The 126,819-nt window shown below is 36.0% G+C and overlaps 20 protein-coding genes, 1 long non-coding RNA gene, 2 other non-coding genes and 2 pseudogenes across 74 annotated transcripts; 12 read left to right on the top strand and 13 right to left on the bottom strand.

Annotated features, from left to right (window-relative positions):
- Window positions 1-2,540: 2,540 nt before the first annotated feature.
- LOC104738397 (uncharacterized) lies at window positions 2,541-3,221 on the bottom strand. Its single transcript, XM_010458580.1, has one exon. It carries the CDS (start codon window positions 3,219-3,221, stop codon window positions 2,541-2,543), a length of 681 nt encoding a protein of 226 aa, XP_010456882.1.
- A 3,983-nt stretch (window positions 3,222-7,204) lies between these two features.
- Window positions 7,205-9,055, top strand: LOC104737218 (ATP-dependent Clp protease ATP-binding subunit CLPT2, chloroplastic). 2 transcript variants are annotated; one of them, XM_010457337.3, is made up of 5 exons: window positions 7,205-7,573; window positions 7,663-7,701; window positions 7,783-7,892; window positions 8,017-8,196; window positions 8,759-9,055. In XM_010457337.3, the coding sequence occupies exons 1-5, from the start codon at window positions 7,332-7,334 to the stop codon at window positions 8,914-8,916; spliced, it is 729 nt and encodes a 242-aa protein (XP_010455639.1). In that variant the 5' UTR covers window positions 7,205-7,331; the 3' UTR covers window positions 8,917-9,055. The 2 variants fall into 2 exon arrangements, with proteins under 2 accessions (XP_010455639.1, XP_087336205.1); XM_087480079.1 differs by having other exon boundaries at window positions 7,243-7,573; window positions 7,771-7,892.
- A 452-nt stretch (window positions 9,056-9,507) lies between these two features.
- Window positions 9,508-15,155, top strand: LOC109128298 (uncharacterized). 16 transcript variants are annotated; one of them, XR_015578966.1, is made up of 14 exons: window positions 9,508-10,368; window positions 10,468-10,565; window positions 10,656-10,943; window positions 11,039-11,136; window positions 11,219-11,317; window positions 11,505-11,716; window positions 11,891-11,983; window positions 12,204-12,298; window positions 12,564-12,616; window positions 12,867-13,652; window positions 13,770-14,073; window positions 14,213-14,407; window positions 14,593-14,694; window positions 14,801-15,155. It is a non-coding gene; the product is annotated as an uncharacterized LOC109128298 (long non-coding RNA). The 16 variants fall into 16 exon arrangements; XR_015578967.1 differs by having other exon boundaries at window positions 14,552-14,694; XR_015578970.1 differs by having other exon boundaries at window positions 9,592-10,368; window positions 11,077-11,136; window positions 12,214-12,366.
- A 457-nt stretch (window positions 15,156-15,612) lies between these two features.
- On the bottom strand, window positions 15,613-17,079 carry LOC147929871 (uncharacterized). The gene has a single exon (XM_087480763.1). The coding sequence runs from the start codon at window positions 17,077-17,079 to the stop codon at window positions 15,613-15,615; it is 1,467 nt and encodes a 488-aa protein (XP_087336889.1).
- Window positions 17,080-19,039: 1,960 nt separating this feature from the next.
- On the top strand, window positions 19,040-22,870 carry LOC147929869 (photosystem II CP43 reaction center protein-like). Its single transcript, XM_087480762.1, has 4 exons — window positions 19,040-19,183; window positions 19,305-19,374; window positions 19,617-19,682; window positions 21,931-22,870. Exons 1-4 carry the CDS (start codon window positions 19,040-19,042, stop codon window positions 22,425-22,427), a joined length of 777 nt encoding a protein of 258 aa, XP_087336888.1. The 3' UTR covers window positions 22,428-22,870.
- On the bottom strand, window positions 22,608-22,699 carry TRNAS-UGA (transfer RNA serine (anticodon UGA)). The gene has a single exon. It is a non-coding gene; the product is annotated as a tRNA-Ser (tRNA).
- Window positions 22,871-29,634: 6,764 nt separating the features above from the next.
- On the top strand, window positions 29,635-31,458 carry LOC104737216 (AT-hook motif nuclear-localized protein 26). Its single transcript, XM_010457336.3, has one exon. It carries the CDS (start codon window positions 30,096-30,098, stop codon window positions 31,107-31,109), a length of 1,014 nt encoding a protein of 337 aa, XP_010455638.1. The 5' UTR covers window positions 29,635-30,095; the 3' UTR covers window positions 31,110-31,458.
- A 3,305-nt stretch (window positions 31,459-34,763) lies between these two features.
- Window positions 34,764-36,286, bottom strand: LOC104737214 (zinc finger A20 and AN1 domain-containing stress-associated protein 7 pseudogene; annotated as a pseudogene). 2 transcript variants are annotated; one of them, XR_015577364.1, is made up of 2 exons: window positions 35,808-36,286; window positions 34,764-35,509 (listed from the first exon to the last, which is right to left on the bottom strand). The product of XR_015577364.1 is annotated as a zinc finger A20 and AN1 domain-containing stress-associated protein 7 pseudogene, transcript variant X2 (transcript). The 2 variants fall into 2 exon arrangements; XR_015577363.1 differs by having other exon boundaries at window positions 34,764-35,524; window positions 35,808-36,256.
- A 3,123-nt stretch (window positions 36,287-39,409) lies between these two features.
- On the bottom strand, window positions 39,410-41,601 carry LOC104737213 (putative sodium/metabolite cotransporter BASS5, chloroplastic). The gene is made up of 7 exons (XM_010457333.2): window positions 41,201-41,601; window positions 41,063-41,110; window positions 40,915-40,970; window positions 40,714-40,841; window positions 40,170-40,616; window positions 39,748-40,084; window positions 39,410-39,662 (listed from the first exon to the last, which is right to left on the bottom strand). Exons 1-7 carry the CDS (start codon window positions 41,349-41,351, stop codon window positions 39,600-39,602), a joined length of 1,230 nt encoding a protein of 409 aa, XP_010455635.1. The 5' UTR covers window positions 41,352-41,601; the 3' UTR covers window positions 39,410-39,599.
- A 4,706-nt stretch (window positions 41,602-46,307) lies between these two features.
- Window positions 46,308-54,355, bottom strand: LOC147929868 (putative WRKY transcription factor 19). 7 transcript variants are annotated; one of them, XR_015578935.1, is made up of 18 exons: window positions 54,055-54,311; window positions 53,752-53,853; window positions 53,521-53,674; window positions 52,807-53,402; window positions 52,549-52,713; window positions 51,726-52,427; window positions 50,519-51,590; window positions 50,129-50,425; window positions 48,966-50,044; window positions 48,719-48,809; window positions 48,530-48,592; window positions 48,299-48,456; window positions 48,119-48,191; window positions 47,966-48,016; window positions 47,803-47,842; window positions 47,526-47,639; window positions 47,031-47,278; window positions 46,870-46,946 (listed from the first exon to the last, which is right to left on the bottom strand). XR_015578935.1 is itself a non-coding variant. In XM_087482863.1 (17 exons), the coding sequence occupies exons 1-16, from the start codon at window positions 54,240-54,242 to the stop codon at window positions 47,084-47,086; spliced, it is 5,100 nt and encodes a 1,699-aa protein (XP_087338989.1). In that variant the 5' UTR covers window positions 54,243-54,355; the 3' UTR covers window positions 46,308-46,946; window positions 47,045-47,083. The 7 variants fall into 7 exon arrangements, 3 of the variants coding, with proteins under 3 accessions (XP_087338989.1, XP_087338987.1, XP_087338988.1); XR_015578936.1 differs by having other exon boundaries at window positions 47,045-47,278; XR_015578934.1 differs by lacking the exon at window positions 47,803-47,842 and having other exon boundaries at window positions 46,308-46,946; window positions 54,055-54,345.
- Window positions 54,356-54,360: 5 nt separating this feature from the next.
- Window positions 54,361-58,633, top strand: LOC104737211 (disease resistance-like protein DSC1). The gene is given in 6 exon segments (XM_010457331.3): window positions 54,361-54,919; window positions 55,020-56,154; window positions 56,249-56,560; window positions 56,654-57,697; window positions 57,700-57,711; window positions 57,888-58,633. Coding segments are annotated over 6 exon segments (3,678 nt in total). The 5' UTR covers window positions 54,361-54,428; the 3' UTR covers window positions 58,572-58,633.
- Window positions 58,634-58,918: 285 nt separating this feature from the next.
- Window positions 58,919-65,861, bottom strand: LOC147929867 (mitogen-activated protein kinase kinase 2-like). 16 transcript variants are annotated; one of them, XM_087482876.1, is made up of 15 exons: window positions 65,529-65,638; window positions 65,347-65,434; window positions 64,946-65,080; window positions 64,522-64,746; window positions 64,259-64,441; window positions 63,946-64,169; window positions 63,812-63,857; window positions 63,546-63,645; window positions 62,712-62,878; window positions 62,181-62,549; window positions 61,602-62,092; window positions 61,016-61,458; window positions 60,384-60,787; window positions 59,997-60,293; window positions 58,919-59,897 (listed from the first exon to the last, which is right to left on the bottom strand). In XM_087482876.1, the coding sequence occupies exons 1-15, from the start codon at window positions 65,600-65,602 to the stop codon at window positions 59,172-59,174; spliced, it is 3,972 nt and encodes a 1,323-aa protein (XP_087339002.1). In that variant the 5' UTR covers window positions 65,603-65,638; the 3' UTR covers window positions 58,919-59,171. The 16 variants fall into 16 exon arrangements, with proteins under 16 accessions (XP_087339002.1, XP_087339001.1, XP_087338998.1 ...); XM_087482875.1 differs by having other exon boundaries at window positions 62,712-62,920; window positions 65,529-65,625; XM_087482872.1 differs by having other exon boundaries at window positions 60,384-61,458; window positions 65,529-65,861.
- LOC147929866 (disease resistance-like protein DSC1) lies at window positions 65,736-69,972 on the top strand. Of its 2 annotated transcripts, none has more exons than XM_087482881.1 (5): window positions 65,736-66,244; window positions 66,338-67,472; window positions 67,581-67,892; window positions 67,991-69,046; window positions 69,129-69,972. In XM_087482881.1, exons 1-5 carry the CDS (start codon window positions 65,808-65,810, stop codon window positions 69,807-69,809), a joined length of 3,621 nt encoding a protein of 1,206 aa, XP_087339007.1. In that variant the 5' UTR covers window positions 65,736-65,807; the 3' UTR covers window positions 69,810-69,972. The 2 variants fall into 2 exon arrangements, 1 of the variants encoding a protein (XP_087339007.1); XR_015578937.1 differs by having other exon boundaries at window positions 65,756-66,244; window positions 67,712-67,892.
- Window positions 69,973-72,674: 2,702 nt separating this feature from the next.
- On the bottom strand, window positions 72,675-73,256 carry LOC147929865 (uncharacterized). Its single transcript, XM_087480761.1, has one exon. It carries the CDS (start codon window positions 73,254-73,256, stop codon window positions 72,675-72,677), a length of 582 nt encoding a protein of 193 aa, XP_087336887.1.
- A 2,551-nt stretch (window positions 73,257-75,807) lies between these two features.
- LOC104737208 (uncharacterized) lies at window positions 75,808-77,951 on the top strand. The gene is made up of 4 exons (XM_010457319.3): window positions 75,808-76,406; window positions 76,770-77,006; window positions 77,087-77,304; window positions 77,394-77,951. The coding sequence occupies exons 1-4, from the start codon at window positions 76,125-76,127 to the stop codon at window positions 77,578-77,580; spliced, it is 924 nt and encodes a 307-aa protein (XP_010455621.1). The 5' UTR covers window positions 75,808-76,124; the 3' UTR covers window positions 77,581-77,951.
- Window positions 77,952-79,144: 1,193 nt separating this feature from the next.
- Window positions 79,145-80,041, bottom strand: LOC147929864 (uncharacterized). Its single transcript, XM_087480760.1, has 3 exons — window positions 80,036-80,041; window positions 79,655-79,843; window positions 79,145-79,552 (listed from the first exon to the last, which is right to left on the bottom strand). The coding sequence occupies exons 1-3, from the start codon at window positions 80,039-80,041 to the stop codon at window positions 79,145-79,147; spliced, it is 603 nt and encodes a 200-aa protein (XP_087336886.1).
- Window positions 80,042-80,062: 21 nt separating this feature from the next.
- Window positions 80,063-81,256, bottom strand: LOC147929863 (uncharacterized). The gene has a single exon (XM_087480759.1). The coding sequence runs from the start codon at window positions 81,254-81,256 to the stop codon at window positions 80,063-80,065; it is 1,194 nt and encodes a 397-aa protein (XP_087336885.1).
- A 7,639-nt stretch (window positions 81,257-88,895) lies between these two features.
- Window positions 88,896-92,785, top strand: LOC104737207 (protein TPX2-like). The gene is made up of 17 exons (XM_010457318.3): window positions 88,896-89,352; window positions 89,611-89,721; window positions 89,868-89,948; window positions 90,140-90,272; window positions 90,367-90,475; window positions 90,578-90,628; window positions 90,738-90,829; window positions 90,913-90,988; window positions 91,070-91,132; window positions 91,227-91,292; window positions 91,439-91,497; window positions 91,593-91,665; window positions 91,752-91,817; window positions 91,902-91,964; window positions 92,083-92,148; window positions 92,311-92,427; window positions 92,533-92,785. The coding sequence occupies exons 1-16, from the start codon at window positions 89,142-89,144 to the stop codon at window positions 92,422-92,424; spliced, it is 1,434 nt and encodes a 477-aa protein (XP_010455620.1). The 5' UTR covers window positions 88,896-89,141; the 3' UTR covers window positions 92,425-92,427; window positions 92,533-92,785.
- A 295-nt stretch (window positions 92,786-93,080) lies between these two features.
- TRNAV-AAC (transfer RNA valine (anticodon AAC)) lies at window positions 93,081-93,154 on the bottom strand. The gene has a single exon. It is a non-coding gene; the product is annotated as a tRNA-Val (tRNA).
- Window positions 93,155-93,272: 118 nt separating this feature from the next.
- On the top strand, window positions 93,273-95,156 carry LOC104737206 (nudix hydrolase 14, chloroplastic). 2 transcript variants are annotated; one of them, XM_010457317.3, is made up of 7 exons: window positions 93,273-93,542; window positions 93,615-93,720; window positions 93,801-93,878; window positions 93,968-94,060; window positions 94,133-94,225; window positions 94,444-94,542; window positions 94,716-95,156. In XM_010457317.3, the coding sequence occupies exons 1-7, from the start codon at window positions 93,328-93,330 to the stop codon at window positions 94,944-94,946; spliced, it is 915 nt and encodes a 304-aa protein (XP_010455619.1). In that variant the 5' UTR covers window positions 93,273-93,327; the 3' UTR covers window positions 94,947-95,156. The 2 variants fall into 2 exon arrangements, with proteins under 2 accessions (XP_010455619.1, XP_087337954.1); XM_087481828.1 differs by having other exon boundaries at window positions 93,289-93,542; window positions 93,766-93,878.
- Window positions 95,081-98,488, bottom strand: LOC104737205 (uncharacterized). Of its 8 annotated transcripts, none has more exons than XR_015578296.1 (9): window positions 98,275-98,488; window positions 97,440-97,543; window positions 97,092-97,327; window positions 96,756-97,007; window positions 96,572-96,648; window positions 96,179-96,500; window positions 95,770-95,970; window positions 95,514-95,566; window positions 95,081-95,422 (listed from the first exon to the last, which is right to left on the bottom strand). XR_015578296.1 is itself a non-coding variant. In XM_010457313.3 (9 exons), the coding sequence occupies exons 2-8, from the start codon at window positions 97,528-97,530 to the stop codon at window positions 95,526-95,528; spliced, it is 1,080 nt and encodes a 359-aa protein (XP_010455615.1). In that variant the 5' UTR covers window positions 97,531-97,543; window positions 98,275-98,488; the 3' UTR covers window positions 95,081-95,422; window positions 95,514-95,525. The 8 variants fall into 8 exon arrangements, 4 of the variants coding, with proteins under 4 accessions (XP_010455615.1, XP_010455614.1, XP_087337953.1 ...); XR_015578295.1 differs by having other exon boundaries at window positions 95,774-95,970; XR_015578298.1 differs by having other exon boundaries at window positions 97,103-97,327; window positions 98,275-98,437.
- A 4,475-nt stretch (window positions 98,489-102,963) lies between these two features.
- Window positions 102,964-105,974, top strand: LOC104737203 (PGR5-like protein 1B, chloroplastic). 4 transcript variants are annotated; one of them, XM_010457311.3, is made up of 11 exons: window positions 102,964-103,669; window positions 103,967-104,079; window positions 104,212-104,308; window positions 104,402-104,502; window positions 104,584-104,640; window positions 104,780-104,856; window positions 104,960-105,011; window positions 105,111-105,221; window positions 105,337-105,434; window positions 105,517-105,600; window positions 105,697-105,974. In XM_010457311.3, exons 1-10 carry the CDS (start codon window positions 103,486-103,488, stop codon window positions 105,584-105,586), a joined length of 960 nt encoding a protein of 319 aa, XP_010455613.1. In that variant the 5' UTR covers window positions 102,964-103,485; the 3' UTR covers window positions 105,587-105,600; window positions 105,697-105,974. The 4 variants fall into 4 exon arrangements, with proteins under 4 accessions (XP_010455613.1, XP_087337025.1, XP_087337026.1 ...); XM_087480899.1 differs by having other exon boundaries at window positions 103,274-103,669; window positions 103,967-104,075; XM_087480900.1 differs by having other exon boundaries at window positions 103,326-103,669; window positions 105,502-105,600.
- Window positions 105,975-106,852: 878 nt separating this feature from the next.
- LOC104737202 (uncharacterized) lies at window positions 106,853-108,186 on the top strand. Its single transcript, XM_010457310.2, has one exon. The coding sequence runs from the start codon at window positions 106,872-106,874 to the stop codon at window positions 107,985-107,987; it is 1,116 nt and encodes a 371-aa protein (XP_010455612.2). The 5' UTR covers window positions 106,853-106,871; the 3' UTR covers window positions 107,988-108,186.
- Window positions 108,187-109,523: 1,337 nt separating this feature from the next.
- Window positions 109,524-116,382, top strand: LOC147929862 (uncharacterized; annotated as a pseudogene).
- Window positions 116,383-117,097: 715 nt separating this feature from the next.
- Window positions 117,098-118,532, bottom strand: LOC147929861 (uncharacterized). The gene has a single exon (XM_087480145.1). It carries the CDS (start codon window positions 118,470-118,472, stop codon window positions 117,189-117,191), a length of 1,284 nt encoding a protein of 427 aa, XP_087336271.1. The 5' UTR covers window positions 118,473-118,532; the 3' UTR covers window positions 117,098-117,188.
- Window positions 118,533-126,819: the final 8,287 nt, after the last annotated feature.

Raw genomic sequence — 126,819 nt, 5'->3', positions numbered from 1 at the left:
ATATCTGTTTCCGGACAAAATAATATGATTGGCAATCCAAAAGCAGCTTCGAGTACTTGTATAGATGTCATGGTCGTCATCGCACCCATCATGCAGATTAGAGCACCGGATCGATCCCCTAAAGAGTACAATAAGTGGAACGAGTGTTGAACCAATGCAAACACTCCCGAGCTGGTTTTTCAGAGCGGCACAAAGAGCGTCACATGCATTCATGAACACATCACGCCTGAAGTATACATATGTGGCTTTCGAAATGGCGACTTCTTGAACGTTTTTGAGAACCTGCATTGTCCAGGCAAGGCTTATCACGAGGATGGAGATAAGAAGTATATCTAGACGTGTTCTTGTAGCAGTAGCTCCACCGATTCCAGCAACCATGAAAATGTCACATGAAAAACAAACTCACACACAACTTTGACAAAGAAAGGATTTGTTATACCTTTCAAAACCTGCTCCAAGATGCCTTGTTCCGTTTCTGAGACATATAACATTTCAGTCAGTCTCTGCCATCAAAACATATATACTTGAACCATGAACCCAAAACTGCACAATGTATATGAAACAGTTCTTCTATAAATCATTTAAATTTTCCACTCTGCACAATGTATATGAAACAGTTCTTCTATAAACATACACACTCCATTTAATTGGTTTATTATACACACAACTAAAATGTTCATTAGTTTGTCAAACTGAAATGTAAAGATATTGAGAGACACTAGCTGCAAAAGCAAAACAATTGAACTGAACCAAACAGGCATATTGGTTAAATGTAATACGTTTCCTTTTATCAAAACTCAGAACAACTGATTACCATATGAGGTTAATAAAAACAGAGAGCTTGAAACACAAAAGGAGAAGGAACGAAGAAAGAGGGATGAGGGATCAATCACGAACCGTTGGAGTTTTTTTAGCCGGAGGAACCATGGTGTTAGCTTTAAGTGAGATCGAATAGGATTCAACACACATGGGGAAGAGAAAAATCGAGAATTTGATACTCAACAATGGCAAAAAGGAGGAGAAAGTAAGGAAAAAGAAGAAGAAGTGACCTGGAAAATGGAAAGGAACCACACAATAAATTGAGCCAGCTTTTCTAAATCACTGATCTGATGATCTTTGGAATCAACCTTTGTATAACCTTCAAACCCCCTAATTAACTCAGCTTTAAAACTATGAACAGACCCATTCAAATCCTTGATTTTGCAGTCTCTCCGTCGAGAAAGAGAGAGAGGAGGAAGAGAAATAATCAACCAAAAAAAAATCTTTTGTATTAACGCAACGCCCAACAATTATCGAACACGTCGTCGCCTCTTATGGTTTCTTAAACCTCTTAGTTAAGAGGCATTTCTTAACAATATTTATATTTTTAATTTAATTTTAAATAGCTAAAACCTAAAAAATTGGTTTAAGAGGTCCCGACAAAGAAGGTTTTAGTAAAATTAAGCTTTTTATATTATATTTATTCTGTTTTATTATTAGCAAACTTATAAGAAATTGGGTAAATACCTTGATGGAGATACTCTTATATTGTGCAGGGAATAACCATGATTTTAACATATTAGAATTAGAAATACGTTAGAACGTGCCATTTTATATATTCAACTAGATTAGGACTTGCTTATATGCTGGTTCGTGATTAAAATTTTTGAACCTATGTCAAAGAAACAGAAAAAAATAATAGAATATAATATTAGATGATATTTGAAAAAAATATATATTTTGAATTTTCTCATATATTTTCATATGTTTAGGTTTATTTATTCCTATGTCACTTTCATATCGTCTAATAAATACTTCTATAAAGAGACTATATCAAAAAGGCATTTAAAAGTATAGGAAAAAAATATATTAGGTCTCGGCTTTCACTTTCTTCTTGACCTTTTGAATTTTATATGTGATAAAACTTTTCACATTATTTGTGATTGATCAGCCTCTTTGAAATGCACCTCTACTAGCAAATAAAATAAAAATCACACCTAACCAAAAAAAACAAACAATCTCTTGTTTATTAATATTTAATAGAGAAGCATTTTAAAAAAATGCTGAAATGTCAAGTTTACAGAGATCAGATCATACACCAATAAATTAATTCTTCTATGGATATTTATATCTTCGCCTTATATAGTTAAGAAATATTCCTTAATTAATTCTTCTATAGATATTTATATCAAATCCGATTGTTACTAATCTAACTAAAATTAACTAATTAAATTATCAAAAAATATTATGGTTCTATAAAAAATATGGAAAATTATTGTGTTTACTCGATAAAATATAAAAGATATGAATTTCATATTTATACCACACCAAAATATATATTGCTATAAATGGTAAAATTTCATAAATATAAAACTCTACCGTGTTCAAATATTTTAGTATTTTTACAAAAACGCAAACTTGAACCAAATTAATTTTTTTTTAATTTTTTTTTAACACTTAAACTGCATTTATTGAATAGAAATATTTGGACATGGGTGAAAATTTGAACGAATACAGATAGGAATAGATAAATGAAGAATGTAATCTTGAGTTTGAGAACGTTAAACTTTAGCCAGCTTGTCAGCAAGTAGATTTGCAGAACGAGGTATCCATTTGAAAGCAAATGATTCGAACCGGGAAGTCCATCCTTTTATATCTTGTATCCAGTTGAAGATGTCGAATCGTGTGTTGTTACCATTGAGCATATTGACCAAAACTTGATTATCACCTTCGAAGATGACTTTAGGAAAACCGCTTAGCCAACATTGTTTGATGGCATAAGATAGACTTATACACTCTGCTTCAAGGGCTGATGATACAGGTGGTCCTGTTACCTGTCCTGCCTCCTTAAATTGACCTTGATCATCTCGTACAATCCAAGCTGCAGTGGGTCGTCTGTCTCTGTCTATGAAACTTCCATCATAGTTGCATTTCAGCCAGCCATGCGGGGGTTTTTGCCACGAGTTTGGTGTAGGCGGGTCTCTTTGATTATTGTTAACATTGGAAGTAGTGTTGCATCGTCTGGTATCAATTGTTAGCCATTCTTCTGTTTCATGTATGGCTTCTCTAAGGTCCTGTTGCCAAGGGTTATTCTTATACTGGAATGTGAGCTTATTGCGACTTGTCCAAATCTTCCATAGTATCCAAAACGGTAAATGTGCGAGCCTATCATAGAATCGCCGATGCTTATGGAAATCAAAAATTGCTTTGAGTTTGGTTTTAATCGAAGCTCTTGGATCCATGAGACATCTGATTGGAATATTTGATCCACGCCAAATCTGCTGTGCATGAGGGCATGAGAAGAAGAGATGTTATGTTGTTTCAGTCACATTGGTGCATCGCTTACAGAGGGGGTTTGCAGGAATATGTCTTCTCTCTAGTTCAACACCTGTTGCTAAGGCTCTCGATAAAAGTCTCCATAAGAAATGCTTAAATTTCGGAGGAGTTCTTGTTTTCCAGATTTCGCTCTTCAAACGTGGATCACCACCAGGTGGTCTAGCATGATTCTGTTCCGGAAGATGTGTTGCCAGCTAATATCCTGATTTCACTGTGTATAAGCCATTGTCAGAGTAGTGCCATCCAAGGTAATTATGCAGCTGCCAGAAGGTTGTTTTTATGGAGAAGACCCGATTTATATCATCTGGATGTATTCTTTGACGTACTAACTGTTCGTTCCAACCACTTCTGTCTGAGAGTAGCAAGTTATTTACAGAAGGGATATCATCAGGTTGATTGTCTTGAGCTTTCCTTGGCGGACGTGGGGGATGGGTTAATAACCATGGATCAGACCAAGTAGCTATTTGATGACCGTCACCAACTGTAAAACGTAAACCTTTGCGGAGGAGATCTCTACCAATGAGCAATGATTTCCAGCCAAAAGAAGGTTGAACACCATCATTTGCTTCAAGGATACTAGAGTTTGCGAAATACCTACCTCTTAGTGTTCGTGTCAGTAGACTATTGAGGTTTTGGAGGATACACCATGCTTGCTTAGCTAGTAAAGCATCATTGAATTTATCTATATCCCTAAAACCAAGCCCTCCCTCCCTCTTTGAGTATTTCATTCTATCCCAAGCTACCCAATGAGTTGCAGAACCTTGATGTTGTGAGTTCCACCAATAGTGGGAAATGATCCGTTCTATATCCTCACAAATTCCTTTTGGGATTTTAAAGCAGTTCATTGTATAAATTGGCATAGCCATTGCTATTGCTTTTAAGAGAATTTCTTTACCTCCCTGAGAGAGAAATTTGTTGTTCCATCCCTTTGTTTTGCCTTTAACATTCTCGATGATGAATTGGAAGAGTTCAATCTTCTTGCGACCAAATTGTTCGGGGAGACCAAGGTATTTGCCGCATCCTCCTTCATTATGTATCTGAAGCACATGTCTTATCTGGGTTTTGGTTGGCTCACTTACTCTTTTTCCAAACGTTAAAGACGATTTACGTGTGTTGATTTGTTGTCCTGAAGCCCGTTCGTATTGTGTAAGAATCTCCTTGATGGCCATACATGAACTCATATTCGCCTGACAGAAGAAAAGAGAATCATTTGTGAAGAGTAAATGCGTGATTGAGGGACTTGCATTGCTGATTTTGATTCCTTTAATGACCCCTTGTCGTTCTGCTCTCTTCATCAAATGACTTAACACCTCAGCACAAATGATGAATAAATAGGGTGAAAGTGGATCCCCTTGTCTTATTCCTCGCTCTGGTTGGATGTAACCTTGGGGGTTGCCATTGATGTTAACAGAGAAAGTTGGAGTACGGACACACGTCATTATCCATTGCACCCATTTATTATCGAAGCCAAACTTGAGCATTGTTTCTTGTAAGAAATCCCATTCCAATCTATCGTATGCCTTAGTGATATCAGTTTTTAATGCTAAGAAAGAGTTTGAACATCTTCGTTTGACCTTGAGGGCATGGATGAGTTCATGAGCGATTAACACGTTGTCTGTAATGATTCTTCCGGGAATAAAAGCCGCTTGTTCTTCAGAGATGATTGAGTTCAAATGCTTCTTTAGCCGTGAAACAAGTATCTTTGATATGATCTTGTAACTAACATTGCAGAGAGCAATTGGTCGGAAATCACTCATTTGTCTGGCACCTTCTATCTTCGGGATTAGGCATATGTTTGTATGATTTAGAGCGTTGTCGAGGGTACCATTGGCAAAGAAGTTCTGGATTTCAAGAGTTATTGCTTCCTTGGTTGTTTCCCAAAAGTTTTGGTAGAAAGCAGCTGTAAAACCATCTGGGCCTGGGGATTTAGTAGCACCTATTGAGAAGATAACAGTTTTGATCTCATCTTCAGTCACCGGTTTGGTTAAATCTTCATTAATGTCAGGGGTTACTCTGGCTTGAAAATCATGAAAGACGTGGAAGTGATTGTTCTGAGGTGTTAGTTCACTCTTGAAAAGCTTGGTGAAGTGTTTTTGTGCCACAGAGCCGATATTAGTATCACCTTGGTGCTCTTGTCCCTCGTCATCAAGAATTGAGAACATCTTATTTCTAGCTGTATGGCACTTTGCTGTAGCAAAAAAGTATTTTGTATTTCTATCACCAGAAGACATCCATTCTTTACGGCTCTTTACTCTCCAAAATTCCTCTTCATTGACATAAGCACAGCTCAACTGTTGTCGTAGATCCCTTATCCGTTCTGTAGATGTATCATCAGTGTGAGCCTTAACAATTGTTGACTTCAATAGTATGATTTCCTCACGAGTATTGTATCTGTTATGTTTTTTTCCATTGAGAGATCTTCTTTCTACACTTACGCAGTCGGGTACTCATGCTCGGTTGGTTTTCCATGATTCCATCCATCAGTTACTGCTTCTCTAAAACCATTTCGTTGGAGAAGTCTGTTGTCGTAGTAAAACTGACCTTGTCGGGGATTGAAATTGTTTGTGATGGTGGTTATAACTGGTCTGTGATCCGACTCTATAAGCTCCAAAAACTCAACATGAGAAGCAGGGTATTGAGCAATCCATTCAATATTAACCATACTTCTGTCCAAACAGCATGATACATCATGAGAGTGTCGTTTACCCGCCCATGAGAAAGTATCACCCTTATACTTTAAGTCGTGAAAATCACAGGTTTGTAGCATATTACGAAAGTCTGTGAACGAGCTTTCTGGGCGTGGAGGTCCACCTCTCTTTTCATGATTGCCTTTGATCTCATTAAAATCTCCTACAGCCATCTAAGGCCCGGTTCTAACCACTGCAATTCTTTCTAAACGTTCCTAGGTCAAGTGTCGGAGAGATGGATTTGGGTTACCATATACGCAGGACAAATAGAAACCAAATCCATTAACTTGAACATAAGTGTCTACAAGGTTTGGGGAATGAGAAAGAACTGAAACAGAGATACTACTATTCCAAAAGAGAGCTATGCCACCACTTAAACCTACAGGGGGAACTGTGAATACACGATCATAAACTAACTCAGCACACACAGCTCTGACAGTGTCGTCCCTTTGCTTTGTTTCCAATAGGCACATGATGTCTGGAGAATAAGACTGCTTAATCTCCTTTAGACGTCGAACTGCGAGGTCATTGTCTAGTCCTCTACAGTTCCAAACGGTTGTCCTCATGGGAGCAGTGGTGGTTCAGGGCCCACCGCGCCTCTTTCAAGTCCTTAGGGAGAAGATGATTCCCCGAGCTGTATCTTGGATTGTTCTCATGGCTCATCACCTTAGAACATTCACCTCTCTCTGCTTGATCAGACTGATCGTTTCTCTTGCGTTTGCCTCGAGACATCACTTCTGCAATGGTAAGGGCAGCAACTTGCGGGTTTGCTTCAATAATTGACATCACTTTTGCAATGGGATCATCAGGAGGGGCTAAAACATCGTTATGGAGGTCAATGTTTTCAGCAACATCTTCCTGGTCATATCCTACAAGAATAGCATCATCTCCAATTGCTACTTCCATCTCCTCTCCATCAACAATCTCGCGAGGGATCACGCCTCCATGTCGAGGGTTCACAGGGGGAGGAAGTCCTTCATCATCTTCAGGGTCATCAAAATGTTCTTCATCACCATCAAATTTTTTTTTTTTTAATTTATGTTTTGTTTTCTCACAAACGAATCTTGGTTAAATAATAATTTTACTCGTAATAGCACTCCTAGTTATAATTTATTTTAGAAGGAACAATACTCCACTAAATGGGCCGTGTTGGGTATTTTTCCAATCTTTAAGCCCATATGAAAAAAGCTTACGACGATGGAATACAACAAACGACATCGTTTCGATGATCATCAACCTCCACAACTTTCTCTCCATTCCCAATTTGACGTTCTTTCACTTTTTTTTTTTTTTTTCCCGTTATCCAAAGAAGAAGACACACTCGCGAAAATGGCGGCTCACTCTTCTTGCAACTTTGCTTTAGCGAATCCGATCATCTCACGAATCGATTCTTCCTCTAAGCAGAAGAAACCATCTGTTCCATTATACTTCTTCTCTACAAGAAACCCTTTGACGAATCCATGGTTAGGCGTTGTTGATTCATCATCCCTCTCTCTCACCTCTCCCGTCTCCGCTCTTCAAACCAATCGCCGTAGAATCCATAAACCCGTCATCTCCAGCTTACCCACCGCGTAAATTTCACCAAATCTTGATCTAATTTTGATTTGATTTTGACCAGTTTTAGTTTTGATAAATTTTGTGCTCTGATTTTGTGTTTCAGGAATCCGGATTTAGTGGTTTCTGATGCGAAAAAGCCAAAGTAAGTGTAGTGAGAGTATTTGAAATTGGTTGCTCTATTGCATTTTGAAAGTATTCTGATTTGATTTAGGGTTAAATGTAGATGGTCATGGAGAGCAATTAAGTCATTTGCAATGGGAGAGCTTGAAGCTAGGAAGCTTAAGTATCCAAATACTGGAACTGAAGCACTTCTCATGGGTATTTTGATTGAAGGTACCTTTAACTTTAACTTACTTTTGGTTTTGATTTGCTATCAAAATTGAGATTGATACCTAAAGCTTCATTAGGATCTTCTTGGTAGTGATGATAAGTGTGGTAATGTTGATTGAATGGGCAGGAACTAGTTTTACTTCAAAGTTTTTGCGTGCGAATAAGATAATGCTATACAAAGTTCGTGAAGAGACGATCAAGTTACTAGGGAAAGCAGATTTGTATTTCTTTAGCCCTGAGCATCCTCCTTTAACTGAAGATGCTCAACGGGCGCTTGACTCTGCTCTGGATCAGAATCTTAAAGCAGGTTTGTGTTTTGTTCGAACTCAGCTTTTCTCTCTAGTGTTGTGAATGTCATCTTTTGTGATGTGGTGATATAATTGTCGTTGTGAGAGCAACATTACCTGGATAAAAGTTTGTATCGATTGGTTAGTTTCTTAGCGTACTCTTAAGTTTCATGTTGTTGGCTTATCAATCTTGGTTAGAAAATGGTCCAGTATATGCATATGGCGATAAATGTCTCATGAGAGCAACATTACTTGGAGTCTGGTAATTTGTTAGCAGCATACTCGGAAGTTTTCATGTTGTTGGCTTATCAATCTTGCGGAAGAGAGATAGCTTTGCTTATAAAATGTTCCAGTATATGCATATGGTGATAAAATGTCGTTAACGAGAGCAACATTACTTTCAGAACAGTTTATTCTAATTGAGAGTCTGATAATTTCTTAGCCTACTCAGAAGTTGTCATGTCGTTGGCTTATCAAATCTTGGGGAAGAGATAGCTTCGGTTATAAAATGTTCCAGGAGATGCATATACATGCTTCGATTGAAAGACAGAATCTGAAGCTTTTTATTGCTTATTGTTACAGGTAGTATCGGGGAAGTAATGCCAGCACATATACTACTTGGAATCTGGTCTGAAGTTGACTCTCCAGGTCACAAGATATTGGCAACTCTTGGTTTCACAGATGAAAAATCTAAAGAGTTAGAGTCCTTTGCCTCTAAATCTGGCTTTCTAGATGAGTAGTATATTACATCTGTTATTTCTCCATTAATGCAAAATCTCCAAATTCTTAATTGCAGTTTGCAATAATGTGTCAATCCTTACTGATTCTTATTTTTAGTTCTTTGCTTTGCCGTAAAGACTTAAAGCTTTTCCATAGAAATTACGAACACTGGATCCTTAAGCTTTACTTGTTACATAGCTTCTCGACTTTAATTGTCATTGGCATTTCTTTCCCCAAGTTAGATTTTTATATCTAGAGAAGAAACGAATTTACAATGTCAAGCCCTTCTCTAGCCTTGAAAGCCAAATTTGCATACATACCGAGCAATGACCTAAACAAGAGATGGTAATTCCAGTGAAATGGAATTGAATCTTGGAGACTTGGTGATCAATACTGATATGGAGTTTTAATGAAGTATATAATTTTGGAGTTTTGGTGAAAAAAAAGATTACGAAGAATACGACTTTTGAGATTTGGAAAATAGAGAAATACCTGAGTACAAGAATATTGTTTGGAATTAAAAAAATATGTATATTTTTAATATAGCTCTCAAGATTACTTTGTGATTGGTTATATAGTGAAATGTAGGTGTAAGTTTTTTTTTGTGGTTCAAATCGGAAATTTCATTTAAACCGGTTAAACCGGACCAGGTACATGATTAGATAAAACGCGTTTTGCTAGGGCATCTGCATCCTAATTATAATTTCTAGGGACAAAAGAGAATCTGATAAATCGAAAGGAAGAGGACAGGTTGAGGATATCAAAGATGATCCCATGGAGTTCCTTGGGCGGATTCTCCGAGTTTATGGCTTCAATTAATTGCTTGCAATCTGAAGCGACTGAGATTTGGGGAAGACCCAGGGAGAGAGCATCTTGGAGAGCGTGGAGGATTGCCATAGCCTCACCAAGGAGTGGGGATCGGATGAAGTTGCTAATTGTCGATCCCGTGCAGTGTTGTCCGATATGGTCATTCCGGAACAGCCATCCGCAACCAGCTTGTTTGGTCTCCTTGTTCCAAGCTGCATCCACCTGGCACAACACGACGTCATTAGCCATCAGATGTAGAGCTTCCCTGATCATCCTCGGTGTAGGGATTTCTGGTAACTCTTGAGCTGCACACCACTCTCTTCCCATCTTAAGGGCATAGGTCAGGGTTTCCTTTGGGGAATATGAAACGTTTCTGAAGATTTTGTGATTCCGGGATATCCAGAGCGACCATACTATCCACGGATACAAAGGTCCTATGTTTATCCCACAAGGGGGTAAACAGATCTAGCCTTTTGCGGTTTCAAGTAGGGCTCTCATAGATTGCAGAGAGCTAGGCTCAATGGTGTGGTGGAACAGTGCCATACTCCAAACCTGTTGGGCATAACGGCACTTGATGAACAGGTGTTCACTGGTTTCCATCTCTCCACAGAAAGGGCATAGGGTTTCCATCATTATGTTGTGTTTCCGTAAGTTCTCACTTGTAGGTAGAGCCCCTTTCATGGTTTTCCAGAGCAATAATTTGTTTTTTGGAGAGGTTTGGACATTCCATACCTCGCTTAACCAGTTGAAACTATTATCTGCAGGTGGGAGTGGCGGTAGTGTTTTGGTTTCTTCCTTGATGCCTTCATAGTACCCTGACTTGGTCGTATAGACACCTTTTTTTGTTGGTAGCCAAACAAAGGTATCTTCTGCCCCTTTTGTGCTCACTTTAATCTCTAGGATGGTCTGTTCCAGCTCCGGGAGTAGGTGCCTGATTTTTTCTCTATCCCAGTCTTTTGTAGTTTGTGAGATCAGGGTTGCCACTATGTCAAACTGAGTCTCCTTTGTTGGTGGACCCATGGGGGTTAGGGCGGTTTCCAGTGATAACCACGGTTCATTCCACAAGGATGTTTGTTGTCTATTACCAATTACCCTTGATAGTTGCTTCTCGAGTAGTGCTTTCCCTATACAGATGCCACGCCAACCATGCGACGTGTTAGCTGGTGGTACACTGCGTAAGAAGGGGGTGGTATGGCAGTATCTGCCTTGGAGGATCCTAGCCATCAGACATTTTGGTGCGGTGAGGATTCTCCAACTCAATTTTGCTAGTAAAGCAGCATTAAAGCTCTCAATGTCCCTGAAACCTAACCCACCTTCTCCTTTTGATATGGTTAGGTTTTGCCATGATACCCAACACATCTTTTGTTTTTCAGGGGAAGAGTCCCACCAGAATCTTGTTAAAACCGACTGGATAAGCTAAAATAGAGAACCAGGTAGTTTAAAGCAGGATATAGTATATGTTGGCATTGCGGTCAAGACTGATTTAAGCATAACCATCTTTCCTGCTGTTGACAGGAATTTCGAAGACCAACTTCGTGCTTTTTGCCTGATTCTATCCACTATGCTAGTAAATAGATCCTTCTTCTTTTTGCCAAATAATTCAGGGAGCCCCAAGTACTTCCCTTGTCCTCCTTCTTTAATGATCTTTAGTTGGTCTTTTACTTGATTTCTAATGGTCGCGTTTGTCTTGGCAGAGAAAGTGATAACCGATTTCTGTTTGTTAATCATCTGTTCTGAGGCCTCTTCGTACTTTCTGAGAATTTCGAGTAGCTTGTCACAGTCTGTCTTATTCGCCTTGCAGAAGAACATGGTGTCATCTGCAAAGAGGAGGTGGTTTAAACGCGGACTCTGCTTGCCCAGCTTGGTTCCTGACATAGTCTCCTCGATTTGAGCTCTTTTACACAGTCCAGACAGTACCTCGCTACATAAAATGAAGACGAATGGTGAAAGTGGGTCTCCTTGCCTTATACCACGTTGAGGCAGGACTGTGCCTTGGGCTGTTCCGTTTATCAGGTAAGAGTATGAGACTGTAGACAGACATTGCATTATCCAGTTTATCCAAACTTTGTGAAACCCCATTCTCTCCATAACCATCTGAATAAAATCCCATTCCACTCGGTCGTAAGCCTTGCTCATGTCTGTCTTTACCGCCATATAACATCTTTTTCTCGCTTTTGATATGTGCAGGTAGTGTAGAGCCTCATGTGTAATCAAAACGTTGTTAGCGATGGCTCTTTGGGGAACAAAAGCAGATTGGTTTTCAGAGACCAGAGTATTGAGGTGCGGTTTTAGTCTCTTAGTAAGCAGCTTGGATATGATTTTGTAGTAAACAGGACAAAGCGCAATAGGACGATAGTCCTTCATGGTTTGGGGGCTTTTCACCTTGGGAATTAATCTGATGTGGGTGGTATTGATCTTTGTAGGGAGCTTGCCAGTTTGGAAGAATTGTTGGACCTCACTGACTATTTGTTTTCCCACTGTCTTCCAATTTGATTGGAAGAAACTTGCAGAAAAACCGTCAGGTCCCGGAGCTTTATCAATTTGGATTGAGAAGCAGGCATTACGAATCTCCTTTTCTGTTGGAGCAGCTATCAGGTTCGCATTCATCTCCTCAGTGACGCACGATTGTATAGCTTCCTCAATGGTTCGTCGTCTCTCTCCTGGTATGGTAGGGAAGATGTTTTGGTAATAGTCTGTTATCACTTTAACAATCTGTTTTTCCTCATACCACACTTCTCCTCTATCATCCTCTAGAACTGAGAACTTATTGATTGTTGTTCTACCTTTTGTGGTGGCATGGAAGAATCCACTATTCTTGTCTCCAAGGTTTAACCATAACTGTCTGCTTCGTTGCTTCCAGAACTCTTCCTCCTCATTATACGCTGTTTGGAGATCTCCTAAGATAGCAGCAAGGTAGACGTTTGTACAGTCCGGGTCACTCATCGACTTTTCCAGGCTATCCTTACATCTATTTATCTTTACTTGGCTATTTAGGTGTTTTTCTCTACTCCATTGAATGATTGCATCTCTACACCGACCTAGCTTAGTATCGACCTTTTCATGGATCATAGGTTTCCATGCTTGGGATACCAGATGTGACTTCAGGGTTTTTCCTCAATCTTCGGTCATATCTAAAGAGGGACTTTCTTTTCTTCTTTTTCAGGTCGAAATAGGTGACGATGGGTCTATGGTCAGATGCTTCGAAGCTTAGATATTCACATCTCCCAGAGGGATACGACATAGCCCATTCTGAATTTGACATTGTCCTGTCTAGACGACAATACACCAGATGTTCATAGCGTTTACCTCTCCATGATTAAAAGTTTCCCGAGTGTCTAAGATCATAGAGGTCGCACTCTGACATGAAGGTTCGCATATCAACAAAGGAGCCTTCTGGTCTTTCTGGTCCACCACTTTTCTCAGATGAGTCAATGATTTCATTAAAATCTCCTGTTAAGATCCAAGGTTCCTGTCTGTCTTTGCCAAAGGCAGTTAGCTGATCCCAAACTTCTTTCCGCTTTGTCTTTTCAGGGTCTCCATAAAGAAATGTTGCAAAAAAGATACGTCCTTCAGCTTCTACTCGAGTATCAATGTAATTTGGGCATTCAGTAATAACTTCTACTTTGATTTCAGGCTTCCATAGTAGGGCGAGTCCTCCACTTCCAGGAGTCTGTGGGGTTACCAGTTTGTGGTCAGTGAAGCCTAAGTTTTGCAACGATTGGATAACAACAGAATTTTGGTTCTTTGTTTCCATGAGGAACAAAATGTTTGGAGATATGGTCCTGGCCATCTCCTTTAGTCGCCGGACTGTCATGGGGTTCCAGCTCAGAAAGCTTAAGGAGGAGGAAGGGGGGGGGGGGGTTGTCAAAATCCCCTTTTTTCTTCACAATGCCTGGAATGAGAATGGTTGGTGGAGGGTTCTTTGCATTCGAGGGGTCTGCTTCATTGGGTAAGGACCATTCTCCTTTTCTTGGTTTTGAGACGTCCTAGTTTTAGTGTCCTGCTTATTCTGGCTTGATTTGACTGAAGTAGCCCTCCTTTTGGGTGAATGTTGGATCATTGTCAGGTTTCTCTTGCTAGATTTTGTTACGGCTAAGTGCAATGGGCTACGACTCTCAGATCTCTTTGATGGTGGACGTCCTCGACGCTTTTTGGAACCGCCATTCTTTGCTTCACAAGAGGGTGAGGTTTTGTTGGATACTGCATTGGACTCTAAAGGTGTTTGTTGTATGGGATTAGCAACCGTTGAGTATCTAGCTGCTTGTTCATCTGTTGAGATTATAGTCGCAGCTGTTTCAGCCATTAATCCTCTCGTTTCCCCTTGAATGACTCTTTGCTTCCGGGCTAGGCTTTCAGTAGGGTCAGCACAGGTAGTGTACTGAATAGTTACTTCCCTTAGCTCGTCCATAACTTCCTCAGTGGAGGGAATGGTAACTTGGTGGGTTGCTGCTGTCTCCTCAATTGGGGTTCTTTCTAAAGGGGGTCTTCTTGATCTTGGTGTTTTTGAAGATTCTGACCATAGGAGCTCTCTTGGTGTGGATTTTTCTCTCCATTGGAGTTTTGGTGGCTGGTCACTAGAGTGAAAACCACTTCCTGTTCCTCTCGTACTTCTCCTGTAAAGTTCGGAAACTCTCATTGGGGACCTCCTAGGAGTTGGGCTCCTCCGGTTGTAATAATTTGAGGAGAGAGCTCGATCTTCTTTAGGTAATGCTTCGTCTCTTCCTCTCTTTCCCAGTGCACTTTCTAGATGGCTGCTAGTCCTGGGATAGCGGTTTTCACCATTTTATCTACTAACCAAGCTTGTGGTTCTCTTTTCATATGGGTAATTTCTGGATCTGTTTTGATGAGGTTCCATCATTGGGGCTCTGAAATTATCTTCCGGTGTGTAGTAGTTCCTAGCAGCCGGTTTTGGTTGTATAGAACGAGAAGGCTGAGGTGAGATCCTGTCTACATTCTGGTGTTGGAGACCGGGGCAAGTCTTCTCATCATGGGTAAGTCGAAAACAGTAGGTGCAATGGTATTTCAAGGTTTTATATTCCAAGTGTACTTCAGCTTCATTTCCATTTGAGAATTCCACTACTGTGTCTTTTGTCAAAGGTTGGAGGCCATTCAGGAGGACTTTTACTCTTGCATAAGCAGTGGTGATATCAAACTCCAAAACGTGGGTTTAAGTAGGTTTCTCTAAAAAAGTTACCTTGGGATTTATTTGCAGTAGGCTCAATAAACGTGGCATTGAAGCGTCTGGTCTAGATCGAAAAGGCTTGAACCCATGTTTCACCAACTGTCCCGGTTAACAACACCAAGTACTCGTAGGTCATAGCCACCACCATTTGAAGTTATCGGTTTAGCTCATAAATAACTACTATTTTCTTTATTCCTCTTTTATTATATGAATGTTTGTACTTTGACATGGTTCATTGTTAATAAAGTAGTCACTGATTTGAGAAGACTACAAGCTGGAACTTATCTACTATAATGGTTACAAAATAGAGAACCATTAGTTTATGGTCTCCAGGGAAGAATATAAAACTGTACCACCAAATGTTTGAGAATTCTTAAAATTGTAAAACTTTAATACTAAAATTTAAAGGTCTCTATTGTTTTAAGTTTTAACCCACTAAATAGTCTATTTTAAACTTTAATTATAGATATTAAAACTTAACCGAAATCTTAATCATGAGCTAAGAAAACGAGATTCTGAGTCATATACACTAAACCTTAAACCTTAAACCTTCAAATGGTGTATTTTCTAAATTAATGTGTCGCCTATTATTTTAGTTTAGACTTAATAAAATTCTAGATCTAGACTTAAAAAGTTAGCACCATGGGAAATACAATCCAAATTGTTTCTTTTTAATGTTTTTTTTTGTGTGCAACCAAACTCTTATATTTATAAAACATCGGTTCATCTACATAAGAGAGAGACAGAAATTAAGAGCTTGTTTTGCTAGATTGTCTGCGATCTGATTTTGGTTTCGAGGGATAAAGAAAAAATTACAAGCAGAGAAACAATTAGATAGATCCAGGATGTCGTGGAGAATCCCGTGAAGGTCCTTCGATTGGAACTTCGCTTTCAGGGCCTTGACTAACAACTGTGAGTCCGAGGCGAAAGAGATGTGTGTGAAGCCCAAAGCAATTGCAACTTCCATCACGGTGAGAGTTGCCACCGCTTCGGCCATCAGAGGGGAGTGGACATGATCCACTAGATCTGACCCCTGTGGGAGGATTTGGTCATTCCGGTTTTTGAAGACCCAGCCAATACCCGCTTTTGGTCCTGTGATCCACGAAGCATCTGTGAAGCAAGTCACTGAATTACTGCTTTGCTGAGTCCGGACTGGAGAAAGGTAAGCCATGGTTTGTTGGGGGTTTGTGACTTTCTCAGACTGGGACTGTTGCCACTCCTTTGCCCTCGTGATAGCTAGATGGAGGGCGTGTTCCGGTAGGAGCTGTTCTTTATTGAATAGGAGTTTATTGCGAGTAGTCCATAAGACCCAGAGGATCCACGGTGCCAGAGGCCCACCACCAATGCCAGTAGGTGGTAGACAAACCAAGTGGTTTACTACCGTGATGCCTTCAGCTGTTGAAAGTATCCGTTGAGAAGAGAACTCAGAGTTTAAAGGTGTCAGATCCCAGATCTTAGTCGCAAATGGGCAAGTAAAGAACAGGTGGAGTTCGGATTCAAGCTCATGGCAATGTGGACACCTGTAATCCTCCGAGATATTGCGATGAATAAGGTTATTTCCCACTGGAATAGCTTGTTGTACCATTTTCCACATCAAAAGTTTAACTTTTTGTGATGTCTTGATACTCCAGATATGCCTTTGCCAATTGAAATTGTCAGGACTCGGGGAGTTATGTGAAGGAGTTTGGTGGGGAGTTTCTGACTGGCTTACATGGTAACCTGACTTAGTGGTATATTGTCCATCTTTAGAGGGTAGACAGGCCCATTTATCTAGGGCGCCTTTCTTGCTTGGTTTGATCTTGAGGATTTCAGCTTCATATGCAGGTAACACTTGTTTGATGCAATCAACATTCCAAGAGGATGTACCTAGGATGATGAGGTCAGCAACTGTCCATGAATGTTTTCCCACAGTAGGAGGTCCCATTGGGGTTGATGGCTTGTCGAGAGATAGCCACGGGCTATTCCATAGAGGGATGGACCTGCCAGAGCCGATAAGATATCCCACATGGGGTTTTAGTAAGTCTCTACCAATGCATATGCTCCGCCAGCCATGGGATGCCAAATTAGGAATTGAGCAGTCTAAGAAACTTTTATTGGTGCAGTATTTTCCGAGGAGGACCCTGGCTAATAGACAGTTAGGTGAAGTGAGAAGTCGCCAGCTTATTTTAGCAAGGAGGGCATCATTAAAGGCCATAATGTCTCTGAAACCTAAACCTCCCAGTTTAAAAGATTTGGTCATCTTCTTCCAGGAGATCCAGCACATCTTTTTCTTTTTCCGTATTATGATCCCACCATAATCGAGTTAACGCAGATTGAATTCTTTTGCAGAAATTGTTCGGGAGTTTGAAACAAGACATGGAGTATGTGGGCATAACGGCTAGGACCGACTTCAGCATAACTAGTTTCCCAGCAGAGGATAGGAACCTGGAGGACCAACTGAATGCTCTTTGTTTTATCTTGTCCACTATACTACTGAACAGATCCTTCTTCTTGCGACCAAACAGTTCAGGTAATCCGAGATATTTTCCTTGTCCACCTTCTTTTTGGATGCCTAGGATTCTCTTAGCTGTTTCTTTTGAATCTTCTGGAGTCATAGCCGAAAAGGTGATTGAGGATTTGGCTTGGTTTATTTGTTGACCGGAAGCTTGTTCATACAACTGCAAGATGTTTTTTAAAGTTGAGCAGCTTTGTGGGTCCAAAAGGCAGAAAAACATTGTGTCATCTGCAAAGAGGAGATGATTGACACGGGGGCTACCTGAAGCTACTCTTAGACCAAGTAAACTACCTTGTGCTTGTGCTTTGGAGCACAAACCAGACAGAACCTCGCTGCAGATTATGAAGAGGTATGGGGAGAGGGGGTCCCCTTGGCGAATACCTCTTTCAGGGGTAACAGATCCGCGGGCCTGTCTATTCAGTAGGTAAGAATACTCCATTGTATTGATACATTGCATGATCCATTGGATCCATGTTTGATGGAAGCCCATTCTCTCCATAGCTTCTTTTATAAAATCTCATTCAAGCCGATCATATGCCTTGCCCATATCGGTTTTAACGGCCATGTAGCATTTTATCTTTGCTTTAGAGGTTTTCAAATAGTGGAGGGCTTCGTGTGTGATTAACACGTTATCAGAAATGGCTCGTTGAGGTACAAAGGCAGATTGATTCTCTGAGATGCAGCAGTGTAATATAGGTTGAAGCCTTTTAGCTAGGATTTTAGAGATTACCTTATAATACACAGAACACAAAGCAATTGGTCTGTAGTCTGAAACTTTCTGTGGTGAGATGATTTGGGGTCCCATTGTATCCCAGTTTGCTTGGAAGAAACTCGCTGAAAAGCCTTCAGGGCCCGGCGCTTTGTCTGCGTGGATGGAGAAGCAAGCATTCTTCACTTCCATCTCTGAGGGGAGGGCAGTGAGCTTTGCATTCATCTCCTCTGTAATGCACGGGGATAAGCCTGCTTCTATAACAGCTCTTCTTGTACCAGGTACAAATTTAAACATATCTTGAATGTAGTTAGAGATAGTGCTTGATATCTCCTTTTCCTCATACACTGGTAGTCCATCAGTACCCTCAATAACAGAAATGTTGTTTATGGCTTTGCGAGATTTAGTTGTGGCATGAAAGAAACCAGTGTTTTTATCACCTAGTGACAGCCACAAGTTTCGACTTCTTTGTTTCCAGAAAGCTTCTTCTTTTTGGTAGGCAGATAGGAGGTCTTTGTTTAAGGAGTCAATGGTTTCCTGTGGGGATGAATCATCGGACATAGCTTCCTCCAGTTGGTATCTAAGGGTAAGGATTTCCTTTTGGCTGTTCAAAAATTGGTGTTTACTCCAACGAATAATGTGATCTCTGCAGGATCTAAGGCGGAGGTCGACACAATGGTCAGGGTTTGCATTCCAAGCCTCAAACACCAACTTTTTAACTTCAGGGTTTTCTCGTAGCTTGCTGTCAAATCTGAATAAACCAAGCTGTTTCTTATTTTTTGGGTCGAAAGAGGTTACTAGAGGTCGGTGATCAAAGCCTTCAAAACGAAGGTATTCACTTCTGCCAGAGGGATATGCTAGGATCCATCCACTATTCGCCATGACTCGAACAAGTCTACATCTGACTAAATGTGTATGTCTCTTTCCACGCCAGGATAGATAGTTCCCAGTATGCTTGAGGTCATAGAGATCATTGGTGGACATAAAGGATCTAAGATCCGAGAAGGAGCTTTCTGGACGTTGTGGGCCTCCCACCTTTTCCGATTGGTGGACAATATCGTTGAAGTCTCCTGTGATGATCCAAGGGGAAGATCTGTCAGCAGCATAATCTTAGAGGCGATTCCAAGCTTCCACTCTTTTTGTTCTGTCCGGTTCACCGTCTAAAAAGGTAGCAAAGAAAAGTTTTCCTTTTGCTTTTATGCTTGTGTCAATATAGTGGGGGCAGGAGTTGAGTATTTCAACTTTAATGCTTTGTTTCCAGAAAAGTGCTAAACCACCAGCCCCGGGTGAGATTGGTGATACAAGGTGTTTGGAGGGGTAATCAAGCCATTGGAGAGACTGCGCCACCAAGTCATCTGAGTTCTTTGTCTCCATGAGGAACAAAAGATTTGGGTGAATACTCTTACGTATATCCCTTATTCGCTGGATTGTCATGGGGTTCCCCAACCCACAACAATTCCAGCTCACCATTCTTAAGGAAGAGGGGTTGGGGGATTCTGAAAATCCACCTTGTTCTTTTTCACTGCAGGGATTAGGGAGATAACTGGTGGTCCTGATAGAAGGTTGGTGTGGTGTCCTACTAGGGAGACTATCAGTCCGTTGTTGATCTGAGTTTGAGCTCACAGGCCTTGTGTTTTGAGTTTTTCCCCTTGAAGATGACTTTGATGATTTCCTCTGATTTGCTCTAGATGGTCCTGCTTTCTCCACAGCTTTGGTTCCAGTTGACTTTCTAGGCGATCCATGTGTAAGGTTTCTTTTCTGTGTTCTTACACCTAAGAGTTTCTGCGTTGGCTTTGGTGTTTGTCTAATAGAAGGAGGCCTTCCCCTACCGCGTTTACTTAGTCCACCAGTGTTCACATCTCGACCCGACTGGTTAGATGCAAATCAGCGCCTGCTTCTGACAACTGATGTTCCTGCTCTGTCCCCCACTGAACTACCTTTCTTTTTAATGTTAAGCAATGAAAATCCACAAAGATTCTGAATTTATGAACTTCGAGCAAAAATATTAAGTATATAGTTTGACCCTGAAATAGTTCCTGAAAGGTTGGACGATTAACTTGTAATATTTGTTCCTACTTCGTAGCAAAGTCATTTGTTATTTTAGTTCAGATACCTAAGAAATGTTAACGATGGTCTCATTCGAGCATTCTTATTTTTAATAACTTTATATGTACGAGCTAGATTGTTAATTCATCAATGTAGAAATAATATTTCTTATAGAATTATTATTCTCTCAAGACATAGAATATGATGTGGAAAAACCTGTCAAATATATGTTTTGTATATAAGATGGAGTAATAGTACTTTTAACAAAAATTAAGTAACCTATTAAAGATTATATAGTTACGGCATAATACATGATCACGTTGGATAGTTCTATGATAAATAGTTTAAAGATAGACTAGTGACTCAATACTGAAATATGATCGACGGTTATATTTGCACCACATTACATTATACAATGGAGAGATTTTACAGTTTGCTAAAGAATGGATTGAAGAGAATCAAACCCTAAATTTGGTTTTAACTTAAAAGATTTTCATACAAAAATACATAAATGGGTTAGCCCCTGTTTTAAAAATCTCCGCCTAGCACCGATTACGCCCCGCAAAATCGTTAGGCCCATCCTCTCCGCATCGATTAATGACTAATCCCGCTTAGCATCGATTATCCAATTATGCATGTCTAGTCTGATTATTTTCCGCTTAATTTTGTGTATACCAATTTTTTTAGAACCAAATAAAAATCAAACATAAATATTTTTGTTATTTAGGCATTTAAATTAAGAGATTACGATGTTTTACAATAACTAATATATAACTTTTAACAAAAATCAGAAAATTTTCTTTTAAAATGATGTTTTATGTGTTTACCATAATTTTAAAGACAATACTCTAGTATTATATTTTATTTGATATTTTCTTTTTAACATAAACAAAAATATACATATATTTAGTACAATATATTTTTATTTTATTTGTTAATTTAATAAAATAACCCTAAAACTAGTCCCCGATTAATCTCCGTTTAATCTCCGATTTTCTCGTTAGGCGCTAGGCCCACCTCGACCGCCCGACTAGCGCCTAGCGATTTCTAAAACAGAGCCAAGTATATAATATATACATACAATTTCAATAAAAACTAAATCAATCAAAGCTATAATTCAGAACTCATAAGATTTAATTATTAACCTAGAGCCTATAGACGTTGGCCCTGTTCGTTTGTCTGTCGTTGGATCCAGCGACAACGACCAGCGACCAGCGACAGCGGATGTTGTTCGGTTGTCTGTCGCTAGCCACTGTTGCGATTAATTACTATATATACATATTTTTAAATCTAATAAAATTTAATTTTTGATAATTTTTTATTTAAAATATAAATTATATATATCCATAAAAATAAATTAAAAACATATTTACATATTATTAAATAATTAATTTGAATTTTATTTTTAATTTATTCATTTTAATATTGTGAAATTTATTTTTTTCTAACTGATTTTTTATAAATTTATTTAAATATATTCAAATTAATTTGTTATTTTATTTATTTAGATTTAGTTTAATTTTAATAACTATATGTAGTTATATTTTTAATTAATTAACTTTAATTTAGATCATATTTAAATATATTAATTTTAATTTTTTTATTTTTTTTGGCCGCTATGTTACTCGTTTGCCTGTTGCTGCATTCAACGACTAGTTTCAGTGATTAGATCGCTGAAAATTTTAGCGACTGAAAATTACGGTCGCTGATCGCTGGCGATAATCGCTGCGACTGGTCGCTGAACCAACGACATGTAAACGAACAACTTTATATCACTGTCGTTGGTTTATGTCGAGCTTCTCAAGCTCAAGCATTTACTTTTCTAGTTAGAGACCAACGTCTTGGAGCTAATGTGGGGTCTGCTCAAGGACCTACAGGTTTAGGTAAATACTTAATGCGTTCTCCGACTGGAGAAGTTATTTTTCGAGGAGAAACAATGCGTTTTTGGGATCTGCGTGCTCCCTGGTTAGAACCTTTAAGGGGTCCTAACGGTTTGGACTTGAGTAGGTTGAAAAAAGACATACAACCTTGGCAAGAACGACGTTCGGCAGAATATATGACTCATGCTCCTTTAGGTTCCTTAAATTCTGTAGGGGGCGTAGCTACTGAGATCAATGCAGTCAATTATGTCTCTCCGAGAAGTTGGTTATCTACCTCTCATTTTGTTCTAGGATTTTTCCTATTCGTGGGTCATTTATGGCACGCGGGAAGGGCTCGCGCAGCGGCAGCAGGATTTGAAAAAGGAATTGATCGTGATTTTGAACCTATTCTTTCCATGACTCCTCTTAACTAAAGTAGTAGGTAAAACAGGAAAGTAAAAATCGGTTCATATTAAAAAGTCTTCTTTGTTTCTTTGAATTCAATCTAATTTTTTCTGGCTCGGCTATACTATCCAGCCGAGCCATTCTCCTTTATTTATCATGCTAAGAAGTAAAAAAAGCCAATAAAGATAAAAATATATTCATCCAACAAAAGGAGAGAGAGGGATTCGAACCCTCGATAGTTATTTTTATGAACTATACCGGTTTTCAAGACCGGAGCCATCAACCACTCGGCCATCTCTCCGAAAGATAATTTCTATTTTATTTTTTTTTCGCCAAATAGAACATAGCCCTATGAGTTAATACGATCACTATGTAGAGAAAGATATAGGGTGTGACTCTCTTTAATAGGTCTATAAATCTATATAAATAAAAGAGATACGCGATGCAGTATACCCATTTGTGAAGTCAAAAAGAACCTTTAACTTCATGTCCGAATAGAAAAAATGGTAAAAAGAAATTGGAACTAAGTCATCTCGAATCAACGGATTCATGATAAAATCCCTTTATTTATTAAAGTTTTTTAGTGGGTAAGAGGATTAAATGGTGTATATTCTTTTGTTAATAGCTTGGAGGATTAAAAACATGACTATTGCTTTCCAATTGGCTGTTTTTGCATTAAGCGACAGGCAAACTAATAGACTCGTTGTGAATATGTTATCGATTATATGTAATAGTATGAAACTTTTTTCTTTGTTCAAAAAGTAATAGTAACTAAGAAGACATAATTAATTATCAATCACGAGATTCCTCATGGATAGTATCATGTCATGTGTGAGTTATTTTTAGCTTCAGCTGTGTCATTTAGCTCACTTTTGTCTCGACTTTTCAAGTCTCAACAATGCCGTTTAATGCTCCACTAATTATCACGTAATTATTATTTTACTCACATGCCCCCACCACTTTGACATTAATCTCCTATTATCACGACTTTTCATGAATACTAGAGTCCAGTCCAGCTTTTGATTATGATTCTTTTTTCAAACGATTAGGCTATAATTCAACTTTAGGGTTTCGGATATTTGTTAAACAGTTTTTTTGGTCATGATTAATTTAACAGTTTAAAAACAGGTCAGTTAAAAATAACTCTAATGTGCTTAATACTGTCGATATTTTGGCTGATGATATAGAAACATGTATCTTCTTCAGGGGAACAACTTTTTCTTTTTCCGTTTTCAAATAAAGATTAAAAAAAAAATTGCTTAAATAAAAAGACTTCAAAAATCTTATAATTAAACTTAAACGCCATTTTGTGGAAAAAAAATTAATTTACATTATAGAAGATAGTCACCAATATATTACTTTGCGCTTATAATTTTGTTGCGGATTTGTATTTAAATCACCAATATATTATTTACTTCAACATTTGTTAATCTCAGTAGAAAATACATTTATTTACATGTGTTTGGGAGGGGACCATAAATTGAATTCGTGAGGAAAGCAGAAGCACGATAAGATTCAAGGCAATTAGGTGCCATCCACATGGGGACTTAATTTAAATTATACTATAATTAATCAGCTTAATCTACCAACTTCTTTCTTTATTTAATTGTTGTATCCAAGTTGTGCTCATACAATTATATACAAATTCAATTTGTCATAGACTTTTTTCTTCTTCTAAGCTGATAGGTTCATTGATTTATTTAACTTATTTTAAAAGATATATGACATATATATAATCTATATTTTCTTTGTGGGCAATAAAAGTTAGGTTTATATTTTTAATTAACATTACAATTGTGTATGCTTTACAAGCTTGCATCCCTTTGGCCTTTTTTACCAATGTAATGTCTGTCTTTGCCTTTACTCCCTTTTTTTTTGTCTTCATCACGAATTTAACTTCGACAACGCATAATCTGAAAGTTTTAGTAAGCAGTTAGTTTCTATCTCTAAAATGCATTACCATTTTTATTATTGTTAACGTTAATTATACCAACAAAAAAAAAAGAATATACGATTTTCAAAGAAATTTACCTTACATTTTTAATATTGTCTCGTATATATTGTAGAATTATGAACTTACAATAATTTTCATTAGACTTTTTGAAAGTATCAAAAAAGTATGAAAATGACGCAATTTGACGGGTTTTTTTGTTCACTCCAACAACTCGAGTATTATATATGTTCATGTTATATATTAAGATATCTCATTATTATTTATAGAATGTAGATGTTGTCCCGAAATGAAACCACAACCATACATACTACATCTATATTAATATTTTTGAAGTATATTTTGGTTTATGCTCTCTTATTTAATTTGTTTTATTTACAACATTAACCCCTAACGATTTTCCTAAACTAACATATTGTAGAAACTCAATTAATGGAACTATTTAAATCAACCTAATTTGATATGTTTATTGCCATAAACAGATTGACAAAATTTATACATTTCGATTTTTTCCCAAAACAACTCTACGCATTAAATTTTTAATCCCATAAAAATCTTCAAAACTATTTTAAAAGATCTTTAGAGACTGTATGATCTCTTAAATTTAAATGACACAACCGTATTTGAGTAACAAATGATTACAATCGCAATAATTATTATAACGTTAATAAAGTTCATAAAAATGGAAACCCAAATTTAGAAACTCAATAATCGGAAATATTTAACTTTAGCATCAAGAAATACATTTAATATAGTATATATCGCATTAAAAAACTGAATATTATTCTGCGATAATGACATAATGTTATCAACTCAAATAGGAAAACATTAAAATCTCTCTTTTATTGCTACAGATCGTAAACTCCTTGCTCATCAAGCATTTTCCATGTATAAATATCAACTTCACAAACGAAACACAACACCCACAACCAAAACCACTAATATGACGGTTTGTTGTTATATGGCGGGACATGTTATTAACATGACGGTTTGAATTAACATTAGTATAAATATGACATATTATTAATTTGGTTTTGAAACACGGGTTAAATCTTCATTTAATTATTTGGTCAATACCACTAATATTAGAATATTAATTAAACATATTAAATCAGGGTAATTTAACTAAAATATTGTAAAACAATTAAATCATTGGTAAAATTGTGACTTAATCCAACAATAGCTTATAAGTTACATATTTATGTATTTATTTCCTCTATTATTGTTCTAATAATTGATAATTCAAAATTATTATTTAACTAAACAAAACAAACTAAATATAAAAAACAAATAAAAATTAAAATGTTATTATTTTTTAAACAATTATCCCGTGGTATACCGCGGGTTAAAATCTAGTGTTGTTTATTGTGATCTTAATTTTTTTTTGGGGCCAAATGCTTGTTATTTAAATTAGGAAATGTTGGAAGACAGTCTCTTGTGGTTATCAATGCCTTTTTTTAGTTAGCAACTAGTAATTTTTTTTTTAATCTAAAGTGACTAGCTTTTTCAAAATTTCATGGTAAAATTTTTTTAACAATTAACTTGCTTTTAAAAGTTTAATAATTTCCATATAGTTTTGCACTCCCTCTGTATCATAATAGATGATTTTTTAGGATTTTCACCAAGATTAATAAAAATAATAAATGTTGTATTATTATTAATACTTTCGTTTTATATTACTTTTAATACTCATTCACTTATACTTTTCTTACACTTGTCATTTAAGTGCATGTCTATATTAAATTTTTTATTATAAAACTAAAAACTTTAATTAGTTATTTGATTTTAAGATTAAAAATATATCAAATACACTAAAAAAATTATCCTTTGTGATACAAGAAAAAATCCTAGAACATCAACTTTTATGATAGAAAGAGAGTAAGTTACAAAAAAAAAATATCTACTAGAAAAAATACAAAATGTGCTGAAAAACTTTATGACCAATTTCCAAAACTTCATACATCATAAGTCAAAAATTATTTGATGAAAAATGCGTTCGATATGATGAATATATAATTTATCCCCAAGAGTTCAACAAACTTTGTTCATGGATAAGTGAGAAAATGTTATCCTCGGCTATATTTTTTTAGATGCTCCCTTAATCTATTTAATTTATTAGAGCATGTCATATAATAAAAATGGTTTAACCGAACTTGTTGATAGTGACATATACAAGGTGATTAGAACATCGTATTAATATATTATACAGAGTCTGATGTCAAATATGTTTCTAACAATACTCATCAATTAGTAATCCGTAAAATTCAGGATTGAAAGCTAAGCAGTCCTCTCTTTTTGCGAGCTTCTGAACTCAAACGCTGTTTGATTCATGCCTTTTGAGGAAAAAATTAGAAATTGCAAAGTAACCTCATTTCCCAAAAACTTTATTTGATTTTGTTATTTGTAGATTATAATCACACTTCAAATAGTACTACTCCTATGACGTAAGGTTATCCTTTGTATTGGGATCAATTATCGTTATCAATCAACAAACAAAATTGGGCATCTCTTTTGAGAATAATAGTACCTAATAATATATATGGAAATAAGTTAAGTAAAAACTAAAAAAAAAAAAAACTGATACATAAATGATACAGTTTAACAGTTGATTATTGATACGTCGAGTAGGTAACAATAATAATAGTAAAAAAAAGAGTGTTTGCATGATAATCATAAATTGGTTAAGAAAATAACTGTAAAACAAATGACAGTTCAAAATTTAATAATTTATTCTTAACACGTGCATAATATATAGCTAATTTTTCTAAATATAAGAAAATGATAAATTTTAATATATGCATGGTAATATAACAAGGCAATGCATATAATCAAAGATTGTAAGGGTCGCCGATTATAACAAGGTAATATAAAAAAGTGAAAATTTAAGGGAACCATTTATCAACTATCAGTTTTTTTTTGTTGTGTGTGGATTATAAAAAAAAAAAAAAAAATTCTTTTAAATACCACTAAAAAAATTTTTTTTTTCCAAAAATACCACATTTTAGTTTTTTTTTCCAAAAATACCACAAATATTTTTTTTTCCAAAATTACCACAAACACAAAAAATTAATTTTTAAAGATGTAGAATTTTTTTTTTAGGTTTGGGTTGACACGTTTAGTTTTAGGGTATAGTTTTTAGGGGTAGGGTTTAGTATTTAGAATTTAGGATCTAGTTTTTAGTATTAGAACTTTAATTCAATTATGTGGTATTTTTGGTAAAAATTAAATTTTAGTGGTATTTTTGGAAAAAAAAAACTAAATTGTGCTATTTTTGGAATAAAAATTTATTTTAGTTTTATTTATGACAACTGCCCTTTTAATGTGAAAAAGAAGAATAAAAGATTGTAAGGAGGCGCCGATTATAATCAAACGTTTTTTTTAATTATAATCTAACGTTAATATATGAGTTGCGATGTAATTAAGAACTTCCTCGTTTGGTGGAACTGTGTTCTCGTATTAACTTGATCTTTTCGGGTCGGGTTTCGGATTGGGTATTCGGGTAGAATTTTTTTTTCCCAGCCCTAGTATTAGATCAGTAATCTAGACTAATCCATTTCTAGGTAATCTTTTTACTAATCATATAATAATTAACAACTTGCATTTGCAATCAAATGATCAATGAGTATTAATTCCAGTCCTAACTAACCATCTAGAATCCTAATAATCAATTTTTATTGACTGGGAATGATAATCACTCTCTAATTTTTTTGGGGAATTTTATCAAACATCTTCCGAACAATAAATTTTGTATAATTTAGACTAGCTTAATCAAACACTAATCTAGCATTAAAACACATGGAGAGTAAAGTTCTATTAAAACTAAGCATCTTGAATCAATCAAAAATTACCATAATGTACGATGATAGAATAAGACGAATCAGTCCACTTAAATAATTTCGTTGGACATATAGTTCGATATGAGGTTTATTTGAGTACTATATATTGTGCGAAGATTTATACCTTTGATGAAGACATACGATCCGAGGTGTTATCTTGAAAGCTTTAAACATCTTAGATATTAAGTTTTTAAGTATTCAGTAAATTCATTACAATTAATGCAGTATGATGTATGAACATATATAGTACACTACACCAAATAGACCAGTCTTGTTCTAACGTCCATAAACGAATTCTAGATAGAATTATAGAATTATAGTTAATTCTAAAAGTAACACAAACTAATCAAAATGATTTTTCAGCAATTCGCATTAATCTTTCTTTTAAAAGATAAATTATAAAACACAAACATATATATATATACACTTTGATTGCTAATCAAAAAATGCAAAACGAGAGGAAGGAGGGAGAAGGGCACGTGGAGAAGGAAAGAGCATGAGAGCCGACAAAGAGCATCTTTTAAGACATGGGTTTGCGTCCACAAGAGTCATGCCATTGCCTCTCCGATCCTCTCTCTCTGCACATTCAATTCAACAATCTCTTGTCTCTCTCTCTCGTGCTTTCTCCCTTTGGGTTTGAGATTTGTCAGCGCCTTCTTCGCGTCTTCTTATTACTTCACTCTCTCCAATGCCATATCCACACATCGCATTGCATTCTCTATCTTTTTCTTCATATAGTATATTATTATACAATCAAATTTGTCTACTTTCTTGCCCATGCTCCTGTTCAATAATATATGTTATGAAAACAATTTTAACTCTATGTCTCACTACTTTTAGTACTTAGCCATGGCCATAACCTGCATTGCCCTAGAAGTTAGAAGATTCTTATTTTTATAGAGAAACACTTAATTATTACATGTGATATATATATATACATAAATGACATAATAATACATGTGTATATACAAAATTAGTTATATATACTTAATTATTAATGTATACGTATTTGAAGATATGATGTTAGGTGTAATTACTACATAGGTTGTTGGAAAATGAAATATATCGGTGCTTCACAAAGTTATGAAAGTTGATTTAAACAAATTTTCTTATTTATGAGTGCTAGGGTTGCCAATATTTAATATAGAGAACTAGGATAACTATATGATATATAGATTTATATTAAAATTTGATGAAATATATGGAATAAATTTTTTGAAAAGTATATATCTATCGATTATCGAATTATAGTCATTGAAAAGTCTTTGCCAGTATTTAGAATCAGAAAATAACGAACAATCTATATCATGTAAGAGTAAAATCTACTAATGAAAAAAGAGAGCCTCTAAATAAATAAGATTGTTAATGTAAACGAGAGCGATTGAAATGTTATACAAAGGAAAAATGGCGTAGAGGTAGGGACCAAATTAGCACCGCCTAAAACATGAGAATGATGTCATTGTCATAAGCATAAGCAGAAAAAAAAAAACGTAAATCTATACATCTCTCTTTCACTTCTCCCTCTCTGTCTCTCTCTTCCTAACCCTAATTTACCAATCACCAACCAAAGCAAATTAAGCAGACAACCCCCACAGACACCTCAATCCCCCAACACATCTCATATAAACTAAAAAAAAATACTAAATAATAAAAGCCTACCATAAGCCCTTTAATTTTCACTTCCTCTGCCAAGTACAACTCAACAGAAGAGAATAAGAAGACAAGAAAGAGAGAGAAGAGAGAGAACCTTAGCTTGCCAAATCAATCAAAGAACAAGATGAAGAAGAAAAATCCAGCTTGATATTTGTTGTGAAAACATTATTATTCTTTTTCTCTTCTACCTAGCTAGAGTCTCTCCTAGGTCAAAATCAATTCTCATCTCTCCCTCACCGATCAATCTCTACATAGAAATGGATCCAGTTCAATCTCATGGATCACAAAGCTCTCTCCCTCCTCCTTTCCACGCTAGAGACTTTCAATTACATCTTCAACAACAACAACAACAACATCATCAACAACAACAACAACAGTTCTTTCTCAACCATCATCAGCAGCCGCAAAGAAACCCTGACCAAGATCACGAGCAGCAAGGAGGGTCAATATTGAATCGATCTATGAAGATGGATCGCGAAGAGACAAGCGATAACATGGACAACATGGGTAACAACAGTGGTAGCGAAGGTAAAGAGATGAGTTTACATGGAGGAGAAGGAGGAAGCGGCGGTGGAGGAAGCGGAGAACAGATGACAAGAAGGCCAAGAGGAAGACCAGCAGGATCCAAGAACAAACCTAAAGCTCCAATAATCATAACAAGAGACAGCGCAAACGCTCTTCGAACTCATGTCATGGAGATCGGAGACGGATGTGACATAGTTGACTGTATGGCTACGTTCGCTAGACGCCGCCAAAGAGGCGTTTGCGTTATGAGCGGCACAGGAAACGTTACTAACGTCACTATACGTCAGCCCGGATCACCAGCTGGCTCGGTAGTTAGCCTCCACGGCCGATTTGAAATCCTTTCTCTTTCCGGATCTTTCTTACCGCCACCTGCGCCTCCTGCAGCCACCGGACTAAGTGTTTACCTAGCAGGAGGACAAGGGCAGGTCGTTGGAGGCAGTGTAGTAGGACCGTTGTTGTGTTCGGGTCCTGTGGTGGTTATGGCGGCCTCTTTTAGCAATGCGGCGTACGAGAGACTGCCTTTGGAAGAAGATGAGATGCAAACGCCTGTTCAGGGAGGTGGGGGAGGAGGAGGAGGAGGAGGTGGTGGTGGAATGGGATCTCCACCAATGATGGGGCAGCAACAAGCTATGGCAGCTATGGCGGCGGCTCAAGGACTACCACCAAATCTTCTTGGCTCGGTTCAGTTGCCGCCGCCACAGCAAAATGATCAGCAGTATTGGTCTACTGGTCGGCCACCATATTGATTAGATTGCTACTCATATATATTACACATGAATTGAATATATTTAGCTATGTACTTATATATATGTAGCTATTTACTAATAGATCTTACATATATATAAAGCAAGCTAACATGGAATGATTAAAGAGGAGGTGTATACTAAGTATGATGAGAAGATGAAGACGGCGATGATGAAGAAGCCTTTTCCGATGGGTTTGTGGACAACAATTCAGTAGATGTTTCAGGTTCTTCTTTGTTTATTTTTGTCTTGTTTTAGTGGTAGTTGTTTTTTTTAATGTTTGATTATGTGAGGTTTTAATCAAGTTGTTCTTTACTTTATTGAGTTATTTGATGAATTTGATTGTTAATTATGTTCGGTTTGTTTTATTTGTTTACAAGAATTACGTACCCAAATCAAACTACTTCTGGTTTTTAAGTTCTCCCATTTTCAAGTAGTATAAAAATTGTTTATATATAGTTTTCTTAAAAAATTATAATTAAGCTTTCAGTAAATTTATTTGTAAGGATAAAACAAAACAAAAGTTATGTATATTTTACGTGAAAATATGTTGTTTAAAGAGGGGGTAGTTGCCATCCATAATTACCATATATATGGTTAGTGTGTTCTTATACGGGTTCAATCTTTTCTTCGTACCAATGTCATTTTTTTGAGTTCGAAATAACTAAAGTTTGATTCTAAATATCAGAAGAAATTATAGGCCGAAAATTTCCATGATTTTGTCAATATATACACAATTCTAGGACGCTTTCCAAGAATAGAAAAAGGCTGGTCTCACTTGTGTTTTAATTATCCTTGGTGTGAAATTAGTCTTTTTTATTACAACAATTAAAAGTAGGCTTTATTTAGTGTTTGATACATTCCATAAAACCCCAAAAATATTTTTTTTTGTAGAGAGAATTTCAAAACTACCCATTTTGTATACCACATTTCAAAATTACCTCTTCAAAAGGATCAACATTGTTGGTTCCTCATTAAACTGATTGAGACCCACCATTTATGGTCATTTTCTTATAATATATGAGATACTAAAACAAAGGCACACTATGTTCATTCTCTTAGTTGAATTGAATCAACAAATCATGTTGTCTTCAGAGAATAAATAAAGTAAGAAACAAAGAAAGCTGTCCAATAAATACCATGAAGTAAATCAAGTAAGAAACAAAGAAAGCTGTCCAATAAATACCATGAAGTAAATCAAGTAAGAAACAAAGAAAGCTGTCCAATGAAGACTATGAAGTAAATCAGAGAACTAAGCACACAAGTTAGGCAAATGGAGTAAGCAACGTTGAAATTAGCAAAAGAAACAAACAAGAACATGCTTACAATGTAATAAACGAAGTAATAAATCAAGAAGCAAATATACATGAACGTATGAATACATGTATGCACACATGATCATGAATGTATGCATGTATGTATTCACACATGAATACATGCCTGTCTCTAAGGGGTGGCAAGGTAGACAAAAAACTAGGGTCCAAATTTTTTTTTTGACTAAAACTTCTAAAGAAAAAGGATCCAAAAAAAAACCATAATTTTTTGTAGTGTATAAAAAGGCCTACAATTTTATTTTGCCTAGGGTCAAAAAAATAGTTTGAGACAGGATCCTTTTTGAAAAATCCTGTCTGGATGTAAAAAGGATATATTGTTTTATCTCCTTTGGCAACTTTGTACTGGCTCCAATTGATTTCATTGGCTCAAATGGTCCTCAAGCTTCTTCCATGTTGAAAAATCACGTTTGTCCATAGAATTCATAGAATTCAAGACACAAATTAAAAATCTAAACGAACTGATCCGATTAGGAACAAGAGCACCAAAATTTACAATACTCTGATGCATTCATGTTTCTCTTACCACATCATGTTGATTTCTGCTGCGGAATGTTGTATTAATTGTCAAACCATGAACACTTCCGTACAAAATCCAGCCAAAACAGCAAAGGTTCATCACCATATATTAGCACTGATAATTTTAGCACAAAGACATAATACCTGAGAAAGATCAAATGAAACCTGGAAAAAGGGATGCATAGAGACGAAACTCATCTCCTAGAGAATCTTCTCTTAGAGACCTTTTCCTTCACCGTGAGAGGGAAACTGATCAAATGATTTTTTTTTTTAAATCAGAATCTGAGAAAATAAAATTATAACGGTCTTCAAAAATCTTCTTTGAATCTCTGTTTTAATTAAAATAATCTAGCTTTGGGATCGTACTAACCTAATAATGAAAATATTTGTAAACGGTCATCAAATCTTCATTGAATGTATTTGGATTAATATAATCTCAGCCGTCCAAACATGAATCGAATGATCACAACCGTCCGTCACGAGTAAGTGGACGTCTGAGATTACTCGTGAAACTTGAATCGAATGCTCACAACCGTCCGATTACTTTTCATTTAGTTATGTTTTAGAGTCGGTCAACTTAGCTTAACTAGGCTTAAATTTTCTTGTGGGTCTAGAGTAGTAGTGTGATCCGGTCAATATTAAACCACAACAAAATTACTTTTTTTTTTTGTTTGAATTAAAAAAGAAAAAAAAACTGTCTTTTTAAAAAAATTGCAAAAAAATAGAAAGTTACAATAGTAAAAAAAAAGTTCGAGAATCTATTTTTTTCAAAAACATAGGCCTTTTAAAAGATTTCATATGCAATGTTTCATACTGTTACAATCTCGATTAATTGCATGACAAGCCACATAATTGTGAATGATACAGTATATATCTTCTTCCTAAAGCCAGTTTCAGATCCATTTGCGATATATATCCTGGGCCGCATTGGGCCTGTAATGCTAATTTTTATATTTTTATTCAGTATGTTATTTTTGTTTGAGTTTCAATTGTGTGTATGTGAAGTTGCCAACAGAATGAAAATTAATCTAAGAATCTTATCTCCAAGTTCCAAGAATGGTCTTTTTTCAAACACAGTCACAGGTGTTATCCGATGACCCAACGAGATGTCAAACGGGTCGGCTCGCATTCATCTGGGCCGTCCGCAGTAGGCAATTTTTATTTTTTAGACCGTAATGGGCGGCCCGCTAAGCCAGCAGACATAAAAGTTATGTTCAAACCCGTCCCGCTAAGCCCAGCGGATTAGCGGGCTGGCCAGCGGACTTAAATAATATATTAAAAAATAAAATAAAATTAATAAAAAATATATTAAAATAAATTAAAAATAATAAATAATAATTAAAAAACAATTTTAAATAAAATCAATGTTTATATTAATTGTGTATAGATGTTTTATTTTTTTACATTAAATTATTTATGTTACCACATACTTATAAAAGATATATATTTTAAATTATATAAAAATAATTATATATCTATATTAAATATTTATTTTTATTTAATATTTGAAAACTGCAGGCTGCCCTGTCAACCCGCGGGTATAACCCGCTAAAACTTGCAATCCGTTTGGGCTAAACCCTTAAAACCTGCTTTTTAACGGGCTTAATATTTAGTGTCCAAACCCGTCCCGCTGATCTAGCCCGCAGACACGTAGCCCGCTTGACACCTCTACCCGACGAGACACCACATCGAACTGATTTGAGACCCACCATTTATGCGCATTTTCTTATAATATACTATATGAGATACTAAAACAAAGGCACACTAAACATGTTCAATCTCTATGTTGAATGAAAACAGAACCAAGAAGAAAAGCAAATAGATTCAAATGAGACTCCGTTTTACAAGATAAACGTACGAGCAAATGAGACTCCGTTTTAAGTGAAACCAAGAGCAGCAAATTTCATTTTTTGATTCATGGAAACCAAACACAAATCGAACATGATCACATCACATCAACATTCCCGGGAAGAAACTGATCAAATTGCCGAAGACAAAGAAATAACTTCAGAAGATATAACATTTTGTTTTTAAATCCTCTGGACTTTATCCGCCTTAATCACCGGGTTCGCCTTTGCGATAGCATCACGCCCAACTTCTTTGAAATCAAAGCTACACTCATGCTTCTCAGGGTACCTATGATTCCCGCAAAACGTGCTACCGCATTTGCACTTAAAACCCATTACACCAACCTTCTTGTTACAGCTGAAACACCTGTTCGGTCGTACAGGTCTCGACGGCTCCCCATCTTCCTCTGCAGCCGAAGAAGGCTCAGCGGCTACAACAACGGTTTCAACAGGTGCTGGTTTAACTTCCAGAACCTGCTTTTGTTCCGGCACAACGATACTGCAAGATGGAATCTTTAAAGAGTTCTTAACCGCAGCTTTGGCTACCGCGGTTTGATCTTCCTCGGCACGTAAGCTTCTGTAACATTTCGAACAGAGGTTCATGTTGGACGGTGATCCAAAGAACCCACATCCGTTATCACAGAGCTTTGGCTCTGTTGGTGGAAAGCTTGTGCTGTTGTTCTGCTCAGAGCCCATTTCTTTGTACCTTCACAAATCTCACCTTCAATTAACAAAGAACCAAAACAAAACAAAAAAAAAAACCCCATTAACTCGATTCAATTCGATTTAACCCACCAGCTTCAATACAATCATTCAATTCGACCTAACCCAGATTCAACATAATCAAAATCGATTCAATTTGATTTAAACCCAGCTATATAAATAAGATCTATCACGATACTCAAATTAAGAAGACGGATTAATCATTAAGAAATGACCCATAAAAATATTCAGATCTGTGGAGAAAAAAAAACAAATCAATTTCTGAAAGAGAGAAAATTTACCAGAACAAAGTCAGATCAAATGAGATTTTTTGTTGCCACCAATTTGCAAAAGCTTCCGGAATGAAAATTTTCAACAGATCGGTGGGGTTTCTTAATCTTGAAGGGATGGGTTCGTTTTTAGGGATTTGTTTGTTAAATTCTGTTCAAAAAAAATAATAAAAGTTTTTGATCAGAACAAATCCCTTTGATTTAGGTAAAAGAGAAAGAGAGAGAGAGAGAAGAAGAAGAAGAAGAGAGATAACCAAACACGCAACAATAGTTGATGAGAGAAATGAGGCTTTTTGTTTATATAAATAAATAATAATTAATCATTAATTTGGTTTTTTGGTTTACGAGTTACGACGACGACGAACGAGACACGGTTTCCTTCTTCTTCTTTTTTACGACGTCAGTGTTGGCGTGCTTTTGAATTGTTTTCAGCCGTTGGATCTGTTTACGACCGACGTTTTGTGTGACGTTTACAACTTTACTCTGTTTTCTTCTTTTTTTTCTCTTCGAACTGCTTCTTTTGGGGGTAATGGTAGTATAGTAATAATTTACAATCTTAGAGATTAATAAGGTCATTTACCATTTTTACGCAGTCCACTGTTTCCTCCTTTATTTTTTAACAGTCGTCGTCCATTGGATTATGGGTAATTGCAATCTGTACCATCAGAAGAATGAAAAATTAACTGACACAAAACGTCACTATTTACATAGTACAAAAGTCATAAAAGTTACATCATTACCCCTGTATCTATATGTTTTTTATTATTTTTATTTTTTTATCTCTCTCCTCTCTTCTCTTCCGTTCCATCATGTGTCGCTGTAGTGGTTTTGAATCCTGCCTGGGGTTGAATCAACTGTGATCTGTTTCAGTTGATAGGGAAACATGACGAGCGGTGAGAAGAGTAACGTAGGAGGATCGACGAGCAAGAGAGTCGGAGCGGAGAACAACGGAAGTGTCGTGGTGAGAAGGTGAGGTGGAGAGGCAAGTAAAATAAGCCTACTCGAAACCGGCAAGCCGTCAGTGGTCATCATCGAAAATAGCTGATCGGAAATTTTTGGAAAATTTGGTATAATTTGCACTATTTTAACATGTTACAAAGGTACGTAGTTTGCTACAAGACCATTTATCTTTTTATATAACTTTTTATCCTGTTAATATTTTATATAGCATGTTTATAAATTTTGTATTGTGCTGACATTTAACTTATCGATTTACAATTTATCTTATCATGTTAAATAAATAAATAATCATCTAACATACAACATATTCATTTGTTATGTACCTGGTCGGCATCCTAGTTTACTAATGTGTAATATTATTTAATATCTTAACTGGTTAATATAAATATTATTTGACGTATTTTGTATCTTAACATGCTACAAATATGTATAGTGTGTTACCATTATTGTTATCGGTAGTAATATATTTATGTATTTTTAAAAGTTATTTTGTATAATATAATAACTCGTTTAACATGATAACTATCCACATAACATATTGAATTTATCATGATACTATATCATTTAACACGTAAATAAAATACTTATACACACAATTCACAAAGAATAATAATAACATATTCCTGTTAATATTTTATATAGCATGTTTATAAATTTTGTATTGTGCTAACAGTTAACTTATCGACATACATTTTTTCTTATCATGTTAAATAAATAAATTAGCATCTAACATACAATATATTCATTTGTTATGTACCTCCTCGGCATCCTAATTTATCAATGTGTAATATTATTTAATATTTTAACTGGTTAATATAAATACTATTTGATGTATTTTGTATCTTAACATGTTACAAATATGTGTAGTGCGTTAACATTATCGTTATCAGTAGTAATATATTTATGTATTTTTATAAATTATTTTGTATAATATAATAACTCGTTTAGCATGATAACTATCCATATAACATATGTTATGTGAACTTATCATGATACTATATCATTTAACACGTAAATAAAATACTTATACATACAAATCACAAAAAAAAAAATAACACTATATGTCTATATGGTGATAAATTGTGTCATCGTTCTGATAGCAGTGTTAATAGATGGTTGATGAATAGTATCCGTGATGAATTCTCTGGTATTAAAATAAATAGTGGTCATGATAATAAAAATAACAAAATTACAATCAATGGTAATTCTGTAATTAATTGAAAGAGAAAGGACTATTTTGGTTTGTGTTTTGTTTCTCTTTCCTACTTACTTAATTAAAAAATTATCATGGCTATAAATTTAATTGTTTGGTCAACCACGTATATAGATTAATATAACCCTTGGATTATATATTAGATCAATGATCAATCATATAATTAAATGTTAAAAATAATTTAAACATTTTTGTGATTTACCAAAAAGTCAGAATTTTAACAAAGATTGTTACTAAAGCAATAATAATAATTCTCTTGTTATTAAGATTAAGGGGGTTGTATTAAGAAAATGAATAATAATAATTCTCTTGTTTTTTTATGATTTTTTTTTTTTTTGTATTTTAAATCACATGTATGGAAAGATACTCTACCAACCAAAACAGATGAGGTAATAGCTAAAATATTTATAATGTGTATTACAAAATAATTTGATGTAATCAGACATGACATTCTTCTTTTTAAGCATAACCTCGAATCATTTTTGTATAGATAATGCTTAGATCATCTTCCACCATGATTTTTATATACTGTATATAACCATTTGTGATTATTAGAGACCCTTTTCATTTGATTATTTTTATTTATGTTAACTTTCAGTTGGAAGAATCATCAATCATAAGACCTTCAATATATGAGTGGTGGCTTACACATCCCCCCTACGAACGAAGTACGAACCCTACCCCATCCCTAATGGTCGAGACATCATGCTGTTTTGACTTTGTTGAACCAAAACTCCTTGCTGCCTTTCTGACCAATATGCTAACTTGCTGCCTTTCTGACTAATATGCTAAAAGTGAATAAACAGAGCCAAAAAAAGAGGGGATAAACTCTAATAGCTTATTACCCTATTAACAAGTGGCACAGTCAGAAGTTAATAAATAAAAGTCTAAAAGTGTAGCAGTTTAAGTTGTAGTAAGCATGAATTTGACCTTTCATTTTCGTTGATAACCAAACGCATAGAATCTGACAGAATCTTCTTATGAGTAAAGCCAAAGAATTTTATCTTTTCATGATTAAGCAAAGGACCATTAGATAACCTAAAGACCTCAAAGAAAGGATTTGAATATTACAAAGTATTAATGCAGAAGGAAGATGCTCAGAAAAGTCAGAATATAGAATAATGCTAGGCTCATCCGGAGATTATCTAGAAGATACGATATGCTCTTGTACTCAATAAAGGTATATATGGATCAAGAATATTTAATCAAACCTTATATTTAACCACATAATTAACATCCATTTCCACATAAATCCAATTGTATTTTTGAGATATTGGTTGGTTCCATGAAAGTCTCACCCTTAAATTTATATCACAAGTCTTACACATGAGAAGTAAATAAAGAACTTGTATTGTTCTGTTTTTTTTTTTTTTTTTTTTTTTTAACTCTGTTTTGGTTTTACTATAACCTGTTTTTGTATCATAACCAACCAAGACACAAATTTGAAACCATTATAAACTCTTTATGGATAAAGTCTTGGTTCTTTTTATAAGAAACCATAACTAGATCATTACAGAAAACTAGATCGTTTACAAAGACAGTCTTGGTTCTTTTATAAGAAACCATAACTAGATCATTACAGTTACAGAAACACTAGATCGTTACAAAATAAACAATTAGGATTCATGTCACTACTCCTTTCTGTTTTTCCATATGGTAACGAGCGAGACACCCATTAGAGACATAACTACCGTCTGCAAAAGATAATCAAAAGAAAAACATTGTTAAAAAACTAAAAACCAAATAGATGCAACAAAACGGGGTCGGTTTTGAACTCACGGAGATTGCTGGAGGCACTCCAACGAGAGGATCTTGAAAGAACTTTGTCGCGAGGGCCAGAGCGAGAAGACTACTTTGCATTCCGGTTTCGTATGAAATTGTTCTTTGTAGGGCTTTAACATCAGGTGCCTTGCTGAAGAAGAAACCAGTGAAAAAGTAACCAGCAACGAAAGCTAAGAGATGAAATGTGACGACGAGGAACAAAATGGTTGCACCAAACGGAGACAAGATTGAGTCTATGTTCAAAGCGAGGGGTGCTCCTATACAACAACACATATCAATAACTGTTAACGCCGGGAGAAATGGTTTGATTGCATTAGATAACCTTGGAAATAACCTGCAGTCACATGATTTCTAAGTTAGTAATATAAATTATAAACCGAAAATTTTGGTTTTTCTAGTTGATTGAGATGATGTCCTACCGGTTTAGAAGTAGTCCTGCGGCAATAGGTGTAACCACGACCTGGAGAATGCTAGAGATCATCCCAATCACATCAACCGGAAGCTTTGTACCAATGAGTAAGAGTGAAAGCATAGGTGTAACGAGGACGGCAGTAGCAGTTGAGACAGATGTCATGACGATGCTAAGCGGCGCAAGTGAAGGATCAGTCAAGAAAGTTGTGTAATTTGATAGCTGAGCTCCACTAACACATGAGACCAACATGATTCCAGCACCTATAGAAGTAGGTAGATTGAAAAGAGAGACAGCAATTAAGCCGAAAATGTAACCTAAGAGTGGTTTTATCAAGTACTGTCCGATGTAACCGGCGAAAATAGCATCTGGTCTTTTAAGAGCTTCGAGAAAGTCTCTTTCGTTCGAGTTGATTCCAACAGCAAACATCATAAACCCTAAGCCAGGCACAAAGTACCTAAATAAGGAGAAATAGTCATTAAAGATTGCGATGCTTAATTATAGTATTAATTAAGATTTTGATCGAATTAGTAATTAATTAGGTTGATCCAAACCTTGGCTTGAACCATGTGAAAGAAGGTGGATAGAGAAGAGCTAATATTGTACTTGAGAGAATTGCATGAGGAATATAAGAGTTGGCTTGCTTTAATGTTTCCATTATAGAAACTTTCTTATGGTACATCTGAAACAAAACAGAACTGTTACTTGCCAAGGAAGCTAAAAATAAAGTCGCAATGTCGTTGACTGTGTTTTACCTCGTTTGTGTCAGATTCCGAGACATATCTCCTCCAATGATAACTTGATTTGCCATCTTTGGATCGTAGAATACACGTAATCAAAAAAACATTCAGAAACTGAATTGCTTAAACCCTAAAAAAACAGAGTTAAAAGCTGATAACTTACTTTGTGTAATCGGGTTACTTCTTAGTGGAAACTCTACCGAGAATGATCCTGCAAGAGGACTAAACTCATCAAAAACAAGAATTGAATACTACATAAATGGATCCTTTTCATAAAAACAGAGGAGGAAGATTGTCAAACCTAGAGAAGAGGATGAGAAGCTGTTACGTGGGAAACTAGCAAAATGTCGTCGAGTGTTGTTTAAAACCACTGGGTAGGAATAGTCTCGAGGTTGAAGAAGACGATGATGAGACTTCAAGAACAGAGTCTCAATCGGAGAGATCACACCCATTCTATTTTTAGTTTTGTTATAAAAATAACCAAGAACGAGGATCTTGCTTTGAGACTTGTGAGAAAGATCTAGACGTGGAAACAAAACGCAGCGTTTTTTTGTTTACTTTATTATTATATCTTTTGTTTAGCATTATAAGCACGACCACGACGTACTATATATTACCAACCTAACCAAAGAAACGTTTTCATTAGGCGTGCAAATTATTCATACATTCCCACGATACGCACGTGCGAACGCCACACCAACCTAACGTCTCAAAAACTCAATAGCCCTCGTTTATTAAAAAAAAAAAAAAAGTCTCAAAAGTTTGGTTTCGATTTGACAAAGAAACATATCTCTGAGTCTTCCCAATAATTTTTATGGCTAAATAAAAGATAATACCCCATAAAAATTATTGAGCAACGAGTATTGTAATAATAATCATTCGGTTTCTCGCCATTCCTTGTTCATATTGTCAAGCCCGAAAGAACGTTTTCTATTCCTTTTTTGCAGTGTTTAACAACACTTGACCGTTTGTTTAACAACACTTGACCGTTTATAGGTGGTGATCTAGCACTTAGTACCTCGAACATTTAGTAAAGGTCTAGATGGTTTTTACTTTTTAGGTGGTTTAGGCATTTACAATATAAAATATTATATAAAAATATATATTAGAAAAATAAAAAAATTATAAATTATTATCAAAAAAATAAAACATTTACTTAAGTTATATTAATAACATATAAATGTTTATAATTACGTATACAGATATAAAACTTAATAATTTAAATATATGTAGTTAAAAATCAAAAATAAATATTAAAATAAAATTTATGTAATTTTAAGCGGTTCAGGCGGTCATCTAGGCGTCTGTTGAGCTGAACGCCTAGCGCCTAGACGAAGCCTAAACGGCCGTCTAGACCGCTTTCTTAAAGATTGCTTTTTTACCATCAGCTTATATATATCCTCACGAGTCACACGACCATCAGCCAAAAAAGTTTTTGATTGTTGGAAATGAATATGATATTTTAAGTGAAAAAATAAAGCAACAACTATTCTCCATCCTTATAAAGTAAAACCTCTATAAATTAATACTCTATAAATAAATAAAAATTATAAATTAATAAATTTTGTCGGTCCCAAGTCGGACCAGTGTAAAAATTAACAATATTCGATAAGATAATAAGATAATATTTTTTTGAAATCTCTATGTAAATATGGTCCCAATAATATCATAAATTAATAATCATGTAAATTTTGTATATATATATATACACTGATATAATAGTTAATGTTTCTCCTAAAACTCATTTCTATAGAACAATTGTAATGTGATATTTCAAACTATAATGATATATCTAAAATATTTTATAACATGTCATACAAATATTTAAATTTTAAAGTTTTAATTTTTAGATATGCATCATTTACAATTTGATAATTTGACAGATTATTAAATAGGAGAATTGATATTATTATTCATAGATTTGAATTTATGTATGTCATGTGTATAAGTCAATTTGTCTATAGTATTTGTAATTTATTGTCAATAATGCTTACTAAATATTACAAGTTCAATTCCTAAACCATAAAATTTAAACCATCCGAAAGTTTAATCTTATTTTGCTATAGTTGTTCCAATTCATAATTTTAAAAAATTTAAAGAATTAAAAATATATTTATAAATTAATATCACTATAAATTAATAAAATGTATTGGTCCCAACATTATTAATTTATAGAGGTTTTACTGTAATTGTTGAATACACCTTCTGCTTTTAAAGGCTCAAGATGAAGATGGTCCCTATGGATTTTCATCATAAGCAACGAGTATGACTCATCCAGGGTGCATAGGAGTTGTTACATCAGTTTCATCCATGTTGTTATCTCCGTCTTGATGATCATTGCCATCACTCTCATCATCAGATACGTTGTGATCAGCATCGTCAAAACTCATAGGCCATTCTTTGACATCATGTTTCAGCGATCCACACTTGTTGCAGAAATTGTGAAGTCTCTCAAATCGAAACTTGACAATGGTATTCTCCCCCGGCATAAACTGAACATTCTTTTGGAAACGGAGAGGGTTGTCTATGTTCCAGTCTATCCTAACCCTTACAGAACCAACTTGGCTAACATTTTCATTATAATCCACTTCGGTTACATAGCCTAGACTATTTCCAACCCTTCTAGCCATGACATTAGTTAAGTAAAGAACTTGAATACCTTGGATTTGGATCCAAAAGGGTATGATCTTCAAGTCATCTTCAGAAATGTTCGGGTATCAACGATGAGTCATCACCATCCAGTCATTAAAGGACCATGGACCCCGACAGAGAACCAAGTTCATCGTTTCCTCAGACTTGAATCAGAATTGGACCCTTCCTCCATCGATTATTCTTCCTACACACTCTTCTGCGAATCCCCAAACTCTTGGCATCTGGCGGATTAGCGCCCTCAAGTTCTGTTTACGGGGATTGATTGGAGTGACCACCAGTGGAAAACGGTTTATCGCAGCCGCTCTTGAAACAAAATCCGGTGGAAAAGTAATTGGGGCATCATCAATACCCAGATCGAGATCCTGGACTGATTTTCTTAGATAATCGCTCATTGTTTGGAAGGTGTTGGATGATTGGTAACGGGAGAGTGAATGAAAAGGGAAAATCAGAGGGAACAGAAAGAATTTATACATATAGATCCATGGCGGTTTTAAGAAATGGTTATCACCGACAAAAAGGGGAGAAAGTAAACTGTCATATATAACCAACAGAAGTAAACCACCAACTGTAAAGGAACAAGGAATGATAGTTTTGTCGGTGGAAAGCACACTCCAAAACGGAGAAAAACACCGGCGACGCCGGACAGTTACCCAGTAGCATGAATCGCCTCACAAGTCGCCCTCAGAGAGAGACGCCATTTTCTTTTAAAAAGTTTTATCAATTGCAATTATTATTTATTATGATCATATAGTAAGAAGAAAATTATACAAAAAAATGATTAAAATACAAAAAAGATTAATGTGTTAAAACTAGTGATTAACATAATATAAGAAAAATAAAATAATCAAAATAAGAAATTAATGTTATTTTCTTAAGTTTTCCAATCGTTGAATGATTTGATAGCGTATTCAATATTATGTTATTATATAAACCTTAGTTTTCAAAGTTAGTAATTCATGTGATCGCGACATGTGTTAATTTTAACAACTAAAGATTTTGTCATGTGTTATACAAAAATTTTGATTTTAACATATTTGTAAATTATAAGAAATTAAAAATTTAAACAATTTAATAATCATAAAAGACAGTTCATATATGTATATAAAAAAAAAAAAATCTAATTTTAAATTACTAATTCTATAAGAAAAAATTAAGAAAATTATTCAATTAATTATTATAATACCATAATCAAATAAATTATACTATTATTAATCCTAAAATAAAAAAAAAATTGTAGATACTCACCTTACATAAATAAATAATTTTTGATTAATTTATGATAATGTTAATATGATTTTATTTAAAATTAGTTGGACAAATAGTAACTATTTTTATTTAAAATTAGTTGGATTAGTTGAATCTGAATGAAAAAGAGTTACTTTAATCTACGCCAGTTTCTAAGTGATTGTCTTGTTTGCTATATTGAAAAAGAGTTACTTGAATATGTCACAAATGAAAATATGATAAAAATGTTTCAGATGTTGAGTGAGCGTAAATCTAATAACCCCACTAAGATGTTTGAGAGTTTCCATATAAATTTTTTATATATTATTTAATATATTAATATTTAAATTTTTGTTATATATTTGTTCTTAGCGAGTAAATTTTCTAGGTCCGCCACCGGATAAGTGATACTTATCTCAATAGTTGAGTTGGAACGGCTACAATGTTAGGAGATGGAGACGCATCGGTGGAACATCTCGTAAAACATGATCGAATTTTTTCCTGTCCTCACGAATCATATCAAAGTATATCGAAAGCCAATGATTTACTTAACATTAAAATAATAAATATGCATTCGGTTTTTATGACTTTGGACTATATTTGTCATTTTTTTTTGTGTGTTCTCATAATCAAACTAAAGAGTGGATGGACGCTTGGACCGCCCGCAAAGTTTTTTTACTCACCATACCTTTCAGCTTAAGATGTACACCATCTGGCGAAAACGAAACGGATGGAGACATGGTCAACATCCCAACTCATCAGGACAGTTGATCAAATGGATTGATCGCCAAATGCAGGATCAACTCCTAACCATCCAACGAACGGGGGATATGCGTTTTGATTCGGCCTGCGACTTTGACTCGACCCGAATTCGCCGACCCGACCCGACCCGAAATTTTCGGGGTTCAGTTCAACCAAATTTAGGATTCGGTTTAATTCGGAAAGATTGAAAATTTAGTTCGGTACCCGAACCCGAACCCGAACCCGACCCGACTCGAAACCAGATTTTTTTTTTATAAAAAATAAAAATTATACCGAAACATACCGTAATTTAACCGGTTTAAACTGGATTTGTACCAATTTCAATCGGTTTTAAGATTTAAACTGGATAAACCTAAGACCAATTCTCATCCGACCCGACCCGAAACCCGACCCGACCCGAACCAATTTTTTGTTCGGTTATATTCGGTGGAGTTTTTGAAAACCCGAATACCCGACCCGTATACCCAAACTTGCAGGCTGAGTTTTGACAATGGTCTTCAGGCTTGGTTCCAATCTAGAACCTGAAATGGTTTTCTCTCTATTATGTAATTTATTCTAGCAAAATCTTTTAGCCACCACTAATTGTAAAAACGTTATTTTTTTTTAAATATAATTTAATATTAAATTCAAAAAAAACTAAAAAGTGGACCTAATCAAATTAACTACAAAGTAAGCATTTTTATCTTATTTAGTTCATAAATCATAATAAACGTGATCTATTAGAATGTTGGCATTAATGATGTGTCTTTTTATATTAGAATCATTGACGCTAATATGAACGTGATCTTTATTATTTAACCGAAAGTCACATAAAAATGTAAAATATTCTTACATACTTGACTTTGAAATACAACAAGCACACCTACATTTGAACGTCTTTGATCGTAACAAGCCACGGGACTTGGATTATGTAAATCAAAAGCTGAAAGGGTCGAATCCAACAACAGGAGTGCACTTAAGCCGGTTCCCGAAATAGCCTCTTCCTTGTATACTTTATCTCCTTCAATTCTCCAGTTAAAACACTACACCACTGCTCCAATCGCCGTTTCCATATAGATATGAGCTAGTTTTACCGCAGGACATGTTCTCCTTCCACCTCCAAAATTAAAGTAACGTACTACACGGCTTGCTCTCTTATCTTGTATTCTTCTCCTGATCTCGAAGAAGCTAAAAACCTCTATGGCTCAAACAAATCAGGATCTTCCCATGAATCAGGATCTCTATTCACAGCCCAACACACAGGCTTACAAAAGTAACCAACGAATGAGACAGAAACAACCTGAAGATATGTCTCCAGGAAGTTTAGCTCTTGCTACGCAACTCAACCGCCTGTGTCTAAGAATCATATCTCTGAGTCTTCCCAATAATTTTCATGGGGTATTATCTCTCACAACCCTTCTGGTTTACAACTGCTCATACAATTAGGACATCAATGTTAGAAGATACAGTTTTTGACTCTAATATACTCATGAAAACAAAAACAAAAGGTTCACCTATAGACGGCAACCTGCAAAAATTAGCCTCATCGACGGAGAACCGGAGATGCTTATCCCAAGCCCGATCTAGAGCCCGAGGATGGTAAGGGCCTTCTCACAAATGGATGGTTCAACAGCTCAGTAGCAGTTGGCCGCTCTTCCGGTTTCACTTTGAGACACTTAAGTATGAAATGTCGAGCGTCTAACGATAGAGTATCAGGTATTTTTGGAAGCGTACCCGTTGCAATCTTATACATGGCAGCAACCTGCGCGTTTGAACAACTAATAAGATAATAATAAGATAAATGTCCAAATTCCCACTATGTCAACATATATCTACTAACTGAAGGTGCAAAACAAAGTCACTTGTTGAGACTGAACCAAATGCTTTGTCCATGTTTTTTTTTAATAGAAGTACAAATTTACAAAATGTTCGTGTATATTTTCAGTTGGTGATTTTTATGGGATTTCCCTACTTATATGAAGAACGTTTGAAAATCTTGAAAGACTTACAGGTTCATAATCGGAATAGGGAACCTGACCAGTCAACATTTCAAGCACAGTGCACCCGAGGCTCCATATATCAGCTGGACTTCCGTAGCCATCACTATGCGTCGGGTTAAGAACCTGATGAAACTATTATGTTATTTAGAAACAATTGTACAAGTAAGCCTAACGTACAATGAAAGTGAAATACATATACATGTCATTTACGTATAATTACTACTTACATTACAGTTATAAACTCAAATAAATAACATTTAAAACTAGTTCCAGATTAGTCAAAGACCTGAAGGAATCATAACTGGGGGTTATTGAGCTTATCAAGCCTACATCAGTATATATGAGGGAACATATTTGAGTAACTGTATTCAACATTTCTTTATGATATGTATGTCTTTCCTTGTATTTACAATTAAAACAGTGGGAAGGATCTTAAAATATTTAATTACCTCTGGAGCCATCCACAATGGAGTTCCCCTGTGGGACTTAATGTCGATTACCTAAAACAAAATGTCACAGGTACTAAGTAAGGGGAATAAGCGATGTACCAGGTTATTACTTCAAAGCAAATACGACTAAACATTGATTAATGGAAAAAGAACCTTAGCCAATCCAAAATATGCAAGTTTAACTGCTCCATTAGCGTCCACCAATACATTTGCACATTTGATGTCCCTTTGTATCATCAAATTAGAAATGTAAGCGACCGAGAAAATACAGGAAATCAAAGGCTTGGTAAAGACACGGACGAAAGCTATCAAAACAGAGGTTACTAGTCTAACCTGTGTATAACACCTCTATCGTGGAGATATTTCAAACCATCAAGAATCTGTCTTGTGTACGAGAAAACTATAGAGTCTTTAAGCTGGTATCTTTGGTAGAGTTTTTGAAGGGATCCTTCGGTTACTAGTTCAAGAAAGATGTAAAAATTCGACTCGTCCTGCAAACAGCAAAATGCGTTTATGTTTTATGAGTCAGCTGCAACTGAAAAACAGGAAAGCCAGAAATCATACCTTAGCTGTGCCACGATATCGCACTATATTCCGATGCTGAAGCTGACTAAGTAGTGCAATCCCCTATTTATAAAATAGAAAATGTGGCAAAAGTAAGGAGGATTAGCAAACTGTTTCTAACAGATCAAGGACACAATATTACATATATTAAAATTTGATGCCGGTAGCAGGACACCAAGTATATCTCACCCCCTCGAGTTGTTGAATGCATTCTTGTGTCCGACTTCCCTGATCAAGTAGCGATAGCGAAACTTCCTTGACAGCAAAGATGTCCCCATCTCTACATTTAACATAAACATCCATCAAAAAGCATCTTGGTCAGCATCACCCAAAGGCACAAAGGAAAACTCGCTTTGTTAGTATAACTTTGCGCAGCATTTGTGAATTAAGTATCTGACTTTAAGTTTATCAAACATTAGCAACAAGTAAGACTTACCCTGAAATGCCTTCATACACGGAGCCCAATGATCCTTGTCCCAGAAGTTGACCCTTCTGCCAAGAGGTGATGATAGATCCTTCGGAGGCGTAAACAGACGACGTGTTGGATACTGTCATTGAGGAGTCACCCTTGTTTGTAGTGTATGAGCATCCCTCTGTATCCCTCAACTGGATAAACATAGCTTCCGTTTCTTCCGCTTCCACTTTCTCTTCCATGGCTTTCTCTTCATCACTTGGAGCGAAATGCGTAAGGAAATCCCAAGATGATCCTCCAAGAATGGGAGGTCGTTTCATTGCTATAGGGGGATTAAGTACTGGTGGTCTAACCCCCTTAATGCCACGCCTATTCTCTATCGGACCACCAACAACTACTTCCTCATCTGCCGGAGTACCTAAATTATCCATCTTATTCGACTCGGGAGGCATCAACTCTGTAAAACTGGCATTGGGATTGGTAACAATTGGGAATTTTAAGAGGTTCCTGGAGTCTACGAATCTCAGCTCTTCAAGAGCAGTCAGATATGATATGGAGGAGGGTAGCTCTTTAATGGCTGTCCTGCTTACATCCAAAAACCTTAAGCATTTCATCCTTCTCGACAAGTCTGGAAACCGCTCCAGGCTTGTGCAGCCTGACAGATTTAGAGTTTCAAGATGCTTTAATTTGCAGATGCTTGTTGGAAGATTCTTTAGATGTCTGCTGTTTTCCAGGTCCAGTTTTTCAAGCAATACCAGGTTCTTAATGGATGACGGAATTTCTTGTATCATAGTTCCACCCATGTACACTTCTCTCACATTTGGTGAAATCTCCGGGAAATTCTCTAGCTTTATGCAGCCAGAAAGATTAAGAATCTTGAGAGATTCTAAACTAAGCATAGATGGAATACTCTCCAGCTTCGAGCAGTCTTTAAGATTCAGAAAAACAAGCTTCGTGAGATAAGAGATGGACTGGCTAATGCTCAACAAGCTGTTGCAGCCTTCAAGATCAAGCAGCTCAAGATTTGGCGCACTTGAAAGTCTTGGGATTTTAGTTAACTGGTAGGAGTAGCTAAGTGTCATCCTTTTAAGCTTTTCCAGACTCTGCAAAAGAGAGAAAAAATCAGCAACACTTTAATGGGTTACTATATTTTGACTAAATTGGTAGTACAAAATCTTCAATCTTGCCTTTTTTCCTTTCCAAAGTTTCTTTGTACAACTACTTGACAAGTTAAGCTCTACAAGGTTCTCTGGATTAAAACTCTTCGGCAAGGAGCTTAAAGGATAATGTTCCCAATGGAGAAGCCTTAGCTTGCTTGGCAAATATTCAAGACCTTGAGGAAAATATACGCCATGCTTCTCTTCCACTTTGGAGCAATACAATTTCAACAGTCGAAGGTTACACATCTTCTCGAACAGATTGGGAGTTGCATCAAATGTAAGATTCAACATGTCTAGGAAAATGCCCTCAATAGCTGATGTGCCCTGAAAACAAAGAGAAAAAATATTCAGCCATAATTTAGCCGGAACATACTTACAAGACTACATAATAGAGGGACTAAGATGACTTTGACTTACAGTGTCATATATGAATACATCCCTGATATCTTCCGCATTCCACAACCTGCTGCGGTCTCCTGGCCTGTCAGCTGATTGTTGGAGAACAATTTCTCGACCAGTTGCCTGGATAAAACCGAGCATGTCCACCAAGTTGTGTTGTGATATTGTTAACAGTGATTTGTCAACAAGGCCTTTAAAACCGACATGTGCGGAGAAACCACAGCCATCCAACAACATTGCGACATTGTCCTTATCCATCCTATTAAAGAAACATGCAATGTCCAAAAATATACTCCTCTCGTTGTCATCAAGCCCACAACAACTTCTTTCATATATACCTGGAATGTGAATGGGAGATATATTCTGAACTTCTTGTGATAACCTATTCCATTCTCCATCAATACTGCTCAAGAACTGAAGAACCTGCGGATTTCCATTCGAAAATTTGACCAGCTCAAGTGACATTGTCTTGTAAACCTCAGGTGACAAAACAGTCTGAGATATCCCATGATTGAGAAGTAACAAGGATTTAGGAATATCTAACGGCTTGACCTCATATACATGATCCATTTTACATAGTACGAAAACACGTCTATTTCTGGAGGTCATGATAAGTCTGCTTCCTGGACCAAAATAGTTAAGCTTCCCAAGAAAGGTTTCAACATCTTTGTAATCATTCACATCATCGAGAATGACAAAGACCCTTTTACGCTGAAGCCGACTCCTCAAGAAACTTGTTTTAATGTCGGATACTCGAATAATATGAGGTTCTATCTCTAAAACTTTAGACAAAAAATCCTCTTTCACAGCATCGTGACCTTTTACTTCAACTTGTTTGTGAAGGTCCTTAAGGAAGACAGAAGTCTCATATTGGACAGAGATTCTACGAAAGATCTCTTCAGCAATGGTTGTTTTTCCTATACCAACCGTACCCCATATACCTATGCTGCGAACATCTAGAGACTCAATGCACAGAAGTGACAAAATCTCCTCTACCTGCATATCCATCCCAATCATGTTCACCTTATCACCATAACATAGCACCTTTGAAGTATCTCTTACAATCTCATCTATAATATTAGATTCAGACCTGCGAGATTTTAAGAATAAAGTAGACAAGACACATATCAGACGAAAGAGAAGATAGTATATTAAAGTTCTATAGCCTTATTTTGCCAAGTAAAAATTCATCCAATTTTACATTTAGAACCCAGGGACCACGTACTTATCTGTCAATGTGTAGCCAGGCATCTGACTTATTTCCTTCAACGCATCCTGCCACCTTTTTGGCTCGTCAAAAAGAAAAAAAATCTCATAATTCTTGCTGTTACAGACAAAATCATATGGTGATAGTCTGTAAAAGATCGGATATATCACTAGATTATCTGTATGTTGGCGTTCAAGAATGTGTAAGAGGTTCGAAGGGACATATGTGCTTGTTAATAGTATGATCAAAACCCAACATTGTGGAATTGCATCCCCTTCATTAAGTTCTTCATAGACAGAAATCCCTCTCCGGCAGAGGGAAGCACGAAGATGGCTAATGAAATCATCGTTGCTTATATCTCCTCTTCCGTATATGATTACGACATCATAATCTTTAGAGGCGGAAAATGTAACAGAAGTGCTTGGAGGCCCAAAGATATCACTTGTATCAGTTAATGCTTCATCTACAAACAAGCTCTGAGACCTTGGGAAGCCAATGCTTAATTCAGCGTTTTGCAGATTCTTAGAGGACGTTGGTGGAAAACTTGCAAAGTTCGCACTATTCTCTGCGATGACACTACCATGGCTGCTTGATTTAGCTGCTGGAAGGTCATGGTTATGTTTTCCTTCATATGTTGTCACTACAGCTTTTGGGTCAGTTGCTGACCTCTGTACATGTTTCCTCACTCCACATCCCACTTTCGAGCACTTGAAATAACTCCTACGGGCCAAAAAAAGAATATTAACAAGAATTTTTTGGAGACATAAAGCTATTATTGCTCGACTGATTCCACCATTTAAAGAGTGTAATAGCAACACCAGTCGATGATTTTTGTGTATACCTCGGATAAGGATTCCCTTTGACAACTTTCTGTCCATATTTGCGCCACCTAAATCCATCATCTATAAGATCAACTTCACTCAACGTTCGGACAGTAAATACAGGCTCTCTCACGGTTCTATGTGAAGTAGCAGCAGCTGGTTCCCAATCCTCAACTTCTTTAATTCTGCACATTCGATGATCTATCCACTCAAAAAACCAAAAAAAAAAAAAAAAAAAAAAAAGGATTATTAATCGTCAACAGAGTTTATAACGTTACCTTCTCTTGGTTTCAGGCTCATCTTCAGCAGTATCTCCACTGTTGACTTCTTCACTGTCACTTGCTGCTTCCTGTTGCTTGTTGGAGCTGAACTGTGATGCTGCCAATCCAGAACTCCTACGATTGTTATGTATCGAACCCCAACTTAGATTTGTGGTGGTACCTCGCTTAGGAGGCTCGTGATTGTGAACACCTTTGTAAACGACTTCTGTTACTTGTCCATCAACAGATCTGTCAACCTTCTTCTTGACAAGGCATCCTGGATGTGTGCACTTGTAATAGCTTCGAGGAAACATTTCGCCTTTAGCACTCTTTTGCCCATACTTCCGCCAGTAATAGCCATCATCAACTCGTTTGTCAACAATTAGAGGCTGTTTTGACCCGTGCTGGATAGTAGTTATACCTGAGGCTGAGGTACTACTGTGAGCTGGTAATGAAGAATCCGGAGCTAGGGTAAGTATCTGAGGTTGACCCGTTGGAAATGATTGAACCACAGAGGAGTGAGTATACTCGCTTTGAGGTTGCATATTGACATGGGCTTGAATTCCTTGAACTGCTTGAGCTACAACTTGCTGATATGTCATTCCATATGGTCCCTGCAAATGATTAGTTTCGGGTTAAAACAAGAACTGTGAAAAGACCCAAAAAGTTTGGTTATCTGTTTAGATCATGACGAAATAGGTAAATGGGTTTACTACAGTAGTAGACACATACCTCGAACCTGTCAAGAAACTCAACAGGAGTCTCATCCTTGGGCGGAAGAGTTATTTGGTACCACCTAGGCAAGAAGATATTAAACCCCAAAAGCAAGTCGTCATGGTCCTTGAACAAATCTTTTACTCTTGCTATGATGCCATTGGTGTCATCTCTAGCAAACAACAATGAAAACAATAAAAAGTGTATACTACATTTCATGCTGTGAGAATAAAAAGAAGAGAGCATTACCGGCTCTGATCATTATAGTCCTTCATGACTTCAAGGAAAGTGTCATATTTCTCTTTATCATCTTGAAACTTGTCCTTGACAGATTCGAGATAGGCTTCAATTCTGCATCACACAAAACATAACATAAATCATCATCTCAAGCAACAACAAACATAACCATTGACCTTTTTAAAATTATTATTATTTTTTTTTTAGCCTAGAAAACAAACCAGAGCATGAAAATCCATATCCCCCACAAGAAGAACACAAAATAAAAGCAATTCAGCCAGCAATATTCACATCCGAATCACCACCGGAACTAACCCATGAGATGATACGGTGGACACCGACGGCGATTGGGAAACCATCAAACCGGTGGAGCTCTTCCGCTTGAATCTCGCGTCAACATCACTACTCGAGCTACTATTATTCCCTTCACCGGAACTTACAACTCTCTGATAATAATCACTAGCGGCGTCGGCCGCTCCGGTAGACTCTTCCTTCTCCGACATCGATCCCCAGAATTATCAAACAAAAAACTGGAGAAGAGAATATTTAAAATAAAAAAAAAAAACAAAAAAAAAGTCACAGATCTATTTGTTGACTTCTAGTTTCTTTTTTTTTTGTTTTTTTTGTTCCTCCAAAAAAAGAAATAAAAAAGCCCTTTGTTTGCTCAACGTTGACTAGCTTTTTCTCTGATGGAACCATCTCCTCCTTCTTCTTCTTCTTCTTCCTCTTCGGCAGAGTTCGATGTGTTTCTTAGTTTCAGAGGCTTCGACACGCGCAACAACTTCACCGGCCATCTCCAAAAAGCTCTCCGCTTAAGAGGAATCGACTCCTTCATCGACGACAGGCTCCGTCGAGGAGACAATCTCACCGCGCTTTTCGATCGAATCGAGAGATCCAAGATCGCGATCATCGTCTTCTCCGCGAATTACGCTAACTCCGCGTGGTGCCTCCGTGAGCTAGTGAAGATCCTCGATTGCAGAAACAGAAACCAGCAGCTTGTGGTACCAATCTTCTACAAAGTTGACAAATCCGACGTCGAGAAGCAGAAGAAGAGTTTCTCTGTGCCGTTTAAGTTACCGGAATTGACTTTTCCCGGAGTTTCGCCGGAAGAGATCTCGTCGTGGAAGGCTGCTCTTGCCTCAGCATCTAACATTTCCGGTTATGTTGTCAAGGAGATCAGGTATCACAATGTCAAAGTTATCACTCTGTTTCCCGCTCTGCCTTTTATTTTCTTAGAGATGTTTTTGAAGTTTTATGTAATTGTGGTTTTATGTTGTTAGTACGTCTGAGGCTAAACTTGTGGATGAGATAGCTGTTGACACATTCAAGAAGCTGAATGATTTGGCTCCGAGTGGGAACGAAGGTCTCGTTGGGGTAGAGTCTCGTCTAAAGAATCTTGAAAAGTTGTTGTCATGGGAGGATTTGGATTCTGTTCATATCATAGGCATTGTTGGAATGGTTGGGATTGGGAAAACGACTCTTGCTGATTGTTTATATGGACGTATGCGTGGTCACTTCGACGGTAGCTGCTTTCTTACGAACATCCGGGAAAATTCAGGTAGAAGCGGATTAGAGTCTTTGCTGCATAAACTGTTTTCCACTGTGTTAAATGATAGGGATCTTGAGATTGGAGCTCCTGGAAATGCACATGAGAGGTTTGAGCGTCGGCTTAAGAGCAAGAGGCTGCTTATCGTGCTTGATGATGTGAATGACGAAAAGCAGATCAGGTATCTTATGGGGCACTGCAAATGGTATCAAGGAGGAAGTAGAATTATCATTACTACTAGAGACTGTAAACTGGTGGAGACGATCAAAGGCCGCAAATATGTGCTCCCGAAATTGAATGATAGAGAAGCCTTGAAGCTCTTTAGCTTGAATGCGTTTAATGACTCTTGCCCTTCGGAAGGGTTTGAGGGTTTGACAAATATGGTTCTAGATTACGCTAAAGGTCACCCTTTGGCTCTTAAGGTATTAGGATCTGATCTTTGCGAGAGGGATAGTTTGTATTGGGAAGCTAAATTGGATAGACTGAAGAGTAGATCACATGGAGATATTTATGAAGTTTTGGAAACAAGCTATGAGGAGCTTAGCGTTGAGCAGAAGAACATATTTCTGGATATTGCATGTTTCTTTAGATCAGAGAATGTGGATTACGTGACAAGCCTTCTCAGCAGTCATGGTGTGGATGTGTCTGGCGTGATTAAGGATCTTGTTGACAAATGTTTGATTACTCTTTCTGGTAATCGCATCGAGATGCATGACATGTTGCAGACGATGGGGAAAGAGATTAGTTTAAAAGCAGAAACAATAGGAATAAGAGACTTTAGGTGGCTATCACGACATGGTAACCAGTGTCAATGGCATATCAGACTATGGGACAGTGAAGATATCTGTGACTTGCTAACCAAAGGCCTGGTAATGACATATCCTCTCGTTGAGATTATTTTCAATTTGGTATTATACTTTAGCATCTTTCTTTGAATTAATTTACCTACCACTTGATTGATAGGGAACTGACAAGATAAGAGGGATTTTTCTAGACACATCAAAACTAAGAGTCATGCGTCTAAGTGCCAAAGCTTTCAAAGGGATGTGCAATCTCAAATACTTGAAAATTTATGATTCTCATTGTTCTCGTGGATGTGAAGCAGAAATTAAACTGCATTTGCGAAAGGGGCTTGATTTCCTTCCTAATGAGCTTACATATCTATATTGGCATGGTTACCCGCTACAGAGTTTTCCATTTGACTTTGACCCGAAGAACCTTGTAGATCTTAAATTGCCACATAGCCAATTGGAAGAAATTTGGGATGATGAAAAGGTATATTTTTGTGTGTAGTTTGATCAGTCATAGGCTAAAGTGAATGCTGATTTGCATCAAAAGTTGACTTGTGGCTGGATTTTTTTTTCACAGGATGCTGGAAATCTCAAATGGGTTGACCTTAGTCACTCCTTAAATTTACGCCAGTGTTTGGGTTTGGCTAAAGCTCAGAATCTTGAAAGGTTAAATCTGGAAGGATGTACAGGTTTGAAAAAGTTGCCATCGTCAATGAATTGTTTGGAGAAGCTTATATACTTGAATCTCAGGGATTGCACAAGCCTTAGGAGTCTTCCAAAAGGAATCAAAACTCAATCCTTGCAAACTCTTATTCTCAGTGGCTGCTCCAGCTTAAAGAAATTCCCATTGATATCGGAAAATGTTGAAGTTCTACTTTTAGATGGCACTGCTATAAAGAGCCTTCCCGAATCCATTGAAAGCTTGAGAAAACTTGCCTTGTTGAATCTGAAAAACTGCAAAAAGCTAAAGCATCTTTCTTCTGATATTTATAAGCTGAAACGTCTTCAAGAGCTAATACTCTCAGGTTGCTCACAACTAGTGGTTTTTCCGGAAATTAAGGAAGACATGGAATCTTTGGAGATTTTACTTCTTGATGATACAGCCATCACTGTGATGCCAAAGATGATGCATTTGAGCAATATCAAGACATTTTCACTATGTGGTACAAGCACTCAAGTTTCTGTTAGTATGTTCTTCATGCCACCTACATTGGGCTGCTCTCGGTTAACAGATCTTTACCTCTCAAGATGCAGTCTTTACAAACTTCCAGGTAATATAGGTGGTCTATCCTTATTGCAGTCTTTATGCTTAAGCGGAAACAACATCGAGAATCTTCCAGAAAGCTTCAACCAACTTCACAATCTGAAATGGTTTGATCTTAAGTTTTGCAAAATGCTCAAGTCTCTACCAGTCCTCCCACAAAACCTGCAGTATTTGGATGCACACGAATGCGAGTCACTTGAAACTTTGGTTAATCCATTGACCCCTTTGACGGTTGGAGAGAGGATCCATTCTATGTTCATCTTTAGCAACTGTTACAAACTGAACCAAGACGCACAAGAGAGTCTCATGGGTCATGCTCGAATCAAGAGTCAGTTGATGGCTAATGCTTCTGTAAAACTCGCTATTATCGGGTATTGTCTTTTTATCCTTCCGTCTCTCTCTCTCTCTCTCTCTCTCTCTCTCTCTCTCTCTCTCTCTCTCTCTCTCTCTCTCTCTCTCTCTCTCTCTCTCTCTCTCTCTCTCTCTCTCTCTCTCTCTCTCTTTCGCCATCAAAATAGAAAGAAAGTTTATTGTCTGTCTTTTGCAGGGTTTCATTCCAGAGCCGTTGGTGGGAATCTGTTATGCAGCGACAGAAATACCTAGCTGGTTCTGCTACCAAAGACTAGGACGTTCACTAGAAATCCCATTGCCTCCACACTGGTGTGACACTAACTTTGTTGGGCTTGCGTTATCTGTAGTTGTCTCATTCAAGGAATATGAAGACAGTGCGAAACGTTTCTCGGTAAAGTGTTGTGGCAAATTCGAGAACCAAGACGGTTCCTTCACAAGTTTTGATTTCACTCTCGCAGGCTGGAACGAACCGTGTGGTTCACTTAGCCACGAACCAAGAAAGCTCACTTCTGACCACGTTTTCATGGGATACAACAGTTGCTTCCACGTCAAGAATCTCCACGGAGAGGGTAACAATTGTTGCTACACAAAGGCTTCGTTCGAATTCTATGTGACGGATGATGAAACAAGGAAGAAGATAGAAGCTTGTGAAGTTATAAAATGTGGAATGAGTTTAGTGTATGTTCATGAAGATGATGGTTGTATGTTGCTGAAGAAGACAAACCTGGTTCTGCCGATTTTGAAGACCGAACAAACTTGTTCCTACGATCTTGATGATGTTATGGATGATGTTAGACCCAAGAGAGGACAGTGCCAGTTTAGTGGTTGTGATGAAAACCCAAATTGTAAAAGAACAAAGGAGGAGAAGATCTTGGCGTGATAAAATTTATATAGCTACTGTATTAATGTTATATTAATAAAAAAATTATTTCTGTTCTTTTATTGGTATTCTATCAGTAAAATGTTGTTTATTTTGCTCTGCAATTTTTTTTCTTCTAAGAAAACAGATGAGTGTTCCTTGTTTGGAGGACATCCAGGCGGATAAGGAGGAGTTTGTCTTCTTCTCATTAGTCTACGTCCCGCGCTCACAGAATGGTAAAGCGGATAATCTTGCGCATCGCGACGTGTTCGCACAGTTCAGTATTTAGTTATCTATGTTAACAATGTTCCTTTGTATTGACTTGTTTGAGTCAATCTTGTATCCTTTGTTGTCAAAAAAAAAAAAAAAAACAAACAAACAGATGAGTGTTATAAAAAAAAAAGAACAATTACATGAAATTCCTCTTAAGCTAAAATCATCACTCACGTAATAAACACATATAAACAAAATCTAATTAATGAATATCAGACTATGCTGATCCAAATTTGGTGCTTCTCACATTTTAAGCCTAAGCACATGTCTTGCAAATTCTCTCACTCTACATTGGATACATTTATAAACACTCTTAGGTGCATCCGTTCGAAAGAATAGAAGTAGAAACTAAGATATCTGCACTTTCTTGAGCCATCCAAATCTATTCCATAGTTTTGAAAACTTCTCTGTGTCAATCTGGCGAAACTCAACCTTAAATCTTAGGCTCCATGCGGTATCAGGCAATCTTACGAGGTTCCTGCAGCCTACAAATCTCAGTTCTTCAAGAGCAGTCATATACGAGATGGAGGAGTGTAGCTCTTTAATGGCTGTCCTGCTTAAATCCAGAAACCGTAAGCATTTCATCCTTCTTGACAAGTCTGGAAACCGATCCAGGCTTATGCAGCCTGACAGATTCAATGTTTCAAGATGCTTCAACTTGCAGATGCTGGTTGGAAGATTCTTGAGATGTTCACTGTTTTCCAGGTCCAGTTTCTCAAGCAATACCAGGTTTTTAACCGATGACGGGATTTCTTGTATCATAGTCCCACCCATGTACAGTTCTTTAACATTAGCTGAGATCTCCGGGAAAGTCTCTAGCATTGAGCAGCCAGAAAGATTAAGAACCTCAAGAGATTCTAATTCAACAGTAGATGGAATACTCTGCAGCTTTGAGCAGTTCTTTAGATTTAGAAAAACAAGCTTTTGGAGATAAGAAACGGACTGGCTAATGCTCAACAAGCTGCTACAACCTTCAAGATCAAGAAGCTCAAGATTTGCCGCACTTGAAAGTGTAGGGAGTTTAGTTAACTGGTAGGAGTAGCTAAGTCTCATCTTTTTAAGCTTTTCCAGACTCTGCAAAAGAGATAAATAAACATCAGGGTTTAACATATATAATTGAACTGGTAGTACAGAATCTTGCCCAGTTTTTTTCCATATATATTTGAGTCTTACCTTTTTTCCTTTCCAAAGTTTTTTTGCAGAGCTATTTGGCAAGTTAAGCTCCACAAGATTCCTTGGATTGAAACTCCGCGGCAAAGAGCATAAAGGATAATATTCCCAGTGGAGAAGTCTTAGCCTGCTTGGCAAATATTTAAGACCTTGGAGTAAAGATACTCTACTGTTCTTCACCACTTCGGAGTAATAAAATTTTAGCAATCTAAGGTTGCACATTTTCTCGAATATATTGGGATTTGCATCAAATTTGTGCTTTGAGATGTCGAAGAAAATGCCCTCAATAGCTGAAGTGCCCTGAAAAAGCAGAGATAGAAGTCAGCCTCTAGAAAGGCATTAACTAGAATGAACTTAGAGAGGCTAAAGCTGTGCTGATTTATGACTTACATTATCATATAAAAATACATCCATAATGTCTTCTGGATTCCACAACCTACTGCGTTTTCCTGGCATGTCGGGTGACTCCTGTCGAACAATCTCTCGACCCGCTGCCTGGATAAATCTGTGCATGTCAACCAAGTTGTCTGATATGGTTAACAGAGACCTGTCAACAAGGCTTCTAAATCCAACATGTGCGAAGAAACCACAACCATCCAACAACATTGCAACGTCATCTTTATCCATCCTTCCAAAGAAACAGGCAATATCCAAAAATATATTGATCTCGTTTTCCACAAGTCCAAAACAGCTCCTTAATATACGTGGAATGAAAATGGGAGAGGTTTGCAGAACTTCTTGTAATAACTGATCCCAGTCTCCATGGGATCTGTTCTTCAAATATTTAAGAACTTCTGGATTTCCATTAGCAAATTTGACCAACTCAAGTGACTGCTTTCTGTATTCAGCAGTTGACATTGATATAACACTTTCCAATGTACCACTATCAAGAAGTAACAGAGACGTAGAAGTATCTAATGGCTTGACCTCGTAGATATGATCGATGTTACTTTGCCCGAACACGCCTCTATTTCTAGAGGTTATAATAATTCTGCTTCCTGGACCAAAATAGTTTAGATTACCGGAAAAGGTTTCAAGATCCCTAAACTCGTTCACATCATCAAGAATAACGAGAACCCTCTTACACTGAAGCCTACTCCTCAAGAAACATGTGTTAATGTCGGAATTCCGCATCAGAGATGGTTCGACCTCTAAGAGTTTAGAAAAAAAATTCTCTCTAACTGTAACCTGTCCATTTTCTTCTACTTGTTCATGAATGTCCTTCAGGAAGACGCAAGACTTGTAGTGGACAGAGATTCTGCGGAAGACTTTTTCAGCAATGGTCGTCTTTCCTATACCAGCTGTACCCCATATACCTATTTTGCGAACATCTGTGGACTCGATGCATAGTAGCGACAGGATCTCATCAACTTGTGCATCAATCCCAATCATTTTCTCCTTATCACTGGAGCATAGCTCCTTCAAAGCATCTCTAACAATCTCACCTATAAGTTCGGACTCAGATCTGCACCATTTCATAGATAGTCAACATCAAGAAAGGAAAAATTAAAAATGATCATACTGAAGTTAGTTATAATACTAAAATGAGTGTAGAATTCTTTTAAACATAAACAAAAGAACATAAAAAGACTACTCCAGCTTACGTACTCTTTTGTCAATATGTAGTCAGGCGCTTCCTTTAAAACATCACATATTGACCACATTCGCTTGTTTTGGAGGGAATATCTCTCAAGATTCGTACCGATAGAAGATTGTGATAGTCTGTACCACATCTGAGAAACGCCTCGTTCCTTTCTATTCAAAAATATTGGGTATTTGGAAGAGACGTCACCGCTTTTTATGAATTCGATCATAACTCTATATTCTGGAACTTCATCAAATTTGTCAAAGACTGAAATCCCTTTCTGGCAGAGGGAAGCACGAAGATGGCTAATGAAACTGCTGCTTACGTCCTTTTCATTGTATGAGATGAAGACATCACACTCAGACTCAGGTGATGTGTCTGGAGGCAAAACGTTACTTTTATCAGAGGACTCACTTACGGAATCTCGTGGATTATGCTCAAAGATCTGTTTATCCACCTCGGTGAATCTAGTTACGTTTTCATAAGCGTCAAGCTTCAGTTTGTCAATAAGTTCCTGAAAATACGCGCCGACAAGAATGCTTATGTCGATAAAATTCCGAGAATGAAAAACTAAAACATAGGCAATTAGGGGAATTATGGACCTTTTGTTTAAAGGTCAACTCATTGGAGTTTAGTGTAGTGACCCCATCGAATGAAACTTCTTCTAATTCGTAAAAGTCATTGAAGAGAAAAAAGGCTCCCTCGGCTTGCACTTTGTATGCATAATACTTTCTCCCATCCTCATGGTGCTCATGGTCCTCATGGTCCTCATGGTCCTCATGGTCCTTATGGTCCTCATGGTCCTTATGGTCCTCATGGTCCTCATGGTCTTCATGGTCCTCATGGTCCTCATGGTCTTCATGGTCCTCATGGTCTTCATGGTCTTCATGGTCCTCATGGTCCTCATGGCAACTCATTGCGTGGGATACAATCGTGTCCAATGTTTTCTTGGACACCAATGCTCCTAATATCTGAAAACGTATCCCACCAAAATAGAATAAGTCGTCAAGGAACACTAAAAAGACTTGCACACTTCCATGCCAGGCTACATATCTATTATGGTTGAATTAGGCTATTCCATCGGCACTTTAGAAAAAGCCAAAAAATAAAGTCATTGTGTTTATAGTTTTTACCCGGTGGAAGGCGTCCGGATTCATCGCAATACAACGGCGAAGCTCTTGGACAGTATGGATCCCTTCTTCCGCCAAACGCGATGCTTCAACCCCATATTTGGGGATTCCCTCCAGCCTCCAAACCTCATCTTGGCGATGTGGAGGGTATGGCTTGTCAATCTCATTAGCTGCATCATCGATATGGAACATGTTGTTACATGAAGTTTCTCCTAGATGGTCATCACACAAAGCAGTTTAGATTTTAGTCAGATAACATACATGGAATATTTTGCCCAAGTATGATTGGTAAATGGTAACTACAGTTTTAACAATGACAAAAAGGAAGATGTCGTTTAGAATTAGTAAAATAAAGCGGTAAACAGTATGACTGGAACCATTGTTTAAACAAAGCAGTTTTCGAAATCACATAAAAAGCATTCCATGTATGTTATCTGACTGCAATCTAAACAGTTCTCACATTTTCTTACTGGATCCTCAGTTTCTCACATCGAACGTTTGCCACTAAATTCATATCATCGGCATGGTTAACGTCTTCATGTAAACCAATGATTAGACAGTTAGACAAAATAGAAGCTTTCTTTCAGTATAGATCATTCTTCTTTTTCCCAAAAGATTCCAATTTAAAATATCACAAGATATGAATTCCAAGTGGAAAATTTTCAATAAACACTCTCATTTGCTTATATGCCTATAATCTTAAGATATATCGCATAAAATATCTATATATATAATAAGAGCATTTTTTAAAATTGGAAGTTAACACAAGAAACCTCAGATGATAACAGGACCAAAAGGTGATACTATGTCTCCCTGTAGTTTAAACGGCGAACGTACCAGACAGATTCCCACGTGTTACAAGCGGCGATCCTGCTTCTGTGAAGTAAGACGCCAGATTGATCCCTGAGTAGTCGTATTTGTTCAAAAAAGGATGTTCCTGAAATTTTTTTTTGACCCAGAGGATGGTTTAACACTTGAATGGATAAAACAAAATCAGCAAAAGGGATTATTATACAACAATAGTTCATTTTTGATCCAGAAGATGCTTCAACGTTTGAATCGATAAAAAAGATGCAAAACAGATTTTATAAAAAAAAACAAACCATTAGTTCCTTAGCAGAGCTTCTGCTGTTCGGATCCTTCTGCAAACTGAAAGAGAGTGTAGTGTAGAATATATTAAGTCAGTAAGTACGCAATCCAAGTGAAAGAGCTGCTTTTGTTTTTTTTGAGCAATTACCATGCGGAGATGAATGAAGATAACTCAAGGGAGAAACTTCCTGAAGGAAGAGCAGGTGGCGGTTGGTCAACAATGGCATCCATCAACTCGTAAACACTGGTCCATCTTCTCTTTTGATTTTGAGGTGCATAAGGAAACTTTCCTGTTGCACATTCGAGCACTACTAATCCCAAGCTCCATATATCACTTTTATTACCATACATGCTTCCAACAATTCTCTCTGGCTGCAAAAAGGAAAATTAAGAATCTCAATTTTAACCGCTGAGAAGGGTTTCAAACTAGTCAATGGTAAACAGACAAACAAGATACTTACAGACATATAATTGTAAGTCTCCACAAATGTGTTTGCTAAACCTGCTGTGTTTGTCATAACGGTACTCACACCAAAGTCAGTTATTTTGACTTCTCCTCTGTTGTTGATCAACAGATTTGATGGTTTCAAGTCACAGTGGATGATATGCCTATCATGATGAAGATAGATCAGTCCTTGGATCACCTGTATTATCAGATTAAAGAAATCACATCAATCGACCGATACAAGAAAGTATGGTATTTAGTGGTTTCCGTGTTGCTTACTTGTCTAAAGATGGCAGAAAGATATGACTCAGGGATGGCTTTAACTGATTTGAGAAAGTCTGCTAGAGATCCTCCGTCCATGTACTCCATAATTAGTGAGATTGCTCCATTGTCGTTAAATGATTGGTACGAGGTGACAAGATATGGACATTGTGAAGATTGAGTTATTTTCAACTCTTGTGCAAATGACTTGCGGATCTCTTCATCAACGTTAAGTTGAAAGACCTAATTATATAGCATAAGAGTCATGCGAGAAAGAGAACAATAAAACAGAAAGTGCATAGTGAGGAAAACAGGAGAAACAGTAGCATATACCATTAGAAAAAGCCCCAGAACTATTTTAAAAAGATTTATTATGCTCAGGACACATAAAAGAAGACCAAATTAGCTCATCATATACGACATAGAATCTGAGGATGGTTACCTTGGCGGCGAAAAATTGGCGAGTCCGTTTGTGTTGAACCAACTGAACAACACCACTGCTACCTTTTGCAATGACTTCAACCATATCCAAATCCGACAAGCTCAGTTGAGCATCAGCTGGCTTAATTGGAGAGGGCTGAAAACACACAGTTGCAACAAAACAGATTAAACAAAAGTACTCAAGAAGACATGAGCTTAAAATGTGTAAATCCCTGAATTCTCTCTGTCCAAAAATACAGTAATGAACTTAAAAAAGTTTCTAATTATGATCAGATCCACAAACCATATTACATTTTATGCATTCCAACTAACCTAAAATCAGCAGAATCTTCACTCACAGTTACATATTTCGAAATTCAGTAAAAAAAATAGAGAAAAAAAGAGAAAGAGAGGAAGACTTACAGCTTCAGGCTCCCACTGAGAGATGATTCGAATTCCATCATTGTTAACTCGCAGATCTTCCTCCTTAAATGTACCGCTCTGCGTCGTCCTACAGAGAGACCATCCATCAAAACACATCATCAAATTTATATCCATAGAGATCCATGGAGAAATAGATAAAAAAACAAAAAAAAAACAGGAACTTGGTGTTGGATTGCTCCCCTGCAGCTGGAATTGAGAGCTTGAGATTATCGCTAAATCCATCTTTCTTCATCATCTACTTCGCTTCTTCAGAGTTTCAATTTCTTTTTCTTTTCTGGGAAGCCATTAGTTTGACTTTTCATTCCCTCTAACATTTTCCACCACACAATTTGCCGTAAAAAAAATAAAAAATAAAAAAATAAACTCTTATCCGAGAGTGTGTGAGCTTGGGATACAGTAATCTGTAGAGCATTGAATCCGGATCCTAAGCTTTTTCTCCCATGGAGTCTCCTCCTGCAAAGTTTGATGTGTTTCTTAGTTTCAGAGGTTTCGACACACGAAACAACTTCACAGGCCATCTACAAGATAAGCTTTCTGGAAAGGGAATCGACTCCTTTATCGACGACAGGCTCCGCCGAGGGGACGACATCGCGGCGCTTTTCGATCGAATCGAGCAATCCAAGATTGCGATCATTGTCTTCTCGAAGAACTTCACAAACTCCACGTGGTGCCTCCGAGAGCTTGTGAAAATCGTCCAGTGTAGGGACATAAACAAACAGGTGGTGATACCTATCTTCTACAAAATTGAAAAATCAGAGTTGTTGATGATGGTGGGAGACAAGAGTTTCACCGGTGTTACCGACGACGAGGTTTCATCATGGAGAGCTGCGTTGACCACAGCTTTCAACATCTCTGGCTATGTTATCAATGAATCTAGGTACAACTCCACTTACCACGGGTTTAATAATGTTTTATCAGTTTCAATATGATTTGTTCTGAAATCAAAGCATTCATCTTCGTGTTTTGATAGCACGTCCGAGGCTAAACTTGTTAACGAAATTGCTTTCGACACGTTAAAGAAGCTGAGTGATTTGGCTCCCGTAGGAAACCATGGCCTGGTAGGAATAGAATCACGTGTGGAGGCTCTAGAAAAGCTATTATCGTGCCATGAGTTGGGTTCTGTTCGTGTCATAGGAATTGTTGGCATGGCTGGTATTGGTAAAAGCGCCCTTGCTGATTGCTTGTACGGACGGTTGCGAGGTCAGTTCGATGGTAGCTGTTTCCTTTCCAAAATCAGTGAAAATCTAGGTCGAAGCGGGTTAGAATATTTGTTAGAGAAGCTCTTGTCTACATTGCTAAACGAAAGAAATCTGGAGATTGGAGCTCCTGAAACTGCACATGCGAAATTTGAGAGCCGTCTCAAGAGCAAGAAACTGCTTATTGTGCTTGATGATGTGAATCATGAGAAACAAATAAGACATCTTATGGGGCACCGTAAATGGTATCGAGGAGGAAGTAGAATCATCATTACTACTAGAGACTGTAAACTGGTGGAGACGATCCAAGGCCGGAAATATGTGCTCCCGAGATTGAATGATAGAGAAGCCTTGAAGCTCTTTAGCTCGAATGCGTTTGGTGACACTGGCCCTCTAAAAGAGTTTCAGAGTTTGACAAATATGGTTCTTGATTATGCTAAAGGCCACCCTTTGGCTCTTAAGGTTTTAGGATCTGATCTTTGCCAGAAGGATAAACAGTTTTGGGAAGCTAGATTGGAAATACTCAAAAGTAAATCTCATGGAGATATCTACGAAGTTCTTGAAACTAGTTTTGATGAACTTAGCATTGAGCAGAAAGATATCTTTCTTGATATTGCATGTTTCTTTCGATCAGAGAAGGTGGATTACGTGACAAGCCTTTTGTACAGTCGTGGAACGAATGTTTCTACCGTGATACAAGAACTCGTTGACAAATGTTTGATTACCCTTGTTGATAATCGCATCGAGATGCATGACATGTTGCAGACGATGGGAAAGGAGATTAGTACAAAACCAGAACCAATCGGAATAAGAGACTATAGGTGGATATCACAACATCGTCCGCAGCGCGATTGGCATCTCAGACTATGGGATAGTGAAGATATCTGTGACCAGCTGACAAAAGACATGGTACGTAGTGGCATATTCTTGGTGATATTATATAGTTTAAAATTTGATATTATTTTAGCATCTCGCTTTGAACTAACTATTGTATATCTACTACCACTTGATTGATAGGGTTCTAAAAAAATAAGAGGGATTTTTCTTGACACATCAAATCTAGGAGAAATGCGTCTAAGATCCAAAGCCTTCAACGGGATGTACAATCTCAAATACATCAAAATTTATGATTCTCGGTGTTCTCGTAGGTGTGAAGTGGATCATAAACTGTACTCTCGAAATGGGTTTGATTTCCTTCCTGATGAACTTACTTATCTACATTGGCATGGATGCCCTCTACAGAGTCTCCCTCAGAACTTTTACCCCAAGAACCTAGTCGACCTTAAGTTGCCATATAGTAAATTAGTAGAGATTTGGGGTGATGACAAGGTATGTATATTCATGTCTAGTTTCACCAGTCATTAGCTAAACTCTTGAATGCTGATTTCTATCAATGATTTGACTTCTGATTGGATCTTCTGTCACAGGATGCTAGAATGCTCAAATGGGTCGACCTCAGTCATTCGTTGGAACTACGCCGGTGTTTGGGTTTGGCAAATGCTCAAAATCTTGAAAGATTGAATTTGGAAGGATGTAAAAGTTTGGAAAAGTTGCCATCATCGATGAATTGTTTGGAAAAGCTTATTTACCTCAATCTCAGGGAATGCACAAGCCTTAGGAGTCTTCCAAAAGAAATAAAAAACCAATCCCTGCAAACTCTTATTCTCAGCGGCTGCTCCAGCTTAAAGAAATGTCCACTAATCTCAGAAAATGTTGAAGTTCTACTTTTAGATGGCACTGCTATAAAGACCCTTCCTGAATCCATTGAAACCTTAAGAAAACTTGTTTTGTTGAATCTGAGGAATTGCAAAAAGCTGAAGCGTCTTTCTTCTGGTCTTTATAAGTTAAACTGTCTACGAGAGCTAATACTTTCAGGCTGCTCACAACTAGAGGTTTTTCCAGACATCAAGGAAAACATGAAGGCTTTGGAGATTTTACTTCTGGATGATACAGCCATCACTGAGCTGCCAAAGATGATGCATTTGAGCAATATCAAGACATTTTCGCTATGTGGAACAAGCAGTCAAGTTTTTGTTAGTATGTTCTTCATGCTACCAACATTGTGCTGCTCTCGGTTAACAGATCTTTACCTCTCAAGATGCAATCTCTCCAAACTCCCAGATAATATTGGTGGTCTATCCTCTCTGCAGTCTTTATGCTTAAGCGGAAACAACATCGAGAATCTTCCAGAGAGCTTCGACCAACTTCAGAATCTGAAATGGTTTGATTTAAAGTATTGCAAATTCCTCAAATCTATACCAGCCCTTCCTCAAAACCTGCAATATCTGGATGCACATGAGTGCGAGTCACTTGAAACTTTGGCAAATCCAATGACACCGTTGAATGTGGGACAGAGGATCCAGTCTATGTTCATGTTTAGCAATTGTTACAAACTCAACAAAGAAACACATGAGAGCCTTGTGGGTCATGCTCGAATCAAAAGTCAATTGATGGCTAATGCATCTGTCAAACGTTATTATAGGGTATTGTCTTTTTATCCTTCTATCTCCCTAGCTCTCACCATGAAAAGAAATAGAACAAAATCTTATTGTCGATCTTTTGCAGGGATTCATCCCAGAGCCTCTGGTCGGAATCAGTTTTCCGGCAACTGATATACCTAGCTGGTTCTGCCACCAAAGATTGGGACGTTCACTAGATATCCCATTGTCTCCGCATTGGTGTGACACTAACATTGTTGGATTTGCCTTATCTGTAGTTGTCTCATTCAAGGACTATGAAGACCGTGCGAAACGTTTGTCGGTAAAGTGTTGTGGCAAATTCGAGAACCAAGAGGGTTCCTTCACAAGATTTCATTTCACTGTCGCAGGCTGGAATGAGCCATGTGGATCGCTTAACCATGAACCAAGAAAGCTCACTTCTGACCACGTTTTCATGGGATACAATAGTTGCTTCCACGTTAAGAATCTTCATGGAGAAACTGAAAACTATTGCTACACGAAGGCTTCGTTCAAATTTTATGTGACGGATGATGAAACAAGGAAGAAGATGGAAACTTGTGAAGTTATAAAATGTGGGATGAGTTTAGTGTATGTTCATGAAGATGTTGATTGTATGTTGCTGAAACGGACAAAACTAGTTCAGTCAAGTTTGCAGACCGAACCAACCTATTCCTACGGTCTAGATGATGTTATGGATGATGTTAGACCCAAGAGAGGACTTCGCCAGTTTGCTGGTGGTGAAGAAACAGATTGTAAGAGAATGAAGGAAGAGAAGATCACAGCGTGATAATATCTATAATAAACGCCTATTATATGTGTATCTTCTATCGGGAAATAAGGATTAGTTCATGATGATTATCTGTAGCATGATAATTAGGTGATTTTGTAAACAAAAGAATATGCAGACAAAGAAATTGATCCATGTCTTTAGATAAACCTGCTTCCCATAATCACTTTTTGTTATTTGATAAAAAGATTCAAGACCACATACAAAATTGAAGACATTGACCATGTCACTTTCATATCAAAGATGGTCAATTTAATATGCAGCACATCTGGTTTCTCCAATGAGAATGAAATCTGAAGTAAATCCTATAGTATTCCACTACTAAAAAGAAGATTTATGTGAAGAATATCAAGAAATGAGTATATATAGATAAAAAAGCTAGCCAACATATACTTAAGATGTGTAATACCAAATGCAGAGTGAACACACCACCATTAACAGAGACATAAAGAGGATGTGCAAAACTAATCTAAAGTACTCGCATCTTCTAAAATAATTAAGTAATTGTTATATTCAAGAACCCTATATCTATTAAAAAAATCAACAATGAAGAATATAACTTGATAAAAGATTAGCCACAATCCTAATGTAAAAGTAGACTTCACGACAAATAAGAGAACAGAGTGCATTCACAGGAGGTCCAAAACATTGACAACGTTAAAAATTACGTATCTTTAACTTATTAAATCTTGGCTTTAGTTTACTTATGCAGCTAGAAAAAAGCTATTTTGGAACTTTAGGCGATACATGTCTACGTCTACGAAGCTTCATAGTTCATACTTCATGCACTCAGTGTTTGATTAGGTTAATCCAATCGATGATTGGTGTCATTGTATTCACGTGATTGTAAAGGAGAGTTTGTACAAAGTAGTCGTTAGAGGTTATTAACTAAGCTTCCTAATATACACAGAAGAATATATGTATTCCTATTCTAATACCCTCCGACAGTCGAAACGTGATGAGGATGAACGTTAAGACTGGACTTGAAGTCTTAAAACAGAGATGTAGGGAGACCTTTGGTGAAAATGTCTGCATATTGATGGGAGGAAGGAACATGAAAGACTCGAACCTGGCCCATGGCAACACGTTCACGAACAAACAAAATATCCAACTCGATATGCTTGGTGCGTTGGTGTTGGACCGGGTTTGTGGAGAGATATATTGCACTTATATTATCACAGTACACAAGCGTTGCAGTACTTAGTGGGCAATGAAGTTCAAGGAGTAGGTTGCGGATCCATATTGTGTCGGCGACGACGTTGGCCACACCGCGATACTCTGCCTCAGCACTAGAACATGAGATAGTTGGTTGCCGCTTAGAGGACCAGGAGATGAGGTTGTCACCAAGGAAGACAGTAAAACCGGAGGTGGAATGTCGTGTGTTAGGGCAGCCGGCCCAATCTGCGTCAGTATAGGCAGTGAGTGTCGTTGTGGTTGAGCGAGAGATGTGTAAGCCGTCCGAGATGGTTCCCTTAAGATAACGAAGGATTTCAATGCAGTGAAGTGAGGCTCACGAGGGTCATGCATATAGAGACAGATTTGTTGAACAGCATAAGCGATATCCGGCCTAGTGAAAGTGAGATATTGGAGGGCTCTGGCAAGGCTACAGTATAGGGAATGATCAGCGACGGGATGTCCGACAGCAGCGGGGAGTTTGGCCGAAGTGTCAATGGGAGTCGAGACCGGTTTACAGTTGGACATATTTGCACGATGGAGAATATCCGCAGCGTAATTTTGCTGGCTGAGAAATAGTCCATTGTTGTCCTTGCGTACCGCAATGCCAAGAAAATAGTGAAGGAAACCAAAATCAGTCATTAAAAATTCAGACTTAAGAGAGGAGAGAATTGACCTGATAAGAGCGGGGGAAGAGGCGGTGAGGATAATGTCATCTACGTATAAGAGTAGATAGGCAAGGTCTTTGCCTTGGCGATAAACGAAGAGAGAAGCATCACTTTTGCTGTTCGTGAACCCCATTTTGATAGCATATTGAGCAAATCGGTGAAACCAAGCCCTCGGAGATTGTTTGAGACCGTATAACGATTTCTTAAGAAGGCACACATGGTCGGGTTTTTCTGGATCAACAAAACTGGGCGGTTGGTGCATGTAGACAGTTTCCTCAAGGTCGCCATGGAGGAAGGCGTTCTTAACGTCGAGTTGGTGGAGAGGCCAGTCACGAGCAACCGCAAGGTCAAGGACAGTGCGAATGGTTGTTGGTTTGATGACAGGGCTGAAGGTCTCTTCACAATCGACCCCCACTTGTTGTGATTTGCCATTTGCGACCAACCGAGCTTTGTACCGAGACAAGGTGCCATCTGCATTAAATTTATGACTAAACAACCACATAGAACAGACAATGTTAGTGTTCACAGGACGAGAAAAAAAATCCCACGTGCCCGCGGCTTTTTGAGATGTATATTCCATTGACATTGCCCCATTCCAATTAGGATCACGAGCTGCGTGAATATGAGAATGGGGAAGAGGGGAAATATGAGCAGTATGAAGAGAGAAAATTTGTTTAGGTTTAGTAATATCACTCTGACTCCTGGTGCGAACATCACTATGTTTGGGTTGTAACATAGTTTAAAAAAATGTAAAAATTTCGCAAAAACATCACTCTTTTGACGAAGAGGATAAATCCAAACAAAATGTGAGAACTGGTCGAGAAAAATAACATAATACTTGATGCCACTCACACTAGAAACAGGAGAAGTCCAAATGTCAGAAACAGAAGAATTTGATGTTTGAAAAGGTTGGCGAACATGTTTGCCAAGTTGACATGCATGACATAAACCAGAAATATCTGTTTGAGAACAATCAAATAAACCAGAAGAAGATAAAATGCGAAAACAAAGTGATCGGGATGGCCTAAGCGACGATGCCAAGTAGAAGCAGAAGCGGTAGAGAGAAGAGCATGAGGAGAGGATGAAGAGGACGGAGACGAGACAGCGTAAAGAGGACCATCACTATCACATCACTATCACGATCGCTGACATGAGCATTGACATTCGCAAGAAGATCAGAGAGAGACTTCATTTTTTGGCAATAATCATGAACGGAGAGATCACCGATCTGGAGGTTCCGAAGCTCATTCTCAAGCTGAATAGCACGAGCCTCCTTGTTGTCACGAAACAGATTCTCGATGGTGGTCCAGAGTTCGCGAGCAGTGCACTTCGTCTTCAACACCGTGTTGAGAAGAGATTCAGAGATTGTCCCATAGATCCACATCTTGATGGTGCCATCAATTTGTGACCATTGAGTGTCAGTCGGTCCTGTAGAGACCGATGTGCCATTAAGATGGCCAAGAACATTGAAACTATGGCAATGAGTTTCGAACAATTCACGCCATATGTCGTAGTTCATTTGATTCATATCCAAAATAATGGGAATATGAGCCTTGATCTGAGTGAGATTTAAAGAGCGATCAGAGGCAGAAGGAGGAGCCGCCATTGTTGAAGAAGAGAAGGAAGAAAACAGAGTGGGGAAGAATAAGAAGAAGAAGAAGAAGAAGGAGAAAAACAGAGCGTTAAGTTTTTTTTTTTTTGACTAAAGAGAAAGGAGGGGCGGCTGGTTAGAGCACTAGCTCTGATACCATGTTTGATTAGGTTAATCCAATCGATGATTGGTGTCACTGTATTCACGTGATTAATAAAGGAGAGTTTGTACAAAGTAGCCGTTAGAGGCTATTAACTAAGCTTCCTAATATACACAGAAGAATATATGTATTCCTATTCTAAGGGGGGGGAGTGTATTCAAAATAGAATTTTGGAGGATTTATGAATTTTTGGATTTTAGGAGATATTTAGTGAGTTTTAAGGTACTTTGGTGGATTTGTTATTATTTTCCATTTATGAAAAAAAAAAATTGTGATTTGATGAGATTTGGTGAGACTTTAATGGGTTTTTAAGAAGATTCTTAAGTCCATAAACGAGAATATAACATAACAAAAAGATTTTTGGCAATTTGATCTGAATAGCATAAACTCAAAGATTTAAATTGAAAGGTACAAACAACTTATGTTCAGGCAATTTGATTGACTCCATCCACTAGGAGCCGCAATAACAACTTGTGTTCAGGCTCAGACCATTGTTTATATTGACCTTTAGCTTTTACATCTTCTATATCTCCCATTGTAGCTTGGAAACTAAAACCATACAAAAGAAACAAAAAATTTGTAAGCAACCATTAACTACGTACAAACGTTAATTACAAAGTGGTGAATGAATTTGGTCACGTTACTCTGTTTTCTCACACCAAAACAGAGCAACACTCCACCGTGAATGAATTTGGTCACAATCACTATTACTTCTGTAAACGAGAGAGAAGAAGAGATATATAAGATAGAGGGAGAGAGCCCAGAATTTGTTTTTATAGCAAAATCATAATTTGTATATTTTTTTAAACCAATCCTACAAAACCATTCTCCAAGGTGGGATTTTTCAAAATAGGATTTCCCTTACAAAAATGTATCCAAAGTCTCTCACAATCACTATTATGTTTTTCTAAAAAAAAAGAATTTGGTTTTGAATAACAGTGGATTTGTTATGATTTTTGCAAATTGTTAATTGAATAACGGTAGATTGTGAGTGATTTTGAATGATTTTTAACAAATGTCATATTTAATAACAATGGATTTGAGATGTGATCGACGGATCGAGTAATTGAGAAGCGGTTTCAAATTTGGGAAGTTGGAACGGTATACCATTTTAAAATTGGTTTCAAACCAGATTTATATGGTTTTCTATCGGATTAGGTTCGTAAACCGTTTAAACCAAGTATATGAAGAAATATATGAGAACTCTTGATTCAGGTAAAAATAAGTTGAGAATTTATGATTCGAGAATATTTGAGACGAGGTCATAGCTTTAAATTGTTTTGGTATAATTGAATACTTCTGAAGAGTAAATAGGTCGTTGATCATTAACACGATTATGACATATGTCATTCTTTGGATTATATAAAAAATTTCTATTTTGTATATATGAATTATCTAAGACTTATATATATTATCCTGATTATAATTTTCAAATTTTATTTTTCTTATATTATATTAACTTTCTTTTAATTTCTCAACTTTTATTGGGTTAGTAATATAATCATTGTAATCGAGTAGATAATTTTCACCAGTTGTTCATCCAAAATATATTTGGAGTTAAAAAAACTTCATGGTTAAAGAAATTATGTCTTAAAACAATTTTAATAATTATAAGAACTATTAGTATGTCAAAGTGAAAGTAAAGCAACATAAAATTTGTTTAATTTGTTTAGAAGACATTTTATAGGTGATGATAAAGAGCATACTTTAACAATAAAACAATTTTGGGTGTAAGAACATATTTTTAATGGTAAAACATAGAGTAAAATTATACGTGGTTACTTATTAGATGTTGTTTTGATGAATTTGTTGCATGTAAAATATTTTGTGAATAAGTTGTGAAACGTTTTTGAAATTTGACAATAATAATATTTGATGATGAGTATTTGGCAAAAGTTTAAGCGGAATATAATTTAGCTTTAGATTATTGTAATAATTGTTATAATAAATTAAAAGTATATAAATATAAATAAATATACGAAGGTAAATACAAATATTCAATAACTTAAATTATTTATATATTTATTTTAGAAAATAAAAATTCTTTATATATTTTCAAAAAATTGTTTAAAGTTTAGGATTTATTTTCCTATACAGTTTTTAAACCTGCACATCGTGTGAGTCCTTATCTAGTATAGTATTATTAGAAAAAAAATAAATTATTCTTTTAAATAGTTGATTTTCTTTAGTTATATACCTTTTAATCAAAGATATTGGATTATTACACAGAAAATAATTTTTTTTTTTTGTTAACACGCCCAAAATAATTTCAAAATAACATTATCCACACGACCGACATGATCCAGGTGTTTTTTTTCAAACAAACTAATATTTTATTATTTTACGTCAACCGTGAGTTCAACCATTTTGTATATTTATATTATTTTTTCGTAAACTGAATAAAATAAAGCAAAAAAATCAATATAAATGGGAAAATAAATAAATTAAAGAAAGGAACTTGCGTCAAGGCTAGCCATGACACTTTAACAAACAAAAAGGAAATAAACAAAAACTTTGGATTTTTTCTTGTTTCTCTTTTTCTAAAAAAATCACACAAATCTTCTCTATTCGTTTCTCTCAATCCTTCCTTCTTCCTCAGGTTTCTGAGGATTCGTTTTTTGAGTTTTTCTTCATCACTGTGTCGTGTCCTCTCGTTCCTTCTCCGATAACCATCGGAGAATCGAGTCGTTCGTCTCTGTTTTCTAGGTTAGTACTACTACTCGATGACTTATCACGAGGAAGACGATGCGGTTTCTGAATTTCGGGTCAGAGTTGAAGATGATAGAGTTGAGAAATCAGGGAATTACGTTAAACTTAGTGATGACGAGTTTGAAGAACACCGACAAGAATCAGAAGAAGACGATTCATCATCATCATCACCGTCTTCTTCTTGTGGACAGAAACGATCTGTGTGGTTTTGGATCAAGCTTGGTCTTTTCTTAACGATTCTGACTGCTTTGTGTCTCGCTGGTTACAAATGGCTCGCTCCTTTAATCATGGATAAGGTTTGATGTTCTTCTCAAAGTTTTGTTCTTTATCAATTGGGTTTCAACATATGTAATTGCCCACAATATTGTAATGATCAATCTGCTCTTTTAGTGTATAAAGTAGGTTCCTTTATATGATTGGGGTTGTGCTGTGTTACCCTGCTATTAGCTCAGGATTAATGTGATTTGGAGTTGTGTACTCTCCTATTAGCTCAGGTTCCGAGTCCCCAAATTGCTCTATAATGAAAGTTAAAGAAGAATTGAGATTTGTAGTTTGATGTTCTGTGGCTATATTACCTGATTCTCTTAACAAATCCAGTTTGTAACATCATTGGCTCTGTTGCTAACTATGAGATTTATCCCATTTGTCTTTGGTTGCAGGAGCTAATCCCTCTCATAAAATGGGAGATGGAGACATTTACACACCCGGTGTGTGGTATCATTGTGTTTGCGTCCGTGTCTTTATTCCCTGTGATACTTATTCCAACTACGCCATCAATGTGGGTGGCTGGGATTACATTTGGTTATGGCTATGGTCTTCTCCTTACTCTTCCAGCTGTAGCTATTGGTGTATCACTTCCTTACTTCATCAGCTATCTCTTCTGCAACAAAATTCAAGTATCTGTTTCTTTCTTAAGTACTCATGAGTAATTGGCTTCTTCATCAACATGATTGCTGAAAACGGATTATGTTGCCAGGGTTGGTTAGAGAAATATCCAGATCAAGCTGCAATGTTGAGAGCTGCTGGTGGAGGCAGTTGGTTTCACCAGTTTCGAGCTGTAACGTTAATACGGATTTCTCCATTCCCTTTTGCTCTTTATAACTATTGCGCTGTTGCAACTCGTGTGAAGTACGGTCCTTACATAGCTGGTTCCCTCGCGGGCATGGCGCCAGAGATTTTTGTCGCACTTTATACGTAAGTGTGGGAATTGTCTTGCAATTTTGATGATAATGGAATCATTTGTTTTTAGCATGCTGATGATGTTGTTGTTTTGGTGTTTGTAGAGGGATTCTTATAAGGACATTGGCAGATGCATCCACTGTGGAACAAAAAGGCATCTCGATTCTTCAGATTGTTCTCAACATTATTGGTTTTGTAGCAACTGTTGTGACAACTATTCTCATCACCAAGTATGCGAAAAGACAGCTCGAAGTTATGAAGAAGGAGGAGGAAGCTTTGTTATTACAGTAATGGAGAGACAACAACCTTTTGTCTCTGCTTTTAGTCCCAAAGTACAGGTTTTGTCCAATATGTGAAAGAACTCTTGATTTTTGGGTCTCTGAGTTCTTCACTACTGCTTTTTGGTTTGTTTACAAAGAAAAGGTAGAAAAGAAATTTATAAACACAGCAAACTCTCTAAAACCTAATCTTAGTATATGTTTTTCTGGATCTTTTGCTTTTTGATGTTGGAAAAGAATCAATTAACTGACCTTGTTGTTTATATAGTTGAAAACTTGAGATCATGTCTCATTCTACGTCCTCTCATGTAAAATAGTAGTTGTTTATAGTTCTCACTTCTCATGTAAGACTTTCATAATTTATTCAAACAAACCTTTAACCAATATATATATATATGAAGATTGGAAATTGTCTAATTGGTATGTACGTACGTACAAGTCGTGTGAATGTGATCCATGATAATTGTCTTAAAAGAAAATTTGTAACTAGAATATGACCAGAATACGAAGTCGTTGTAATAGTGTTGACTGTTTATGTTGTGTCAGTCTATCAGATCATCCAGATTTAATAGAATAATGTGCGTGTAAACGTAACAGTAGCAGAGAATGAGAGAGAGAACTGAAAACTTGCAACTTCGAATATTATGGGCTAAATTGAAAAAAGTCCCAATGTTTTTGTCTTTTAGAATTCTATTTATAAATTTGTTTTCAAATGCGTTCGGTGCAATAAGAAACCTTACCTATGATGCCCAATACTGCGCTTGTGAGCCCAATTCAATAAACTACAATAAACCATGAGTCAATCGATATGTTTAATTTTCACTTATGTAAAATATAATCAGTTAAAATATATATCTTATATAATATGATAATGTTTTTTCTAACTTTGCCTAGTGACATTTAGCGATTTATTATTGCGATATGTGTATTTTACATTAATTTAAGTTTGATTTTTTAAATATAAATTTATTTATTTAGAAAAGTGTTCATTTCTTTTATCTTCTACCAAATTTTTAACTATTTTCGGTTTGTATTATTTAGTATTATTTCATAGCAATACTCTATATAGTTTATTTTGGTAAAAAATAAGTATTCCATCTTACAAGAATATATTTATTTTAATTTATACAATTTGTAAATTATTCACTAATTTTCTTTTAAATTTCTTTACTCTTTGTTTACCAAATCTTTAATTATTTTTGGTTTTTTTATTTAGTATTATTTCATAAAAATATTAATAGTTTACTTTTGTTAAAAAAAAAGTAATCTACTTTACAAGAATATATTTATTCTATTTTGTTTTTACGATTTATAAAATCTTCACTAACTTTTTTATCACAACCGTAACTTTATTTTTTTTTTGTCAACCAAACATTAAATTAGAAAATAACTCCAAGATTGGTTGCCCAAACCGGAGGAGAAGAGTTTACAAAAGATATTTCTGAAACTAAAGATCTCGATGAACGAGCAAGACAGTCGGCTCTAACATTCGACGTACGCTGGATCCTGGTGAGGGAGAAGGCGGGAAGAACTGATTTGGAGTGGCTGAAATCATCTAGAAGATTGGAGAAAACAGGTCATTCATCTGGATCATGCACCATCGCCACCAACTCCGCACAATCCGTCTCATAGGCCTGGCAAAAAATACCAGCATTCTGTAGAGACTCCATCGCCCATATCAGTGCTTGTAACTCCGAATGAAGGGGTGAAGGGCTTCGTCTAATGCAACGTGCTCCCAAAAGTAATGTCGAATCCTCACCATTGCAATACCACCAACCCAACCCCATATAACGATCCGATCCCTTCCAAGATCCATCAATCTGACAACGGGAAGAGGGTGGCATGATATCGGAAGGGTCCGGAGGATCCTGGACTCCCAAGCAGAAAGCTTTAGCCTCCTCCCATAATAATTTATCATTAGTCGCTTGATTAATAACATCAATTGGCTCAACCGTCGATCCCTCAAAATTTTTTTTATTCCTAACCTTCCAAAATGACCATAAAATCCCAGGTAGGCGATAACAAATGTTCAAAACTCTCGTCTGAGAAGACGCCCGCCAGAAAATAAAATCTAAATTCGAATATACTGAACCATAGGGAAATCCATTAGGAAGTAGCAAAACTGGAGACAACTCCCATATCCTACGCGAGTGAGGACACTCAAAGAGAGCATGATTAATAGTCTCAACCACAGAATCACATCGCTTGCAGATGGTATCACACCGCACACCCCGATAAGCAATCCGCTCCAGCACTGGTAGAGAACCGGAAGCAATCTGTCAGAAAAAATGTTGAACCTTTGGGGGAACTTCAAGTTTCCAGGCTTGTGCTCGAAGGGCCATACACGATGGTCAATACTCAACTTCCTTTTTTAAATCTCGTGCAAGCCGATAGCCCGATTTTACCGTATATTTCATAGATTTTGTGTAATGCCAAATTAACCTATCTGATTTAAAAGACTGACTGACCGTCATACTCAAAATTATCGGGATTTCCTATGGATCCATGAACTCCTCGAGAATAGGCAAATACCAATCCTTAGTAATTGGGTTAATTAAATGATTAACCATTAAATTAGGGTGTAACACCTTCCCACGACCCGAAGCTGGCCTCGGTGGATTATCCGATATCCAAGGGTCTCTCCATACAGAAGTATTACAGCCAGAGCCTATCACCACTCTTGCCCCATGTTCCACCAAACCTTTTGTTGAGTAAATACTCCGCCAAGTAAAAGACGGGGAGTATGGTTTTTTAGCCATAAGGGGATGTTTATTCCTAAAATATCGACCTCGCATTACCCTAGCCATTAAGGACGTTGGGTAGTGAATTAACCGCCAATACTGTTTAGCAAGCATCACATCATTAAACTGCTCTAGGGCACGGAAACCCAACCTTCCGTCACATTTATCCGTACACAATTTGTCCCAAGCTACCCAATGTAATCCCCATGCTTTGTCATTAGACTTCCACCAGAACCTTGCAATGGCACTTGTGAGCTTAGAAGTCAGCTCATGCGGCAGTTTATAACATGACATAACATGGGTTGGGAGGGCCAACGCAACTGATTTAATCATAACTTCCTTGCCCCCTTTCGTTAAATATTTTGCAGACCAACCATTCACACGATCATCAAGACGATCATTAACATATATGAAAACCTTAGTTTTCGAGCCCTGTAGATTCTCAGGAATATCCAAATAAGAACCCATACCGCCTTCCGTAGAAATACCAATAACAGATTTTAACTGAATTCTAATATCAGGCGGAACCCTCTTGCCAAACATAATGGAAGAATTCGCCAGATTAACCTCTTGCCCCGAAGCTCTACCATAATTACCTATTATCTCCATAACGGTTTGACATTCTGTCGCCTCGGCTTTACAGAAGAACAAGCTATCATCCGCAAACAGCAAATGCGAAATGGTGGGGCATTCCCGAGCCAGAGTAATGCCAGTAATCTTCTTATCCCGTTCAGCCTTTTTGACATTGGCAATCAACACCTCTGTGCAAAGTATAAACAAGGGGGTCCCCCTGACGCAAACCCCTCTTTGGTAAAATAGCACCATGAGGTTGACCATTAAGAAGAACTCTATACGAGACAGAGGAGACACACCACATAATCCAGGAAATCCATTTGTTATCAAAACCCATCCGAACCATGACCGCTTCCAGAAAATCTCATTCAACATGATCATATGCCTTACTCATATCCGTTTTGAAAGCTAGAAATTCTGATCTACATCGTTGAGTAGTATTTAACCCATGAAACATTTCCTGGGCAACTAGAATATTATCTGTTATTAATCAACCAGAGACAAAGGCCGATTGGGTTTTTGTGGCAAGAGAAGGCAAAAACCTTTTCAACCGAAAACACAGGAGTTTAGAAATAATCTTATAGCTAACATTACAGAGACTAATCGGCCGAAACTCCGCCATCCGCTGAGGTCTCTCAACCTTTGGAATTAGACAAATATTTGTCTCAATTAAGCGAGGATAAAAACAACCCGCACGAAAAAACTCTTTAACCAGAGCCACCAAATCCCCCTTTAATGAGGACCAAAACCGTTGAAAAAACAGAGCCGTCATACCATCAGGACCTGGTGTTTTCTCCGGATGCATAGCAAACAGAGCTTTCCCAACTTCCGACTCAGAAATCTCTCTGATCAGATCCCTATTCATCCTATCTGTAATGATGGGAGAAATCTTCTGAATCATTTTAGAAATACCCTGCACATCTGATCTCGTGAAAAGATCCTCGAAATACTTTGAAGCAATATTCTCCATACCCGAGGTGGATTCCTCCCAAATGTTATCAGGACCGAACAAACCATCAATTCTATTTCTCACCCTCCGCTGCTTGGTAGAAGCATGGAAAAATTTTGTATTCTTATCGCCAACTCGTAGCCATAATTTCCTACTTTTCTGCTGCAAATACAATTTCTCATCACGATAAGCCTCTTTTAATTTACTTTCAATACTCCGTATTTCCGCCTGAGAAATCATATCATCCATCTTCGCCTCCTGCAGAGCCGCCTTCAGGGAAGAAATAAGTGAGGGCCCAGTAGGAATATTATTTTTACGCCACCAAGAAATTGAATTCCGACAATTTTTTAATTTATCCATAAAGACCGGTGTCCGGAAATTATTTGTACGGTTCCACCCTGACTTGACTGCCCCTGTTAATCCATCCTTCCCTAACCAATGTTTATCAAACCGAAACTGCCTATTTCGTCGGAAAACTGATTTTAGACACGTAGCCAAGATTGGAGAATGATCAGAGCCAATCATCTCCAAATAATCAACCTGTGAGCGTGGGAAAAAGGAGTGCCAATCCTCATTACCTAACGCGCGATCTAAGCGACAACGAACCGCCTGATTATTACAACGATTCCCTCTCCAAGATAATACTTCTCCATAACAAGGGAATTCTAACATGCCACAATGCCGAAGCATTGGTTGAAAAGGCACAAAGGAAGATGTTGGACGCAAAGCGCCACCTGTTTTCTCATGATTCCCCACAAGTCCGTTAAAGTCGCCGATCATAAACCATGGATCAATACGAAAAGAACCAATATCCATTAATTTGTCCCATATTTTCTGTCTATGTTGGGTAACACGATCACCATACACAAAAGATAGGAAAATCATTTGTTGCCCAAAAAATGCTTGAGTGTCAATCATACGATCACTCTCATAAAAAATTGAAATTTTTATTTCATCCTTATAAAATAAGGCTAAACCACCCCTAGACCCATGATGATCAACGGTATACAATTTCTTATAACCAAACTTATTTTGAAATTTCTGTCAATAAGAAAAACATTTTTTTGTTTCGGATAAAAATAAGATGTCTGGTCTATGCTTCTTCCATAAATCTCCCAAAGACTCCTCTGTCAGGTCAGCCTCTATGTCCTGACAGTTCCAACTTAGAACCTTCACATTTGAGCCGGTGGTTTCGGGAGAGCCATTGTCCCTTTCTTGACTTGGCATCCACCTCCTGTTGGATTACCACTCATTGTGTTGTTCCCCTGTTTCCCCACCACCTTGTGTTTATGGCCTTCACCTGTAGATTTAGACATGGCCTTAGCAAGTAAACGTTTCCGAGGAGAAGCCAAATGCAATGCAACTCTCCTAGATCTACTAACACTTTTTGTAGCAAAAACCTCTTTTTCCCTAAATTAACACCACCCAAAGCATTACTAACAGATCCCAAAACCAAATCAAATGGGGGGGGGGGGGGGGGGGAGGAGGAGAAGTACCTTGTATAGAAACATCTGCACAACCTTGGTTCACTAGAACATCTTTCCCCTTACCCGTCCCAGAATACACCTTCACCATGGGATCACCATCCGGATATTCCTCCTCCTCCAGCAGATCATCTGTTTCTTCATCAAAATCTGAAACCACCAACGCTTTACCATCCCCTGCCTGTTAGAACCCCCCATATCCATATCCATTGTAGAACCATTCAACGTTGCAGCCTCTGTAACCACAGAGTCAATATCCTGGTCCCTTCTCTCACTACTAGTGCTCTTAGCCCTATACAGCGGCTTGGGCCACACCGGACCACCACCCTTTCTATTAAGATGGAAGGCAACACCATGACCAAGGAACTCCCCACCAGCAGACTGAAACCCACTCTTACCCCCGAAATCACTAGTTTCCACACTAGACTGCCTCCTTTGACCCCACACCGGAGCCTGATGTGTCTCCTGCTGACGAGAACTGTTGCCACCAAAATCACCAGCCCCAAAACCCGCCTCCTGCTTATGAAAGTCAAGGGCTCTTTTCGCAAACTTCCTCGGCTTCTCCCAGCCACCATCACTATGAGACGTCACTTGTTTAGCCATAAGTTGCTGACGCTGACCTACCCTCTTATCATGATGAGTATCCCCAACATGGTTACCCACACCCTTTTGTAACTCTGGACAAACCCTCCCCTCATGTGTTAGGCGAGAACAGTGATCACAATATCTTGAAAGCTTCTCATAATCCAGAGAAACGACAATCTCATCTCCAGTATTAAAAGGCACAACCAACTGAAATGAAAGAGGATTGAAACCGTTAACCGTTACGCAAATGCTCCCAGACTCCTCATCAATCTCACGGAGAATACCAATCTTCTTGCCAATAGCTTGTAAAGTAGCCACCTCCCAAAGATGCATAGGAATCCCAGAAACCTTCACCCGTAAATTGATAGCCGAGGGATAAGTGGAAGAGATAATTGGCTCCCACTTAACCAAGGACACCATCCAACTATATGTAAAGTGATAAGGACCATTCTGCAACACCGCTTGAAGATCTGCCTCTTCATCAAAGTTGAACTGAAAAAATGCTTTGTCCCAAGTCTGCTCCCACCACCTTATCCTCCAACTTCCATATCTTAGGGAGATTAGCCACTAAGGACTCCATCCTTTGGATAGAAGGATTCATCAGCCTCCCAATCAGATTCAGAGAGAACTGTTGTATCCTTTGAGCCAGAACAGTGTTGGAGACCTTAACTGTTTTAGTGCGTAGCAACGAGGCCTTGCCCTTGTTGAGTGCCAATTGAGCCATAGTAGACAAAGAACAGAAAAACCACAGCAAAAGACGAGATCTGAAAGAGAGAAGAAAACAACCAGTCAGACCAGAAAGCACAAGGACAATCCGACTGCAAAGAAATGAGAATAATATACACCATCGTAACACAAATGCCCATATAAATAAGCTCATGACCACCCAATATCCGAAAATGAAGACAGAGGATATGCAAATCATGTCAATATTCAATCCCAACACTACGATAGGATATGTAAAGATCTCCGAATCGAGAAATCCTAAAGAAAAACAACCAAAGTTTCCATAAATCACATACCAGTATAATATCTCCTTGAAACCCTCGATCACAAACCAGAAAGAAGAGCCAATCCCATCACGAACCAAAGATATCAGACCACCCGGGATATCCACAATCATAAATTGAATCCATATACACCCAAAGACAATCACTGAAGACAAATATCGAAGGATCCCATAAACCCTGAGCCTTAAAGGAAATCGATAACAAATCCCATAGACATCGACCAAACAGATTCTCTCCCTGATATCCTCAGCAGGGAAGTTAATTCGTTTACCGAACAGATCCCAATCCAGAGAAACCACTGTCACAAACCTTGTGACAACAGATCCACACACACCTGGAGATGGATTTCCGATCCATCTCCAAAGCCAGATACCCACAGAAAAACACGAGAGATCCTCTCCCCGTCCTCCATCCTTAACTACAAACATCACCAGGCTAGATCTCGTTGCCAGTCACCGTCGCCATTCTTCAATCGCCGTCACGTTCTCGGAAACCCTTTTTTTCTTTGCGTTTGACGTGTACATTTCTTTTCACAACCGTAACTTTATTAATTAACTATTTTTATCGGTTTCACATGTTAATATATACTATATATTAAACTATAATAAAGTAGAGTTCTGAGAAATTGTCATTTGGCACCACTCTATTTTATTAACATGTGTCATTTTTTCAATTTTAATGAAATAAAAGAAACATTATTGCTAATCTAAAACTAAATTGTCTGCACACATTTTTTTAATTTGAGACATTTTATTTGTTTAGTTTCTTTAGGTTACATTTACTTCGCTCAATCAATAACCTTTAAGACATTATATGTGGACGTTTTCTTTTGTTCAAACTATTCATGTTGCAATAATGTATGACATAATTAATTACAATTATTATGCTTTATAACTGTATTTATTGTCATGAATGTAGTTACTCAGAATAATGTGTCAATGTAATTTCTTACAAACTTCATAAAATGTTTAGTGTATTATATAAGATCTAATGCTCACATGACTAATAACGAAGAAAATGATCATGCACTATATGTTTTTCTTTTCCCATCATTTTTCATGGTACTTTATTTTATCTTTTTCTTATGAAGTTTAAAAAAAAATAATGATGTCTTGTAGTATGATGATTAACAGATTAATATATCGATGACTATTTGAAGAAGTCACGTACTTTATTTTTTCTGTATAAGAGTCTTGTCAATATTTATTAGCCTCTTTCAAAAGATTATGTTTTATGATAGTCATGATTTAAAGTTTTTGCATTGTTTTGTAATGTATTTTTTTTTTTCAAACTAAAGTTGGAAGTCTTGATAAAGATGAGCCCAATGCTAAAGCACAATCTCTTTGGCTTTGAACATTCAGTCATAATATTATAGTTGTAAGTCTCTTAGATTTCTCTCTTAAATCCTCTGATCTTCAACTACAATATATTTCTAAGTTTACATTTCGTAAATTTGCTTTCTTTTTCGTTTTTAAAAGTTTTTTATCCCATTACAAAAATATTTTACTTTGCCTAATTTTACCGTGTAATGCATATATACATGGTAAAAAAATCCATATATACATGGTAAAAAAATCACGCACTTCTTTATGCCTCTTTGAAATCACTTCCCAAATTTTACAACATCATTTCGCATTATACGGAAAAACATTACAGAGACCTATTGAAAATATTTAATATATATATATATATGTACATACTGTAATCTCAATACTTTTATCATAGATATATGTCAATCGTTAAAAGTGGTATAAATTAACACGTAGATTAACTTGTACAAAAACAAGATTACTTTTATATCGCACTGGTATTGTTTGAGTTACCAATCATACCTCATATCTATTTTTCTATAATCCTTGGTACATCCGTCATTATGCCAAAAAAAGCTTACACCACATCCAATGGTTATCTATATTTGTTTTGGTTTAAATTTCTATTTTACATTTAGAGTATAATTTTGAAGAGATATGATTTATTATTTAGAGTATATGATTAAAAATATGATGCAGTTTTAGTACTTTTAGAATTTTTTAAAATGATGTGCTAAATTTAAAACGAAAACTTATTTTTATGCAATTTGTGAAAATTGTCCTTTTAACATGTACACTTCATAATTATAAACTTATAAATGTATATATTTAAATTCTTTTCAAAGCATATATAAATAATATCATGTACATTTTATATATAATTTAATGAAAATTTTATTTTATATACAAAATATTTGATTTTGTAACCTATATAACTTTCTAGTATATATATATAGTAACCAAACGTATACTGTACGTAGCCTTTATATCCAATTTTCCCATAATTTATACAGGTTTTATATCGGTTACAATTTAAAATTGTTCATATTGGTGCATTTGAGCTCTCCCAACACAATAAACAGAGAAACAAATATGTTCAACCAACCACTCTTATCCCCAAATAAATGTTGTCTTAATTCCCTTCAAAAAGTGCTTTTGGAACAAAACCCGAACTCCTTTTGACACAGTTTTGTCTAAAAAGTTTATATGTAAAGTTAAGCGTTTACATTTTGTCCACAAAAATTAATTATTTGTCCTATTCTCTTCAAAAAAATTCGTGGGTCTTTGGTGTATATATATAGATTTCTTTTTAAAACTGTTAGACAAAAATAGTTGCCCAATTATATGCAAAACAATCTAGTTTTCATTTTTGAATCAAAATAAGTACGCTTTCTGACTTGGTACGACTGTCAACAACATTGTATCTTTCATGCGAATAAAAAATCCATTGCTCATCATTAATGGTAATTAATGGCAATTTCTCATCTGGTGAAACACATGTTCATTATATAGGAAAAAGACTTTCAAATTCAGTTACAGATTCAAAAATATTGTAAATATCAATGCTTTAAGCAAATTTTAGGCTTTTTTTTTCTTCTTTTTTAATTATAGTCAACAAGAAAATTGTAAGCTTTAATTTAGGATATCTAGTTGGACCTAATTTGGAGATTAGTGGGATTACCCTCTGCATTTTTTTTATAATATATATATATATATATCTTTAAGAATTCACAAAATTTCATTTAATTACTTTTTTGACATAAAAACATCATCAACTACAACTAATTCAACCAATAAAAATTATATTGCACACTATAAATAGTAAAAAAAATAATCAATTACATCACAATAGAAACATTACTTATGTTTATACAAAAAAAAAATTCCTAAAACATCATTTAAAAGTAATACATAAAGAATAATAAATTAGTTAAATTATTTTTTGTATAGGTGTTTTCTATTTTCATATACATATAAAAATTGAACAAAACACCAATAAAATTGATAATTTTCGGTTAACTAATTTGACAAAAGTTTCAGAAAGTTGGTGATCTTTTTATTGTTTAAACACGACTCATTTGGTTAAAAGTTAAAACACTAATAGACAAATACAACTTTATCAACAAAACATATCACCAGGCCTGCATATATGCCTATATGAAATAATTGTGAACCCAAAAAAAAATCAAATATGTCAAATAACAAGGTTTTTCTTTATCCAACAAGATTCTAAAGTTACAAAGATCAAAGATAAAGGTTTAAATCAAACAGTCAAAACGTGATAGATAAAGCCAGGTCAAAACGTGACAAACGAACGAATGCAAACTGTTGGAGTGGTGGCAGAATCGAAAATAAACCCACATTTATCGATTCCCCGCCGAAAATTTCAGACTGCATCGAACGCCCAAAAAAAAAAACTAAAACCCCTTACGTCACTTCCTAACCAAACTACATAAAAACCCCTACATTCTCTGACTCAACAGGGGCACTCTAGTCTTTTCAACTATCCCTCTCACAGCTATCATCACTCTAATCAAATTCAAAACACATTTTGTTTTCTAGATAATAAATCCACGTCATGAAAAACTGCACGCTCATACACCGGCGTCGTTTTGTTGTTCTGTAGAAGGAAAACATAAAATAAACAATTTGCCGTTTTGTCGCTTTTTTTTTTTTAATTAAAAGAAAAAAATAGTGACGTTTATTTCCTTAACTCTGCAATTTCTTACTTATTTCTTCTTTCTTCTTCTTCTCCTTCCTTCTGTGTTCTACTCATAAAAAAAAACCAATGATGATAATAAAACCACACATAAATTAGGGTTCTGTCTGGATTTCTTGGGGTGAGTGAACCTGTGGTTCGTTTTTCTTTTTAACTACTGTTATTGCGTTTATTGTCTCACAGTGGAGGTTTTAAAGAGAGATATGGAGATGGAGACAGAGACAGAGACAGAGACGGAAACGGAGTCCGATGAGGATATGGATACAGATATGATGGTGTTCGAAGTGACTGAAATCGATTTGGAGTATGAGTTTGATGCTGCTCGTTGGTTTGATTTTACTCGGGAGGAGTTGGCTTTGGAGTCTCGTGCTGCTGAACTTTGGTTTCAGACCGCTCAGTCTTATCCACCCTCTCGTAAGTATCGCCTCCTTACTCGTCTTTGTGATTGTGTTTTCGCCTTTGGATTTTTAATTACGTCATCTTACGCAATGCGGTAATGAAAAAAATTTGAAATATAATCTTCTTCGATGTTATCGTGATTTTGTGCTTAGGTTTTTTTTTAAAATTCGTTTATTGGATTTCGATTATTTATTTATTTATTATTATTACAAAAGCAGAGGACCAATGTCGTCATGAGGATTGAAGTGTGTTTATGTTTTTTTATTTTTTCAGCCTTTGCAGTTAAATTGTTTATGAGAGAGGAGGTTTTGTCTGAAGACAAGACTGAGCCTTTGTCAAAATCAGAAGAAGTCGGGGAAGTTACGGCAGATGTGAATGAAACAGGTGAATGCTGTTGGATGTTTTGGATTGTGTTCGTGCATCTCTAAACTAGTTTACTGGTTTTAGGACTGTTTAGGTTTAGATTTTCTTTAACTATAAAATTGAAAACTTTACAATTTAGGGATCTTGTTTTTTTTTTTTTTTGTCAGGAAATGGAACGAGGTCTGGGGTGTTTACATTCATCCAAGGTGGCACTTTGAACAAAGATACAAATGAGTCCTTACATAAAGGTAATCACTTTTACTAACATGACTGTAGATTACAATACACATGTGTTTCAACTAATTTATTTTATGCTTATGAATTATTGTCTAACCTCTGACCTGTTTTTGGTATTGTACTTAGATATATATTTCCTGGTTGTTTTGGTTGTTTGCTTTTGCCTCATGTCTAAAGTTCCCACTTCCTCTACTTATACCAGGACCTACATTTAGCAATCGGACTCCTTCTGATAAACTGAAATACCGACCAAAGTCAAGCATCAGGCCTATACCAAGAAGTTCAACATTGATGAAACCTACTGCTAGCCTATTGGCAAAGCTAGATAATACCAGGTGACTATGACAACATATAATTCTTGGTATATTATCTTCTGTCAACTTTTAAATCAGTGAACTTAGTAGTTGGTTGTTTTGTTGGATCTCCTAGAATCCAAAGGCAAGTGGATGAAAGTAAGGAGAAAGGTTTGTTCCCTTCAACTGGATCTGAAATGCAATCTGCTAAAAGACAGAAGCTCGAGGGAGGTCTACTTCGTAAGGTCGATTTTCTTGTAGCCATGAGTTTCCTTGTATCTAGTTCCTTCAAGAAAATATGATTTAAGCGTTTGACCTTACTTCAAATAAGTTCTCTTCTGTTTCAGGTTGCTGAAGTGACGCAGGAAACGAATTTGGTCCATAAGGCACACAAGAAGGTTGCTATCTGTTTCTTGTGTACTCCTGAACATATGGAAAATTTAACTTTTCTGTTGGAAAAGAGCATTTCAGTGTTAATCATTCAATTGGTTGTTATATGGTTTTCAGGATCTTGATAAAAACTCGCTACATGCGAGGATGAAGATTACTGTCCCACAGGAGCCTGATTTTGCAACATCACATAGAGCAAATAGGATAAGGTTAGGACCTAGACGTTGAATAACAGTCAATAGTTATGGTAAAATCAGATCTTACATGCATTCGCACCAATGGATTATTGCAGGCACAGGATTGATGCTAAGTTGGAGCAGGACTCAACATCAGTGTATAGGTTCAAAGCACGCCCCTTGAACCGAAAAGTTAGTAACTGCTAATTACCTAACATGGAACTCATTTCGTTATTGTATTCCCAGCTCAAACATGTGTTGTGTTGCCTGTAGATCTTTGAGGCTCCATCATTACCCATTCGAAAAAAGAGCACTCCTAAACTACCAGAATTTCAAGTAAGCCTTTAAAACTAAGTTGGACTGGTCTTACTCTACGTTTTACAGGGTTAAGAATTAATACTTTAGATTATGTTTCTTGTGGTTTTATCAGGAATTTCGCTTGAAGACCTCAGAAAGAGCTCTGCAACATTCATATCAGGGAAATAATAATCGTAAGGTTATACACCAACTGAACTTACTTGAAATCATATTACAAGATTACTTTATATCAATGTGTGTATAACTGATACTCATCTTTCATGTGGACCACTCAATGAGTCTCAAAGTGCTGATGCTAAAGGAGAGAATTTTTCATTTTGACAGGAGTCAGATAAGCCTAATACAACAGCATATCTTGACGGTGTTAACAGAGAACCAAGAAGGTATGATATTAAAAAAATTATGAGGGTCTCTTGCTTACTTACACCAACTTTTATATAGTAGAAATGTGATTATTCTGCGAGTTGAATTTTAACAGACCAAGAGCTATGGATACACCTAAGGATGATGATAGAAAACACCTATTCAAAGCTCCGCCTCTTAATAATAAGGTATAACGTTTTCTATCTCGTGTTGCATTTTATTGCTACATACTAATAGGTACACACTCATAGAGAGCTCATTTTCCACTGAACAGATACTTTCAAGTGGACAAGACATTGGCATTTTCACAAAAAGCAAGCGAGAAACTACAACTCCCGTGGTATGTCTGTCTATGGATTATTCTCTACACTTGGTGTCTATATCTCCTACAATAGTCTCAAACTGTTCTTACACTCGAACTCAGGGGTTTAGGTTTCACTCAGAAAGGAGGGCTCAACCAAATTTGCCAACAGACCTTTTCAGTAAGGTTCGATTCACGGTTCCCGAACGTTCTATTTTCCTCAATGAGTTAACTTGAGATTGTTCTTATCGTACTCTAGTTATCTGATGAAACCTTTGTTTTCTTACTTCGTTTTAATGTACAGCTCTCCTTATCATCCGAACTCCAGCAAAACAATGGATCTCACTCAAGATTTGCTCAGCCTGAACAAGTAAAGATACAACTCATGATTTCATTTAACTTTATGTCCCAGCTTTAGAATCATATCAAGGTTTACATAAGGGCTCAAAGGAAAACAAACTGAACTCTTTTCAAGCAGGGAATGAAGTAATAAGCTATTGACTGAAGCTTGTTTCTACTAACTCCATTGCAGAAAACAAGCAAATTTACTAGGAAACCGATGGTACAACACTGTGTAGTTCCTGAAACTAGCCGGCAATGGACTTCTCGGAGTGGTAAGCTTGAAGCAGCGGTGCAACTAAATTAACAGGTAATAAACAAAAGGACACTACTTTACTTTTTTTCCTTCTTCTATTAGTGCTTCTTATATATAGCTTTTGTGGATAATTTTTGTTACTTGATTTTGATTTCGCAGGAGCGTAGCTGATCGTAGAAAAGAATCCTTCTTAGTTATATGAATCATCTCCATTCTTTTTTGTACATTAAGACTTGGTACTCTTAGGTGACAACTATTAAAAAAGAAGGCTAACATTATGAAGAACTAAAATCTGTCTTTCAAGGGGGTGTGGTATGACATTGTTGTGGTCGGTTAATTTTGGCGAAGGATATGTATACTGTGGATACTCATTTCATGATATGAATGAAATACAAAGAGAGGTTCAACATCACTTTTGCGGTTTTATCATGTGATGAATGAATGAAGCCATATACTCTTGCAACCGCCTATGTCTCATGATGCAACCATCCATAGACTTCTTCTCCTTCTTATCTCCCGATGATGACTCAACCTTGTAAAGACTAAACTTGTGAGTCCTCAAGTTTAACAAGACTAGACCATTCTTGTGTCTGCTCCACGGGTATATTGATCTCAGACTAGACAAAAATGTGGTTAATAACTCATTTTTGTTAATAAGGCTCTGTGGTTTATGTGATGATAAAAGGCATAAAAAATTAAAACGTTAATGGCTTCGCCCGGGTTCGAACCGGAGACCTTCAGTGTGTTAGACTGACGTGATAACCAACTACACCACGAAACCGTTTTGATTACTTATCTTCTAGAAAGCTTTTATTTATAACAATATATCACCTAATTCAAAGCCCATTTAGGCTTGACAAAATAAAAAGCCCACTAAACTTTCACGTGTTGAATTTTCCATCTTCCCCAAGGAGTGTGACTGTGTGAGTCAGAAGAATTTGCTTAGCCTCGTCAATGGCTGGGTTTACTCTTCTTCCTTCGCGTTTACTCGCATGTCCTTCACGCTCTCTGCCTCGTCTTCTTCATCACCATGCAAACCTGATTCTTCGCTGCAAAATGTCGTCTTCTTGTTCTTCTTCCTCTCTCGCTCAATCCATCACGCTCACGAGCCAACCCAACGAACCTGTCCTTGTCTCCGCGGCTCCGGGGATCTCATCCTCTGATTTCAGGTGAGTTTTTCAAATTCCCTAGATTTCAGAAAATATGGTTAAATCGATTTCAATCTTTGTGTTTGTGTGTAGGGATGCAATAGATTCATCTCTCTTTAGGAATTGGCTAAGAAACTTGGAATCAGAGTCTGGAATCTTAGCTGATGGGACAATGACGTTAAAGCAAGTTCTTATTCAGGTAAATTGATCTTAAAACACACACATTGAGATTTTGCTAGTGTAGTGATCAAATGGTCTTCAATGATATGATGAATTCAGGGAGTTGATATGTTTGGTAAAAGAATTGGCTTTCTCAAATTCAAAGCGGATATTTTCGATAATGAAACTAGTCAGAAGGTATCTTATCATCATCTTCTTGTGTTCTGTTTCAACCAATGTAGTCATTAAATATATATGCTAGTTTGTTAAAGCTAAAACGCCATTAGGTTCCAGGTATTGTATTTGCACGAGGACCAGCTGTAGCCGTGCTCATTCTCTTGGAGTCGGATGGTGAATCTTATGCGGTTCTTACAGAACAGGTATCGATTTATCTTCATGTAGTTTAATATTTTCCCGAAACAAAATATCACATTGTACTTGGTATACTGAAGGTTCGGGTTCCAACTGGGAAGATAGTTCTGGAATTACCTGCTGGAATGTTGGATGATGATAAAGGTGACTTTGTTGGAACTGCTGTTCGTGAGGTACCTCTCTATCTTTATTGAACATTTGACAACTTTGCCAAAGAAATACTGTGACTGCAGATGAAATAGCCTGTTATATGCTTTGGATCTTTAGTTGTTTTACCAAAGGAACCTGAAATTGTAGAGAGTTCGAAGTATAACTCAAAAAGGAGTCTGACAAATTATCTGGACTCGTGTTTTACGCAAGTTTCATGGCATTTGTTTCGTGGATATATCAGGTCGAAGAGGAGATTGGTATAAAACTGAAAAAAGAAGACATGGTTGATCTCACTGCTTTCCTTGACCCATCTACAGGTCACAGGATTTTCCCTTCTCCCGTAAGTAATCCTTGCTCTAACCATCTTCTGGTTTTCTAGTATACCTGTCTCATATTAGTAGTCTTGGTAACAAGCTGCAGACATTCAAAAACGTTTCATTATCTCGTAGTCTTAAAAAATATGGTTGGAAACTGATTGATTGCTTCTATTCGTTTGGTGTCTCTCTGGCTCAGGGAGGCTGTGATGAAGAGATGAGCGTGTTTCTTTACAGAGGAAAAGTGGAACAAGAGACTATCAGACACTTGCAAGGCAAAGAGACAGGACTCCGTGAACATGGTGAGTTCATCAAAGTCCGACTCATTCCATACAGAGAGCTCTGGCGCAAAACAGCTGACGCTAAGGTTCTTGTAAGCATTGGTCTCTACGAAATGGCGCAGAGAGAGGGTCTCCTGCCCAGACACTGAAATCCATCTCTGGATCTTCTACAGATCTCTGATTGACTCAAGCCAGATACATAGATCGAGACTAGATGTTGTAATGTTGCAAAAGGAGATTTTAGTTCTATTGCGGTTATGACTTTATAACACGGTACCAAGTATGACTGGAAACTCATCTTTATAACTAAAAGAACTTACAAACCCCAATTTTGGGTTTAGCCGTTTAGGTTTCCAAAATTTACGTTTTGCCAAGTTTGAAACTGTACAAGTTTTGGCGATCAAATGAAAAAACTTTTAGTTAGAATCTTCTGGTTTCTATAAACAACCAGACCAAATGAACATGAATTACAACATCACAACAACTTCTCCACATCACCACATCACCATACTATCCTACTAATGGTGGTCTTTCGTAGTAGAGTTTGGAGTTTGAAGTTGAACTCTAGGATGAATCTCGTCCTCTCTTTCTTGATGATGACCTGTCTTTTGATGAACCATTGCTTCTGATAAAATGACAAAGACAGAAACAATCAGGAAACTGCAGGGAAAATTGAAGCTTTATTTGGTTCATCAGAAGGTTTTTTGCAAGCTTACACATCATCTGTTTTACTTGATGGCTCTTGTGTGGCCCGTGATTGTGGCATCACCTGCGGAGAAAAAGATGGTTTCACCATGTAAGAATCAACCGATGATGATTATGAAGTTATGAGCATCTCGAGGATAATATGACAAAAAATGAATATACACGTCGTAAAAAAGTAAGGAAACTCAAAAGTATTATCAGATCGAGTCAGAAGTTTAATCCAAAAATAGCAATAATGATTGTTAAATAGTGATGGATAAAACATACTGACAGGATGATCAAGTTGTCTCATGCATCTGCTGTGGGTTTCAAGGTATTCTTCATAAGACTGCAAAAACAACAAAAAACACAATCACAAGACTTTGTCAAAAATGAGAAAACAACAGAACCTGAGCTCATGATGCTCCAGAAGCAAACAGAAGGAAGTCCCTGTAACATCATTGCAAAAGGCTAAACTTGATCCAGACCCTGATAAAATATAGATCAGGAATAGCTCACTGAAAATAGCTCAGAGTTTGAAATATACTACAAATGTTTTCACCAAGTTTCCAGTAGTGTGTCATGACTATCTTTGATTCAGCTAAACAACACGACTTACAAAAATATCTAGTTCGAAAACAAGAAGCTGTAATTGGATGAAATTCTCAGCATAAATTACAAGCAGATATGCCACTACCATGTTAAGAAAATCATCATCGGTTAGGGAACTCGCAAGAGGGCTTTCCAAAGGCAAACCCCACCAGTTAAATCGTAAAGATTTTTCTTGCTCCGTGTGAGAGTTAGATGCACCTGATGATGTATGGAGATATTCCGAGTGTACTCCATATCCTCTCTGTTGTGCAAGATGAAATCTGCTGAGGTCATCCTGGTTTGGGTAGACCGCAGGAGGGTAAGGCATCGCTGTATGGCCCCAAAGATTGTTATTATACTCTTCATCTCCAGAGGAAGACGGAGGTTCTGCGCGGGACCTTTTTGTTGAATAATCATCCCTTGAAGAGCTGTGAGAGAATAGAATCAAGGACAAGCAGATCTAAGAACCAAAAAGCCCACTTAGATTTCGAGGAGGTACCTATTGAGCAACCCGTCATCGCAGCTATTTGCATCAAGGAGTTCACAAAGTGCTTCACCGATATCTTCCGGTAATTCCTAGAGCATGCACACATTTAAGGAACATAAGTCAAGTCATTTCCATAAACCTTAGCCCGAGTCATTATATGGTTTTGAGACAACCAATGCATAAACTATAGGTATACCTGACAATCTCGACTAATCTTGACAGGCTTGTAGTCATTCATAGGATTCTTGAGATGAAGTGTTTTCTGAAAAGGCAATTCACTCAACCGCAACCATTTCACTTTAAAACTACGTCCCCACGGATTGTTTTTACCACCTCCCTGACTCCATATATGATCTCGCCTCCATCCCACAGGAGACAACATCTCTGCATACCCTTGGAAGAATCCGCTCATGTTCACGCTGAAGATTAAAATCACTCGACCAGATTTCTACATAAAGACTATAAAGTCAGTATACCTGACACTAAATATAAGATTACAGAATGGTGCAAACTAAAAAGGAGAGTTTCTTACATGAAAAGCACCTTCCAATATTGGCTCATTCATTACTTGAGTGGCCCAAATCCCTTTCTCGACTGAAACTTGAATATTTTCATAATTCAGACTTTTGATAATGAAATATCTCGTCTGGTACCCTGGTTTACTATCTTTATTCGGGTTTGAGCTTTTAAGTTGATCAGGAAAGTTGCGCCGTTCAACATCCACCTTGGACAGGTTATGGTCTTCTTTCCTTCTGTGACTTGAATTCTCTTTACAAATTATATTCAAACACGATTACAACAAAACAGACAAAACAAAACACAGATTTCCATTAGAAAATACAAGAAAAAGCGAATAACAAGACTCAGCTTCACAATTTACCTGGATCATCAGAGTTTCCTAAATCTTGTTTCCAATCAGTCAAAGATGAATCGACAACAGATGCATTTTCCTTAGCCGTATCAGAAGACATGCCTATTTATACCCTATATAAACAACACACAAGAACAAAAAAAACTAAATGAAAAAAAAAGAATAAAACTTGGCAGCAAAACGTGAAGAAATAGACATCAACCAAAAGCAATAAAATCCACTCTAATCAAAGAGAGCATAACGACCAATCACCACCACCAACAGAAGTAACATTAGAGCCATTTTAAAGAACAAAAAATAAGAACACGAGTTGAATCAAATCACAGAGCAACAATAAACACAACAAGAAAAATTCACACTTTACATTTGTCTACACTCCAATAAGAAGCTAGTGTAGTTAGTAAGCATATTACCAAATCAATTAGTCTACTAATGAGATTAGTATAATTAGTAATCATTACTCATTACTCATTAGTCTACTACAATGAGAAATTAGTATCCATGAAAGTAAACTTAGGAACTTCAACAACAACAAAAGAGATACTAGTTATATTCAAAATGCTATAAAGTACACTTCTTCACCGAATCAAAACATTTCAAAATAATCTAATCTAAAGTCAGAAACCTAATTCTTCCTCTATTGTTGATATCCCAACATAACCAAACAGAACCCAGAACCCCAAATCTGAAGCAAGAAGGAAAACACAATTAACCATTTCGATACATTCCCACAATAATTCCAGAGAAAAGCAACGAAACCCATTAAACAGCAGACAGATTACAGTGACAATATGAAGAACATAGAACAGTACAGTTAACAGTAGGAAAAACAAAAAAAACGAACCTTTGAATTATCAAAAAGCACAAGAGAGAAACACAAGTACAGAAGACGAAGAAAACTAAGATACTAATTTATTTCGGTATTTGAAAATCCAACCAAAGCCCTAATCTTCTCTGTTCGGCTTCGACATCTCTCTTTTCTCGCTTCTTCTTCTTCTCTGTTTCGTATTTTTTTTTTTTTTTTTTGTTTCTTCTTCTTTCGATTTGGCTCTGATTATGGTAAGGGTTACGCGTAGGTGAGGAAAGATGTAAATCGAACGGACAGGATGAGATGAGTGATTAATCTAACGGTACAAGATTTGGCTGTTTAAGGGTTAAGTAAACCGCTGGTGTAAAGTATTAGCAAAGATAAATGGGCTCAAAATTAGTGAAAAGGGCCAATTTCAAATAACATTAACGACGAGGCCTTCTTCAATATAAGGCCTCAACGATTGAGTCTCAGATACGACCAAATCTTTCACTATATAGGTGTTAAATACGAATAGAGTACACACAATCGATTTGATATTTAAATATACATTAGTAGTAAACAGAATAACACACTGATTTAATTCACTAAAATTTCAAATTTTTAATACGATTATATTTTTAATATATTAATCAAATTCTTTTTGGTGCCTAAAATTTTAAAATCTATGAAAGCTTAAAAAATCCAATCAACAATGGTTCATATCGAAACAGGGATAGTATTGTATGTATATAATTCAGTCCACTACAAATTTAATTCTCTACTGATTATTATATTTTAGAATCCAAAAAACTAAAATAGTAACATTAGGGGTTTTACTGTGGAGTTGGTCAAATTTATCCCAGATTTTATTTCACGCATAAAAGTTTTCATGAAGTTTATGTGGAGTTGATTGTTAGAGATTATGTTCGAGGAACATTGTTTCCAAGACATATTCGGTTATAATTTTTTTTCCTAATAGTTGAATAAATTGCGAAGAGACTTTTGTTTCCTTGTGCTTCACTAATTCCTCACAAAAAAACATTTATGTTGAGTATGTATTGAAGGCTTGATTTTAAATAAATTCATGGCAAATTGATTTTACAGAATTTTAATTGAATACAACAGCTTTGGATGAAGTTTCTTAAACTCAAAATATCAATGTTAGTATGTGTATTCTTATGATCGTTAATGTTAATTTGCCGATAGAAGTGGTTCACATTACTTAATTGTTGTGATGTTTTTGTACATTTTAAAGTTAAAAAATTATTTAACATATTGCCGGTGATTCTGGCGCTTTGACATATTTGTTGGACTAAAAAACATAATTTTTCCACATCAATCCACATTATTCCAGAAAATCCTTAGCACTGATGAGATTTGGGTTGCTAAATTACTAGATATAAAAGTCACCTTACAAATAATTAATGCACCAAGTCGTAGCCTTTCATCATCTTTTAGTTTGGATTCTGACAGCCTTATCAAGTATATCACATCAATTCACAAAAAAATCTACAATCCTTCCAAGATTAACCACTCAAAAAATATAACTATAACACTAAAAAAATCCCAACGGCCCAATATAGGTATAAAAAGGGACAAACACAATTTGCCCTAAAAAAAAGTCACACTATATAAACCGTTTGCTTCACGAAAATGAACATTTTCCACTGCTTTCCGTCTCCGTCAGTTGTCGTCGTCGTGCTTCTAACATCCTCTCTCCGTCTCCGTCCGTCGTTTTCGTCTTGCTGGTCTGTTTCTTTTAGGTTTTTATAGAGATTAGAGTACTGTTCTTAAAGATTTTTTTTAGTGGTATTTCAAAATGCTTCTTCCCTATAAGCAGTTGCCACAAAGTGATTTAATTTCAACATGTTTGTTTATTTAGGAGAAATGCTTCTTTCCTATAAGCGGTTGCCACAAAGTGATTTAATTTCAACTCTATTAATGAATGTCGAGATCCTTGATTATGAGATCTCCCTTTTAAGTGGGAAGAATGATGTTTCGGTAGCATTAAATATGCTTAAGAAAAGTAAGTCCTACTTTTCTTCTCGACTTTTTATCTTTCCTCTATTTATTTGTTTAGATCTTTAAATGTGATTGTTTTTTTTGGACAGAGAGGGCTCGGTTCCACCACCGCCTTGCAGTGGAAGAGACCTTTCTTGCAGGGAAAGAAGATGCCTCTCTTACAGATCTTGCAGAGAAGGAAGATGCTGCAAGAGAGAAGGAACTGCAAAAGTATTTTGCAGAGAAGGAAGCTGCTCTTGCAGAGAAGATAAATGCTCTTGTTGGGAAGGAAGATGCTCATGTTTGGAAGATGAAGAGGGGGTCTCTGAATGTAGGGAGATGGTCTCAAGCGTGCACCGATATTTATAATGAAGTGCTAGCGAGCCTTCCTTTTGATCAGCGCACACCTCTTCCTATTTGGTATGCAATGTAGGTCACTGGGCGTCTTCCATTTAATGTAAGTGAGCAACAAGTTAAGAGTCACCAGAAAAATCACAATAAAAAAAAGTGAGTTTGAAAGTGTTTGAACGATATGATATGTAATTAAAAGGCTAATGCGCCAATTAGTCGGTTTTAAGAATTTTTTGTAATAGGCTAATTTATGCATTAATTAAAATCTCTTGGTCTTTGTATCACACTTATTAAATTAGTTACATAATTGGTAAAACTACATCAGTGAGGCTATGTCCTAATTCTTCTTACTTATCTACAACCACTTCTTATGTAGGCTGATTTTTATATCATCATAAAGACAATCCACAACTTCTCTATTATCATGAGATTATCTATAAATAAACCTCAAAATCAACGTTTAAACTACCAAAAGATAAACAAAAAGATATGGGGAAAAAAACTTAAAAATACCCCATCTAATTTTTATTTGGAAGTTTAATACCTCATATTTTTAAATTGAAATAAAAATACTTCGCTTAAATATTTTTGGACTAAAAATACCTTATTTTTGTAATATTGGTAGATTCATACCCACGATTTAACATCCGTTAACTAGCATGACGGAGTCATGTAACAGTGAAAGTTAACCTCGTTACACTATTCCGTCACGTCTTTTTAGGGATGTTAAATCGTGGGTATGAATCTACTAATATTATAAAGATAAAGTATTTTTAGTCCAACAATATTTAACCGAAGTATTTTTATTCCAATTTAAAAATATGAAGTATTAAACTTCCAAATAAAAATTAGACGGGGTATTTTTAAGTTTTTTTTCCCAAAAGATATGGGCTGTACACAAAAAGTATCTATGTTTTGAGTCATAGTTTTTTTTACCTTTCATTTCAATTTTCTGCCTAATCGTTTTTAGAAATTTGGTGCATAGAGTTTTTTTTGTTAACAAATAATCTCTACATATTATAATACAAGAGTATTTTGTTGGAAAATTACCATAGTTGAATCTTTTTTCAAACTAGCAAAGATTAGATAAATATTTATTTGATATAAATGAACATTTTTTATTTGAGTTTTATAAATTATAAAATTAATGTTTTAGGAATAAGAAAAAAAACTCAAATCAAAATATATTAGGAACCGATGAAGAATTATGGGGTTTGTGCAAAATAATCCTCTAATTGTGCCATCTATTTCAGCCTTGCCTTTCATCTCCCATTAATGGAGATTAATCAGGCTAAGTCAAAATATATACACAATATGCAATATAATCCTTATAAGCAGATTCTAAACATTTCTAAAAGTACAGATATTAAAATTTTAAATTTTGAAATGTAGATTTGAACTCCTCATCATCGGCTTCAATTTGATATATATATATATATATATACATATATAATATGTTTAAAAATTAACGGTGATTGAAAACATATTATTTTGTGTTTAATTCTATACTTTGCAGGATTTTCTTGTATTTTTGGGAGTTGGACAATGAAATAAATTATTAGCAAAAAAATATAAATGAAATTTCAGTTAATCAAGAACGGTAGTATATTCATTTTTATATATATTTTGTAATATAAAAATCAATTAATATTAATTTCTTGAAAATATTTTGTTTATCCTTATATATAACAAAAAAATTCATAAATTCTCTTATATAATACGATTTAGGTGGAATCAGTTAAACCAACTAGGCATGACCACGGTTATATTTTTAACCATCGGTTAAAATTATAATTTTTCTGTAACCCCAACATTAACCATTATGGTTATTTGATTTATGATACGGTTAATATCGAAAAGGAACTCATATATTAATCTAATTATTAAAGAATTAAAATATGATGTATCAAAACAATATTTATTTGATGATATGAAATTTATTCGATGATGTAGTTCAAATATTTTTAGTGAACTATCATGAATTTTGTTTTAAATAAACAAACTTATGAATAATTAAATTAGTGTTCATAACTACATAATGATCGAGTCATTGGCATTACACATTCCAAACAATACTAAAAAAATGTTTTGAAAGTTAGATTTGAGTTTTTTGTCACGAAAAGGTTCAATTTGATAAATTATTTATTAAATTTTTATAAACTTTTACAGTGATAAAATCAGTTACTTTGCGTATTATTGTATATGTATAGTAGTAGACTAGTAGTCAATCAAATGTGTATGTCTGAAAAGAAAAACTTTGGATATGTATTTGCTGACGTGGAACTCTTAATCGCCACACGATCCTGCTTCTCTTATCTCCTTTCTAATTCTCCCTCCAAAGTCCAAACACGTTGAAATGAAACAAAACGGATTTAATTGTATCCTACCTTTATCCACTTTAATTCTATATACTCCTCGAAAAAACGAAACTACTCTCTAACAATTTTTAAACAAAAATCAAACATTCTAAATGTACTAATTGTACCGTTAAATAAAGATCAATTTGTATCAGTTATAATACCCTAGTTGTATCTTGTATAATGAGATTCGAACCCTGAACATATATAGCGCATGTAATTTGCAACCACTAAACTATTGTGTTTTTTGTTGAACACTTATTACTTTTAACTTTTAATTTTGTTGAACACTTATTACTTTTAACTTTTAACAACCTTCTATAATATTATCTTTTTACTATTCAGGAGTTTTTGAAAAATTGTTTCGATGGATAGGAGATACTGACATTTTGGTCCGAAACAAAACACACACAAATTAAAAAAAACCAGAAGGAACTTAAAACTCCAAAACATCAATATCTCAATTCTCAACCACACAAAAGCTCAACCTTCTTCTTCCCAGAAACAACAACGATCTCGCTCAGATCATTTTTTTCTCAGAAGAATTAAAAAAAAAATGAGCAGTAAGATGATGGCCTTTACTCTATCAATCCCTAGATTTTCTTCGATTTCTCGCAAACCCATCAACACTTGTTCTCCTTCGAGGACACACTCTGTTCCTCACTTCAGCCATGCACGATCGATTTCTCTCAGACGAAGACTTCTCTTATTGCCCCTTCAAGCTTCCACCGATCAATCAGGTTCGATTGTCACTTTTAAGTTAAAGTTTCGATTTTTATCTGGATTCCCTTACTGTAAATCTCAAAGATTTCTCTTTTAATTTGAGATCTTTGTGATGCGTCTGTTCTTGTTTCTGAGAAAAAATTGAACCTTTTGAGATTTTTTTGTAAGGCCTCTTAACGGATCAACACTTGTTGTGATGCCTCTGAATTCTGATCTTGTTTGGGAACATAATTGGTGTGGAAAAAAGTTGAGATTTTTGGTCTTTTATGCTCTAATCAACTAAAAGATTGGTCCTTTATGAGACTTGTCTTCAGGTCAGGTTGGTGGGGAAGAAGTTGATAGCAAGATTTTACCTTACTGTAGCATCAACAAGAATGAGAAGAGAACCATCGGCGAACTGGAACAAGAGTTTCTCCAAGCGATGCAAGTAACAACACCAAATAATAAAAGTTTATTTATTTATTTTGTGTTACCTAAATTATGAAAGAGAAGTTTTCAAAGTCTGAGGATTGTGTTTTTTTTTTTTTTTTTTTTTTTATGTTTCTTATATCTTTTGCAGTCGTTTTATTACGAAGGCAAGGCGATTATGTCTAACGAAGAGTTTGATAACCTTAAAGAAGAGTTAATGTGGGAAGGAAGCAGTGTTGTCATGCTAAGTAATGAAACACTATAGTTTTTTTTTTTTTTTTTTTGATCCAGTCGCCTATAAATACTTGATTCTTGATCGAGTTTTTATCTATGTACTGCAGGTTCTGATGAACAAAGATTCCTTGAAGCTTCAATGGCTTATGTCTCTGGAAATCCAATCTTGAGTGATGAAGAATACGATAAGCTCAAAATGAAACTAAAGGTTTCAAATCTCTTTATACTTAACAAATACTATTTCTTGTTACATGTGTAAACTGGATGAGCATTATGATTGTTTCTGTAGATGGATGGAAGTGAAATTGTGTGCGAGGGTCCAAGGTGCAGTCTTCGTAGTAAAAAGGTAAACACTTTTAGGACAGTATAATTGTTCTGATAGCCCATTTATTCTTTAGACATTTACAGTACATAACATTAGATTCATTGTTTGGGACATACTTTTGAGATTTTATAGACTTGTGAGACCTCCTTGATTTATGCAGGTTTACAGTGATCTTGCCATTGATTACTTCAAAATGTTCTTACTGAATGTACCAGCAACTGTTGTTGCTTTGGGACTGTGAGTACCGATTCGATTATGTTCCTCTCTCAACTTTCTAATCACATGATCTCAGCTTTTGTTAGTTGATTTAACATTGCTGTTTTCTTTGATCGTTCTCCAGATTTTTCTTCCTTGATGATGTTACGGGTTTTGAAATCACATACCTGCTCGAGGTAAAACTTCTTTAGATTCTTCTTTTATGGTTTGGAGAATATAATACGCGTAACATTTCCAATTTTTCTTGCACCATTATCTAAATTCTTCTTTTGCAGCTTCCGGAACCGTTCAGTTTCATTTTCACATGGTTTGCTGCGGTGCCTGCAATTGTATATCTGGCGCTATCACTCACCAAACTGATCATCAAAGACTTCTTGATCTTGAAGGTAAAACATCAATTATCATCTCAGATTAAGTTCTTGAACTGCAAACCAAGTTATATGACTTGGAGATGATTATTATGAAACGTTTATAATTTTTCTTGGAACCTATCTTTCACAGGGCCCTTGTCCAAACTGTGGAACAGAGAATGTATCTTTCTTTGGAACAATACTTTCCATCTCCAACGATGGTAACACCAACAATGTCAAGTGCTCTGGGTAAGTGCCTCAGCTTTAGACTCGAATCTATCACAAAAAGTTCTATCACGTATCTTAAAATGTTTAGATTGTTTTGGTTTAGCTGTGGAACGGAGATGATCTATGACTCAGGTTCTCGTTTGATCACATTACCAGAAGGTGGCAAAGCTTAATCCTATGAGCCAAGGTTTAATCCTCATCTTAACTCTAATATTCTGCAAACCATTCTTGATACAATCGAAATTTCAAGATTAAGTTTTTCTTCTTTTTTTTTTTTTGACAGGGAAATGTATGTAAAATTGATAAACTAACAGATGAAGAAGGTGGAGAAATTAAAGAAGAAGAAGAAAAACAAAAGACTTTGTTTGTGTGCTTTTTGGTGTAATCTTCAGATCTTTTCTTGTAGTTGTCATTGACTTATACTGTGTTTGTAAGTAATGTGAGGCGCAATCAAAGAAAAACATCGTATAGTTACTTCTTTGAGAAACTTTGCTCTCATTAGAAAACCAGGAAAAAAAGAACCACCTTGGTTAATTTTGAAAATAATACTTTTATTTCATTTTTTTTGTTTGTTATAGTTTTGATTATATGTGTTCCATAATCTTGCATTGAAAAATTATATTTGTTAATCCATGTGAAACTGTAGTGTCAATATGGTCCAAGGCTTTTCTCTAGAACTTTGTGATTTCTAGAACTTTTGTGATTTCTCTTCCATCGAATTTCTCTAGAACTTTGTGATTTCTAGAGCTTTTGAAATAGTCCAATTTCTATCTTCTTAATAAGAAAAAGGTGCAATGATGACCATCATCGTCCTCTTCCCATGCCCTCTTCATCATCATTCACCCATTTCTTTTTCTCACCATTAGACCTAGCTTCCACATGCGTTCATATAGAGATCTAATCCACTACTTGACCATTTTTTTCCCAAAAGATTCACTGAATTAGGATGTAATTATTGTCATTTGTCATTTTTTTTCATCTACATTACTAGACCGGGTTGTATCATTCTATCCGGATTTTAATAGAATAAATTATTGCATCATTGCGATTTAAAATGTTGAAAGAAAGAACCTTATCATATTGTCGAATTGGATATAAAAGTGTCTTCTTGTTGTTTGCTTACAACTAGGTTTTGATGGAAAAAATAACATTTTTAGTAAAAACATTACTGGATATTCCTTAGGGCCATTACAGTAAAGACTTTTCTAGAAGAGTGTGGGGGCATGAAAAGCACTTGTTAATGTATTATTACATGGTAAAAGAATATAATCAAAACTTTAAAAAATAGTAAATAAATAAATTAGATAGAAGCAATGATCTTACAAGACTACAAAGTGTAAAGTAATGTCACGAGGCTAGAAAACAAGTAGGATAGTATAGTAAGCATTATAAAACATCAGTCATGCTTATTGATTATTATGTTTAATAAAGATACATAGTATATACTGTACACTGATCATGTATGTCCCCCATACACATGCCAACAAAGTTAAACATACTCAATCTATTTCTCTCCTTCCTCATCACTTCTCTCTTCAAAGCCTTAACAACTTGATTCATCTTATAGAATCTTTGGATCCTCCTCACATGGGCTCTATACCATTCATCTTCATGATCATCTTTCTTTTTCATTTACAGAGATCCAAATCTCAGACGATTGAATCAACACATCTCCTTGATCTTATGATCAGAGATTACACTATCAGAAACTTCAACATACATTTCAAGACTGGCACGATTCAGAAAATTCATCTTCCTTCGAATTTCTCCTCCATTGATATCGCCACGGCTAGGTTTAGATGCGGCAGTTTGAGAAGACATGGTGCAACAATTGGAGAGTTTCACTTAGGTCCGGGCTTGACGGTGCAGCCATGTGTTGAGAGAGTGATGCTGGTGAGACAGAACTTGGGTTTTAACTGGTCTTCTTATCTTTACTTAACCGGTTATAACTTAACCGGTTACAATTTCCAGCTCGTGTCTCCGGTTCTCGGTTTATTGGCTTACAATTCTAACCCGGACGGTGTGGCTATGAACCCTTATGAGATTAACGTAATGGGAACGGAGCAGAACCCTATTTTGATCAAATTCTTGAGCAGCAAGGCAAGCCGTGACCCTAAACCTAACACGAAACAGAACTCATCTCTATTGTGTGCTTGCTTCACAAGTAACGGTAACATAACGTTTAGAGAGCAAGTTTCAGCCTACGTTTGCTTGGGGACAACACAAGGCCACTACGCCCTCGTGGTTAAAGCTCAAGAAAGTGGTGGTGGTGCAGTGGTAACGCCACCGTCGTCTCCGGCAGTAAATGAAGGTGGCGGAGGGAGATTGAGCCGGTGGAAAGTGGCGGTTGGGTGTGTGATTGGGTCAATAATTGGAGCGTTTCTGTTAGGGTTGTTGGTGGTGGCGATGGTAGTGAAAGGGAAGAAGAAAGCGATGAGAGAGGAGATGGAGAGGAGAGCTTATGAAGAAGAAGCACTTCAGGTTTCAATGGTGGGTCATGTTAGAGCTAATCCTAATGCTTCGAGAACAAGAACGGTTCCAAGATTTGATAATACTAGGTATACTAACAAGTAACAACAAACTTAATTAGGTAGATCGTCGATCCTTCTTGATATGATGTTTTCCAATTGTAATGCTAATTGAACTTGTTTTTTTCTTTTCTTTTCTTTTTTTTCTATTTACGTTGGATTGTATAATTTGTAAGATCTTCATTATTTAGGAGACATGATATGTGGAATTAATTAACTGTTTACAAAATGAGTTATTGTTTTAAGCTGTTTTGGGCTACATGGTTTACTCTTTTTGTAATTAAACAAAACGTATAGACATATCCGCATGTGCTCTTTTTTGGCTATCAACGTCAACATGTACATGCAACTCCCACTACAAAAAAACTATACATTCATAACATATTATGATAGCATTATTTAAAAGTGCTATGTCCGAAAAATTCAAGATTTTGGTTTTTATTGATAACATTATACTAAGGCTAAGATATGAAAATGATATCAAAAAGACTAAAATCGGGACATTTTGGTATTGGAGGGAAATTTTCATTAAGCGGTACATTTTTCCTTTTTTCGAAACGCTTATGTAATTTTTTTCCATTGACATAACATAACACTTATGTTTTTTTTTCCTCGTTCGTGTCGCTTAGTGTTTTTCTCTCTTCCCTCATCTCTTTCCACTGATATCTCCGACGATAACACTGAAGCAATTAATCCTCTTTGACATCAGTTCGTCTTCGTCGAAACAATAAACCATCTCGCTGGCCATAAGTTCATCCTTACATTCCCCATATCAGCTCGATTTCATTTTGCGAGGTAAGGTTTTGTCTTTATAGTGTTAGTTCTGTTATTTATTTTGCCGTCGACGGCGAGATTTAGGGTTAGGTTCTTTAGATTTGCTGTTTGTTTCAATTTTCTTCAGATTTAGGGTTGTGTATCAATTTTGTTCTGAGATTTAGGATTATGTGGTTTAGAGTTGTGGTGTGTAACAATTTTTTTCTGACTATGCTTTAGATTTGCTGTTTATCTTATTTTCTTTTGAGATTTGGATTTGATTTAGCTTCTTATATGTTCTCTTATACTTCACTTGGCTTTGATTTAGCTTCATTTCGCTTTGTCTATGAAGCTTTATTTTTTATTCAGGAATGTGTACTTGTTTTGATATTGTTTTCTCATTATTGGTGACAGGTTATATCCTTCTAACAAGCTAGACATTTTTCTCAATAGAACTTACAACAGGTAAGTTCTATCTTTCCAGTTTTGAGGTGTTATGTATGGTGGAGTTATTACATTGCTGTGGTTTCAGTTTTGTATTGAGTTTTATTTGGTGGAGATATGACATTGACATGGTTTCAGCTGTTTATGTATCTGTTTATGCTTGATGTGTTTTTTATTTGGATTGCAATGACTGTTGTAGCTTCTTTCTCGTAGTGTAATTGGTAAGAGAATTAGTTAGTGTTGTCACGGTATGACATGTTACTCTAACGGTTTTAATTAAGGTGAATCATATAATGCTGGACAAGGAATGGGTGCATCTTTGCAGGTATATCGATGTTAATTTATACAGTTCTGGTTGTTCGCTGGGTTTTGGGGTATTTAATAAATGTTTTGCTTGTCATTCATTTGTAGACTTGATCCTGCTTATGAGAGAGGTGCATGGAATTTTGTTCGGGCTGTGGGTGAAGATAATGATGACAATCAGTTGATAATTTGCCCTTGCAAAGATTGTTGTAATGAAGATCGTCACTTAGGGGTTGATGTTGTTGATCATCTAGTAACCAGGGGTATGGATGAGGTCTACAAGTGTCGTAAGGATTGATACCATAACGAAGAAGTTTACTCAGTTTTTGAATGTGATAGCAAAGTAAATCAGTGTAATGAAGAGATTGCTAGGTTGTATAGAGCTGCTGAGTATTTAGATAAGGAGTTGGCTGGGTTGGATGAGTTCTCTGAAATTGCAGAGGGAGAGGAAAAGAAAGAAGATGCGTTCCTGGCAAAGTTAGCAGACGCAGAAACACCTTTATATCAAAAATGTGCAAACCATAGTAAGCTATCAGCGATTGTCTCATTATTTCGACTTAAGACACAAAATGGGTGGTCTGACAGGAGCTTCAATGAGCTACTTGAGACACTGCCAGAGATGTTACCTGATGACAACGTGCTACATACATCATTGTACGATGTGAAGAAATTTTTGAAGTCTTTTGATATTGGTTATCAAATGATACATGCTTGTATCAATGATTGCTGCCTATTCAGAAAGAAGTTGAAGAAGCTTGATAGGTGTCCACATTGCAATGCTTCAAGGTGGAAGGTTAACAAGGAAACTGGTGAAGTAAAGAAAGGTGTCCCACAGAAAGTTTTAAGATACATTCCAATAATTCTAAGGTTGAAAAGGATGTTTAGGTCTGAGGAAATGGCCAAAACCTTAAGGTGGCATTCTACTAACAAGAGCAAGGATGGGAAACTCAGACACCCTGTAGACTCTGTCACTTGGGATCAAATGAGTGAAAAATATCCTCTATTTGCTGCTGAGGAAAGGAACATGCGGCTTGGGTTATCCACAGATGGGTTTAATCCGTTTAACATGAAGAATAGTTAGTATAGCTGTTGGCCTGTCTTGTTGGTAAACTACAATCTGCCTCCACACCTATGTATGAAGAAGGAGAATATTATGCTCACATTGCTCATTCCTGGTCCACATCAGCATGGTAACATTATTGACGTCTATTTAGAACCCCTTATAGAGGATCTAAACTATTTGTGGAACAAAGGAGAGCCAACATATGATGCATTTAGTAGATCTGTGTTTACGCTAAAAGCAATGCTTCTGTGGACCATTAGTGATTTTCCTGCCTATGGGAATCTTGCTGGATGCAAAGTGAAGGGAAAAATGGGTTGTCCCTTGTGCGGTAAACACATAGATAGTATGTGGTTTAAGTTTGGCAGGAAGCATGTTTATATGTGTCATGGAGAGGGTCTTCCACCAGCACATAGGTATCGGGTTAAAAAGGCTTGGTTTGATGGACACGTAGAACATGGGAGAAAGTCTAGGATTTTATCTGGTCAAGATATTTCTCATATTTTGAGAAACTACAAAAATAGTTTCGGGAGTTTTAAAGAATCTGCGAGAAAGAGAAAAAGAACTCCATGTGTTGAAGAAGAACATGACAATGAGGGTTTATCTAGTGATTCTGAGGAAGAGGAAGACGAGGATGTAGACGAAGAAGAGTTGTCCAGATGGAAGAAAATGTCAATATTCTTCAATCTACTGTATTGGGAGGTATGTTATTTGCATCCTATTATATTAAGTAATTTTCAGAATCAATTTAAAGTAATTTTCTAAAGTATTGGTTTTTGATTGAATTGTTTTTATAATTCAGGAACTGCCTATAAGACACAATTTAGATGTCATGCATATAGAGCGAAATGTAGCTGCCAGTATTGTCTCAACATTATTGCATTGTGAGAAATCAAAGGATGGTTTACATACTCGTAAAGATCTGGAACATCTTGGTATTAGGAAAGATTTGCACCCTAGTACCAAAGGTAAAAGAACTTATCTTCCAGCTGCTTCGTGGTCTTTATCTAAGTCAGAGAAAAAGATATTCTGCAAATGACTATCTGACTTTAAGGGGCCTGATGGGTATTGTTCAAATATATCAAGGGCTGTATCATTAGATGAGTGTAAGGTAACAGGTCTCAAATCACATGATTATCATGTGTTGATGCAACAACTCCTCCCAGTTGCACTCAGAGGTTTACTACCAAAAGGTCTTAGGATTGCAATCTTTCGTTTGTGTTCATTCTTCAACCACTTGTGTCAGCGAGTTATTGATAGGGAGCAGATTTCAGTAATGGAAACTGAAGTTGTCGAAACTCTGTGTATGTTTGAAAGATATTTTCCACCAAACTTCTTTGATATCATGGTTCATTTGGTTATACATCTTGGAAGGGAGGCTAGACTAGGTGGCCCAGTTCATTTTCGTTTTAGTATTCTATATTTTAGACTATGTTTATCTTTTAAACATCTGCATTTTAACTTGGTTGTCACTACATGATGCATGCATGTATATGAAAGTGCTAAAAGACTTTGTTAGAAACCCAACAAGACCAGAGGGTTGTATCGCTGAGTCCTATCTAGCTGAAGAATGTGTGAGGTTCTGTAGTGATTTTCTTAAGAAGACGAGATTGCTAGAATTAGACAGGTTAGTTAAACTCACATAGTTGTTAATATCTTCATACAATGTTTTATTATATGTTATTCTAACTTTGTTTTATTTGTGATAGAGGCAAGAACCTGAAGTTGGTGAAAACTCAGCTCCTGCAAGAGCCATAGTAAGCTAATTTGAGATTAGTTATTTGTGTTCATACGAATTTCTTACATTTGTCAATAAAATTATTGTAGAGTGTTAACACGCAAGCACGTCACTGTGTGTTGGTGGACTGGTCTGGTACTGATGAAAATGTGGCTGAGGGACTTCTTTTATCATCTGATCTAGAGGACTTCAAGAATGACATCCCCTTCGGCCCTCTTTCTGTTAAAGTTTTGGTTGAGAAAGCAATTAACACAAAATCCTTTCTTTGGACACCTTCAGTAGGGATGTTTAATGTTGAGCAAGCTATTGGTGAAATGATTGCATGGCCTGAAAGTAAATGTGTTCTTATAGACCAGATGGGATTTTTTGCTGAAGAGATTCCTCTTAGGGTAAAGTTTCTTATACAAAATCATACTTCTTATTCTAATATGTTGGCAAAATGATTTATGAGTTTATTATTTTCTGCACTTGATAGAGCCCACATCAGATTGTTTGAACAAGTGCAAACTGCTGGACTAGTTTGGTAGAACTGATGGAGTTGTGGCTGAAGGTCGTTGGCAGTGTAATGAACCAAAAGCGTTGGTTAATGATATCCCTCTTGGACCAAATGCAGTCAAAGTCTTTGTCGATGTGGTACATGGAGGAGATACATTCCTGTGGAGGCCTACACCACAAATTAGATACCTTGGCGACTCTGTCAAGTCATTCGTAGCATGGCCTGCCAATAAGTGTGTTTTAGAAGATGCATCATAATCAACTTTCCAAAGGTCTCCTACATCATCTATACAAGCACCAAGTCCTAAAACTGCATCAAATGGTAAAAATACTGCATCTCCAGGTTCTAACACTCCAAAAGCGACGGTAAAGATAAATCCACCAATTTCTCAGTCCCCACTCCAAAATTCTCAGGTACTTTTTCATATGGTATAAAGTGGCTCTCATTTTTCTGTTATTCTAATTGTAATATAATGGTTTCTTTTGTAAATATTGTAGAATGATATTGTCAAAGAAAATCAGAAGTGCAAGTTAATGGAGATTAGCGGAAAGAACCAGGTGGTTGCTGAAGGACGTTGGGCTTCAGACAACCCAGACCAGACTGTTCATTTTGTTCCCTTAGGGCCTAATGCAGTTAAGGTTTGGGTTGACATAGTGAAGGTGAATGCTGCCGCAGTTTGGAAGCAGTCGGCTGAAATTGAATGTATGGGAGATGCAATTGGGACATCCATTGCATGGCCAAAGGATAAAGTGATATTGTGTTAAAACTTATCAGGTTTACTTTACTACTGTTTCTGTTTGATCGAAGACTTGAATGATGAATTTGAATTTTGTAATGAATTGTTGGATTTATAATATAGTGTTGGTTTGAGACATGTTTGCTAAATCAGGTTTTAGGGTCGTATTCATACAATTGAAAGCTGCTAGCAAGCCATATATCATAGCATTAATGAAATATCTTGTAAAATACTATAGCAAAAGAAAGTGTTGCAACAAACCAATTAGTAACACTTTCCCAACGCTATAATGAAACAAATATAGCATCAATACCAAAGGCTATCACAAGATAACATAATCAATAGCAAATAGAAACCGCTATTATTTAACAAATATAGCGTCAAAACGAAAAGCTATCATAAGATAAGCCATCCATAGCAAATTGATAAAACGTTATTGTATAGAACTTACAACGTTAATAAAAGAAGCTATCATAAAGAAGATCAATTAATAGCAAGTCAAAATCAACGCTATCATATATTTAAAATACGATAGCAAACCCAAAAACGCTATAATATGTGTGCGACCTATTATAACTGCCGCTAACATAGCATTTAATAATTCACTATTAATAACATATAATAGCATTTTTGTATTGCTAACAAAACTTATATTTCTTGTAGTGTTCATTTCAAACTTTTTGAATAATAATGACAAGCTTATATACATCCAAATAATACCTTTGGAAATCCACTTAACAGTTTTTCATTTTCGTATATATACATCAGGCTGGAAAATAGCATATGTATTTGGAATCTTATCCATATATATATGCATCTCATCTTCGGTGTCAAAGTGATCAGTAAAAAAGAAAATGGTTTCGTATCATTCATATTAAACATCTTGATAACCTTTTTACGTACATACTCATCATGTGACAGTTTGAGACCTTGTATATAACCTAAAAATATATAATCATACAGTTTTTTTTCTTTTCAGATTCTAGCTATCTCACTACAAAAAAGATGGCATTTAATTAAAGTCGGTTTTTATTCAGTGTAACGTCGGTTATAAACTGACTCTAAGAATTTTGCATCAGTTACTAAACCGACGAAACACTGCCCGACGCAAACTATATTCACTTCACTTAAAAGAACGACGCTATGTTTAACGTCGAATAATTGGCGTCACTTTCCTAAGTCAATTTTGAAACTGACGTGTGAACTATGAACACGTCGTATTATTTTTTTTATTAAATTAAATTGTAAATTAGGCAGATTTAAAACAGCAATTAACTCAAAAGTAAATTAACTAATCAAAATAATAATTATACCATATTAATCAATAATCATCAATCATCAAAACACGACATACATAAGATCCAAGTCACTAGTCATTTTGACATGTTTTCAAACTCAGATAAACCAATACAAGTGATACAAAAATCTAAACATTGGTTCACTTGTCCACTTGGATGAGTAGCTTGGGAAAAGATGAAGAGGTGAAGAGAAGTTTTGGTTGATTCCCATCAGGAGAATGGGTGAGGATCCTATTGAGAGCAACTTGAAGGATTATTGAAAGCAACTTGGAGAATCCTATTGAGAGCAACTTGGTTCAGACCAAGAGGCCTAAGGAGATTAAAAAAGCTACCTAGAGTCTTGAAGAGATAAGGAAGGAGGTTGAAGTGAGGGTAGCTGCAGCTAGGTTGTACAGCAGAAGTCAGACTCTTCCCCGTCGGAGTCCTCTACTCTTTTCTGCCCTTCTCTCATCTTCGGAGTCTTCTACTCTTTTTTCTTGGAATTGGAGTCATTAAAGAGATTACCTTTAAAGAAACAACAAAAGACCAAGCTGTTACCGTTACACATATTGGTTCTACATAGGTAATAGTCCTCTAAGTCTTAGTTGTCACACAACCACATCTTCACTAAAGGAACTTCCGGACTTGTATAAGAATGATCATAACTTCAATTACCAAAAAGACTAATTCTGTCTAATCCTAAAGCCTAAGGATTACTACACAGCTCTAATCCCAGTCAAATAGAGATACCAAATGGAGTTTAAAGAATCGAATGATATATGTGTACACCTACACATGAGTGAAACCAGTCTCGATGTCAAACAAGACGTAGTAGCAACACCTGCACACTGCCTTTCTTTAAACTTCCTGAAAACTCGAACTTCTATACAAACTTTTGGAAAAGTTCCTAAGAACAACAAAACATTGAGAATTAAATTAGAATTTTATAAACAAGCAACAAAAGGATCAGTAGTTATGAACCAACTCACCATAGATTCAACATATATAAGTACACTCGTTACAGTTTCGTTTATACTGAAACTTTCTATAGAGATCGAATCAAACTTAGATTCAGAAGAAGATTACCTTCAATTTCTCTGAAATTTGAGTTTCGTCACATTCTACATCAAAATTCAACATGAATCCACTACATCCTTCAACGAAATTTGTAAGGCATTGTTCGAATCAAGTAGTTATCATAAAAAAAAAAAACAAATACGAATAAAATTTAGGGTTTACAAACCTTCCTGAGCTATTGGAGAAGCGTACTTCCGGAGACGACGGAGAAGGAAAACTCAAATCGCAAAACTGGAATCAATTGAAGAGATGAACGATTCTCAAAACAATTGAAAAAGCAGAAAACGAAACCTCCATGACTAGTTTGAGTTCATCTCTCCAAGCGGAAAACAAAACAATTGAGGTTTCGTTTTCTGACGGTATATGATAAACTGACGTGATAAACTGACGGTATATGATAAACTGACGTGATAAATCAGGCATGTCCAACCGGCTTGATAGCGCAGTCCAAGTGTGGAAAACAAAAGGTGGTCTCGAGTTACTTCCTGCCAAAGAACTTCACTGAACTCACAGTGCAGGAAAAGGTGGTCTCGAGTTTCAGGGTGAACACCGCATAGAATCTCACGTATATATGTTTAATGGATAGTTACTGAATTGAAAAAAGAACACGCATTCTTGATCAATGGAATAAAAATATACATTCAATATCATTTGTTTCGATTAATAAGATAACAAATTATGGTGAAACTGAAATTGATTCATTATTCAAACCAAGCAATAAACAAAAAAAAAAAAAAATCCACATAACTCCATATTACATTCTTGACATCGAGATTTAAATATCTATCGAGTTCCCTCCGTGAGATTACATTCTCGTTGGGGAACCTTCTCCCATACACTTCCGTTATCAGTTAAGGTTTGCATTATGCGCTAACGCGTGATCGTATTCGTTGGGGAACCTAAATTTAAAGATACGGCTCAATCTTTATTGAGTACCAAGCTGTTGCTTTTCATATGGAAACCCTAACCATCTCTCGATTTCCATTTTGCATGTAATAAAGATGGGCCAGTTAAACCCAACTGTAATAATTTCACGCTTAATTAATTCTGGATTTGGCCCTGAGGATTCTTTGGCAGAGGCCCAAAATTAACACATTTTATATTCCTTTTGTGTAAGTGAATATGCAAAACCCTAATCATATTACGCTGATACGCTCCCGTTCTTTTTTTTTTTTGACTTTGTGGCTGAGAGAACATGTAATACTAAAATGGCTGATTAAAAGCAGAAGATGAACAACATTAATCAAAATTAAAATTACAAATCATTAAAAAAGAAAAGAAAAATTTAGGATAATAATCTAATGAAACACGAAACTGAATAGCTTGAGCATAGTCTTCTTCTTGAGCAAGTATCATCTTGTACTTACGTTGATTTCTTATTCAATGGAATCTTTTTCACTTTAGTCCCATTGTCCATGGAAACTCTCGCTGTAACAGCCAGTGATATTATCATTTTTCCGTGCTCGTCCTCCTTCTTCTTCTCCTCATCAGATATTATTATAACATCATTGACAGTTGCAGGACCAATGTCTGGTTTCTTGGTGACAAACGAACCATCTTCTGGTGGAGCTTGATCGTGAGGAGCCTGTGGTTTCTCCAGCGGCGGCAAGGGATCCACATTCATTGCCTCAAACCCTTCCAAGTTCTCTACTACAGGCAAATCAGAAAATATGAGACTATCCGTCTCTTGTTTTCTTTTGTTCACTCCATCTTTGTTACGCTCTCCGCATAGACGACCACCACCATCGGTTATGTTACCGACAGATCCATTACCGCCTTGGCTGCCGCCTACATCGATGTCTCCAACATTAAGTATCTTGGAAACAAACGAACCATCTTCTGATGGAGCTTGATCGTGCGGAGCCTTTGGTTTCTCCGGCAGCGGCAAGGGATCCACATTCATTGCCTCAAACCATCCCAAGTTCTCTATGACAGGCAAATCAGAAAAAATGAGACTATCCGTCTCTTTTTTATGCTCTCCGCATAGACCACTACCATCGGTTATGTCACCTACAGATCCATTACAGCCTTGGTTGCCGCCTACATCCATGTCTCCAAGGGCATTTCCTTGGCCATCAGCAATTTGGATGCCGTCTACATCCATGTCTCTAAGGGCATTTTCTTGGCCACCACCGTTTTGGCTACCGTCTCCAAGGACAAATACTTGCGGTTGATCAAGGTTGTCCCCATAACCGATTTGGATGCCGCCTACTTCCATGTCTCCAAAGAAATTTCCTTGGGTTTGATCAAAGTTTTCCCCGTACTTAGTGGTTTGACTACACAGCTCCGACCAAGCGGACGAGGCTTCAGCACAAGCTTGGTGGCGACAGGGCAAGGGATTGTGTGTGGAGCGCAGGAGATGCATAAGATTCTCAAAGTGATTTACCAAAAGCGGTCCGGGTTGTGTCATTCTAACCATGCCGTATAAATCTTTTGACCCATCCGGCAGCGGGTTCTCTGCGGCGTAAAGAACGTCGGCAATTGCACTCGCTCTCTCAAGCTCGTCTGGCAGTTGACTTCTTACTGGCTGTATCTCCTTAATGGTTTCTCGAACTTCTTTATAAGCTCCATACTTTAGAAGGAGCTTGCAATCTTTGATGAGTTTTTCGTCTTCCGTTGCTGTGCGATTCTGTTCTTCCGATGACATGATAAGATGAAAGCTTTGGAAACGGGGAGAAAACGAGAGAGAGATAGAGATAGAGATAGAGATAGAGAGGGTTAGTTTTGGTTTAAGACAAAAAATGATAGTTTTTCTGATGGAGAGAGACACTGGTTTTATAGTAAGAGTTATTCAACATTTTGCTGAGGTTTCTTTTAAATAAGGTAACACATTTTGTTAAAGAGGAAACACATAATTGCTAAAAAGGAAATACATTTTGCTAAAGACCAATTAATTATTTAACTTGCAAACATGTATTTTTTTTCAGGAGTTTGTGATAAGATTTCTTGAAAGTTTTTTTTTTTTTAAGTTATTTTTTGAATCACCATTTTTTTCACAGATACCGTTAGTTATAAATGTTTCATATATATATATATATATATATTATCTATACGAAATTAGATTTAATTTTCTTTAACTCAATTATTAAGTTAGTATTTATGTATTTCCTACAAAAAAAGCTAAACAGTAATTGATATGATTGAATTATTCTTTATTTCACTGGAATATGTTGACTGTCATTGTTATATTTTGTTAAAAAAATATTTCTATAATTTAAAGTTTTGACTAATTTGATATTTCTGGAAATAAAATTTTATTATTTTTGAATTAAGTAAATTATTATTCTGTGATTTTTGTTGTCAAAGGATGAAGCCTAAAGTTTGACTATTTTATTTTATTTAATACGTTACTGTAAATATTACTTTGAAAAAAACCTTATTACTGAAATAGATTATATATAAACAGTGATTAAAACTCATTTTTAATAATTAGCTACTGTGTTATTTATTTAGTGGTTGTCAATATAAAACAGTCAAACAATTATTTTTTGGGGTCTACTTCTGGATTTCTATCCTTTTTAGAGATTTACATATATAGAAAAGTATCACACATTGTGGAATCTTTAACACAGCAATTATACAACTAAGGATATCATCATTATCCACATTTACTATAACTGTATGACTAAATTTCTTTAAAAAATTTGAAAAAGTTATCATTTAAAAAACTTACAGCCTTTTATTGGTTTAGGAGGTTATTGCTTTGAGAGTTAAATAGAATTTTAATGACTTTAAAAGTTATGTAAAATATGTTGTTATTCAATCAAATACTTTTGAAAACTCTCTTAAAATTTGGTATTTTTGGTTGTGGATCTGTAATAAGTTATCTAAAGTCTTCATAAATCTATTGTGTTATTGGATTAAAAGTTATATCAGGCCAGTAAAAATTTTATGTTATTCAAGTTAAACAAATGAATTTTGGATTGTTAATGAACTTAACTATTATGTTATTGGTTTAAGATTCTATACTATTTTTTTCATAAAAAGAATTATGTAAAACACTCTCATCAAATAAAGAGATTGTGAATCATAATCCGGCACCAACTCCCTTGGCGCCTACAGTCCTATCGGCACCAACATCCTCAGTTGTCACACTCTAATCCACGGTATCACTAACCGCCGGACTTCTGCCCCTACCATCACCCTCTCTAGCCATATGCACTACCATGAATAGAAGGCTAAACAAACAATCCAAACCATACACTCAACACAACTTACCGTGGAATAACTCGAAGAGGATGTTCTAGGACCCCATGCCACACATAATTGACTAACTCACAGAATCAATCAAGCATGCAATCGCAAACATCAACAAAATAAACCTAGTGAACCCCTACCTAGAACCCTAAGGGTTCTGATAACAAACTGAAACGACCCGCCCCGTTTTTGTTTATATTTTTTAATACAAAAATAATAATCTAATGATCCCATACTCACTAACAACCTAATCACATTCAAACCAAACAGCGAAATTCACCAAACATTAAAACCAATAACCAATAACCAATAACCAATAAATCAATAACAGTAATAATTCAACCAATAGAGTCATAAAACATTAAACCAGCAACCAAGAAACATTCTAATGACTCAACTCTAGTAACTTAACAGAAGCTAGACAACACATCAACGAGCCACTAGAACATCCTCCTCTTCATTGCCTTGATTCCACGATCACACTTTGCCTTTACCTGCACCACAAACACAAATTGAGATGCATGAGTATTGTCACACACTCAGTGAGGTAATACTCCCATCTACTGGGCTATACACACAAGCAACTGAGATTCCAATGTTAAACAAGCAACAAACAAACACAAACATACCATGAAAACAAGTATCAGCCGTCTAATTCCTCCAAATCGTCTGAAACTCATCCAAAAGTCCTGGAAACTCACGGGAACCAACAACCAACCAAAAGCATACAAGAAAACAACACAAACAGCTACAAAACAAGTAAAAACAAAGATTCTCAGGCTTAAATCGGCCATATCATGCACTAATCTCTTTTGCAGAAAATTTCTGACCCAAACTAACAAATGCCATTATTCTCAATATTATGTTTCAAAACATATAAAAAACTATTTATATCTAAAAATAAAGCAGCTAGAGAAAATGGAAAAAAATACAATAACTAATTAATTAGTATTGCCGCTATGTTATATATGTATTCATCAGTTTTAAAATAATGCAAGTTCTGTAATAGTTTGTTTTAGTTGTTATATATGAGCTTATTCGATATTGAATCGCAAATCTAGCGGTACATCTTTTTTATGTTCTCCCGTGTGAATAATAAAATTTGAGATTCTCAAAAATAGCACAAAAATATTTTTTTTTTACAAATTTAGCACAACAACTCTAAAATTCCAAAAATAACACTATACTTCCAAATTAAATTCTAAATTCAAAATATTAAATCCTATCCCTCAAAACTGTATACCTTAAATGTGAAATTAAGAACCCGAATCTAAAATAAAAAATTTTAAAAATTAATTTTAAATATTTAATGTGTTAAATAGTGCTATTTTTAGAAATTCATGGAATGTGTGCTATAGTTGTCCATCAAACTTGTTTTAATGCTATTTTATAGAACTAAATTCATGGAATGTATTTCTCTAATAAAATCTCAGATTCTATAGAACCAAATTTTTATGGAAATAACTTACTTAGGTAGAACAATAATATAACAATAAATAATTAAACTAAATATGGTAAAATAAACTTTATGATTTTTACCTGAGAATCAAACTTTAAAAAAATGGAAATGATGTTAGCAAGAAGTTACTATTCTAGTTTAGAAACAAAAGCCAAATTTAAAACGTAATGGTTTTTTTCTTCAGTTTTAATAATCATTTACAACAAATTAAAACGTCGCTTAGAGCATTAACACCTTGTAACATATTTATGTACAGAACCTATAAATTTGACCCTATACAATTTAAGTACTTGAAAACACACTTAAATTTTACACGATTAGCAAATTTATTTCACATACTTTTTCTAAGACATTATTGAATTTCTATTAGAATGAAGACAAATGTTTTGTTTTTGACTCTTCTAGTTTTTATTTCATCATGTAAGTTTATTTCTAGATCAGGATGATATATAGGATAATTATAACTATTTATAAATCAATGTTATGTTTAATAGTTTTACATATGTTTTGAAAATTTTACAGGTACATCAACAACTATAAAATCTTTTAATTCAGAAGCAAGAATATATCCTATCAATTCAGCAGCGACCTCCCCTATAGATTTTCATTTGGGTGAAGACATACATCTTGGACAATTTCGCGCTCGTGGCTATAGAGCTTTATGTTATGACTGCAATAGGGCTTGTCAGAGAAGAGATCTAGCTTATGGTAGATGCAGGAGGATTAGAGGAACAGTTACATGCCGTTGCTCTTTTAAAAAAATGTATAAAGATTAAGAAAATGTTATTTGATTTCAAAATTAATAAATATAATTTGACAGAAAATATAATAAAATTTTAATATACCAATGTTTTTATATTGGAGTAGCGAATTATCATTACGAACCTTAAGTGGTAAACATTCTTAAAAAAAAATCATCATTACTTAAAAAAAAATAATAAGAATATTTTAAATACTTTAGAAAAATATTTTGGAGTTTAAGTAACTTAATTGTACATATCTACACAATATTTTACAACTTTAAAGAGTTTAAAAAATGTGGTAAATATAATAAAACTAAAAAGTACATTCGGTTTCTTATGATCGACTAAAAAAATATTAAAGTTTCTAGGATGGATTAGCATTGACAAGTATCTAACTGCAACTTACCCTACACAGAAAAATGGATCGAGTTTCATGAAATAGAAGTAGAAATGGCGAGAACAATGATACAAGCCAAAGTTCTATTAAAAATGTTTTTGGCTGAATTTGTTCATGTTGAAGCCTTTTTGTATAAATCAAAAACTAACAATATTAAAGCACTTGAATAAGACACCGAATCTTGTAGTGGAACAAAATCACTACGTGATATGTGAGTGACTAGAAATATATGTTATGTTCACATGTTAGATGAAAAGAATAAGAAATGGGATGACAAATAAAAACGCGTTATGTTGGTGTACCTTAGCCTTGTAACGGATTTGGATATCCGGTGTTTTTAGGAATATCCGGCTGTGGCTCCGAATCCGCTGGATTCTTAGTTCTAATATACAAATCCAGATCCGTTTTATCCAGGTTTTGGATATCCGTTAATAAATGGATATCCAGATCCGATGTTTTTTGGTTTGGGATAAAATCTTATTTTTCTTTCACTAAAAAAAAGTTTGACTCCACCACCAAAAATGATCGAAACCTCCGCCGAGATTAGTTTTGCAAATCATAAACCGTTGAGATCTTAGGTCCTCATCTTGGTCTTCATTTTGAAGCCATAGTTAAACTTGTTCTCTTCTTCTTATTAGCCGGCGAGTATCTGATCTCATCTCACGGTGGCTATCCATAGATTCACTATGGCTGCAAATGGTGATTAACAAATTGAACCAGCTGAATATGTTGAATAATGATGGGCTGAATAAAAACGAGCTGAACCATCAAAATGAGTTGAAGAAACTGAACGAGCTGAAGAAACTGCAGAGAAATAAATTAGTATGTCAAATGGTGACCATTAATTTGAATAGCTGAATACAAAAATATAATATTAATAATCTATCGATAATAGTATATTAAATTATATATTATTAATTCTTATTTGGAAATATATTATTAAATTCTATAAGAAATAAAAAAATAAAAAAACTAATATATTATTAATTCTTAATTGGAAATAATTTTTTTATTACAAAATATTATAATAAATATTACAAAAAATGTTTTATGGATATAAAAAAGCTTGATCTGCTAAACGACAAAATAAACAATTTACACAAACGAAAAGAATAGTGATACAAGTTATTGAAACTAATAAACTTCAAAATACGTAGATGAAATATACCTTTCACTCATGGCTACAATTGTTTATGAAAAAGGTGTTTAGCTCATAATTAGTTTTTTCTGAAGATAAATTGCGATGAGCTATGTACGTATATATAGGATCTTATTTTAGTTTTGATTTTAATTAATAAAAATATGAATTATCCGAAAAAGTTTAAATTTGAACTCATTTTGCGTACTAGAAAATCTTTTATTTATAACAAATAATGCTAATTTAAATTATTTAGTTTAATATAGAACATTTAATAATGTGAAAAAATTGCAAACAAAAAAATATTATTAGTTAGTGCACGCTTCGTTTGTTACATATTTCAAAAAAAAAAAAATACATATATATATAATAATGAAAAACAATAAATATAATTTAAAAAAAAAATTAACTCACAATCTTTGTCTTTTCTAAATTATCGAAATAGCAATCTAGATTTTGACGATTTTATTGTTAAATGATATATTTTTTAAAGCCAAAAATATTATCTTAAATATGTAAATTAAATATATTTTTTTCTGGTTGAACAATTTTAGCTAAAAAGTGATATTTTCCAGCCACAAGGTGGGACCCAATAAATTTAGGTTGAAAACATAATTATCTTAAATGGTGAGTTTTTGACTAAAACTACGTTCAACCCATTCAACCAGGTTGAAAAGTATAACCATTTGCAGCCTATATAATAAACTATTTATATCTAAAAATAAGCCTATATAATAAACTATTTATATCTAAAAATAAAGCAGGTAGAGAAATACAATAACTAATTAATCAGTATTGTGGCTATGTTCTATATGTATTTATCTATTTTCAATTAATGCAATTTCTATAATAGTTTGTTTTATCTTATTTTTTCTCGTATGAACTTTTACGCATGCATGCTAGAATTAAAATTTTATATATGAGCTTATTCGTTATTGAATCACAAATCTGGCGGTACATCTTTTTAAGTTCGCACGTGTGCATAATAAAATCTCAAATTCAATACAACCAAATTTCAATAGAAATGACTAACTTAGGTAGAACAATAATATAACAATAAATAATTTAACGAAATGTAGTGGAAACGATCCAATCCGTTTTTTTTTTCTTATAATAATAAGAAACTAGTGGTCTCACACCCACTACCACCTAACCACATCCAAACCAAACAGCGGAAAATGGTTAACAGATGCCAATAATCAATAACCAATAACTAATAAATAATAAACCAATAGTATTAAACCAACTAACCGAAACATAAAACATCAAACCGGCAACCTAACAATGTTCTACTGACTCAACTCTACCAACCTAACATAAGCCATAAAACACCCAATCGGACCAATAGAACATCCTCCTATTAATTGCATTGATTTCACGATCACACTTTGCCTTTACCTGCACCACAAACACAAATTGAGATGCATGAGTATTCTATAAACACTCAGTGAGGCAATGCTCCCATCTATTGAGCTATAAACACAAACAATAAGTTCTCTTCATGCCACAAACAACAAACAATAAAACAAACTACACAATATACAAAGCATTTGTATCATCAGCTGCTACTAAAGAAGGATGTCAACAAACACCAGAGGGTGTTGATCGACACTGGCAATCTGATGTCGACCGACACCTTGCTCGACATCCCCGAAAAACCCTAGCTGCTCGACACCTCCACATGGTGTCGATCGACACTCGCAAAAGTCATCGAATCGTCCTCGCGTTGGTGTTGACCGACACCGATGCTGAACATCGATTTTTTTGATCAGAATCTGAATCTTCCAAGGAAAAGCACTAAACTCCAAAATCTCCCAAAAACGCTATCTTTCTCTCTGTTTCTTTCTAAAAATGTCAACAACCTTGAAACCACGACCTAGGTCAATTTCCCACTTAAGTACTCCGGTTTTAAGGTTTTACTTAAACCAAACCGAACCAATCTGGCGAACCAAAATTTGCTAGTGTCGATCGACATTACCCCTGGTGTAATTCGACACCCATCCCCAAAATCCACAATTTTGATGAAGAGTTTTTTAAACATCAATAAAACAACAACTTTGACACTTTCTTCAAAATCACATTTTTGCTAAAAATATCATATTTGCCATTATTTTCAGTATTATGTTTCAAAACATACAATAAACTATTTATATCTAAAAATAAAGCAGAAAATGAAAAAGAAAAATACAATAACTAATTAATATTTACTGACTAATATAATTGATGAGAAATACCCTAAAATAGCACTAAAACAAGTTTTATGGACAACTATAGCACACATTTCATAAATTTCCAAAAATATATTTAACACATTAAAATATTTAAATGAATTTTTAAACTTTTTTTTAGGTTTGGGTTTTTCAATTTCACATTTAGGGTATAATTTTGAGGGGTAGGGTTTAATATTTTAGATTTAGAATTTAATTTTGAAAGATTAATTGGAGCTATTTTTGGAATTCTAGAGATGTTGTACTAAGTTTGGAAAAAAACTTATTTTGGTGTTATTTTTGAGAATCTCCCTATATTTATTTATCAATTTTAAATTAATGCAATTTCTATAATAGTTTGTTTTAGTTGTTCTTCTCGTATGAAATTCGAGAGACTTGCATAGAAGTTTAAAAGAAATTATTTGGCCATATATGTCACCAAAGTGTCCTTATCTTTTCAGTCAATGGTCTTAGGAGAAATCTAGAGTTAAGGATGCTTGAGCTGGAGTAGTCTCAGGATGGGTGACCTTCCGGGAAGTGATTTTTGGAACTGTGCGAATGAGAACAAACCACATGGAAAAATCATGTGGTGATTTGTAGGGACGATAACAATTATTTAAAACCTCCCGGACGTAGCTAACCGACCGTCAGATATGGATGAGCTCACATGCCTATTGAGAAGATGTGAGGCCCATTAAGGAAGGTATGCTCATATACTAGGATTGGACATGGGGCCCACTAATAGATGGCGGTTGGAGTGTTACAGATCGTGGAATCATGGATATGAGGAGGAGGATGATCTAGGGTCTTGGTTTTGTGTTGTTGTTCTCTATATTTATGTTGTTTGCACCTA

The sequence above is a fragment of the Camelina sativa genome, chromosome 13, assembly GCF_030686135.1.
Source record: "Camelina sativa cultivar CO46 ecotype springtype chromosome 13, ASM3068613v1".
Lineage (NCBI taxonomy): Eukaryota > Viridiplantae > Streptophyta > Magnoliopsida > Brassicales > Brassicaceae > Camelina > Camelina sativa.
Note: the sequence above shows the minus strand (reverse complement) of the source record. Positions and strands in the feature narration are given on the sequence as shown.

Bases quoted from the DNA above. Each gene is read 5' to 3' on its own strand.
- LOC147929866 (XM_087482881.1), top strand. From the start codon at position 65,808: ATGGAGTCTCCTCCTGCAAAGTTTGATGTGTTTCTTAGTTTCAGAGGT. The intron at 66,245-66,337 runs GTACAACTCCAC...GTGTTTTGATAG, and splicing joins TATGTTATCAATGAATCTAG to CACGTCCGAGGCTAAACTTG. The intron at 69,047-69,128 runs GTATTGTCTTTT...GATCTTTTGCAG, and splicing joins CTGTCAAACGTTATTATAGG to GGATTCATCCCAGAGCCTCT.
- LOC104737213 (XM_010457333.2), bottom strand. From the start codon at position 41,351: ATGGGTGTGATCTCTCCGATTGAGACTCTGTTCTTGAAGTCTCATCAT. The intron at 40,971-41,062 runs GTAAGTTATCAG...TACGATCCAAAG, and splicing joins AAGTAACCCGATTACACAAA to ATGGCAAATCAAGTTATCAT. The intron at 39,663-39,747 runs GTGAGTTCAAAA...TATCTTTTGCAG, and splicing joins GAGTGCCTCCAGCAATCTCC to ACGGTAGTTATGTCTCTAAT.
- LOC104737216 (XM_010457336.3), top strand. From the start codon at position 30,096: ATGGATCCAGTTCAATCTCATGGATCACAAAGCTCTCTCCCTCCTCCT.
- LOC104738397 (XM_010458580.1), bottom strand. From the start codon at position 3,221: ATGGATCCAAGAGCTTCGATTAAAACCAAACTCAAAGCAATTTTTGAT.
- LOC147929864 (XM_087480760.1), bottom strand. The intron at 79,553-79,654 runs GTATATTCGAAT...TCATTTTGGAAG, and splicing joins ATGGATTTCCCTATGGTTCA to GTTAGGAATAAAAAAAATTT.
- LOC104737206 (XM_010457317.3), top strand. From the start codon at position 93,328: ATGGCTGGGTTTACTCTTCTTCCTTCGCGTTTACTCGCATGTCCTTCA. The intron at 93,721-93,800 runs GTAAATTGATCT...TGATGAATTCAG, and splicing joins TAAAGCAAGTTCTTATTCAG to GGAGTTGATATGTTTGGTAA. The intron at 93,879-93,967 runs GTATCTTATCAT...AAACGCCATTAG, and splicing joins ATAATGAAACTAGTCAGAAG to GTTCCAGGTATTGTATTTGC.
- LOC147929863 (XM_087480759.1), bottom strand. From the start codon at position 81,256: ATGTTGAATGAGATTTTCTGGAAGCGGTCATGGTTCGGATGGGTTTTG.
- LOC104737205 (XM_010457312.3), bottom strand. From the start codon at position 97,530: ATGTCTTCTGATACGGCTAAGGAAAATGCATCTGTTGTCGATTCATCT. The intron at 95,831-96,178 runs GTAGTGGCATAT...TTGTTTTTGCAG, and splicing joins ATGATGATTTTCTTAACATG to TCTTATGAAGAATACCTTGA. The intron at 95,423-95,513 runs GTAAGCTTGCAA...TCATTTTATCAG, and splicing joins TCAAGTAAAACAGATGATGT to AAGCAATGGTTCATCAAAAG.
- LOC104737208 (XM_010457319.3), top strand. From the start codon at position 76,125: ATGACTTATCACGAGGAAGACGATGCGGTTTCTGAATTTCGGGTCAGA. The intron at 76,407-76,769 runs GTTTGATGTTCT...CTTTGGTTGCAG, and splicing joins CTCCTTTAATCATGGATAAG to GAGCTAATCCCTCTCATAAA. The intron at 77,305-77,393 runs GTAAGTGTGGGA...TGGTGTTTGTAG, and splicing joins ATTTTTGTCGCACTTTATAC to AGGGATTCTTATAAGGACAT.
- LOC147929867 (XM_087482864.1), bottom strand. From the start codon at position 65,589: ATGGATTTAGCGATAATCTCAAGCTCTCAATTCCAGCTGCAGGGGAGC. The intron at 65,081-65,346 runs GTAAGTCTTCCT...GTGTGTTTTCAG, and splicing joins CTCAGTGGGAGCCTGAAGCT to CCCTCTCCAATTAAGCCAGC. The intron at 63,646-63,811 runs GTTTGTTTTTTT...AAAAAATTTCAG, and splicing joins GCTCTGCTAAGGAACTAATG to GAACATCCTTTTTTGAACAA.
- LOC147929871 (XM_087480763.1), bottom strand. From the start codon at position 17,079: ATGGCCTTTAATGATGCCCTCCTTGCTAAAATAAGCTGGCGACTTCTC.
- LOC104737207 (XM_010457318.3), top strand. From the start codon at position 89,142: ATGGAGATGGAGACAGAGACAGAGACAGAGACGGAAACGGAGTCCGAT. The intron at 89,722-89,867 runs GTGAATGCTGTT...TTTTTTTGTCAG, and splicing joins GGCAGATGTGAATGAAACAG to GAAATGGAACGAGGTCTGGG. The intron at 91,133-91,226 runs GTAAGCCTTTAA...TGGTTTTATCAG, and splicing joins CTAAACTACCAGAATTTCAA to GAATTTCGCTTGAAGACCTC.
- LOC147929865 (XM_087480761.1), bottom strand. From the start codon at position 73,256: ATGGCGGCTCCTCCTTCTGCCTCTGATCGCTCTTTAAATCTCACTCAG.
- LOC147929869 (XM_087480762.1), top strand. From the start codon at position 19,040: ATGCTTGAGGTCATAGAGATCATTGGTGGACATAAAGGATCTAAGATC. The intron at 19,184-19,304 runs GTCAGCAGCATA...GTGTCAATATAG, and splicing joins ATGATCCAAGGGGAAGATCT to TGGGGGCAGGAGTTGAGTAT. The intron at 19,375-19,616 runs GTGAGATTGGTG...TTTTCACTGCAG, and splicing joins TGCTAAACCACCAGCCCCGG to GGATTAGGGAGATAACTGGT.
- LOC104737218 (XM_087480079.1), top strand. From the start codon at position 7,332: ATGGCGGCTCACTCTTCTTGCAACTTTGCTTTAGCGAATCCGATCATC. The intron at 7,702-7,770 runs GTAAGTGTAGTG...GATTTGATTTAG, and splicing joins TCTGATGCGAAAAAGCCAAA to GGTTAAATGTAGATGGTCAT. The intron at 8,197-8,758 runs GTTTGTGTTTTG...TTATTGTTACAG, and splicing joins GGATCAGAATCTTAAAGCAG to GTAGTATCGGGGAAGTAATG.
- LOC104737202 (XM_010457310.2), top strand. From the start codon at position 106,872: ATGTATGTCCCCCATACACATGCCAACAAAGTTAAACATACTCAATCT.
- LOC147929868 (XM_087482861.1), bottom strand. From the start codon at position 54,242: ATGTCGGAGAAGGAAGAGTCTACCGGAGCGGCCGACGCCGCTAGTGAT. The intron at 51,591-51,725 runs GTACGTGGTCCC...AAAATCTCGCAG, and splicing joins GGCTACACATTGACAGATAA to GTCTGAATCTAATATTATAG. The intron at 48,457-48,529 runs GTATGATTTCTG...TGCTGTTTGCAG, and splicing joins GATATCGTGGCACAGCTAAG to GACGAGTCGAATTTTTACAT.
- LOC104737203 (XM_087480900.1), top strand. From the start codon at position 103,486: ATGAGCAGTAAGATGATGGCCTTTACTCTATCAATCCCTAGATTTTCT. The intron at 104,309-104,401 runs GTAATGAAACAC...TATGTACTGCAG, and splicing joins AAGCAGTGTTGTCATGCTAA to GTTCTGATGAACAAAGATTC. The intron at 104,857-104,959 runs GTGAGTACCGAT...ATCGTTCTCCAG, and splicing joins ACTGTTGTTGCTTTGGGACT to ATTTTTCTTCCTTGATGATG.
- LOC147929861 (XM_087480145.1), bottom strand. From the start codon at position 118,472: ATGTCATCGGAAGAACAGAATCGCACAGCAACGGAAGACGAAAAACTC.